This window comes from Eriocheir sinensis, chromosome 25 (assembly GCF_024679095.1).
Source record: "Eriocheir sinensis breed Jianghai 21 chromosome 25, ASM2467909v1, whole genome shotgun sequence".
NCBI lineage: Eukaryota > Metazoa > Arthropoda > Malacostraca > Decapoda > Varunidae > Eriocheir > Eriocheir sinensis.
In genome coordinates, this window is record NC_066533.1 from 5411526 (window position 1) to 5546392 (window position 134867).

At 42.7% G+C, this 134867-nt stretch overlaps 4 protein-coding genes across 4 annotated transcripts in view; 1 reads left to right on the forward strand and 3 right to left on the reverse strand.

The window, feature by feature from the left end:
- The first annotated feature begins 10624 nt into the window (after nucleotides 1-10624).
- LOC127003236 (uncharacterized) lies at nucleotides 10625-61791 on the forward strand. The gene is made up of 4 exons (XM_050869631.1): nucleotides 10625-10685; nucleotides 55337-55678; nucleotides 57950-58130; nucleotides 60990-61791. The coding sequence occupies exons 2-4, from the start codon at nucleotides 55417-55419 to the stop codon at nucleotides 61150-61152; spliced, it is 606 nt and encodes a 201-aa protein (XP_050725588.1). The 5' UTR covers nucleotides 10625-10685; nucleotides 55337-55416; the 3' UTR covers nucleotides 61153-61791.
- A 15359-nt stretch (nucleotides 61792-77150) lies between these two features.
- LOC127003243 (uncharacterized) lies at nucleotides 77151-85710 on the reverse strand. Its single transcript, XM_050869645.1, has 2 exons — nucleotides 84950-85710; nucleotides 77151-77831 (listed from the first exon to the last, which is right to left on the reverse strand). Exons 1-2 carry the CDS (start codon nucleotides 85352-85354, stop codon nucleotides 77439-77441), a joined length of 798 nt encoding a protein of 265 aa, XP_050725602.1. The 5' UTR covers nucleotides 85355-85710; the 3' UTR covers nucleotides 77151-77438.
- Nucleotides 85711-88368: 2658 nt separating this feature from the next.
- Nucleotides 88369-98771, reverse strand: LOC127003244 (uncharacterized). Its single transcript, XM_050869646.1, has 2 exons — nucleotides 97072-98771; nucleotides 88369-88427 (listed from the first exon to the last, which is right to left on the reverse strand). The coding sequence occupies exon 1, from the start codon at nucleotides 98514-98516 to the stop codon at nucleotides 98076-98078; it is 441 nt and encodes a 146-aa protein (XP_050725603.1). The 5' UTR covers nucleotides 98517-98771; the 3' UTR covers nucleotides 88369-88427; nucleotides 97072-98075.
- Nucleotides 98772-113094: 14323 nt separating this feature from the next.
- LOC127003240 (protein 60A-like) overlaps nucleotides 113095-134867 on the reverse strand; it is a 22710-nt gene continuing 937 nt past the window's right edge. Inside the window, exons 2-5 of the mRNA XM_050869638.1 lie at nucleotides 127994-128162; nucleotides 119980-120119; nucleotides 118587-118760; nucleotides 113095-115484 (exon numbers count right to left, since the gene is read on the reverse strand). Coding sequence (XP_050725595.1) covers nucleotides 115126-115484; nucleotides 118587-118760; nucleotides 119980-120119; nucleotides 127994-128162 — 842 coding nt within the window. The 3' untranslated portion in view covers nucleotides 113095-115125. The remainder of the gene's footprint in view (nucleotides 115485-118586; nucleotides 118761-119979; nucleotides 120120-127993; nucleotides 128163-134867) is intronic.

The following is a 134867-nucleotide window of genomic DNA, read 5'->3' on the forward strand; positions in this document are numbered from 1 at the left end:
TTCCCTTTACTATTTCTATATTATTGGTTCTCTCTTCCTCCCTTTACTATTTCTATATTATTGGTCCTCTCTTCTTCCCTTTACTATTTCTATATTATTGGTTCTCTCTTCCTCCCTTTACTATTTCTATATTATTGGTTCTCTCTTCCTCCCTTTACTATTTCTATATTATTGGTTCTCTCTTCCTCCCTTTACTATTTCTATATTATTGGTTCTCTCTTCCTTTACTATTTCTATATTATTGGTTCTCTCTTCCTCCCTTTACTATTTCTATATTATTGGTCCTCTCTTCCTCCCTTTACTATTTCTATATTATTGGTTCTCTCTTCCTCCCTTTACTATTTCTATATTATTGGTCCTCTCTTCCTCCCTTTACTATTTCTATATTATTGGTTCTCTCTTCCTTTACTATTTCTATATTATTGGTTCTCTATTCCTCCCTTTACTATTTCTATATTATTGGTTCTCTATTCCTCCCTTTACTATTTCTATATTATTGGTCCTCTCTTCTTCCCTTTACTATTTCTATATTATTGGTTCTCTCTTCCTCCCTTTACTATTTCTATATTATTGGTTCTCTATTCCTCCCTTTACTATTTCTATATTATTGGTCCTCTCTTCCTCCCTTTACTATTTCTATATTACACTGGCCAAAAAAAAAAAAAAAAAAAAAAGCATAAAAGGCGAGACCATTTCGGAGGAATATTGGGGTCGCTGAATTCGAAAATGATATTAGTTTCGTCCAGTTGGCTCTAGTTTTTGAGATATTGCTGCAATGCGTTTTTCGTATCTGCGAATCCGTACACAATGATACTATAGAATTGGATTACCGTGTTATTGGTTCATGAATATTTCAACAAAACCAAAACACATTTATTATGCTATTTAGGCTATTAATTGATAATCAATCTGTCGAATAAATGTACCACTTTCATTTAAGTTTTCCGATTGTATATGAATACTTAAAATGTGATATTTACTTCCAGCATGCTACTATTTTAACACTGAACAAAGAAGAGCCACAACATTTTCCAGTAGTATCCTCATTTAATACAAGAGATTAATGAAACATTACAAAATTAAAATATGATTTCCAACGAAATTTCACACCCAAAGTAAACAAGGAAAATACATAATTTAAGCTAGTCAACATACTGTCTCGCTAGACCAATCTCGCAAGCTGTCCAGGTCACTGTACTTTGCTTCATCTGAAGGAAGTTTCTCTTATATGACTTCCTTTTTGTGAGTTTCCCGAGTACAATCACGCATAAGGTTCCAGCAGTAATCGGACATCATGTGGGCGTTCCATCGGCCTTGGTACCGCTCCTCCATAGTCTTGATGTCTTGGTGGAAACGTTCTCCCTGTTCTTCGCTTACATCACCAAGGTTTTCTCTCCCTAATTGGCTAAACAGGTAATGGATTTTGATACTCATTCTTGTTCCCAGAGCTTGGAAGTTTTTTAGCATCACTTCGACAAGTTCCTGGTAGTTACTTGCTTTCTTTTTGCCAAGGAAGCCTTGCACAACTGCGACAAAAGAAGACCACGCGGCAGCCTCAGTCTCAGTCGTGTGGGAGACAAAATGTTCATCCTTAATCAGCTTTCTAATTTGTGGCCCATCAAAACTTCCTGCCTTCAGTTTCTCATTACTCAGGCCAGGAAATTCTGAGCAGATGTAACAGAAGCATGTACCATCTTGATCTAACGCTTTCACAAATTGTTTCATTAGGCCCAACTTGATATGTAGTGGAGGCAGGATGATTCGATCACGGTTAACCAGCGGTTCATTTATGACATTTTTCTCCACCAGATCAAGCTCTTCACGAATGGATAAATCCTTCTTTTCCCAGTGCTGATTGTTGGCTCTGCTGTCCCATAGACAAATGGAACATGGGTACTTGGTATAACCACTTTGCTGTCCTAACAAAAAATTAATCATTTTTAAATCCACACATATGATCCATTTATGTTCATCATAACACAGTTTTTGTAGAACCATCTTTACACTCGTGTAGTGCTCTTTCACTATTACTGAATGGCCAATTGGGACACAAGCGAACATGCCACCATTGTGCAGCAATACACTTTAAATTTCGTTAAGAGCTGTCAATGAATAAACGCCACTCATCTGCACTGTACTTGGGCAGTCCCATTGCTGAAAGAAGGTCTTGGATGTTGTTGCAAAACACAAAGTCATCTTCTTCACTGAAATAACGAATAAGTTCCTCGTCTCTGTTACGGTAAAATGTTATCTTAACGTCAGAGTCAAGAACACGGTGTTCACTGAGACGGGAGGCCAAAATCTCAGCTGCCTCTTTTGACAAAGCTAGATCTCTAACAAAGTCATTCAGCTGTCCTTGTGTGTAAAGCTTCACTTTTGCAGTCTGAAAATCTCCCAAATACGAATGAATACAACTACTGATTTTTTTTTTTATGTCCAATATCTTTAAAAGTAGAGCCAATTCAACAAAAGTAAATGCATTTTCGGATTCAGCGACCCTGATTTACCCTTAAAACGTTCTAACATCCCGTGCCTTTTGGAAAAATGTTTTTTGTTGTTGGCCAGTGTTATTGGTCCTCTCTTCCTCCCTTTACTATTTCTATATTATTGGTCCTCTTTTCATCCCTATCTATCTCCCCATCTTCCAGCCTTTCCTGCAGACTAATGACCCTAACTATTTGTCTACCAACTTATCTCTATCAAACTTCCCTTCATCATTTCTGTATGGCTGATTCTCTCATTCTCCCTGCCCATCTACACAACTCCCAGCCTTTCCTGAAGACTTAATGACCTATTTGTCTCTATCATCTTATCTTTATCAATTTCCCTTCTCATTTCTGCATAAAAAGTTCTTTCCTTCCTCCCTACCTATCTCCCCATCCCCCAGCCCCCCTGCAAACTAATGGCCTAGCTATCTGTCTCTCTCACTAGCACGCCCCTTATCACTGCCCACCCCCATTACCATCTCCATATAATCTCCCGCCGGCAGCTTCCCTTCCTGTCAGCCCTCCTCCCATTGGTCGCCTCGCAGCCAATGGGCGTCCAAGAATCAGGTGACGTCACTTCTACGTCAATAACTACAAAACATCTGCGACCACCAATCTGCGTAGCGAGGCGGGGGCCCCCCCCCCGCCTCGCTCCGCAGATTGGTGGTCGCAGATGTTTTGTAGTTATTGACGTAGAAGTGACATCGGAAAGGAGGGGATGAAGGGGAGAAGGAAGAAGGGAATGTGGGATGCGAGAGAAAGGGGAGAGAAAAAGGAGAGGAAGGTAAAAGTGAGGAAAAGTGGAGGGGAAGGGGAGAGGAAAAAGGGGGGAAGGAGGGAAAGAAAGGGGAGAAGGTAATTTGGGATGCGAGGGAAAGGGGAGAGGAGAGGAAGGAGAAAGGGAGAATAGCAAGGGAGGAAAGGGATATAGGAAAAAAACGGATGAAGGGAGAAGGAAAAAGGGTATGTGGGGTAAAGGGAGAGAAGGAGAGGATGGAGGGGAAGTGGAGAAGAGATGGGAAAGCAGGGGAGAAAGACGAAGGGAATAAAGGAGTGGGAGCAGAGAGAGAGAGAGAGAGAGAGAGAGAGAGAGAGAGCATAACATCAGACCCCCCCCCCCCCCCGTGTACCTTCCCAATTGACCACTTCCTCCTCTTGCAATATATACCCTTGATAATAAAAATAAGAGGGAGGGAGAGAATGGGAGGAGAAACATCGAGGAGGGAGGGAACGGAGAAAAAAAAAAGTAAAGTAGGATGCTGGAATGGAAGGAGAGGGAGAGGAGAAAGGAGAGAAAGGAAGGAGAGATGGAGAGAGAAAGAGTAACAATTGGGAGGAAGGCGAAGGAGAGGGAGAGGAGGAAAGGAGAAAGGAAGGAGAGAAAGGAAGAGATGGAGAGAGAAAGAGTAACAATTGGGGGGAAGGGGAAGGAGAGAAGAATGAAGTGAACGTCTGATGCCGAACGGAAGGGAGGGAGATGAGAAAGAAAGGAAGAGGGACAGAAAGGAGACATCGAAAAGGAGGGAAAGAAGGAAGAATGGATGATAGGAAGGAAGGAAGGAAGGAAGGAGTACTGTGAGGGGAAGAGAAGGAAGGATAAAAGGGGAATGAGGGAAGAAGGGAAGGAGAAGGAAGGAGGGGAAGGAAGCCAGTAAGGAGAGGGAGCGAGGAGAGTGGGAAAAGGGGGAATACGAGGAAGGGAGGGAAGGAATTAAGGAAGGAAGGAAGGAAGGAAGGAAGGAAGGAAGGAATGAAGGAAAGGTTTTGGTGTGGAGGTATAAACAAATTCCAGGACTGAGTGAGTGCGTTAGAGAGAGAGAGAGAGAGAGGTCAGTCTCTCTCTCTCTCTCTCTCTCTCTCTCTCTCTCTCTCTCTCTCTCTCTCTCTCTCTCTCTCTCTCTCTCTCTCTCTCTCTCTCTCTCTCTCTCTCTCTCTCTCTCTCTCTCTCTCACACACACACACACACACACACACACACACACACACACACACACACACACACACATGACAAAAAATAAACTCAGCAATCACTGTCAACGCCCCCCCTCTTTCCTCCTCCTCCTCCTCCTCCTCCTCCTCCACCTGCCACTTTTCTCTCCAATATCTCTGTTTCCCCTCCTCCTCGTCCTCCTCATCCTCCCATTTTCTCTCCAATACCTCTCTTTCCCCTCCTTCCCCCCTTCACTCTTTCCTCTCCACCTCCAGTTATTCTCTTCCTTTTTCCGCTACCTCCTCCTCCCTTCTCCTTTCTGTTTACCTTCTCCCTCTTTGCTCTTCCTCTCCACCGCAGTTTATTCTTCCTTTTCTTTCTCTCGTTTTCACTTCTTTCGTTTTCTCCTTTTCCTCTGTTAATTCTTCTCTCTTATTTTCGTATATCTACATTTTTCCTTCATTCTATTCCTTCTTTTTTCTCCACCTCTCTCCCCTACTATTATTTACTCCTTTCTCCTTTACCTTATCTTTATGGCCTCCCTCCTTCCCTTCCTTTTACTCCCTTCCTCTTTCTCCCTTTATTTCACTTCTCCCTTTTCAAATCGTTTTCTCTTCACCTCTCTAACTATTGCTTCGTCCTTTTTCTCCTCGTATTATTTACCAACTCCACCTATCCACCAATCCACCTTTTCCTTCTTTACTCCCTTTCTCTCTCTCCTACATCTGTCCGCCTACTCGTCATCTTCTTCCATTTTCAATTTCTTTATATAGTATTTACTCCTCCACTTAGCAGCATTTCTACTGTTCTCCACTTCCCTTTATCCTCCATTTAAGGACATTAGGAATCTTCAGGAGGGTGGAAGGACTACAGTGGAGGACAAAGCATCAGGCCGCAGCGATTGTTTACAGTAGTGTCACCTAAAAAAAGTGGGAGTTCCTGTAAACTTAACCCCCCCTTTCATCACACATTCTCTCTATCCAAAAACTTATCGAACCTTTCCTTGGTGTCTATCGTATTGGCACCCACCACATGACTGCCAAGGCTGTTCCACTCGCTTCCCACTATTAGTAATCTAATAATCTGTATGGCTTTGTTGAATCTGAATTAATTTGGCTTAAACTCATCACTACGTGTCCTTCCTGGCTCTTTTCACTCCCAAAACCTTATTGATGCCACCCTTCATCCATATGTATGTTCAATCAGGTCTCCTCGCGCCCTTCGCCTTTCTAAAAATAAAATGCAAATTCAGACGTTTAGGCCTATCCTTATATTACATGTTTCTCAGCCCATGAAACATTTTTGTCGTGTTTCCCTGCACAGACTCTAACGGGTTAATGCCCAGACCAGAGACAAAATCAGCACCGCATAATCGAGATGCTAAGTACAGCTTGGGGTGAGCTTCAGTGCTTCTAGTACTGACGCTCCTGGAAAAAAAAGTAACCTCTCTGCGAGTTTTAGCCTCAATGCACTGAACCCTTGGACGGAGATTAGAGCTCACCAAGACCCTTAAATCCCTCTCACACCTAAACCTGCTAAGGGGGGGCGTCAATTAAAAAAAAAAATTATGTATGGATTTATTTCGTCCTATTCAAAATACTAGACTTCCTTACATTGTTTACCATCTGATGCCACTCCCCCGCCCAACCATACAATGTCACGTCTAGACCTGCTGCGGGGAGAGTCATTTAAAGAATAATTATGTGAAGGGTTACTCCTGCCTACACTCAAAACACTAGGACTGGTATTACGAGACACTTTGCCATATCACATCAACTATTTCTAAAGGTCAAAGAGGGGATCAATCGGGTTCTAATGAGTGTTTCTTAAGGTTCATGGTACAGAAGGGTCAGACTACCACCAGGGTCATAAAACTACTCCTGGAAATGCCCACAACTCCTACGAAAGCCTTGTCAAATATGTGTTCTTGGGCGGCGAAATGTCTCATAATACGACCCTGTACTTCCCGACATCAAACTCCATCTGCCGCTTCCCCGCCCGATCATACAATCTGTCGAGTTCTTTTTCCAATACACTAACGTCTTGAGCTGTTTTAGTTAGTCTGTCGACCTCCGTATCATCCGCAAACTTACTAACATCACTACTTAATTCCGAGTTCAAATCATCAATAAAAACGGTAAACGAGAGTGGCCCCAGTACTGAAACTTGCGGGGCCCCACTCGTCACGAAGCCTCAGCCAGTTTATTTTTTTTTTCCCGTTGATTTGTAATTGTTTCCTCAACCTACGCCACGTCCTGATCCAGTTCAGCACTTTAACAATCTGCATCAATATATTTTTTCTCTTTTCCTAGGTTTAAATATTCATCTTCCTCCTCTCGTTGACGTATTTCTTCATCATCCTTGTCTTCTTTTCCTCCTCCTCCTCCTCCATTCCCCTTCTCCTTCTCCCTCCCTTTCTCCCTCCTTTTCCCCTCCTCCCTCTCCTTCCCCCTTCTCACTCTCCTCCTCCTCCTCCTCCATTCCCCTTCTCCCTCTCTTTCCCATTCTCCCTCTCCTTCCCCCTTCTCCCTCTCCTTCCCCTTCTCCCTCCTCTTCCCCTTCCACTTCCCCTCCGCCTCCCCCTCCTCCTCCTCCTCCTCCCCTACCCCCCTTACTTCTTACATAAGACCTACATAAAATATTTCCTTTTTCACCCATATAACCAAACATTATCTTTCTTCTACTTCCTACACCAATGACCGTTTTTCCTCCTACACACACACACACACACACACACACACACACACACACACACACACACACAGCTATGGGGGGAGCGGTATTGTGTTCCTCGACAGATTATTATTATCACTATTATTACACACGTGACTACAGGTGATGATTATACCTGGATACTAATTATATACCTGTGTGTGTGTGTGTGTGTGTGTGTGTGTGTGTGTGTGTGTGTGTGTGTGTCAGTCTCTCTCTCTCTCTCTCTCTCTCTCTCTCTCTCTCTCTCTCTCTCTCTCTCTCTCTCTCTCTCTCTCTCTCTCTCTCTCTCTCTCTCTCTCTCAGCACAGATTTACATATGAGGTTAAGTACAAGTCATGATATAAGTCATTATACCTAATCTCTCTCTCTCTCTCTCTCTCTCTCTCTCTCTCTCTCTCTCTCTCTCTCTCTCTCTCTCTCTCTCTCTCCCTTCCTTCTTTCCTTCTTTCCTTCTTGCTCTCCATTACCTTCAGTTCCCATTCTCCCTCCCATTCCCTCCCTTTACTTCAACACACTCCTCCCTTTACTTTCCTCCCATTTCTTCTCCCTCTTCCTTTCTTCCCTTTTCCTCGTCTCATTTTATCAGGCGTTTCCTTTCTTTCTTAACGTCTTCTATCCCTTTCCTCCCATGTTCTCATTCCCAATTTTGCCTCTTTTGTTTCCCATACTTTTCCTTTGCCCATTTCTTTTTCCTTCCTTACCTACATCCCCTGTTCGGATTTCCCATTTCTTTCTCTACTTTTCATCTGCTTCCATTTCCTATTTCTCTCTACTTCCATCCGTTCTTTCCTCTCTCTATTACTCATTCCTCCCTCCTTACTCCACTTTCCTTCCTCCTCTTCCCATTCCCCAGTTCACCATTCCTTCCCACTCTTCTCTCCCAATGCCCCATTTCTTCATTAACTTCCTTTCGTCCCGTCTCTCCCCATTCCCCAATACTCACTCCTTACATCTCCCTCTCTCCCATCTCTCCCTCCTTCGACCCATTTCCTCCCATCTCTTCCCACTTCCCATTTCTTCCTCCTTCCCTCCGTTCTCTCCCCCCCTTTTCCATTTGTCCCTCCCTCCCTTCTGACCCCATTACTTATTCCACTCTCGTTTCTCCTTTTTCCTTTCCATTTTTCCCATTCCCCGTTTTTCCCCATTTCCCCCTCCTTCCCTCCCCTTTCCTCCCATCCTTCCCCATTACTTATTTCTTCGAATCGGCGAACCTCAGACGGAAGGTGGAAATAATTATCCCCGAAAAATTAATGCACCGTGAGGAGAGGCTTTTAGCGGGGCAGGGGGGGAGGGGAGAAAGGGGGAGAGAGAGAGAGAGAGAGAGAGAGAGAGAGAGAGAGAAACACACACACATATCAACAGACGGATATATATACAGACAGACAGACAAGGGTAAAGACAATCAGACGAAAAGTTGGACAAAAAAAATAAAGAAAAACACACAAAAATAAAACACAAAGAGACAAAAAGTAAACATTCAGACAGATATAAAAACAACAACAAAACAACAAGCACAGAGGAGGAGGCAGAGAGACAGACAAACAAACACACACACGTACCTACAGACAGACAGACAAACACAAGGAAAAACTGACGCGGTAACAACACAAACAAAGAAGAAAGGACAAGCAAAAAGAAAGATACACACACACACACACACACACACATACAGAGAGAGAGAGAGAGAGAGAGAGAGAGAGAGAGAGAGAGAGACGCAAACACAACACCATACCAGAAAATAAAAAAAAACACGGGAAAAGAATGAGAAAAAAGAGGATGAAGGATGTAAAGAGAGTAACTGAAGATAAAGAAAGAGAAAGAGAAGCGTGAATATGGCAGGAGGGAAAATACCATGATGGAAATATGAAGACGAAGGAGACAAGAAACCGAGGCCAAAAACAGAAGATAGGAAGAAAAATGCAAGATGGAAAACGAAATTGTGAGGAAAGAAAAACAGGTGTAGGAGGAGGAAGAGGAGGAGAGGGAAAAGCAAAAGAAGAATTGCAAAAAAAGGAAAGAATGCATGGAAGGAATCAGGGAGAGAAGAGGAAAGGAGTAAAGTAATTTGGAGGGAAAGGAGGAAAGGAGGGAATTACAGGGAGAGACGAAGGATGGGAGAAGAAAAGAAATCGGGAAGAAACAAATAAGGAGGGAGTTTTTGAAAAGATGAAAATGGGCCAATAAGAGAATGAGAAGAATTGAGAGGAGGAGGGGAAGGAGAAGGAGGAAGAGAGGGAAGATGGAAGGCGAAATGAAAAATAGGATGAGATAAGAGAGAGTAAGAAAGGAAGGAAAGAAGGAAGGAAAAAGGGAAGAAATGAAGGAAGTGAGAAGGAAGAAAAGATGCAGAAGAGGGAGATAGAAGGAAAGAAAGATAATACAGCATGAAAGAAAGGAAGGGAAGGAAGGAAGGAAGGAAGGAAGGAGACAAAAATGCATGAAGGAAGTGTACAAAAAACTGAGGAGAGGAAGAATAAGGTGAGGAAAGAAGAATGGAAGAAATAATACAGTAGGGAAGGATGAAGGAAGGAAGAGGGAGGGAAGGAAGAAAGGAGAGAAGAAAAGAACAAAAGTAGAAATTAAGGAGAGGGAAAGGGATAAGATGAAAAGATAGAGGGAGAAATGGAGGAAGAAGAGAAAGAGGGGAGAGTAAGGGAGAAGAAGTAAGGAAGGAATGGAGGGATAAGAGAGGAAGGGAGATGGAGGCAGTAAGGGGAAGGAGGGAGGAAATAATGGAGGAAAAAAAGGAAGAGGGTGAGGAGGGCCGAAAAAATGGAGGGAAAAAGGAGAGAATGAGAGGAAAAATGGAGGAGGAGTGGAGGAAAGCCTGGGAAAGGGAGGGGGAGTGAGGGGAAAGAAGGGAGGAAAGGAGGAAAGGGGAGGGAAGGGCGGAGGGAAAACAGAGTCATGGTCAAGGCTTTATGGACCCCGTGAGAGAATTTTGTCTTGATTACAATATTTACCTGACGCATCCTTCTCTCTCTCTCTCTCTCTCTCTCTCTCTCTCTCTCTCTCTCTCTCTCTCTGGAGCCTCATATTTCGCATCCTACTTTAACGAAATGCACACACACACACACACACACACACACACACACACACACACACACACTCAAACACATACGTACACACACACGCAGGCACATCACAACTATATACCGCATTTGCATCTGAATGTATGTGTGTGTGTGTGTGTGTGTGTGTGTGAGAGAGAGAGAGAGAGAGAGAGAGAGAACACACAGGACAAATTGATCACAGACAGTATTGAAGAAACGAGAGAGAGAGAGAGAGAACGCGGGGGAAAACACACACAGGACAAATTTATCACAGACAGTCTTGAAGAAACGAGAGAGAGAGAGAGAGAGAGAGAGAGAGAACGCGGGGGAAAAACACACACACGACAAATTGATCACAGACAGTATTGAAGAAACGAGAGAGAGAGAGAGCACAGGTATATAAGGAAAACGTCATGTCAGAATACACAGTCAGTGCTCAACCCGCTTCGTCTCCATCCTCACCACCACCACCACCACCACCTTCACCACCACCGGCACGAGGTAAGTGAGGGAAGAAAAAGTCTAGACACAGCGTGAATTAACAATGGAGTGTTTGTTATCGTAAATATTTAAAAATGTGTGCCAGGGAAGGGGAGAGGGTTGAGACGATGATCATTTTAAAGAAAAAAAAAAAAAGGAAGGAAGGAAGGAAGGAAAAGTGTGTGTGAGTGTGTGTGTGTGTGTGTGTGTGTGTGTGTGTGTGTGATAGTAGTAGTAGTAGTAGTAGTAGTAGTAGTAGTAGTAGTTTAAAAATGGAACAAAAGGATATATAACAAGCAAACAAGTTGTGTGTGTGTGAGAGAGAGAGTAACTAATTTGCCGGCTAGGTGACACGGAAAGCCATGATGTATGTACTCCCGTCGACACACACCTGCCAACTTTCTACCTGCCATAGAGCACCTTCACCCACCTGGCGGACTGATTGATTTACTGACAACTCTTACTATTTATTCCCACCTTTTTTCTTACTTATCACTACATGTTTACTTGTTCCTCCACCTCTTTACTATTCCTACTTTTTAGCTAACTTTTCTTATTTACTTATTACTCTACATCTTTATTATTCCCACTTTTTTATCTATCATTACTTACTCCACCTTCAATCACTATCCTATTTGGCAAACTGTTAACATAAGGTGGACATTACAACCAACATCCCGTAAGACCATGGAATCTATCGCCTTTACTCACATACCGTTTATATGACGCTGGAAACAATATCAAACATATCTATCGAAAGAATAAACATCGCAAAATTATTCTCACGTGCATACAGCTACAGAGATAAATGATGGCATGAGGTTGTGGTCTTGTGTGTGTGTGTGTGTGTGTGTGTGTGTGTGTGTGTGTGTGTGTGTGTGTGTGTGTGTGTGTGTGTGTGTGTGTGTGTGTGTGTGTGTAATAATAATAATAATAATAATAATAATAATAATAATCGGTTTATTTAGTTACGGCAGCCGACAGGATGAAAATTTACATATTAAAGATACATTTTAACTTCGCTAATGGGGATTTGGGGTCTGATATGTGTGGGAAGGTTGGGGCGATGGAGCTTGGGGTGGGGGAGGTAGTGGGGAGGGGGGAGTGCAGTGCGGTGGTGCCGAGAGAGGTGTGTGTGTGTGTCTGTGTGTGTGTGTGTGGGTGTGTGTGTGTGTGTGTGAGTGTGAGAGAGAGAGAGTGTTCTCTACTTATCCGTTTGATACATATGAAAAATGTGTCACATACAATAAAGAGAGATAACACGGTCTGGCCAACTGAGAGGCAGACAGACGCGTTAATGAAGCAATGAAGGAAAATTAAAGGATGAGACAGATGGACAGACAGACTCAATACAGTTCAGAGAAGAATACAAGGCAGCAATTAGACAGAGGCAGAATAAATAAAGTCAGAAAGAGAAGGAAGAAAAGGCGGTAACGAGAGACAAACATAATTGATAAAGTTAGAGGGAAGAGAATAAGATGCAATGAGATGGACACGGCTAGAATATGAAAATCAGAAGGAAAAGAAGAGGCAGAAATTACAGATAGACAGACAAAGAAACAATATGAAAATTCAGAAGGAAAAGAAAAGGCAGAAAATAGACAAGACACACAGACAGACACACAGATACAACGTTTAAGAGGTGTAAGAAAAGAACGCAACGACACACACACACACACACACACACACACACACACACACACACACACGAAAAAAAGCCAAAACGTAAAAAAACAACAATAAAAAGTCATGAGAAACAGAATCAACGAAACAAAAGACTCAGAAACATTAATAAACCCAAAAGAAAAACGAAAATGAGCACTATAAAACCCTCACGTACTAAGCTGCCCGCCACGCCACAGACTGCACCATCATCGTCCACACACGGCCTAACGGTGCACACAATTCTACGAGGTGGAAATGAGCGACGCACAGACACACGCACGGACAAAGGGAGGGACTGACGGACGAGTGGAAAGGAGACGCCCATAGATGTTGACCTACACGAGTGACAAGCGTACAAAAGACAGACAGATAGATAAACACGTAGAGGATTGATTAAGGTCGTGAGTCAGAGGGAAAAGGGAGAAAGTTAAAGATCTTTGGAAATACATCACAAAGAGGACAGGTAGACGGATAGATTAAGGTCGTGAGTCAGAGGGGAAAGGAAGAAAGTTAAAGATCTTTGGAAATACATCAAAACAGGACAGGTGGAAGGACAGACAGGTAAGAATGATGAACAGACAGACACACGCACAGACAGTTTAGTATAGTGACAGACGAAAGAAGGAAAGAAAAATGACTTAAAATTCTCATAACACAAAACGATTCAAGCATTCAAACGAACATACACATTACAAGTCGAAGGGAGATGAAAACCCCTGAAATACTACACGGCACATACGACAGACAGACACAGAAAGGGGCAAACACACACACACACACACACACACACACACACACACACACACACACAAATAGCCACAAAAAAAAACAGACAAGAACAAACAAAGAAATTACACCGAAAGAAGAAAGAATCCACCACCTCCTCCTCCACCACCACCACCACCACCACCAACAACAACAACAACAACGACACAGATCCTACTCCTCTAAAACTCCGCGCCGCCGCATAAAGTTGTGATGAGCCGCGCCGCGAGAGATTTATTCATGAGGAAAGTAAATATCCGTGAATTGGTTGGAGCTTCATTTTTGTGCATTTATCCCGGCCAGCATCGATTTGAACGCGATTTTGGGGGGGGGGGGTTGGTTACTCTTTTCATCAACATTACCATCAGTTATCATCTTCATAGTTATCATTCCCTCAAACCTATTTACTTTTCTTCTTCACTGTTTATATTAGACTATCTTTTTTTTTTTTTAATCTACGTGTAATTTACTATCACAATCGTCATCATCATCATCATCATCATCATCATCATCCATTTTTCTCCTTCTTTTAAGCGATATATATTACTACATTATTTTTTCTTTGTTTGTATGTGCTTGTCCTTTCTATCACCCTATCCAGGTTAATACTTCTGATGACTTCATTTCTTCATCTTTTTTCATAACCAATTTTCTGTATATATTTTTTTTTCTCTCCTCGTCATTTCTATCTTCATATTAATAGTTTTCCTTACACATTTCCCTTCCTCATTCAGTTCTTCTTAGCTTCAGATATCTCCTCCTCCTCCTCCTCCCTTTTCCCTCCTATACCCCTTTTCCCCCCCCTACGTTCCCCATCTTTATATCGATATTTCGTTTTAATTAAACACTGAATACTTCACAAAATTCATTTAATATTTTCTTAATGATCTACTTATTTTTTTTCCTCTCAGAGTGAATTTTCTGTCATAATATTAATACTCCTAGCTAATTATACATTTTATACTCTGCCTAATTCACTTATATTTCCCATGTAATATATTTCTGACGTTAATAATTTTACTTAATTCGTCAATACTGTAATTATTTCTTTCTTTCCTTTTAATCTATTTCAATCCTACCGTTTCCTATTATTATTTTTCTTCACTGATCATTTTATCATCTTACCTACACAGTACATACACCCTCAGTACTTTATCACATTTACGATATATTTTCTTAATCTAATTCTGTCTCACTATTTCATTTTTCTCCTCTTTGCTTGTTAGTTTTCCTTCGCGTATCATTTCAACCTTCTCCATATATATACAAATAATTCTCTACCAAACTAACGTTTTTTTTGTGTGTAAATCTAATTAATTAAATCTCACAATTTTTTTTTCTTGGCGTGAAATTTCCATCACAATATGAATACTTTCATTTGCACATTTCATAGTTTTACATGATTTTCCTTCCTTTTTTGTTTAATTCCATGGACATTTTTCTTATTGCATATTTTACAAGTTTCCTTTAGCCCCCCTTTCTTTTTTGGGTCGGGTGAGGGGGAAGGCATTACATCGTTTATCTTCACCCAATTATTATGTGAACAGGTGATAAGGGAACGGTGGATGCGAGGAGGGGGAGGCACAGCAGAGGTCGAGGAGCTTGTAATGGAAACATGGAAACATTGAAATACAGGCAACAGAAAGCCTATTGGCTCATTACGAGGTTGCCTGCTCTAGAGCTATGATCTGTCTGACAGTCTTTGTGCCTGCAGAGCAGTTCAAAGCAATTCAGTGCTTATGTTCTGTTTACTCCTGTTGTCACGAAGTAAAGGTCGATGCGATTTATGAAGGAGTTGATGGTTTCTTCACTTACACGTACTACTTCAGCAGGAAGGTTGTTCCAATGGCGTATGACTCGGTTGGAGAAGAAACTCCTACCAATGTCTGTATTGCATCGCTTTTCATAAAAGAGTAGACCATAATTTAAAGTTCATGAGCTGGTTTGTAATTCAAACAATTTGAAGAGGTCGACGTTACTGAAGTTCTTTAAGTGCTGAAATAAATTAATCCTGCCCCCTCGTAAGCGTCTCTTTTCCAGCTAAAAGAGGTTGAGTCGCCAGAGTCGTTCTTCATACGGCAGTGCCCTCAAGGATGGAATCATCTTCGTAGCGCGTCGCTGAATTCTCTCTAATAATCCAGCGTCTTTTCTGTAATTAGGGGACCAGAATTGTTCCGCATACTCGGTGAGGTCTTACCGTTGAGTTATGTAAGGATAACATTACTTCCGGCGTCTAACACTCAAAGCTCCTCGCTATAAACCCGAGCATAGTGTTGCCTTTGTTATATGCTTTTATACAATGCTTTGCATGTTTTAAGTCACTGCTGATTGTGACTTCAAGATTCGATTCCTCCTGCACGACCTGCAGAGGCTTCCCCCGCATGTTGTATGTATGCTTACTATTTCTAGAACCAACGCGCATGACTTTGTCAACGTTGAATGACATTTGCCACTTTTCGGATCACTGGATGATCTGGTCAAGGTTCTTTTCGATGACTTCGCAGTCGGCCGTCGTGAGGGCCCTTCCACCCACTTAGTGTCGCCAGCAAACTCTGATAAGGAGGATTTCAGTCCCGTTTCGATGTCATCGAAGTATAAGATAAAGAGAATGGGTCCCAGTAATGACCATGGGGTATCCCACTAGTGACTGGTAGCCACACAGAAGCTTACCCGTTAAGCAATACACGCTGTTTTCTGTTCGTGAGCCAATCTATTGTCCATGGAGTCAGGTTGCTTCCTATACCCGATGACTTTCGTTTAATAAGGAGTCGCTCGTGTGGTACTTTGTCGAAAGCTTTCTGGAAGTCCAGGTATATGACATCGCTTGGACTGTGATTATTCCCGTTTTCATATATACTTTGGTAGAAATCCTTAAGATTCGTTAAGCAAGAACTTTTATTTCGGAAACCGTGCTGGGTACTAGAATTTATATTGTCTTCCAGAAAATTGACAAGTTTATCTCTAATAATCTTTTCGAGGATTTTGCATGCTACTGATGCTCAACTTAAAGGCCTGTAGTTTAGGGCAACTTTCTTATCTCTTTTTTTGTAAATCGGTGTTACGTTCGTCATTTTCCAGTCTTCGGGGATTTTGTTCAGTTGTAGCGACCGGTTAAATATGCTTGTGAGGGGCTGCAGTATTTGCTGTTTTAGTTCTTTCAACAACCGTGGGGACATGCTGTCAGGTCCCGTCGACTTATTCGTGTCGAACTTGTCCAAGTACTTTTTCACATCTTGGTCGGATATAGTGCCAATTTCCAGGGCGATCGATCCCCCTAGATTCGGAATGGGGCCCTCAGGTATAGGTTTTATGTTCTCGATCGTGAATAAAGATGTAAAATTTATGTTGAGGATTTTGGCCATGTGTTTACTATCTTGGGTTAATGATTCGGCTTCGTCTGTCAGGTGGAAAATGTTGGTTTTGATCTTTTTTTGTTGATGTACGTGAAAAACGTTTTTGGATTGGTCTTGACTTCGCGCTATTTGTTTTTCGTAGTTGAGTTTACTGGTCCGAATGAGGGTCGACAAGCTCTGAAGCTATTTTGGGACTGTACACGGGAGGAGGAGGAGGAAGAGGAGGCGGAGGAGATTGCAGGAAGAGGAAGGGAAGAGTTATTATCCCCACCACCACAACCACCACCACAACCGTTACATTAAGACAGTGCAAAGCACCATCATTACCACAACGACCACCATCCTCAGCATCACCACAATCACCACCATCACCACCACCACCATCACCACTCCTCTCGTCCTCTTCCATCCATCCTTCGTTTATGACCTCACTATCCTCCTCCTCCTTCTCCTTCCTTCCTCCCCATCCCTGTCCCTCCTGCCTCCTCTTCCCCTCTTTAATCTTCTCAATTTTTTCCTCATTTTCATATTTTCGTCTTTATCTTCGTCCTTTCATTTCATCAGCATCATCAGCTTCTTTCGTTCCTTTTTTTTACATACATTCTCCCATTTTTCTTACCTCCTTTTGCTGGCCTCCTCTTCCTCGTCTTTTCATGTGTTTTCCTATACTTTCTTCCTTTTCTTTATGCTCCCTCCTCCTACTCCTCCTCCTCCCATTCTTTTTTTCTATTTCCACCTTCTCATCATCCTTTTCTTTTTATCATCGTCCTGGCTCCCGTGTTTCTCTTCTCATCCTCATTCCTGACCGCCGCTCCTCCTCCTCCTCCGCCTCACGCCAGCACAACAACACAGAACCCTCACATCATCCCTCACACAACAGGCAACACACGCAGAGTCATGTCCCACGCCCAACGCATTCTCCACGCTCCATTCACCACCACCACACGACTCTCCACCAGCCTTAAACACCTTCGAGACTCCTTAACACTGTATCACTGTTATATATTCGCCACTGCCACGTCTGTTTATACGCGACGAAGCCTCATGGAATCACAGCATCCAAAATTTTTACTGCATTATTTCACATCTTGTTCGTCTCCTCTTTTCCCTTCCCATGCTACTTCCTAATCCACAATCTCGCCAAATCTTTTCTCCCTTCCCAAAATTTTCTCTGTTTCTCTGTCGTTCCCTCCCAAGTCCCAAACCTCCCCCTATTCTTTCCTACTTTCCCATTATTCCTTACTACGTCACTGCCTTCCCAATCCCCAACCTCCCCATCCTTTCCTCCCTTCCTTAACCCTCCTCAAGCTCCCTTTCGATGTCACTCCCTCCCCCCAATCTCCAAATTCTCATTCTTTCCTACTTCCCCCAACATTCCTTCTTTTCCTTTCCTATGCCACAGCCTTCCCAATCCCTAACCTCCCCATTCTTTCCTACTTCCCCCAACATTCTTTCTTTTCCTTTCCTATGCCACAGCCTTCCCAATCCCTAACCTCCCCATTCTTTCCTACTTCCCCCAGCATTTCTTCTTTTCCTTTCCTATGCCACAGCCTTCCCAATCCCTAACCTCCCCATTCTTTCCTACTTCCCCCAACATTCTTTCTTTTCCTTTCCTATGCCACAGCCTTCCCAATCCCTAACCTCCCCATTCTTTCCTACTTCCCCCAACATTCTTTCTTTTCCTTTCCTATGCCACAGCCTTCCCAATCCCTAACCTCCCCATTCTTTCATACTCTCTCCAGCATTCTTTCTTTTCCTTTCCTATGCCACAGCCTTCCCAATCCCTAACCTCCCCATTCTTTCCTACTTCCCCCAACATTCTTTCTTTTCCTTTCCTTTCCTATGCCACAGCCTTCCCAATCCCTAACCTCCCCATTCTTTCCTACTTCCCCCAACATTCTTTCTTTTCCTTTCCTATGCCACAGCCTTCCCAATCCCTAACCTCCCCATTCTTTCCTACTTCCCCCAATATTATTTCTTTTCCTTTCCTATGCCACAGCCTTCCCAATCCCCAACTTCCCATTCTTTCCTACTTTCCCCAACATTCTTTCTTTTCCTTTCCTATGCCACAGCCTTCCCAATCCCCAACTTCCCATTCTTTCCTACTTTCCCCAACATTCTTTCTTTTCCTTTCCTATGCCACAGCCTTCCCAATCCCCAACTTCCCATTCTTTCCTACTTTCCCCAACATTCCTTCTTCTCCCATCCCGTGTCACTACCTCCCCATTCTTTCCTCCCTTCTCTTACACTCCTCCCGTTTTTCCCTTCCCATTTTAAATTACATTCGTTTCCCCTCTACCCTTCTCGAAATCACTGTTATCACCCCCTTCTCTCTCTTCTCCCTCACCTCACATCCTATCCATGCTTCCCCATTGCCCCCTATCAGCCTATTCTCCTCCATCCCTCAACAACTCTCATCCTCCCCATCCCATTACTTCATTTTCCTCCATTCCCGTCACCTCCTATCCTCCCATCCCCAATTAATCTTATCAAATATTGCTCCTCCTTTAACTACCCTCATCACCTCATCCTCCCCTTCTTCCCCTTTCCCTTTCCTCCCCTTTCCCACAGCCACCCTCGTTACCTCATCTCCCCTCCTCCCCTTCCCCCAATACTCAACCCCCTTCTTCCCTACCTTCCCTTCACTTCCGGACCATTTCTCTCTTCACCACATGACATTTCCTCCTCCTCCTCCTCCTCCTCCTCTTCCCCCTCTTCAAAACGTCCTAGTAAACCAATTCCCTTGACGGACCTCTTCAGTATGCGCGTGTGTGTGTGTGTGTGTGTGTGTGTGTGTGTGTGTGTGTGAGTGTGTGTGTGTGTGTGTGTACCTCGCCTCGGTAGGAACCAACCACCATAAACAACTGTGCCGTGTCCTGTTTGCTCCTCCTCCTCCTCCTACTCCTTTCTCCCAAAACGTCCCCGTGTAAACAAGTAGGCAATGCTAGACTAGAAGACAAACAAACAAGCGAGCAGGTAAACAAGGAAAGCGGTATAAATGAGGGAAGTGTAGGAGTAAAAAACAGAAGTAACGTGAGTAAAAAGTAGCAGTAATAGTAGTAGTAGTAGTAGTAGTAGTAGAAGAAAAAGAAGAAGAAGCGTTTACGCCAACGTGATAAATAAAAATACAGATCACACAAAGTCACAAGCATATAAGCAATTGATAAAAATGGATGGATTCATGGATCGAGGGAGAATAAGATAAAAAAAAAGAAACAAGAAGAAAAAGAAAAAGCAACGCTAAACACATGATAGAAACATAATTGAGTAAACTAAAAATATAAATAAAGAAAATGAAATCTCAAATATGTAGACGAGCAATGATAAGATTTGTTGGAAGGATTAATAAATAAATAAATAAATAAGTAAATAAAAATAAAATTATCTCCAATTAAATAACAAAAAAAATGCAACAAAAAAATGAACCACGAGGAAGAAAAAAACAAGAAGAAGAGGAAGAAGAAGAGGAAGAAAAAGAAGAAGAGGATGCAGAAGAGGGAGAAGGAGAAAAACACCACCATCAACAAAACGCGCAGCAACATGAGCATAAAATCAAGCAAAACCACACACACACACACACACACACACACACACACACACACACACACACACACACACCTTCCCGTTAGTGGTATTAGAGCCACCTGTCATGCGGTACGCGGCTCAGAGGGGGGACAAGGGGGGGGGGGGAAGAGCTTCACTGAGCCGACTACCGCCATTATGAGGACACCAGGAGGAGGAGGAGGAGGAGGAGGAGGGATGAATTTCTATTACATTTCTGTCCTTCTTAGTTTGTCTATCTGTTTTTTTTTCTCCTCCTCCTCCTCCTCCTCCTCCTCCTCTTCTTCCTCATTTTTTTCTTATTTATAAACATCATTATTATTATTATTATTATTATTATTATTATTATTTCAAAACATCCCGATCCAATCTCTCTCTCTCTCTCTCTCTCTCTCTCTCTCTCTCTCTCTCTCTCTCTCTCTCTCTCTCTCTCCGTTACATTCATTGCCTCTCGCCAAATTTACATCTCCTCCTCCTCCTCCTTTTCTTCCTCCTCCTCCTCCTCCTCCTCCTGTTCGTGAGTAAAGAAACATCATTAGGGGAAATAGAAGAAGCAATACCAAGAGGAAGGAAAACTAAGAAAGAAAAAAACAGCAAGAAATGGTACTGAACACACACAATAAAGACAGACCTGAGAGAGAGAGAGAGAGAGAGAGAGAGATGGATTAAAAAGAGTAGAAGGCAGAAAATAAAATCCACTTAATAATGCTGTCCATGTGAATTTAGGGTAAATCTCTCTCTCTCTCTCTCTCTCTCTCTCTCTCGGCAGAATCAGGGCAAAATCAATGCGACCAACGATGAGACTTGCGACTTACCCCAACACCTCCACTTCACCTCCATTTCACCTCCACAACACCTCCACTTCACCTCCACAACACCTCCACTTCACCTCCACAACACCTCCACTTCACCTCCATTTCACCTCCACAACACCTCCACTTCACCTCCATTTCACCTCCACTTCACCTCCACAACACCTCCACTTCACCTTCACAACACCTCCACTTCACCTTCACAACACCTCCACTTCACCTTCACAACACCTCCACTTCACCTTCATTTCACCTCCACTTCACCTTCACAACACCTCCACTTCACCTTCACAACACCTCCACTTCACCTTCACAACACCTCCACTTCACCTCCACAACACCTCCACTTCACCTTCACAACACCTCCACTTCACCTCCATTTCACCTCCACAACACCTCCACTTCACCTCCATTTCACCTCCACAACACCTCCACTTCACCTCCACTTCACCTCCATTTCACCTCCACTTCACCTCCACTTCACCTCCATTTCACCTCCACAACACCTCCACTTCACCTCCATTTCACCTCCATTTCACCTCCACAACACCTCCACTTCACCTCCACTTCACCTCCACTTCACCTCCACAACACCTCCACTTCACCTCCACAACACCTCCACTTCACCTTCACAACACCTCCACTTCACCTCCATTTCACCTCCACTTCACCTTCACAACACCTCCACTTCACCTCCACAACACCTCCACTTCACCTCCATTTCACCTCCACAACACCTCCACTTCACCTCCATTTCACCTCCACTTCACCTCCATTTCACCTCCACAACACCTCCACTTCACCTCCATTTCACCTCCACAACACCTCCACTTCACCTCCACTTCACTTCCACAACACCTCCACTTCACCTCCATTTCACCTTCACAACACCTCCACTTCACCTCCATTTCACCTTCACAACACCTCCACTTCACCTCCATTTCACCTTCACAACACCTCCACTTCACCTCCATTTCACCTTCACAACACCTCCACTTCACTTCCACAACACCTCCACTTCGCCTTCATTTCACCTTCACAACACCTCCACTTCACCTCCACTTTACCTCCACTTTACCTCCACAACACCTCCACTACCACATCACAATCACTTCTACCACTACCACCACCATCCAAACTTCACTTACACTTCACTTCCTCCAACAACAACACTTAAACTTCACCACTACAACTTCATCTCCACTTAACCACCACTTAACCTCCACTTCCTCAGCATAACCATCACCACTTCACTTCAACATCACCACCACTCACCTCCATTTCACTTCCACTTTCACCATCACCACTCCTTTACCACCATTTCACATCATCACCCTCACCACCACTTTTCCACTGCCACTGCCACCACTTCATCACCACTTCACTACCACCCCTTTACCTCAACTTCACTATAACACTTCACTGTAACTTTACTACCAACTTGCCACCCCCACCACCACCACCACCATCACCACTTAACTCCAACACTTCCATTTCAACCACTACTCCACCACTTCACTCAACCTTCACTTTAATACCACCACTCCTCAATGCATCACCAATACCACCACCACCACCACCACCACCACAGCACTACCTCTTACACTAACCACACTACAACCCCATCCAACACCTTCCCACTCTAAACCTCCACCTTCCCCTAGCCTTCCACTCGTTCACCCCCGCCACACTAAACGAGAACACCTTTTTATTGCTGCTTTTCCTGGTCTCCTAACTAGAGCATGGGCATCTGGACGTTATGATCGATGCAGAGGAGGACGACAAAAAATTATTCACAGGTCGAGACACTTGCCATATCAGGATAGGCCTAAACGTCTGAATTTGATTTATCGTCCAAGGCGGAGGGCGCGAGGAAACTTGATTGAAGTTTTAAATAGATGAAGGGATTAAATAGGATGATGTTAATAGGGTTCTGGTGGTAAGACAGCCGGGTAGGACAGGTAGTAATGGGTTTAAGTTCGATAAATTCACATTCAACACACATTTAGGCAAGAATTGGTTTACTAATAGAGTGTGGATGAAAGGAAGTCTTGGTAGTTATGTGGGAGTGGCAATACGATATAATTCCTCGAAAGAATGTTAGATTAATGTATAGATGAGGAGACAAGTTGGATTACGTTTACATGAGCTGCCTTGTGTAAGCTTTATGACCTCTGGCAGACTCGTGGTATTTAGAGGTCGGGATTCTCAGACGCTTCCGCCTTACATCAACTATTTCCAAAGGCCGAAAAAGAGAGTAATGGGGAGCTATTGAGTTTTTTTTTTTTTAACGTTCAAGGTACAGAAGAATGCTTGAACTACCACCAGGGTCATAAAACTACGCCTCGAAATGTAACCCCTACGAAAGCCTTGTCAAAAGTGTGTCTTGTACGCCGCATTGTTTACTGTCATGATCCTGTCTTCTATCTATTGGCTTCTTTTCTTAGTCTTCTTCCTTTCCTTCACAACCTTTTTCTTTTTTATTCTTTCTATTCCTACCTTTCTCTCCTTCTCTCTCCTCCTACCCTATACAACCCTCTCCCTTCGATACATCACTCAGCACCCCCTCCATTCCCCTCCCCACCCCCACCACTTTCCATACTCACCCCCCCCCCCTCACCCATCTCTAGGCACCACCTCCATCAACACCTCAATCCTCTCCATCACATATACTTGATCGTTCCTCTCTCTCTCTCTCTCTCTCTCTCTCTCTCTCTCTCTCTCTCTCTCTCTCTCTCTCTCTCTCTCTCTCTCTCTCTCTCTCTCTCTCTCTCTCTCTCTCTCTCTCTCTCTCTCTCTCTCTCTCTCTCTTCTCTCTGTCTCTCTATCTCTCTCTCTCTCTCTCTCTCTCTCTCTCTCTCTCTCTCTCTCTCTCTCTCTCTCTCTCTCTCTCTCTCTCTCTCTTCTCTCTTCTCTCTTCTCTCTTCTCTTCTCTTCTCTCTCTCCTCCTCCTCCTCCTCCTCCTCCTTCCTTTCCTTCCTTCCCTTCTTTTCCTCTAACTCTCTCCTCTCCTTCCCTCCATCTTTTCATTCCTTCGTCTTCCCTCTTATCTCCACAAACAAGCTTCCTCCTCCTCCTCCTCCTCCTCCTAACAACCTTCACATTTCAGCTTCCTTCCCTTCATTATCCTCCTCTTCCTCCTTCTTCATCCCCTCTCATCTCTCTCCTCGTCCATCATAACCTCTAATTTTTATCCTCCTCCTCCTCCTCTTCCTCTAATTCCTTCCCACTCCTCTTTTTTTCCCTTCCTCCCGATTCCTGTAACTTCCTTCTTTATCATCCTCCTTCGTCTCCTCTCTTCCTTCTGTTCGTTCTCTCTCCTCCTTCCTCTGTTCCTTCTTCTCTCCTTTTTCTTCCTTAAATTCCTCCTTTGCAGTTCATCTTACCTCCTTCATCTATTATTTTTCTTTCTGTCCTCCTCCTCCTCCTCCTCCTCCTCCTTCTTCTCCTGAGTAAGTCCATATTAACAGCATAAGTTTCCCTGTATTTCTAATCCTTTTCTCCTCCTCCTCCTCCCCATGTAACTTTCCTCGAGCTCTCTCTCTCTCTCTCTCTCTCTCTCTCTCTCTCTCTCTCTCTCTCTCTCTCTCTCTCTCTCTCTCTCTCTCTCTCTCTCTCTCTCTCTCTCTCTCTCTCTCTCTCTCTCTCTCTCTCCCCTTTTTCATGTCTCGCTCTTCCTCTTCTCCTCTTCTTTGCTTCCTCCTCTTCCTAGTTATCAAAATGTTTTTCGTTTTCCTGTGATTCTTCCTTGACCTTCATCTTTTTCTTCTTCCTCCTCTTCTTCCACTTTGTTTTCTTCCTTCTCTTTCTCTTTATTTTTCCACTCCTTTTTCTTTATTTTTCTTCCTCCTTTTGCCTTTCCTTCTTTTTTTTGTTTTGTTTATTCCGCCTCTTCCTTTCGCTCTTATTTCTCCTCTTCCTCCTCATTTTTCTCTTCCACCTCTTCCTTTTCTTTTTTTTTTTTTTCTTCCTCCCTTTTCCGCATTTTTCTTCCTCCTCCTCTTCCTCCTTTTCTCCTTCTATCTTTTCTGCTAACTTCCTCCTGCCTTCTTTGCTTTCTTCCTCCTCTTTCTTTTACTTTTCTTTCTTTTCCTTCCTCCTTTTTCCTTTCCTTCTTTGCCTGCTAGTTCCTCCTCCTCCTTTTGTTCTTCTTCCTCCTTTTTTTCCTTACTTCTCTTCCTCCTCCTCCTCCTTTTCCTATCACCTCTTCCATTTCTTCTTCTTTTATTTTCTTCCTCCCTATTTAAGATTTTTATTCCTGCTTTTTCCTTCTTCTAACTTCTCCTTTTTTTGCTAACTCCTCTTCCTCCTTCTTCCACTTCCTTTTCTCTTTTTTTTCCCTCCAACTTTTCCGTTTCCTTTCTTTTTCGTTCTTTTAATCCCTCTTCTTCCTCCTTTTTTTGCTTACTCTTCTTCCTTTTTCTTCCCCCTTTTCCTTTGCTTCTTTAATTTTCTTCCTCCCTTTTCCGTCATATTTTTCCTCTTTTCTTCTCCTACCTTCTTCTTTTCTGGTGACGCCTCTCCCTCTTAGTCCTCTTATTATTTTTCTCCTTCGTCCTCCTCTTCTTTAAAGGTCAAGGCGTAAGAGGATCGTCCCAAGAGTATATAAGAGTATGTGGAACTATTTTCTCGGCCAAAATATTAATAAGGGAAAAAAAAAAGATAAAAGGAAAGAAAAAGTGGATAAAACGACGTAGGCTCAAAATAACAAACTCGTGAATGCGTAAAGAAAGCAAGAAGAAAAGAAAGGAAGGAAGAGAAAGAAGAAAAGATAAATAAACTTGTGAATGAGGAAGAAAGAAAAAAAAGGAATATCGCGAATGAGCAAAGAAAAACAAAATCTTGATTGTGCAAAGACAGAAAAAAGGAAACAAACAAAATCTTGAATGAGAAAAAAAAAATGAATGAAAGAGAAGCAAGAAATATAGACAAACTTGTGAATGAGCAAAGAAAGAAAGAAAGAAAGAAAGAAAGAAAGATAGAAAGATAGATGAAAGAGAAAAATTGTGAACGTGTTGTCATATTCCGTCACACAATAAATGAATAAATGAAAATACTAACACACACACACACACACACACACACGTCACGAGCAAACACCCGCCTCTTATAAGTGTATTACCGGATGACTTCATTAATAATAACTCAACACAAACATACAAACTAACAAACGATGCGCAGCTCAAACACTACATTACCTGGAAATCGAGTTAATATACACACACATTATCCTCCCTTCCCTTCCCTTACTATATCCCTTATCATCCATTCTCCCTATCTCTTCCTTCCCCTTTCCCTCCCTCTTTACCTTCTCATTATCTCTCCTTTACCTTCATTTACCTCCCTATTTCCTTTCAATCATCTCCCTATCTTTTTTTCTATTTTCCCTCCCTTTTCATATCTTCTTTTTCCTCTCTTTATCTCCCATTCCCTCCACTTTCCCTATCTTCATTCATCTCCCTATCTCTTCCTTCCCCTTTCCCTCCCTCTTTACCTTCTCTTTCTCTCTGATTTACCTTCATTTCCCTCCTTATTTCCTTTCACTCATCTCCCTATCTTCTTTTTTTCTATTTTCCCTCCCTTTTCATATCTTCTTTATCCTCTCTTTATCTCCCATTCCCTCTACTTTCCCTATCTTCATTCATCTCCCTATCTCTTCCTTCCCCTTTCCCTTCCACTTTACCTTCCCATTCTCTCTCCTTTACCTTTATTTACCTCCCAATTTCCTTTCACTCATCTCCCTATCTTCTTTTTTCTTTCTTCCTCCCTTCTCATATCTTCTTTTTCCTCCCTTTATCTCCCATTCCCTTTACTTTCCCTTCATTTATCCCCAATCTCCTTTTCCTTCCTTCCCCTCAATATATTTCTTTCTCTGCTTTTTATCTTCCGTTCTCTCTACTTCTTTACCTCTGTTTGTCTTTTTTTCTCTTCCTTTCCTCCCTTTTCATATCTTCCTTTTCCTCCATTTATCTTCATTCTCTTTATTTTTATGTCTTCATTTCTCTCGCTGTCTCCTTTTCTCTTCCGTCTTTCGCTTCCGCTCCCTTCCATTCTCTCTACCTTCATTATCTCCCAATCTCCTTTTCTCTCCCTTTATCTCCCTCTTCATCTTCCATTCCCTCCTTACTTCCTCCTTCCATCCCGTTTTCTTAGTAACCTTTCTCTCCATTCCTTTCCCTCCTCACATCTTTATTTCTCTCCCCTGTTCTATTCTCTCTTTTCTCCATTTTCACCTTTTTCTCTCCTTCCCTTGCCTCGTATCTCCTTTCTCTTCCCTATCTCCCTATCCTTTCTTCCTCTTCATTCATCTCGTTTAATTCTTCCTCTTTCTTCCAATCTTCCTCTCTCTCCCTCTTCCTCCATCCCGCCTTTCTTCCTTTCCTTCCTATCTCCCTTCCTCTCTCCCTTTCTCTCACCACTCATCTCTCTCTCCTAACTCTTTCTCTCCCATCTTCTCTTTCCTCCTGATTCACTTTCCCTCTCTCTTGCCCTTTCCTCCCTTCCTAATACCTCCCTTTCCCCTCCTCTTTCCTTTTCTCTCCCTCCTTTCCTTTTTCCTACGGTCTCATTTCTCTCTCCTTTCCTCCCTTTTCCCTTCCTTTCCCTTCCTCCTGTCCCTCTTTTCCTCTCCTCTCTCCTCTCCCTTTCCATTTTTCCTCCCTCCATGCTAACGGAAATAACAGAGCGAGTTATGACACTGATGAACAAGGAAAAAAGAAAAAAGGAAAAAGAATAAAAAGAAAATGGAAAAATAACCAAGTCTCTCTCTCTCTCTCTCTCTCTCTCTCTCTCTCTCTCTCTCTCTCTCTCTCTCTCTCTCTCTCTCTCTCTCTCTCTCTTATTCTACCGACCTTCCTATCTTTAATTTTTCCTTTTTCTCTCCAGTTCCTCCTTCTCTCACTCTCCCCATCAATTTACGTCATTCTCTCTGTCAACCTCCTCCTCCTCCTCCTCCACTCGAGCGCCTGAGAAAGAGAAGCAAATCACAACCGCTTCCCAAAAAGAGCGAAGCGGCGTGAAAGGAAGGAAATACGGAAAGGAGGAAAAGGGAGTAAAGGAGGGAAGAGGGGAAGGAGGGGAGAGGTGAAGGAGGACGGCCAGGCGGAAAAGAAAGATGGGAGGGGAGGGAGGGGAAGAGAGGAAGGGAGGGAAGGAGGGAGGATGGGGAGACGGGAGGGAGAGAGGGAGGTGGAGAGGCAACTGGTGATTGGTGAGAGAGAATGAGTGTGTGTGTGTGTGTGTGTGTGTGTGTGTGAGAGAGAGAGAGAGAGAGAGAGAGAGAGAGAGAGAGAGAGAGTGAGAGAGAGAGAGAGAGAGAGAGAGAATGGGAGGAGAGCAGACACGTAAACTCAGAGACACTTGATGAAACACACACACACACACACACACACACACACACACACACACACACACACACAGGTGAGCTCAATAACAGAATTAGTTCCTCCCCCACCAGGTAACAAGGGCAGATGGATTCTCTCTCTCTCTCTCTCTCTCTCTCTCTCTCTCTCTCTCTCTCTCTCTCTCTCTCTCTCTCTCTCTCTCTCTCTCTCTCTCTCTCTCTCTCTCTCTCTCATTAACTCGTATTTCCTGCATTCCTCCCTTTCTTTTCCTCTCTCCCTTCCTTTCTTAGCTACTGTTTCTCTCCACTTTATCTCCCTTCTTTACCTTCCTCCTCCTTCCTTCTTTCCCTTCTGTTTCCTCCATTCATTCCTCCTTTCTATCTTCCCTTTCTTTTTTTCTTTCTTCCTTTCATACCTCCCGTTTCTCTCATCCTTCCCTCCATTTCTCTCTTCCTTCCTTCCTCTCCATTCTCCCTTCCCTTTCTCTTCCTCTCTCCCATTCTGTCTCACCTACTGTTTCTCTTATTCTTTCCTCCCTTTTTCCACCTATTCGTATCTTTCCCTTCCTATTTCTTTCCCCATCTATACCTTTTTCATCCTTTTCCTTCTTATTTTCCATTTATGCGCCCCTCTCTCTCTCTCTCTCTCTCTCTCTCTCTCTCTCTCTCTCTCTCTCTCTCTCTCTCTCTCTCTCTCTTCATTCCTCTATTCTTCTCTTCCTTCCTAGCTACTTATCTTCTTAACCTTTTCTCCCTCTCCCTCCCTCCTTCCCTCCCTCCCTCCCTCCTTTCCTCCCCTGTCAGCTGTTTCAAGGGAGTGACGTCATTGCGGAGGGAGGGAAAGAGGGAGAGAGGGAGGGAAACACAGAAGTTAAAGGTGAGAGAATCAAGGAGGAGGAGGAGGAGGAGGAGGAGGAGGAGGAGGACAATGGAAGAATGAGAAAAAGTGAAAGAAAGACGATGTGTTAAATGTAAACGAGAGAGAGAGAGAGAGAGAGAGAGAGAGAGAGAGAGAGAGAGAGAGAGAGAGAGAGAGAGAGAGAGAGAGAGAGAGAGAGAGAGAGAGAGAGAGAGAGAGAGAGAGAGAGAGAGGAGGAGGACGACAAGGAGGAGGAAGAAGAAAAGAAAAAGAAAAAAAAGTAACTGAAAAACGCAAAGATGGAAGAGGAGGAGGAGGAAGAGAAAAGGTAGAAGGAAAAAGACCAGATAAGACTTGAGATGCAGAATATGAACAAAGGGGAAGAGGAGAAGAAGAGGAAGTTAGAAAAATGAGATAAGACTTGAGAAACAAAATAAGGAGGAGGAGGAGGAGGGAAAAATAAGGAGGTAAAGATTTGAGTAACAGAATATGAAGGAAGGAAGGCAGATTAGAATGTACAAGGGGAAGGGATTTCATCACAAGGTATAATCAAGGCAAAAGAAAATAGAGCAAGGAGTTAAAACACATGGCTGGGAATAATATTACACCCATAATTTTTCCCTCCAGTCTTAAGAAGCGCACGAAGCTAAGTGAAGAGAAAATGCTGGTAATAACATGGAGAGACAGAGGCGAGCATCGCGGATTATGGAACAAAGGTTGAAGACGGTCTGATGACGAGGAATAAGAAATGGACTTGGCCAGCTCATATGCGTCGAATTGATAACAGATGGACAACCTACGTAACAAGAATGGCAACCCAGGAATTCTAGAAGTCAGGGCAGCCAGAGAACAAAGTGGGGAAGAAATTAGACAGAAATCAGACAGAAAACCAGGTGGAGATATAACATTAGAACCTTTGTCGGAACAGGATGGAGTCCACTAACATCAGACTGAGAACCAAATGGAGAGATGAAATTAGAACCTTTGTCGGGGTAGCATGGAAGACACTAACATCAGACAGAGAACCAAATGGAGAAATGAAATTAGAACCTTTGTCGGGGTAGCATGGAGGACACTAACATCAGACAGAGAACCAAATGGAGAGATGAAATTAGAACCTTTGTCGGGGTAGCATGCAAGACACTAACATCAGACAGAGAACCAAATGGAGAAATGAAATTAGAACCTTTGTCGGGGTAGCATGGAGGACACTAACATCAGACAGAGAACCAAATGGAGAGATGAAATTAGAACCTTTGTCGGGGTAGCATGCAAGACACTAACATCAGACAGAGAACCAAATGGAGAAATGAAATTAGAACCTTTGTCGGGGTAGCATGGAGGACACTAACATCAGACAGAGAACCAGGTGGAGAGATGATATTATAACCTTTGTCGGAGCAGGATGGAGTACACTAATATCAGACCGATACCCAGGTGGAGAGATGAAATTAGAACCATTGTCAGAGCAGGATAGAGTACACAAACATAAGACCGATACCCAGGTGGAGAGATGAAATTAGAACCATTGTCGGGGAAGGATGGAGTACACTAACATCAGACCGATACCCAGGTGGAGAGATGAAATTAGAACCATTGTCGGGGAAGGATGGAGCACACAAACATCAGACCGATACCCAGGTGGAGAGATGAAATTAGAACCATTGTCGGGGAAGGATGGAGCACACAAACATCAGACCGATACCCAGGTGGAGATGAAATTAGAACCATTGTCGGGGAAGGATGGAGTACACTAACATCAGACCGATACCCAGGTGGAGATGAAATTAGAACCATTGTCGGGGAAGGATGGAGTACACTAACATCAGACCGATACCCAGGTGGAGAGATGAAATTAGAACCAATGTCGGGGTAGGATGGAGCACACAAACATCAGACCGATACCCAGGTGGAGATGAAATTAGAACCATTGTCGGGGAAGGATGGAGTACACTAACATCAGACCGATACCCAGGTGGAGAGATGAAATTAGAACCATTGTCGGGGTAGGATGGAGTACACTAACATCAGACCGATACCCAGGTGGAGAGATGAAATTAGAACCATTGTCGGGGTAGGATGGAGTACACTAACATCAGACCGATACCCAGGTGGAGAGATGAAATTAGAACCATTGTCGGGGTAGGATGGAGTACACTAACATCAGACAGAGAACCAGGTGGAGCGATGATATTAGAACCTTTGTCGGGGTAGGATGGAGTACACTAACATCAGACAGAGAACCAGGTGGAGCGATAAAATTAGAAACTTTACAGAAACAGGATCGAATACTCTAATATCAGACAAGAGAATCAGGTGGAGATGAAATTAGAGCCTTTGCCGGAGCAGAATGGAGTACACTAACCTCAGACAGTAAACCGGGTGAAGATGAAATTAGAACCTTAGTCAGGATAGAATGAGTGAAATACTAACTCCAGACAGCGAATCAGGTAGAGAGAGGATTAGACCCTTTATCACGGTGGGATGGAGTACACTAACATCAGACAGAGAACCAGGTAGCGAGATGAAATTAAACCTTTGCCGGAGTAGGAGAGAGAAGGCCTTTGTCATGTGGTGGACTAGTAATGGCAGCTGATGGTGATGGTAGTGGGAGATGAAAGAAGGGGATTAAGGTGTAAATGGGATGGAAAAGAGCAGAGAAAAGAAACAAGAAAAAAAGGAGGAAGGCAAACAGGAAAGTTGGAGCAAAGTATTATGGAAAAAGAAAAAAGGAATTAAAGATGATGATGATGATGATGATGAAAAGAAAGCGAGGAATGAAAACAGAGGAAAAGGAAAATATAAACAAAATAGATACAAGAGGAGAGGAATGACGATAAACGATAATGGAAATAAAGGTGATGATGATAAGCAGGACACAACGAGGAGAACAAAGGAAACATGGAAGGAATAATGAAGGGAAAATATAAAGATGATGATGATGATGATGACAACAACGACGTACGTGCGGAATCATTAAAAACTACGAAATAAAGAATGCAGATGAGGAATGAAAAATGAAAGAGGAAAATCTAATATAAAATGTAAATTCGCTTACTTCACCGCCCTAAAGTTAGAGAACGAGAGAGAGAGAGAGAGAGAGAGAGAGAGGACAGACAGAGACAAAGCACCCAACACCAGGAACTCAACCCAAGCTTAAAATCACCTCTCCATATTCTCTCTCTCTCTCTCTCTCTCTCTCTCTCTCTCTCTCTGAAGGGTAAACTAGGGCGCCCACCTCTCTCCCTTCACGCTCTTGTCATTCTCTAACTGACCGCTCTGCTATCAGTTCTGCCTGTGGATATGTGGACTGACTGATTGGCTGAGTGGATGGCAGATTGGATGGTTGAGTGGATGGCTGAGTGGATGCTGGTGTCTCCGGGGTCGTGAGTCTCCCATTATCCCCGCCAAGTTCATGACTGTGTGGCGGAGGGAGTGGACCTGCGTGTGTGTGTGTGTGTGTGTGTGTGTGTGTGTGTGTGTGTGTGTGTGTGGAGTCTCTCTCTCTCTCTCTCTCTCTCTCTCTCTCTCTCTCTCTCTCTCTCTCTCTCTCTCTCTCTCTCTCTCTCTCTCTCTCTCTCTCTTAATCCATGCTTTTTTATTAATATCATGAACTATTAAATTACAAATAAATAAACACACACACACACACACACACACACACACACACACACACACACACACACACAAAAATATAATAATACTCGGAACACTGGCTAAACAAATCACTAGAACTATATATATATATATATATATATATATATATATATATATATATATATATATATATATATATATATATATATATATATATATTAATGATAATAATAGTAGGAGTAGTAGTAGTAGTAGTAGTAGTAGTAGTAGGAAGAAGAAGAAGAAGAAGAAGAAGAAGAAGAAGAAAAGAAACATGCGGCGTTTTTACCTTGTCTGTCACGCTAAGAGAAAGAAGAGAAGAAACAGGTAGAAGACAGGTATAAAGGAGCGGCAGATAACCCCTTTCCGCGCAGCTAAATAGGCAAAGTGCAGCATGACTTACCACTCTAGGGCAGTAAAACAATTAAAGAAGAACCCGTGCTGAGGCTAATGCAATTTTAATGAGTCAATTAGCCTAAACAAGTCAATTAAACAAGAACTACAAGAAACCAATTAATCATCGACCCAATTAAACAAGAATATAAGGTTTAGGTGAATGCCAGAAAACAACTGAGCAACTCACCCAAGGAATTGAGTAAATAGCATATTAATGAAACAGGAACTCGTGCAAGAAACCAATTAAAGTGACCCAAAAAACAATAAAAAACCTCAATTAAATACCAAATCGATTATATAAGATATCATGTCAATTCAATTAAACATCAAACTCTTCCAAAAATCCCAATCAAACAAAAAATATCATGTTATGGTGAATACTAGAAAACATTTTAATAACTCACCCAATGAATCAAGTAAATAGCAAATCCATCAATCAAACACGGATCAAGAAATCAATAAACACCGACCAATTGAAACAAGTACCAACGCAAGAAATCAACTTAATACCAAATCAAATCAATAAACAAGATATCAATTATACAGCGAATCAGTGAAACAAGAACCCCTGCAATAAACCAATTACACAGCAAATCATTTAAACCAAGGCGAATGCAAGAAATCGATTAAACATGAGCTCATCCAAACAAACAAACAAAGAACAATCAACTAAATAAGAATGCGAGAAATTAAACTACAACATCAGCTAACCAAAACCTTTCAAATACCAATAAAACCGCAAATCAAATAAACGAAAATGCGAGAAATCAATTGAACAACAAATCAACAAAACAAGAAGTGCCAAAAATCAAACATCAAACCAAATCAAACCAAAATCATTGCCAGGAATCAGACGATGAAACAATTAAACAAAACCTGCTAGGAATCACTAAATACCAACAAATCAACAAAACAAGAACTTCCAGAAATCAATTAACCAAAAAATCATCTAAACAAAAACTGTCAGAAATCAATTAACCAACAAATCAACAAAACAAGAACTACCAGAAATCAGATAACCGACAAATCAACAAAACAAGAACTACCAGAAATCAATTAACCAACAAATCAATTAAACAAGAACTGCCAGAAATCAGTTCCAAACAAATCAACAAAACAAGAACTGCCAGAAATCAATTACAAACAAATCAACAAAAGAACAACAACCAGAAATCAATTAACCAACAAATCAATTAAACAAAAACTACCAGAAATCAATTAACCAACAAATCAACCAGTAATCAATTAATCAGCAAGCCAAGCAAACCAAAATTAATGCCGGAGTCCAATTAGCCAACAAACCACTGAAACAATTACTCGTGCCACGGTGCATACAAGACCCAAGAGCCTCACCGCCACACCTGATCACCAACACGAGTCAGAGGCGGCCCAATTATCACACCTGCCGCCGCTCCCAGCCAGCCAGGTGAACCATGAAAGCTTAATTAATCACGGCAGGCTTACGAGGCACATTAGAGAAAGTTGAGAAAGCAGATAAACACAGATAAATACAAAGAAATATAGAAGTTACAAATGGAGAGAGAACAAGTGATTGGAGAACGCAGATAGTTGAGAAAGCGTAAACAAACACATAAATAAAAACAAAGAAATAAGTAAGCTGGAGATGAAGAACAGAGAACAAGCGATAAGAAGACATAGCAGAGGAAATAAACTCATAGATAAAAAAGAAATAAATAAGTTGCAGACGGAGAGGAGAGTACAAAGGAAAGCAAGAGACAAAACAGAGGCAATTAAACACTATTCTTCCATTCTCATTTTGCTTTTCTTCTTCTTTTTCCTCGTCTCCCGAAAGTCAGGTGATGATGCCTTTTACGAGTCTCTTCAATAACTATTTCTGTCCATTATGTCTTCGTATGTTGCTTTTTTTTTTCCTTCGCTGAACTCTTCTCTCCCCATCGTACTGTCTTTTTTTTTTTTTTGTCTGTCTTCTCTAATTATTTAAGTTTATTTCATCTCCCTCTGTTGCACTCATTCTTTGTTCCTTCGCCTCCAGTCCATTTCTCTACCGTGCTGTCTGTCTCCCTCTCTCTGTTTCTCCGTCTGTCTTTTCCACTCATTAAAGGCAACTCCATCTTCATTTTCGCTCTTTGCATCTCCGCCTCAAGTCCATCTCTCCACCGTCCTGTCTCTCCGTCTCTCTGTTTATGTGTTCCGTCTTCCTGTACACTGCTTCTTGCTCCGTCGATTTCATTCTCTGCAACTCAGCCTGAAGTCCACCTCTCCACCGTAATCAGTCTCCTCTCTGTTTCTCTGTCTCTGTTTTCTCCAAGTATTTCTGTCCCGTGATCTTCTGTTTCTTTCATTCCTTGCTCCTCATCCTGAAGTCAATTTCTAAGCCGTCCTCTGTCTCCTCATCTTTGTATCTATGTCTCTGCCTTTTAAATCATTCCTGTCTATTGATCTTGCTGTTTCCTTCTTTGTAACTTCATATCTAGTATTTCTCTTTTTCTCTCCGTTTCTTTGTCTCTGTCTTCTCTAATTATTCAAGTGTATTGCATCTTCCTCTATTTCTCTCATTCTTTGCAGCAACCCCACCTCAAGTCCATTTCTCTACCGTTTGCTAAGTTTGTCTGTGTCTTCTCCAACCTCTTACCAGGCAAGTAGTTCAGGATGAGATAGATAAGCTTAAGAAGAACAAGTCGCCAGGTCCTGACGGGATATTTCCGAGGGTATTAAAGGAGCTAGGTGATATAATCAGTGACCCACTAACCGACATCTTTAAGATGTCGGTAAATACTGGCTATGTGCCGAGCCTATGAAAAGTAGCTAATGTGACGCCGATTTTTAAAAAGGGGGACAGGTCAGTTGCTTCAAACTATCGCCCAATTAGCTTAACATCGGTTATAGGGAAGATGCTGGAGTCCATAATAGCCAGGAACATTCGGGAGCATTTAGAGAAACATAGCTTAATTCACGACTCGCAGCATGGGTTCACAAAAGGTAGGTCATGCCTCACCAATCTCTTGTCCTTCTACAATAAAGTATTTGAGGCGGTTGACAGAGATGAAAATTATGATGTAATCTATCTTGATTTTAGTAAAGCGTTTGACAAAGTTCCTCACCAACGACTGTTGCTTAAATTACAGGCTCACGGAGTAGAGGGTAAAGTTTTGAACTGGGTCAAGGCGTGGCTTAGCAATAGGAAGCAAAGAGTGCAAATCAATGGTAAAAGATCTGACTGGGGATGTGTTACGAGTGGGGTCCACTTTTGTTTATTATTTATATCAATGACTTAGACACAGGAATTAGTAGTGATGTTAGTAAATTTGCAGATGATACCAAGATCGGTAGAGTAATTGAGTCGGATCAGGACGCTAGTATTCTCCAAGGTGAACTCAACAGATTATATGACTGGGCGGATAAATGGCAGATGGAGTTCAATGTAGGGAAGTGCAGTATTCTGAGTGTAGGTAGGAACAACCCCTCACATAACTATTGCTTAAATGACACTCTCATAAGTAGGTCTGGGTGTGAGAGGTTAGGGGGTCTTAGAGTGACTCTGATCTCCGTCCAAGGGCACAATGCATTCAAGCTAGAAATCGAGCTAATAGGGTACTGGGATTTATTTCAAGGAGCGTAAGCAACAGAAGCCCCGTAGTCTTCCTCAAATTATATTTAGCATTAGTTAGACCTCATCTTGACTATGCGGTTCAGTTCTGGTCACCGTACTATAGAATGGATATCAAAATGTTAGAATCGGTGCAGAGGAGGATGACTAAGATGATTCAGGGGTTGAGAAACTTGCCATACGAGGAAAGACTCAAACAGTTAAACTTGCATTCTCTAGAAAGGCGAAGGGTGCGTGGAGACATGATCGAGGTTTATAAATGGATGAAGGGCTTTAATAAGGGAGACATTCATAAGGTTTTGTTGGTAAGAGAACCGGGTAGGACACGAAGTAACGGGTTTAAACTGGATAAATTCAGATTCAACAGGGACATAGGCAAAAATTGGTTTACTAACAGGGTGGTGGATGAGTGGAATAGGCTTAGCAGTCATGTGGTGTGGTGCCACAGGCATTGTCACATTCAAAATAGACTAGATAAATTCATGGACAGCGATATTAGGTGGGGTTAGATACACGGGAGCTTAGGGTCAAAGGAGCTGCCTCGTACAGGCCTGCCGGCCTCTTGCAGACTCCTGCGTTCTTATGTTCTTATGTTCTTATGTTCATTCCTGTTCTAACGTCCTTCTTTATTGCACTCATTCTTTGGAACTCTACCCGAGATCAATTTCTCCACCTTTCTCTGTTTCTCCGTCTGTGTTTTCTTCAATCATTCCTATCCGTTACGTCTTCGTCTGTTGCTTTCATATTTCGCTCCTCTGACTCAAGTCCTCTATAGTTCTTTCTGCCTCCTCTCTCTGTTTTCTACATCTCTTAATTATTCCTGTGCACTGCGTCTTAGTCTCTTGCCCTCATTCTCTGCAACTCCGCCCGAGGTTCATTTCTCTACCGTGCTGTATCCTCTATGTTCCTCTGCTCGTCTTCTCAAATTATTCAAGTCTGTTGCGTCTTCCTCTGCTTCTATCTTTTTGGCACTCGGCCTCAATTACATTTCTCCACATTTACCTCTGTTTCTGTCTCTGCCTTCTTCAATTATTCGTTTCTTGCGTCTTACTGTGTTTTCTCATTCTTTGCAACGCCACCTGAACTTATCTCCACCGTCTCTGTCTACTCTGTGTTTCTATTTTTCTTCTCTAATTATTCAAGTCTATTGCATCTTCGTCTCTTTCATTCTTTACAACTCCGTATGAGGTAATTTCTCCATCGTACTTTCTGTTCCCTGTCTGTCTTCCTCTTCGTGTGTTGTTTTAATTTTTTTCTCCTCCTCCACCTCAAGTCCATTTCTCTACCGTTCTCTTTGTTTCTCTGTCTCTGTCTTCTCTAAGCATTCCTTTCCATGCTTTCCATTGCATTTTTCTGTTTGTCTCATTCTTTGCTCCTCCGTCTGAAGTCCTTATTCAACCCAGTTAGTTAGAAAGATATACAAAAAAGAGAAAGAAAATAATACCGTGAAAAAGAAAATTAATCAAACAAAACAGAAACACGGGATGCACTAAAAAGAAGCTGAAAGAAAAAGTAAAACATAAAAAAGAGTAAGCATAAAAGTGTTTCAAGTGTTTCTCCCGTTTCCGACACACAAGTCACAGCGGCCCACAGGACTTACAAACTACTGTGCTTGGTATCAAATAATTACTTCCCACGCGTATCACAGAGGCCATCGAACATACCACCCATAGATAAAACTAAAGAATTATATATGACAGAAAAGCGATGAAATATACATTACGGACTCTGCACAATTCTCTAATAAGTATGAACAGGTGAGAACAAACACATCACCAGCATCAAGTCATTGCTATTATATTGCACGACCAAGGCCTTTCACATACTTTCCGGCTTATCTCTGTCTGCTGTTAGTGTACCCCATTCTGCCCTGGCAAATGATTAACTTCAGCTTTCCTTCCGGTTCTCCGTCTGCCCTGGCTTCTACAATCCCTGCGTTGTCACTCCCTTGCCGAACATAAGGACAGAAGGAGACTACATTCGACCTGACTCCTTACATATGGCAGCTCCTTTCCTTGCCCATCCGGTGTAACTTCCACGCATGATATAACCTGTCCGAGTCCGATTCTTATGTTTAATCGTCATTGGAATATCTTCAACCTTTGTCAGTTCCCGACTCCATAATACCCGCTTCCTGTCTCTCCGTAATCTCAGTCTCCCCATTAGATCCTGAGGCTAGGGTACACACACACACACACACACACACACACACACACACACACACACACACACAATACGTTATCAGGTCGTGGTGAATCACAAAGACAACAATCCAGAGATGGTTCACGCGGCGAGCCTCCACGAGCTTGATGATGAATGAGATAAATATTGATACGGCGGCGGGACAATGCGGCCGTGAATCAAACCCTGCAAACACACACACACACACACACACACACACACACACACACCATACGTTAACCTCCAAAACATGACGTCCGGTAGAAAAAAAGTAAACAAGGGAAAAACAGAAATACCACAAGAAATAAATAAAAGAAATAAAAGAAAACAGACATACGAAATGCACTAACAATTAAGACGTTGAAAGTTAAAAAAAAAAAAAAAGTAATAATACACTAAAACATACAAACACGATCCAAACACCTGAATTTATATACCGGAAAGAAACACACACACACACACACACACACACACACACACTCGAGCATGCTAGAGATCACAAGAGACACAAGATAAAGAGACCATGAGAGGGAGACACACATACAGCCTCACGCACACACACACACACACACACACACACACACACACACACACACATTACATCACCTTTACACAGCCTGGCTCGTCCTTTACACGCCACGGTATATGTAACTCTGTGTGTGTGTGTGTGTGTGTGTGTGTGTGTGTGTGTGTGCAGACGCCTCCAGCACCTTTAACTTGTCTTTGGTGTATTTAGCGTTCCCTGGAGGTGTGGGAAAACGTGGGGCAGAGCAGTGAAGTGCCTTAGCAATGTACAGAGCCGACGTTTCCACCTTTAGCTTGTCCAGGGAAGGTAAAGGTGTATAAAGGCAGTAAGGAGAGGCGGTGCACGGCAGGAAATACGTGACATAACTTTGCTACACGTCACACCTCCTCGGCCACATTAACAAATTTTCCTCACACCTGTTATATGCCGGGCTTCCAGAAACAACAACAAAAAATGGAGAAGCATCTGAAACACTCATATCTTATAACGTCACTACGCCTTACCTTCCCAGCCAATTCAAGACACCTGAATTGATTTTACCTGCACCTGGCTTCGAGGTTTAAAACGTGAAGAAAAAATTAAAGAGTGTTGATGTCACACCATCCCATCCACCCTGAAAGACACCTGGACATATTTCTCTCACACCTGGTTTCAAAAGGTCTAAAAAGCGCCATTCCAGTGCAATTAAGAAGTGTCACATGAAGGAAAAAGAAAGAACATTCATATCACACCTTCCCAGTCACCTTGAAAGGCGCCCGGATAGATTTCTCTCACACCTGGCATAAAAGTGTAAAAGACATCCTTCCAGTACCAGTAAAACGAAAAAAGTAGAAAAGAAACTACAAGAAAAAACGAAAGAAGAAAAAGAAAAAAAAAACATTCATATCGCACCTTCCCCAATCACCCTGAAAGCCACCTGGACAGATTTCCGTCACACCTGTTTTCAAGGTGTAAAAAGCATCCTTCCTGTGCCAGTATGAAATGTCACAAAGAACAAAAAAGAACATTCATATCACACCCTCCCAGCCACCCTGAATAACACCTGCACAGATTTTCCTCACACCTGGCCTCAAGAGGTTTAAAAAGTGTCCTTCCAGTGACCAGTCCCAGTAAGAAGACAGAAAGAAAAGGAAAATTAACTATCAGAAGAATGAAAAGGAAAAAGAGGTTTAAAAAGCGTCCTTCCAGTGACCAGTCCCAGTAAGAAGACAGAAAGAAAAGGAAAATTAACTATCAGAAGAATGAAAAGGAAAAAGAGGTTTAAAAAGCATCCTTCCAGTGCCAGTAAGAAGAGAGAAAAAGAAGGAAATAAAAAAGAACATTTATATCCCACCTTCCCAGCCACCTTGAAACACACCTGGACAGATTCCCCGCACACCTGGTTTCAAAAGGTCTAAAAAGCGTCATTCCAGTGCTATTATAAAGTGTCACATGAAGGAAAAAAAACGTTCATATCACATAACTTTGATACCTTTCACTTTTTGAAAAGACACCTCGATTAATTTAACCTACGCCTGGCTGCAAGAGGTTTAAAAAGCATTCTTCTCGTGCCTGTAAGGAGAAAGAAATAATAAAAGAAAAAAACTAGTAGGAGAAAAAAAAATAGAAAAATGAAAACTCACGTCACACCTTCCCGGTCACCCTGAGACACCCGAGCAGATTTCTCTCACACCTGGTTTCAGAAGGTTTAAAAAGTCATTCCAGTGCTATCAGGAAGTGTCACATGAAGGAAAAAACATTCATTTAACTCTGAAACACGTCACACCTGCCCAGCCACCCTGAAAGACACCTGGACACATGGCCCTCACACCTGGTTTCAAGAGGCTTTAAAACGCCCTTTCCGCGGCAGTAAAACGTGAAAACAAAAAGGTGTATGTTTCGCCTCCTATAAATTCCCCACACCAGGACCACACTAAAAATACCTTACGATAAAATTTCACCCGAACGTGACCTCTGAAGCTTTAAGAAGTGCTACAAAAAAAAACAAAAAAAAATCAATGGGGGAAACGGCCATAAAACACACTGGAAAGAGATCTCTACAAAACTGAATCTCTTATCCAGCCACTCCCAGACTTCACGATAGATTTCACGCACAAATAACCTCTAAAGCTACATGAAGGCCTACAGAAACGCACTAACACTGAAGCACCTCTAACCCTTTGATTGCGGATTTCCTACAAGAAGACATCACCAAGCTACAGGAACGGAAAAAAAAGTGGCTGCTACAATTCAATGAAGAGAAATGTAGTCCTGCACCTTTGGAGAGGAAATCCAATACGACATGGGAAACACTCCACTATCCACCACAGAGGCAGAGAAAGACCTGGGACTATATGTTACCAGGATACCAGGGAAGGAGAAATTCGTGCCAATCCCAGCGGACGGGCTAAAAACACTAACAATATATCTCTACAACACTGTACCTCTTACCCAGCTACTCCTAAAGACTCCACGGTAAATTCCACGCACGAACGACCTCTGAGTCTAAATGAAGACTTCCTGAAAAGAATGAACTAATAAAACACCTCTGAAAGCACTAACTAAAGGTCGCTACAACACTACAACACTGCATCTACCCAGCCACTCTCAAAGACTTTACGTTTGACGCACAAATGATCATTGAAAGTTTACAAAAACATATATACAGGAACGCAATAACCAAGAAAACATCTCAGGAAATGGTAACTAAAGACCTCGATATAACTGCCCAGACTCCCAGACTTCGGTAATTTTCACGCACAAACGACCTCTGAAACTTTAAAAAGACCTACAAGAACGCGCTGACACTGAAGCACCTCTAAAAACGCTCACTAAAGGTCTCAACATCACTGAAACTCCTACCCAACCACACTTCAAGAGACTTCACAACATATTTCACGACCTCTGAAGCTAAATTTAGACCTACAGAAATGCAGTAAGACTAAAACACCTCTGAAAATGCAGACTCAACTCCAACCCAGACGCTCCCCGAGAATCCAGGATAGATTATACCTACAAATGACCTTTCAATTTTACAGACCTACAGAAAAGTATAAACGAAGGAAGTACCACTGAAATCGCTAACTAAAGACCATACAACCCAGCCCCTGCCATAGACTCAACGATCGACTTTACCTACAAATGACCTCTGGAGTTTGAAGAAGACAGAGAAGAATTTATAAAGTACCACTAAAGTCGCAAACCAGAGCCCTCCAACCCAACTCAGTCCAAAGGCTCAACGATACACTTCACCTACAAATAATCTCTGGAGTATGAAAAAGACGAACAGAAAAGCATTACCCAAGGAAGATATAAAACACACCTGTAAATCATCTCCTTACAGCAGCATCCCAGCCAGACCTACACACCTAACAAGATACATCCCCCTTAAGTAACCCCTGAAGCTTTACCAAGAACTACAAAGATACACTACCAAGGGATGCGAGACTTAAGACGGGCAAAGAATATTATACAACTCAGTAACACCATCCCACACACTCAGACAGGAAAAGGACAAGAAACGAGTGGGCGCAGACGAGAAAAAGTATAATAAAATGATGAAGGAGGAGGAGGGAGAGGAAGAGAGGAAAGAAAAACCCTAGACAAAGGTTCCCACACATACATACAGGAAAATAACAAAAACAGGAGGGCGTAGGCAAGATGAAGAAAAGCAAAATGAAGAGGAGGAGAAGGAGGAGGAGAAGGAGGAGGAGGAAAAATATAAACCAACCCAAGACAAAGGTTCCCACAACCACACATACAGGAAAGATCAAGAAAGAGATGGAGGGCGTAGACGAAAAACGCTAAAGGAAGATGAAGGAAGAGCAGGAGGAGGAGGAAGAGGAGGAGGAGGAGGAAGATAAACCCCAGACAAAGGTATCCCCATAACGCCCCTCCTCCCGTCACAGTCGCTGCATCTGTTCAACAAATCTCCATCTGCCCACAAAAGTACGTCAGCCTCCCACGTGCGGCAGGTAAGGTGCTAAAAGGTAGGCGGGAGTGGGAAGGCTGCCAGGACTCCCCTCCGGGCCTAACATTACTCTTGGGAGGGGACAAAGAGGAAACAAAAGTGTATGGATGGATAAAAGGCAGCGTTATGGATGTAGTGAGCAAGGGAACGGGTGATGTCTACCTACCTACCTACCCACCGACCTACCTAAGCCCTACCTATATACCTACCTGCCCACCATTACCTCCCTAGCTATCTATATCAATACCAGCCTTTCTACCTGTACATTTCACTGAGACTAGCCTGGGGGAAAAAATACATAAAGAAAATTTCTGAGACCTTGCTCCAAATATATAAAATGAGGGAAGCGACGCTGTTCTATAAATATAAAAAAGGGAAAATGGCAAAAATAGAAATTACATTTGGCTTCAGAGTTCCTGGAGAGGGGATTAAAGAATGGACTGGCCGAAGAATGCTGGTACGAGGGAATGGACTGGTTGAGGAAGGTTGGTGGGAGGGAATGGACTGGTTGAGGAAGGTTGGTGGGAGGGAATGGACTGGTTGAGGAAGGTTGGTGGGAGGGAATGGACTGGTTGAGGAAGGTTGGTGGGAGGAAATGGACTGGTTGAGGAAGGTTGGTGGGAGGGAATGGACTGGTTGAGGAAGGTTGGTGGGAGGGAATGGACTGGTTGAGGAAGGTTGGTGGGAGGGAATGGACTGGTTGAGGAAGGTTGGTGGGAGGGAATGGACTGGTTGAGGAAGGTTGGTGATAGAGAATGGACTGGTTGAGGAAGGTTGGCGGGAGGGAATGGACTGGTTGAGAAAGGCTGGTGGCAGGGAATGGACTGGTTGAGGAAGGTCGGTGATGGAGAATGGACTGGTTGAGGAAGGTTGGTGGGAGGGAATGGACTGGTTGAGGAAGGTTGGTGAGGGAGAATGGACTGGTTGAGAAAGGCTGGTGGGAGGGAATGGACTGGTTGAGGAAGGTTGGTGATGGAGAATGGACTGGTTGAGGAAGGTTGGTGGGAGGGAATGGACTGGTTGAGGAAGGTTGGTGATGGGGAATGGACTGGTTGAGGAAGGTTGGTGGGAGGGAATGGACTGGTTGAGGAAGGTTGGTGGGAGGGAATGGACTGGTTGAGGAAGGTTGGTGATGGGGAATGGACTGGTTGAGGAAGGTTGGTAATGGGGAATGGACTGGTTGAGGAAGGTTGGTAATGGGGAATGGACTGGTTGAGGAAGGTTGGTAATGGGGAATGGACTGGTTGAGGAAGGTTGGTAATGGGGAATGGACTGGTTGAGGAAGGTTGGTAATGGGGAATGGACTGGTTGAGGAAGGTTGGTGATGGGGAATGGACTGGTTGAGGAAGGTTGGTGGGAGGGAATGGACTGGTTGAGGAAGGTTGGTGGGAGGGAATGGACTGGTTGAGGAAGGTTGGTGATGGGGAATGGACTGGTTGAGGGAGGTTGGTGATGGGGAATGGACTGGTTGAGGGAGGTTGGTGATGGGGAATGGACTGGTTGAGGAAGGTTGGTGATGGGGAATGGACTGGTTGAGGAAGGTTGGTAATGGGGAATGGACTGGTTGAGGAAGGTTGGTAATGGGGAATGGACTGGTTGAGGAAGGTTGGTGGGGAATGGACTGGTTGAGGAAGGTTGGTAATGGGGAATGGACTGGTTGAGGAAGGTTGGTAATGGGGAATGGACTGGTTGAGGAAGGTTGGTAATGGGGAATGGACTGGTTGAGGAAGGTTGGTGATGGGGAATGGACTGGTTGAGGAAGGTTGGTAATGGGGAATGGACTGGTTGAGGAAGGTTGGTGGGAGGGAATGGACTGGTTGAGGAAGGTTGGTGGGAGGGAATGGACTGGTTGAGGAAGGTTGGTGATAGAGAATGGACTGGTTGAGGAAGGTTGGTGGGAGGGAATGGACTGGTTGAGGAAGGTTGGTAATGGGGAATGGACTGGTTGAGGAAGGTTGGTGGGAGGGAATGGACTGGTTGAGGAAGGTTGGTAATGGGGAATGGACTGGTTGAGGAAGGTTGGTGGGAGGGAATGGACTGGTTGAGGAAGGTTGGTGATGGGGATGGACTGGTTGAGGAAGGTTGGCGGGAGGGAATGGACTGGTTGAGGAAGGTTGGTGAGCCTCTTACCTATCTACATACCAAGCCTACCTATCTACCTCGTCCCTTACCTATCTATCTGCCTATCTATTTGTTTCGATCCCCCAGTCAATTAAGGGTAGATTATACAGGGCTCCGGCGTTCGTGTTGTCTCGTCCAGCCTTTGTTCCTTCGCTTCCCAAAGGACAGCCAGGGAAGGCGAGACCCGATGTGCTGTTTACATTAAGTTTTATTGTGTGTGTGTGTGTGTGTGTGTGTGTGTGTGTGTGTGTGTGTGTGTGTGTGTGTGTGTGTGTGTGTGTGTGTGTGTGTGTTTCAATTACATAAACGTACTTACAACATGCATTCACCTCTGTTTGATGATCTATTTACATCTTAATCTATTTGTTATTTGTCTGTTTAATCTTACTTATTTATTTATCTTAATCTATTTGTTATTTATCTATTTACTTATATGTCTGTCTATTGTTCTAATTCGTCAATATTAAAAAAAATTGCCTTCAGGTGGACTGTTATACCTGGACAATACCGGCAATTAACTTCTACCTTTCCTTCCCTCGGGTCCATTTTTTAACAACTATGACCACGGTCTTTTTTTTTTTAGTCTGTTGTCCTCTCCGCTACGTGTCCAGACCATTCCCGTTTCCTGATTCCAATTGTCTTTATGATGTCGTCCACTTTTCTCTTGTTCTCTTATTCAATTGCGGTTTGCTTTCATCCATTATTGTGACACGATCTTTCTCTCTCTCTCTCTCTCTCTCTCTCTCTCTCTCTCTCTCTCTCTCTCTCTCTCTCTCTCTCTCTCTCTCTCTCGCTCTCTCTAGCTCTCTCTCTCGCTCTCTCTCTAGAGAATAATTTATTAACCTTGACCTTTAACATCAGCAAAAGAACGCTGTAATTATGTATATTTGTCGATGCGTTCATTTATATATTTATTTCCTGCGGCAAAAACAACCAAAAAAAAAAAAAAAAAATCTTTTAGTCAGTATCACCTCGTCCATTTGCACGATTAATCTTTACTATCACAACATCCTAGTTATGTTTATTTGTCTATTGATTCTTATATCTATTTACCTATTTGTTCATCTCCTGCACTTTAAGAAACACGATCGCCATTCCAAGCCCATTTCACCTCACCAATACTCACCAGTTAACGTTTGCCATCACCAATACCTCATCATAATTATGCTTATTTACTTATTTATTAATTTCCAGCGTTTTCTGAAACATTATCTCTACAAGGTTAGGTTCACCACACCAACACCAACCCATTAACCTTCGAGGATTCTAATAGAATACCATAATAGTCTTCATTTGTTTACTATTTATTATTTTGTTTGTTAACCTTGGAGAAAATTAATTTCCCTTCCAGCGTTTCACCTTCATCACACCGACACGCACTAACCAAGCTCTGAGATCGCCAACACAACACTGTAATGTTGTTCACTTATTATTTAACATATCTACTTGTTTGTTAATTCATTCTACCTTCAGAAAAAAACAAATCTCTTTCAGAACCAGTTTCATGAAACCGACACCTAAGAGCTGCAATACCGTAATGGTGTTCACGTCTTTATTTACTTAGTTATTTGTCTGTTACGTTCTGAAAAACCCCGTCCCCTCCAAAGCCAGCTTCCCCCCAGCAACGCGCACCAATTAACCTTCGAGACCTTCAATACAAACCCGCAGTAGTGTTCATTTATCTATTTATTTATTTATCTATCTTTTTGATACTTCCTACCTTCAGAACTCCCCCCCCCCCCCCCAAGAGCCAGTCTCCTCCCCGTCAATACCCGCCAATTAACCTCAAGCATCATCGATACAACACCGTAAGTTTATTCATTTATTAACTCTTACTCGTTTCTTGCTCTCCACCACCTACATAGCCCCTCCTTCTCCCATGCCAGCTTTACCCACCAATACCCGCCAATTAACTTCCAGCATCCTCAATACAACACCGTAAGTCTTCATATATTTCTTTACTCTTCCTTTTGTTTATTACTTTCCACTACCTTCAGAGCCCCCGTACCCCCTTGCCATCTTCCCCCCTCAATACCCGCCAACTACCCTCCAGCATCATCAATACAGCCCCGTAATTACACCTGGGGGCCCAAAACCAACCCGTAAGCCTCGCGCCTTTCCACTAATTTCCAATGGTCCGCTTTTTATCCTCCTTCCTTCCCCTTCCTAGCGCCGCCACGCCAGCCAGCCGGCCGGCCAATCCAGTGCCTCCATTCCCATGACGTCACTCAGCGGCACGATGATTGGTGGAGCCGTTTCTTGCGTCACCAATATTGCGGAGAAGGGAAAGGAGGAGGGGGGAAACGGGGAGAGATGAGGGAGGGAAAAAGGAAAAAGAGAGAGAGAGAGAGAGAGAGAGAGAGAGAGAGAGAGAGAGAGAGAGAGAGAGAGAGAGAGAGAGAGAGAGAGAGAGAGAGAGAGAGAGAGAGAGAGAGAGAGGAAGGGGGGAATGGAGGGGAAAAATGAAATAAGGATGGAGAGGAGTGGGAGAGAGAAATAGATGGCAAAAGGGAAGGGAAGGGAATGGGAAGAGAAGATAGGGGAAAGAAGAAGAGAGAAAAGGGGGATGTGAAGTAGAGTCGGAGAAGAGGAGTGTAGGGAATGGAGAGGGGAAAAGGAAAGGAGGGAAAGAGGAAGAAAAGAGGAGGAAGTAGAGAAAAGAGACGGAAAGGGGAGATAAGGAGAAAAAAGAAAATGGAAGGAAAGTACAGAGGGAGAAAAAGGAGACGGAAAGGGTAGAGAAGGAAAGAGTGGAGAAAGGATAGGAAAAGGGAGAAAGGGTGGAGAAGAGGGAAAGGAGAAAGAGGAAGGAAAAGAGAGGCGACTAACGATGAGAATAAAACATGGAGTGAGAGGAAAGAAGGAAGGGGATTAAAAGGGGAAGAGGAAGAGGAAGGGGAGAAGAAAGAAAAAAAAGGGAAAGAAGAGAATAAACTGGAAGGAATTAGGTGAGGAGTAAGGAAGAGTGGGAATAGAGAAAAAACAGATAAAGGGGGCGGATGAAGGGAAGGGAGAGGAGAGGGAAGAAAAGAGACAAGAGAGGGGAAAGGAGAAGGAAATCAAGGAAGGGGAGAGAAAGGGGTTGGAGGAGAGGGGAGGGAGGGGAGGGAGGAATGGTTAGTGAAGAAAGGAAGAGGGGAGGGGCAAGAAGTGGATGGAGATGGGAAAGGGAAGGCAGGGGTTGGGAGACTGGAGAGGGGGGAAGGGAAGGGAGGGGAAGGGGAGGGACAAGAGAGGGAGGAAGGGAAAGGAGGAAATGGGGAAGGACAAGAGGAAGGAAGGGAAGAAAGGGAAAGGAGAGGGACAAGAGAGGAAGGAAGGGAAGGGAGGGAAAGGAGAGGGACAAGAGAGGAAGGAAGGGATGGGAGGGAAAGGGGAGGGAAAAGAGAGGGAATACATAGGAAGAACAGACACCAGAAGACCTGTCGGTCTATGGCGAGGGTGTCTGTTTACTACCGGTACTACTAGTAAAATACGTGTGGTAGGACAGGATAGAATAGATGAAGGTAAGGAAGAAAGGAAAATGGAAATTTTACAGTAAGAGAAAGGGAAGAAGTTGACATAGATTTACACATATGTTCAGCCCACACAGAGCCGCATCAAACGGCCATCACGACGCTGAATTCCCGCCTGATCAAATATTAAGGCTGAGGAAGTGGCGCCCGAGTTTATTTCTATAAAAAAAAAAATAATAAATAAATAAATAAAAATAAAAATCGCGCTACACTGAGCCACGGACGAGGCGTTTTTAATTAAGGGATCATGTTTAGACGTAACAGATAGGGGGGAGGATAAGGAGGGAGGGAGGGAAGGTAGAGAAGGGAAGATAAGCGACGGAAGATAAGAAAAGGAGGGGAAATGTAGGGAATTATAGCATGTGGATTTAAGGAAGGGGGGGAAGAAAATGATGGAGAGAAGGGGAGGGTAAGCAAGGAAGGAGGGAGGAAAGCGGGAAAAGGAAAGTTAGGTGAAGGAAGATAGGAAGGGAGAGAATTGAGAAGAGGAAATGAGAAAGGGGAGAGGGGTGGAGGGAAGGGATGAGGAAGGAGAAGAGGGAGAGGGAGCGGAGAGAAGGAAAAACATGGGGAGTAAAGAGAAAGAAAGTAAGAGAGGAGGGAAAGAGGGAAATAGGGAAAAGGGACAGAAGAGAAGGAAAAAGAAAAAGGAAAGGAGACGGAACAAGGAAAGGTACACGAAGGAGTGCAAAGAGAGAAATGGAAGAGGGAAGGAAGGGAAAAGGAGAGGGGAAAAAAAGGAGACGGATGATGAAAGAGGGGAGTGATAGAAGAGAAGGGGGAGGAGGGGGAGACGAAGAGAAGTTGAGGAGAAGAGGATTAGGAGAGGAGAGAAAGGAAAAATGATGGGGAAGGGAGGGATGGGACAAGAGAGGTGGATGGAAAATGAGGGGAGAGAGGAGATGGAAAGAAAGATAAGAGGTTGGGAAAAAGTTGGGAGGGAAAGGGAGGAAGGAAACGGAGAGAAAAGGGGAGAATAAAGGAAGAGGAGAGGGGAAGGAAAAGGGAAGAAGAGAGGAAGAGGGAAAGTGTTGTTGGGGGGGAGAGGAAGGGAATGGAAGAGGAAGAAGAGGAGGAAAAGAGAGAAAGGGAGAATTAGGGAAAAAGAGAGAATAAGGGAAGGGAAGAGAGAAGGGATGAGAGGAAAGGGGGGAGGAGGAAGAGAAAGAGGAAGGGGTAGAGAAAAGGAGAGGAGGGAGAGAAAAAGGAAGGGGTAGAGAAAAGGAAGGAAAGAGGAAGTAGCAAATGGAAAGGAAAGGGAGGCTAAAAGGAAGGTACGAAGGAGAAGGAGGAAGGAAATGGAGGGCGGAGAAAAGAGGAAGAGGAAGGATTAGGAAAGGAAGAGGAGAGGAAGGAATGGGAAAAGAGGAAGAGGAAGGGGACGGAAAGAAATAAGAGGAGGGAAGAGGAAGGAAAGGAGACAGGAAGGGACGAGGCAGGATTAGGGAAGGAGATGGAGGGAGGGAAGGGAAGGAGAGGAGGGGGAAGGGGTGAAGGGGATCAAAACAGCCAAAGCCCATTACAGTGTTTTCATTTTCCTTCCTCCTTATTTTCCCTCCGCGTGGTCTTTTCGGACCCAAGATTTTTTTCCTTATTGATTGGGAAACTTGGCAGAAATGTTGCCTCAATGCTGACTGGCCGATTGACTGCCGGGCGACGAGGTGTGGTGGTGGTGGTGGTGGTAATGGTGGTATGGTTTAGGGGTCGGAGGAGATGGTGGTTGGTGCTGTTGTTTTGGTGGTGGAGAGTGAGGGGAAGGAGTGATGATGATGATGATGATGATGATGATGATGATGGTGGTGGTGGTGGTGGTGGGACGGAGTTTAGTGTGTGTGGGTGGGTGGGGGGGTGGGGGGGGTAGTGGTGGTTGTGGTGCTCTGACAATAATTCTGAAACTACTATAAATCCTGTTGTTATTATTTATACTTCTACTTCTATTGCTACTATCCTACTATTGTTGTTACTACCATTACCATCACAACCACTATCATCACTACTACTGCTACTACTACCACCACCACCACCATTACCACCACCCCCAAGAGCCTTCCACCGCAAATTAATTTTCTGTGAATACTAAGCTGTCTAGGGAAATGAGATATCTGATAGTTCTTGTCATGAATCTCTCTCTCTCTCTCTCTCTCTCTCTCTCTCTCTCTCTCTCTCTCTTCAAACCTACACTTCTCAGGATATACCTTCAAAGCAACTCTCTCTCTCTCTCTCTCTCTCTCTCTCTCTCTCTCTTTCACACTTCTCAGGATATACCTTCAAAGCAACTCTCTCTCTCTCTCTCTCCACCGAAAACAAGTGATGCATACGCTAATGGTGTTTTCTTCCGCGGTGTAATTGGTGTTGATGGTGGTGGTTATGGCGGTGATGATGATGGTGACAGTGATGATGGCGGTGATGATGGTGACGGTGATGGTGATGATGGTAGTGATAGTTGTGGTGGTTAAGGCGGTGTTGGTGGTAATGGCAGTGGTGATGGTGGTAATGGTAATGGTGGTGGTGATGGTGGTAATGGTAATGGTGGTGGTGATGATAGCAGTAGTGGTAATGATGGTGGTGGTGATGGTGGTAATGGTAATGGTGGTGGTGATGATAGCAGTAGTGGTAATGGTGGTAGTGGTGATGGTGGTAATGGTAATGGTGGTGGTGACAGCGGTAATGATTTTGGCGATGTTGTTGTTGGTGATAATGGTGACGATAGCGGTAGTGATTTTGGCGTTGTCGAGGTTAGTCTAGTAGTGATGGTGGTGATAATGGTGGTGATTATGGCACTGTCGGTGTTGCTGTTGTTGTTGTTGTTGTTGTTGGTGGTGGTGGTAATGGTGGCGGTGGTGGTGGTGATGGCGGTGCTGGCGCCTTCAAGACATCACAATTGAACCAGTTTCACAAAGTTTACCTCATGCATGCACCAACTTTGGGACTCTCTCTCTCTCTCTCTCTCACGTCGATGATATATGTTCACTTTCTTTTCCCCGTAGAGCGTCAAGGTGATAATTCAAGTTCACGCCGATGATCATTGCTAAGTCCATTAACAACCCCGTGCTGGCTGGCTGGGCTGAGGGTTTGCAGCAGGGCGTATTTAGGAGCTAGAAACGTTAATGGCTTAGTCCAGCCCAATAATCTTCGGCTTTTCGCCAGTGACGAATGGCGAGTGGCCGTGAAAACGTAACAGGAACGTAAACCGGACGGGATCAAACCGAATGTTTCCCGTATGAGAAAATAAATTTCGTGTCAGCCCCGGACAAATAAGGGTAGGTAAAGTTGGCTGCATACACTACAGCTGCGCGTGGCTGCGGTGCTCATCTCTGTCGCACTGGCCCTTTGAACCCATGATGAGAAGAACCCATTACCCCGGGACACAGGCAAATATGAAGTCCTGGGGTTACCTCATTTTTCTCTCCCCAGGTTTTCCCAGGTACCCCGAAAGAGAATGAACAGGTGGGTGGGCTGCATACCCACTGCCCGGGCCAGGATTCGAACCAGGACCCTCGGATTCGTAGCTATTTTATAGTTACCCTAACCACTGCACCCAGCTTAACTACGCTAATAGTTAGCACACACTACCCCAAGTTTGAGGTAACGCTAAGAACCCTGTTAGAGATTCGTCATGAGTCACTCCGGCTCTAGGTTATGAATTTTCCGCGTCACGTGTTGACTGAATCTCCCATACATCCTCCTCCTCCTCCTCCACCCCTAACCCAGTAACACGGCTCGGTGCTTTGAGGGGGAGCGTCGCCTCGTTATCTCCCTCGACTCCCTCTTTCCAGCCTCCCACGATAACGACTCTGACCCCAACGGACTATAAATTTCCCTCGTCACCCCCTCGCACACCACACACCCAACTTTCACCACAAGGTCCACCTCCCACACCAGACACTCCACCCTATGTTCCTTCTCCATCCACTACATCCACTCACGTTCATTTAACAAGCACTCCTCATGACAAACATCAATCCAGCCGTCCTTCATCACAGCCTACGTCACACATTCATCCAGCAATACCCACAACTCCTGCACAACCTTCCCACACACAATCACTGTCCGCATCAACGTTGCCAGATGGTCGTGCTCGGCCTCTTATTTTCACCTATTTACACCCCAAAAAATTGTCTCCTGGGCCCTAATACCTAGATTTATTTATATTTATCGTTACATTCGTTAATTTCTGATGTCTTATAGTGATAGTTGTCTCAGAAACCGGTAAAAAGAGTGTTATGAGTACGACAATCTGGCAACGTTGGTCCGTATATCCCCTTCATCCTCCCCCAATCTCAGTGGATCCCTCCCTACCCTCAGAGTTTCATGACTACAACACAGTACACAACCTACGTCACCCATTCATGCAACATTACCCACAACTCCCGCATAACCCTCCCACTCACAATCACTGTCCGAATATCCCCTTCACGCCCCCCCCCATCTCAGTGTTTCCCTCCCTTCCCTCCGAGCTTGGTGATTACCACACTGAACACATCAACTATAAAACGATAGTGCTATGTGTGAAACTGTGACTAAAATTGTGTTCACAGCTTCATAACATTGTCCAGGAAAATGTATTGCATATTAAGATAATGAAATACAGTGAAGGCAAACGATAGAGAAAAATAAATAATAGGGAGTAAATAATAAGGTTAAAACATACTCTACGGGTGCAGCATGACTACTTTCACGTACTAACCATCTCCCACCCCACTCTCAAACACCCCCCTTTCCCACCACCACCACCAACAACAACGCCTAAGGGAGGTAATCGCGCAATGGAGATAGGTGCGTGCTTACTATCATTGCTCTCGTTACGCGCTGCTTTAACGCCATCTATGAATAAGAACTAAAATCAGCCGACGCCAATATGTATCTATACTTTTTAGCTGACGCTGTACCAGTTAAATCTCTCTCTCTCTCTCTCTCTCTCTCTCTCTCTCTCTCTCTCTCTCTCTCTCTCTCTCTCTCTGTGTCTTCAGGTCACGGGAAAAGAAAGTGAGAGAGTTAATTAAATGAGAAAGACACCGAAAAAAGGAAGGAAAGTGAATTAATTTCCAGAAAAAAATAACGAAATGGAAGAAAAATTGATAAAAAGTTAATTAAAATGAATGAAAAAAGTTAATTATGAGAAAAAAAAGGGAAGGAGAAATTTTAACCGAGAGAAAGACTTGCGATAGGAAATCTTAATCAAGAGAATGTGAACAGTGAATAGCAAGAGAATTTAAAAGAGAAAGTTAAATACAAGAAAAAAAAGATAAATGTGAAGGAAGAAGATAAGGAGGAAAAATACGGGGGAGGCCGGTGACAATATCGACCTTGGCCATCCATCTCTCTCTCTCTCTCTCTCTCTCTCTCTCTCTCTCTCTCTCTCTCTCTCTCTCTCTTAAAGACTCTGTGTCAACCAACTTGCCACACTCCCTAACTTCCTCCTCCTCCTCCTCCTCCACTGCCTTCTACTAGCTATGAACGGTGACATGTCTTTAACCCTGACGAAGGAGGAGGAGGAGGAGGAGGAGGAGGAGGTCAATGAAGAAGAGGAAGGAAGGGACGCGGAACAGGAAAAGGAAGAACAAATACGAAACTTCTGGAGGAGGAGGAGGAGGAGGAGGAGGTGGTGAAAGGGGAAGAGAGAGAGAGAGAATGGAGAGGAAAATCAACTAGAGGAATCAAAGGAGGAGGAGGAGGAGGAGGAGGAGGAGAACAGTATCACAATCACATCAGAATTTAAATCGAAATCGAAGAGAGAGAGAGAGAGAGAGAGAGAGAGAGAGAGAGAGAGAGACCATACATTTTCTCATTAACCTCTCTCTCTCTCTCTCTCTCTCTCTCTCTCTCATCACTGCACACCCTCTACGTCAACCTCATCATCACCATCTTCCTTTTTCTTTACCTTTACCTTCTTCACCTCCTCCTTCCCTTCTTCCATGCCCTATCTTCCCTATCATCCAAAATTCCTCTGCCATAGACGTTTTTTATAGCCTCTCCATCATCATCTAAATCTCGTCTTGTCTATCTTCTCTCTTCGTATGCCTCCTTCACCTCCTTCTTCCCTTCTTTTTTTCTCTCACCTTCGTTTTCTCACCTTCGATCTCTCTATCACCATCTTTACTTTTCTCTCTCTCTCTCTCTCTCTCTCTCTCTCTCTCTCTCTCTCTCTCTCTCTCTCTTCCTTATCACCTAACACCCCTCAGGCTTCGACCCTTCCTATCTACTCCACCATTACCCAAAACACATCTCTATCTTCACTGTCATTCCCTTCCGCATTTTTCACCTTTATTCATTCTCTCTCTCTCTCTCTCTCTCTCTCTCTCTCTAATACCCTATCGTCACTTCCTCAGTTTCCCACTCACGTAAGTTATCAAGCCTATCAACACACGCACACACACTATCACACCCTCCTCTCTTCGACAGACCAACAAGAGACCCACAACCCAACACGTCCGAACAAGAGAGCAGAGCAACCACCACACACCGCCACCAGAGTCAACAAAATGAGGGACTGGGACGCGATAGGCCTAAGCGACGAGTACGATGAGGGGGGCTTCATGATGGGGGACGGGGCTTTAGCGGCAGCGGCGGCGGAGAGAGCCCGATTCTTTGTTTACGCCTACAACACCTCGACCCTTGTGACGACGGCTGGCCTGGCACTCGGTATCTTCTTCCTGGTGACGGCCATCGCCCTCTACGCCTACTACTACTCCACCGCCGACGAATTCAAGAACAAAGATCGAGGCGGCTGGCAGCGTGACGAAGGTAAGGGAGAAGGAGGAGGAAGAGGAGGAGGATTGGTGGGGAGGAAGAAAAACGAGGGGAGGAGAAAGAGGGAGATAAGGAAAGGATGAGATAGTGAGAGTAAGGTGGAAAGGTTAAAAGGAATGGAAAAAGAGATGAAAAGAAAGTGAGGAGGATGAGAGATAAGGAAGGGATGAGAGAATGAAGGGATGCATGCTGATGATGGAGATGTGGAGGGAGATAAGTAGTAGTAGTAGTAGTAGTAGTAGTAGTAGTAGTAGTAGTAGTAGTAGTAGTAGTAGTAGTAGTAAGATGAGGATGAGGAGGAGAAGGTATGGAGGAAAAAAAGGTGAAGAGGGAGAGGTTCATAATGAAAGGGATGAAGGATGAGAGAAAGGAATGGATGCTGAAATAGATAAGAAAAGAGGAAAGAAGAAAAGTGAACGAAAGAGGAATGAGAGGAAAATGAAAAAGAGGTGAAAAGATGATGGTAAATTAAGGAGAGATAATTATGAGCAAGGAATTGAGCATGGAGAAGTAGAAAAGGAAGGAAAGGGGAATGAGGAATGGAAGGATAAGGGAGGAATATTTGATAAGGAGGGATGGAGAGAAAGGAGGAAGCGAGAGGGAGATAAGGAAAGGATGGGAGACTGGGAGAGGAAAGAATGGAAGCTGGAGATAGATAAATAGTGAAGGATGAACGAGAGAGAGAGAGAGAGAGAGAGAGAGAGAGAGAGAGAGAGAGAGAGAGAGAGAGAGAGAGAGATGCGTGAGATGAGGCAGGGTGGATGCTGGAAATGAGGAAGGGAGATGAGGGAGGCAAAATGGATGGAACGATGGTAGATGGGACGTGACAGAGAGAGGGGGAAGATAGGAGGGATGGAGGAAGAGAGGGAGAAAGGGAGAGAGGAGAGGGAGGACCAGTTTAAAGGAAAGATTAAGGAAACTCGCAGGAATGATAGAAGAGAGAGAGAGAGAGAGAGAGAGAGAGAGAGAGAGAGAGAGAGAGAGAGAGAGAGAGAGATGGAGGAAAGGGAGTGAAAGGATGGAGGGAAAGGCGATAGGAAAGGCTGTATGGTGTGAGTAGGTTAGAGGTCGTGTGTGTATGTGTGTGTGTGTGTGTGTGTGTGTGAGAGAGAGAGAGAGAGAGAGAGAGAGAGAGAGAGAGAGAGAGAGAGAGAGAGAGAGAGAGAGAGAAATCACAACAGGCATCAGCACTAACTTTAATGGGAGGAATTAACGAATGTTCAGGTGCGTCATTGGTGGTGGTGGTGATTGAAGTGGTGGTAGTGTTGTTGTTGTTGTCGTTGTTGTTGTTGTTGTTGTGGTGGTGGTGGTAGTAGAGGTGGTGGTAGTGGTGTCCGTGTTGGTAGTGGTAGCATGCAGTGGTAGTGGTAGTAGTAGTAGTAGTAGTAGTAATATAGTAGCAGTAATAGTAGTAGTAGTAGTAGTAGTAGTAGTAGTAGTAGTAGTAGTAGTAGTAGTAACAGTAGTAGTAGTAGTAGTAGTAGTAGTGAAGTAACTATTACCAACCAGCATTAGTAGTAAGAAAATAACAATAATAAGATTCATGTTATATAAAAAAAAATAAAATAAAAAAAACCACACACACACACACACACACACACACACACTTCCTCTTTCCCTAATCCATGTCTCCCTCTTCTTTTATCTCTCCCTTGTTTTCTTCATTTCTCTATTCTCTCTCATCCCTTTTCATCCCTCTCCCATCCATCTTTCCAGCCTCTCCCTTCCCTCCCTTCCTCTCCATTTTCAAGCTTCCTCCCCCCATTTTCTTTATTCCTGCTATTCCTCGTTTCCTTTTTTCGCTTCTCTCAATCCTCTGCACTTTCCATTTTTCTACTTTCTTTCCTTCCTTAAACTTATCTCTCCCTCTCCCTGTTTCTCCCTTCCTCCCTGTGTTTATCTCCCTCTCCTTACCACCCTTCATCCATTCTCCTTGCCTCCATAATCTCCCGCTCTTCTCCCTTCCCCATCACGTCATTCCCTCTAATAACTTTCCTTCATCCACTTTCTTACCTCCATCTATCTCTCGGTTTGCCCCTCTTTCATAAACCACCTCAACACCTTGCTTCCTCTCTCTCTCTCTCTCTCTCTCTCTCTCTCTCTCTCTCTCTCTCTCTCTCTCTCTCTCACCCACACCCACACTGACCACACGTATTCCCTTCCTTTTCTGTACTAATATTCTCTCTCTCTCTCTCTCTCTCTCTCTCTCTCTCTCTCTCTCTCTAAGTGACACACGAGAGCCATTTTTCTCTCCCACGCCTCCAGACAACGCTATCCCGGACACGTCTCGGCTGGCGGCTGGCGTGTTGGGGCTACTCGAGCAGGCGTGGGCAGGCTACGGCGTGGAGGAGCAGGCGTGTAGGAGGCGTGTGTCCTGCGAAGCTTCCCTGTGGGCTTCCCAAGGGGTTAATATGCCCTCCGCTGTACTGCTGTCTGGCCTTATTGGGTGAGTGTGTCTGGATGTGGATGTGTGGGTGGAAGGGACGGGAGTAAAGTGAAGTGAAGGGACGAAGGGGAAAGAAAGAGAGAGACATGTATAAGTGAAGGGGATGGAGGGAGTCTAGGAGAAACGATAGGAGGAAAGAAGTGAGGTGGAGGGATGAAAAGGAAAGAGAGAGAAATGTGTAAGTGGAGAGGATGGAGGGAGTCTAGGAGAAAAGAAGGGAGGAAAGAAGGGAGGTGGAGGGATGGAGAAAAAGCAGGGAGAGGGTGTGTGTGTGTGTGGAAGGGAGAGGAGGGTGAGAATGTTCAAGTGGAAGAGATGATGATGGAGGGAAGATAGAAGGGACAGGATGTACAGTATGAGTGGAAGGGAAAGGGGAGGAGGAAGAGGATGTGTGAGGGAAAGGGAAGGGAGGAAGATGGAGGGAAGGAGGAAAGAGGAGAGGGAAGGAGGCGAGGGAGAAATGGGTGGTAGGGAAAGGAAGGAAGGAGGGAGGAAAGGAGGGTGAGGAATGATGAATAGAAAAGAAAGAGATAATGAAGGAGAAAGTAAAGAAAGAAGAAGGGAGAGAATGGGTGACTGGTAGGGAAAGGAGGGGAGGAAGAAGAAAGAGGGGAGGATTATTGGATGGAAAAGAAAGGAAAGGAAGGAAGGGAGGATAGAAGGAAAAGAAGGGAAGGACGATGGGATGGTATTGAAGGTGATTTCTCTATAATTTTAAGTCTTTTGTAACTTGATGGTGTTTGTAATTATAACGATTAATCTCTCTCTCTCTCTCTCTCTCTCTCTCTCTCTCTCTCTCTCTCTCTCTCTCTCTCTCTCTCTCTCTCTCATACAGAGAGAGAGAGAGAGAGAGAGAGAGAGAGAGAGAGAGAGAGAGAGAGAGAGAGAGAGAGAGAGAGAGAAGGGGGGGAGATAAAACAAATGATATCCTTAAGAGCAGCGAAGACAAGAGAGTAAAAATCAGAGAACAAAGAGGAAAGAGCGAACATCGCTCGTTAGTTTGTGTCAAGAGAGAAGAAAACAATTTAAACCAAGTAACAAAATCAAGATAACAAAAATCATGACAAAACCAAACAGATAAAAAGCAAATAACGAAATGGATAACAAAACCAGATAAAAAAACAATTACAAAAAAAGTGAACAAAACATAACAAAAAAGAGGACCAAAACCAGGAAACAAAGATAAAAAAAAAAAGGTTACGTTACAAAAAAAAACATAACACGGTAACAAAAAGACAAAAAAAGGTAACAAAAGATAACCACAAAACAGATAACAAATAGAAAGGAAGGAACATCCCTCGTTAGCTGCTGTCAAGAGAAAAGAAAGAAAAAAGTGAAAATAAAAAGTAAAACCAAGACAGAAAAAGAAAAGGAGAAAAGTTCAAGACACCTCGATGGAATTCTTCTCTTAACTCAACTGACGCGAGATGAAAGCGAAGTGTGTGTGTGTGTGTGTGTGTGTGTGTGTGTGTGTGTGTGTGTGTGTGTGAGAGAGAGAGAGAGAGAGAGAGAGAGAGAGAGAGAGAGAGAGAGAGAGAGAGAGAGAGAGAGAGAGAGAGAGAGAGAGAGAGAGAGAGAGAGAGAGAGAGAGAGAGAGAGAGAGAGAGAGAGAGAGAGAGAGAGAGAGAGAGAGAGGATGTTCAGTTAATTTATCATGAATTCCAATTATCATATTAATGTGACACGTGATAATGATTAGGATAATGATGATGAGAATGATGACAATAATAATACCACTACCAACAACAACAACAACAATAATAATAATAATAATAATAATAATAATAATAATAATAATAATAATAATAATAACAATAATTCACAGCGTGTATAAAGACGAAGCTTTCGAAGAAAAAAATAATAATAATCTCTAACTTATTTATACATTCTATGTACCCATAGACATCGAAAAAGTCCTTTCTAGTCATTTTCAATGTAAAACCAAATGTGTCACACACCAAAGCCCAGAACGCCTTGACTAACTGAATCATATCAAGCTGTTTGTCTACTACAGGACTAGGGACTAACTTAACAGATTGTATGGTCGGGCGGGGAATTGGCAAATGGAATTCCATGTCGGGAATAGTAGATATGAAAAACCCATCACATAAATATTACCTAAATGACACTCCCCTAAGCAGGTCTAGATGTGGCAGGGATTTAGGCTCTGATCGCAATCCAAGGCCTCAATGCATTCAGGCTAAGAATCAAGCAAGAAAATTATATAGGTAAGGTTGCGAGCATACACTATAGCTGCACGTGGCCTCGGTGCTCATCTTGTTAAATTGGCCCTCGAGCTTGTTGTGGGTAATAATAACACATCCCTCTGAGACACAGGACTCGTGTGACCTCCGGGCCGTCACAGTTTACCTTCCTCAGATTTCTCCAGGTATCCATTTATCAACCAGCCCAAAAGGGAGATTAAACAGCAGCGCTTCATTTCAAGGAAAGTAAGCAACAGGAGCACTGGCCATACTTAGGTAATATTAATCAGACTTCATCTCGATTAAGTGGTGCAGATCTGGTCTCATATTAGATTTTGTAAAAGAGGATGACAAAAAATATTTGGACGTCCACTAACTGACCCAGCCAGACCCAAAATTCACAAGCTGTGCTGCTCAGTCCTCAGAGCTACTAATAACAGCGCAGTACGATATGTTGGGTTCCCAGCGCATGCACGCTAAGCACGTCGTCACGATTAATGACATCCACAGAGTTGCTACTTCTGTGACACTGGGTTCGAACCACTTCGCCCTGCCTCATTTATTTAAATACTAACCCACTCAGCCACCGAGCTAATCAATAATAAATAACTCACAGTTCAACATGAAATTATACAAGTTTCCTTTTTGTCAACAGACAAGTGACGTACGAGGACGTGGTTGAAGCTGGTGGCAACGCGGTCACGGACATGTACGAGCTCCGTCAGGCAGCGGAACGAGGCGGGAGGAACAAGGACTGCCAGGCTTACGAGCACGACTGTCCCCACGTGACCATTGCAAGCCTCCCGAAGATAGTGTAGCCGGAACAATGATGGACTGACTGACAAGTGTAAGACAAAACCCCCTTAACAAAACCCCATGACACAAATCCCCCCTTAGGACAAAACCCCTTGGGACTAGTTTTTCGTCCTGACAAAACGCGAATGACGGGAAAAAATAATCCCTTATGCTAACATCACCTCTTTCATTCTTATTATATGACTTGCCCTCCCCAGTAATCCCAGACCTAACGAGTCATATTTCTTTTGGAGGATTACTCAGACAAGACAAGATTGCGCCACTATAAACACTCGCCTGCGTCAGAACGGGCTGGGCCGACCATCAGGCCCTACCGCGAAGAAAACTTGGGCCGACCATCAGGCCCCACCGGGAAGAAGCCTACCGGTGCAATAGGCCGCAACATCTCAAAAAAAAAAAAAAAAAAAAAAAAAAAAGACAAAACAATGGAGAGAACCAATACAAGGAAATACTATCTTATTTTTCATGATTACTTCAGTATTAAATAAATTGCATTATATTATTTTTCTTTTAATTATAACGTTATTACATGTTATTAAAGACTGAAAAAAGAAAAAAATATATAACTAAAGGGGATTTGTCCTATTTTGCACTTTCCGAGAGAATTTTGTCTTTTTTAGGGTTTTTTGTCTGCACCCTGACTGACTGACTGACGGACTTTCTCTCTCTCTCTCTCTCTCTCTCTCTCTCTCCTGTTATCATCACCACAAGTATTCACAGTCCCCATCAATACTGAGCTTTCTGTACGTCTACCATAGGTACAACAACTCTGCAGTGCTCAACCCACGGCCAGTATATGTATCGAACAAGCGTAGTCTGTCTGTCGTCTGATAATGCTTAACTGTTAAAATTGCTATTATTGTTGTAAAGTTATATGCTTGTGTTGTTTGTTTGTTTATATATTTTGTGTTTGTTATCGCTAAAACATAATAATTTTAAGATAATAATAATAATAATAATAAAAATAATAATAATAAAAACAATAATAAAAATAATAATGTCTGTTCTTAACCTGGATCCCACACAAATGCTCGGCAGAACAGCAACAATAACAACAATAATACTAATAACGTTGCATGTAATTAGCCTATTCCCCTCCCCGGCAGGGCGCCGCGGGTGGCGGAGGCAAATTATCAAGGCTGTGCAACGGCCCCTTCTTGCAGCAGGGAACAATGATAATGATAATGATAATAATAATAATAATAATAATAATAATAATAATAATAATAATAATAATAATGATAATGATAATGATAATAATAATAATAATAATAATAATAATAATAATAATAATAATAATAATAATAATAATAATAATAATAATAATAATAATAATAATAATAATAATAATAATAATAATAATAATAATAATAATAATAACAAAAACTGTAGTAATAACAATAGCAGTAGAACTTATTAACTTACTAATACCAATCCTATTACCATTTTACTACTACTACTACTACTGCTACTACTAAAATAATAATAATAATAATAATAATAATAATAATAATAATAATAATAATAATAACAACTACACCTTCCCGTGTGGCTCAGTTAGCGGGTTGTTCGTGGTGCGGTGACTCCAGTCTTCCCGTGCTCGCGTCCGTTGAGGGTTGATGACGGGCCCGGTGCGAGGAAGGGGCTGTGACCTACATAGGAAAGCTTGCCCCCCCCTCCCCCCATTCACCGCCCACCTGCCTTCACCGCCACCCACTGAACTAATTAACCTCAACAAAATATAATTTGATATACCTAACGAGGGTTTGTCTCCTCTCGGCCAGCTGCGTGTGTGTGCTAAGGAGATTACGTACATTAGCACACGTCAAATACTCACTCACCACCCTACCTCGGCTCTTCTCAGAGGAGCGGCACCGCGAGGGAACGACATGAAAAGGGCCGACAAAGACCCCATCAAAGGAGTGACACCCATAAGAAACAGAAGACTTCAAGTTGGGGATAATTAATAATATAAAGCTAAATCATTTCAAAGAGTGACAAGTATATTTTTTCGTTAACAATTAAAAAAAAAAAATCCTTAATAATTGTTCTCCATCCCTGAAAATCTTCCATACACAGACAGCGCCAGCCGCGGTCACTCACAAAACTTTCAAATGGGATCAGTACTGTCAGTGTTTACTCGACTGGTTTTCATTCAATACCCAATTAATTGCAACCTCGTTTTGCCAGGAAGTCTAAAAAAATTACAACTATTTATGCGAGTATGTAAATATCTTAACTATCGCTGACATTTATTAGATGTGATCATTAATTTTGTAATCAACTTTGATCGACATCTCATCAGAAATTAATTTTGCCACCTGCTGCTTTGCTATACAAGACTGTATTACGGCCTAGTGTCGCAGCTGTATCATGTAGTGATGGAAATAGTCTCTTGATAGAAAACTCGTGCCTGTTTATGGCGTGATGAAAAGACCGATTGATTTATGAATGCCTTAATAAGTGGTCTTTGAACCTCTTGAGTTGAAATTAAATGTTCAGCATGCCTCACATATGATAACAAGGACGGCACTTGCTGCAGCACCACAACGTTAATGGAAATAGGTAGCAAGAGAGGTGTAGGGAAGCGTTAGGTGGTATAAGACGTGTAAAGAAAAGTCGTAACGTCAGAGCAATATAATACCTGCAGCATCCTCCGCCACTCCTACCAGCTATTTCCACTGACGTCATGGCGCTGTGGCAAATGTACGTACGCTTTGTAATCATTGCGAGGGATGCTGAACTTTTCGTCTCGGGTTGACAGAGTACAAGGCCACAACCTCAGCCTGACTCGAGGGATGCCGGGCTGACTCTACAGGTACCTAAGTACGTGGGCGCTGACGTCACGAGAGGAGAAAGATAAGTATAATATATAATAACAACAAGATTTATAAGCAATAGCGCCAGCAGCAACACTAATGGTAATACAAACATCAATAAAGACTACTACTACTACTACCAATAATAATAATAATAATAATAATAATAATAATAATAATAATAATAATAATAATAATAATAATAATTATTATTATTATTATTATAATAAACGATAATCATCTTGGCTTGCACGGGGTCAGCACCCTCCCCCCCCACCACCACCAAAACCACCACCACCACCACCTACTACAACATCAACAACAACATGGTGTTTTTATTACAGTGGCACCCTTTCGTCGGATGCCTTACGACTTTAGAAGGGACGCCTCTAATACCAATTCCACCATTATTACATCAACGCAGCGGTTTTTTTTTTTTTTTTTTTTTGTGTGTACTCTTTTTGTTGCCCTTGAGCCGCATCCTTTACTGTAAAAAAATAAATAAATAAATAAAATAAAATAAAAGATTCAACGGGTCAGTTATAGCAAGCTGGTATAAAAAAAAATAGTTTGGTGTTGATATGGAAGGTAAGAAATTGGAGGAAAGTACTCAGCAAATCTATTTGTCTCTAGTGTCGGATGACGAGTACAAAACCTGGCCATCGGTAAGATTATCGCCTACCTTTTTTTTTAACGTCGTATTACTCCTTATCAACAATAATGATGTTAATTTGTTTTGTTTTGTTTTTATCCGTTTTTCAGGGCGTGGTTAGGTGGTTTTGATGATTTTTATATATCACTTTTTACGACGGAGTCTTTAGAAGTAGAGTTAACTCCTAATTTTTTTACGTCGTATTAGTCTCTATCAACAATAATGTTGCTGATCAGTATTTTTCTACCCGTTTCTCAAGGCGTGGTTAGGTGATTTTCTGGATTTTTTTCATATCACTTTTTACGACCGAGTTTGTAGCATATCGACGTAACTGTGAGAATCAAACACCTCTAGCAAACTCCGTCCCAAAAATGGAACCGAGAAGCCAAACTAGCCACAAGACTGTAAAGAAATACTAATACGACGTTTAAAACGTTTGGCGTATAGCTTGGTTTGGGGCTTCCCATGACGCTGTACTGGACTGTGGCACTGGTCCAGACTCCTACTGGTGCCACGTGGCTCACCCTTGTACCACTGGACAGGTGAGTGTGATTACTGGGGGCAGGTAAGAATGGTGAGGGTGGCCGTGATGATGGTAATGGTGGTGGTGGTGGAGGTGGTGTTTTTTTTTATTTTTTATCCCCTAGTATCACTAGGGGAAACGGGCCCTTGTCCGTTAGGAGTGCAAAAATGCTCCCTCCCTGCGCGGGGGAACACGGGCTAAGCCGATTGGCGGCCCGTAGCAGGATGCCGACAGACCGACTCTATCGGCGATCGAAATCTAGCCGACCGAGTCGGTCTGTCGACGAGGACTGGCCTGTCTCTCAGAGGTGGTGGTGATAAAGAGGAAAATATAATGTGCGAAAAGGGTAAGGTCTCTAATAAGTAACATGAAATAAGTAAAACATTAGAAATCCGACGAGGACGACGACGACGATGATGATGACCATGAGGAGGATGATAAAAAATAAGCATGTTGTATGATAAGACTAAGAAAGAGCATATGGAAGAGTTAAACGAAGAGGAGACGAAGGAGAAGGAGGAGGAGGAGCCACAATAAGCAGGAGCAAGAAAAGGGTAAAATTACAGAGAAGGAAAACCAGCCGAATACTGCTCTTGATTTTAATTATTTCTTAACCGTATCTTAATCCTATCTAGACTTTCGTGTGTGTGTGTGTGTGTGTGTGTGTGTGTGTGTGTGTGTGCATCTATAATGTTTCGAGGGACAATGGGGCTCGGGTCAGTGCTATTAATGTTGAATGTAATAAATGCAGAGAGTTCTTGAGTTACTCCTTGAAAGTCCTGCGTGCTTCCTCGAGGGCTAACTTCTGTGTTTGAGTTACGGCGATCTTAGCCCCTCCCCATCCCCCACTGATCTTGAGAGAGAGAGAGAGAGAGAGAGAGAGAGAGAGAGAGAGAGAGAGAGAGAGAGAGAGAGAGAGAGAGAGTAAAAATTAGTTCCCTCAGCATAGAATAATAATAATCTAGTCCACCTCCACCTCTCGTTTTTTTTTTTTTCATACATGGCCACACACACACACATAAACACACACACACACACACACACACAGTAATAATTATTCATAACCGACATTTCCCCAAGGACAAAATTCACGTGGGTAATATTACCATGTACGCACACCCGCACCCGCACCCACACCCACACACACACGCAGAGGGGGCACCATATTAAACTATTAAACAAATGAATTATTATTGGTACTGTTGGAGGCCGCGGGTGTGAGACAATGTGACCTGCACGTAAACCTAAACAAACCAAGCTGCTACAATACATACACACTTAATTATTAACCAGGAATCACCAGACAAAACGGTGCTACGGCTTTATAGCGAAACTTGTGCAATACAACGCAACTAACCTCTATATTTTACCTGCTGGCATTTCACACGGCTCTTCATCTATCAATCAGTCGCCAGCACGTTAACCATGACAGGCCGGAGTCTGTTCCTGATTTACTTTTATAGTAGTTGTTACAGAATCAGACAATGTCCTGGCAGTATTCTTACACTTGGTTATGACGCTTTCTCCAAACTGGAACTTAAGTCTTCTACTTATTTATTATTACCCTTAGCAATAGCAGCAGCAGCAGCAGTAATAGTAGAAGTAGAAGCAGTAGTAGCAACAGTAGCAGCAGCTGCATTAATAGTAGTAGTAGTAGCAGTAGTACCAGTAGCAGTAGTAGTAGTAGCAGTAGTAGTAGTAGTAGTGGTAGTAGTAGTAGTAGTAGTAGCAGTAGCAGTAGTAGTAGTAGTAGTAGTAGTAATAGCAGCAGCAGCAGCAGCAGCAGTAGTAGTAGTAGTAGCTTGTGGACCGGCATATTTAATCCAGAATGTTAATTAATCGTAGGAAAACTGTTCGTTTTTTTGTATATTTGTACAACGTGTTTCGTACCTGAGGCAGACATTTGATTATCACGGCATGTCGTCGCTGATACTTTTTTTTTTTTTTTCTTGACACACAGGAAGATTTTTATCGTTGGTGATGGCCTCTGTTCGCTCACTCATCTGTGTATAACATGTTTCCTACCTGAGGCAGGCACTTGATTACCATGGAGTGTCTTCGTAATTGTTGAAGTTTTTCTTTCGTCTTGATGAACAGGGAGGCTTTTAAGTTTTGTGGTGGCCTCTGGTATTTACTGATTTGTTTTTTTTTGTTTGTTTTTTTACGTCGCTGCCTATTGTGCCGGTAGGCATCTTCCCGGTGGGGCCTGATGGTCGGCCCAAGGCTTCTTCCCGGTGGGGCCTGATGGTCGGCCCAGCCCGTTCTGGCGCAGGCGAGTGTTTATAGAGGCACCATCTTGCATTGGCTCATGCTGCCCCCCGGAACTCGTTCTTGATTCGCTTGGACGGCTTCCTCTAGAGTCCGGGTTGATGGGTGATCTTCAGGACAGCATGTGGGTAGTTTTAAGCCACTCGGCGGTGACTGAAAAATCCGAGGCGGTAGCGTGGGGATTCGAACCCGCGTCGTCCATCACGCGGTGAATGTGGGCCCAGTACGCTACCAGTTCAGCCACCGCCTACCCAATTTAATGGTACACTAATACATTTGCTTGATTTATGCATACAAAGAAGGAATCACATACTTTTCTTTACTGTTCATTAATTTTATTTTATACTTTAGATTATATATAGCGATGAAACTCTTACTTTCTTTAAATATTTTGTTGTTCTCTTTTATTCGATAATGCGGGATGACCCTAAATATGTATAATTTCTAGATACTTATCTTTCATTATTTAAGGAGGGAGCTATATGAATCTCGGCTTGTGTTGCCCTTACTTTCATAGGCGAGTCTACAGAAAATGTAATGCCAATACTAGACGAGATAACAGAGTAAGCACAACCCCCTACGAGATGAAGCTACAGTAGACTCAGTGGCCTCTGGAAGGACATAATGAGGGCGGGTGTCGCGCTCCCCTTGCATCGTTGCCCTGCTGATGGATGATGGCTGTGCAGTGACGGTGACAGGCCCGCTGTGTTATTTCACCTCGTTCGTTTCGTCACACCAGCCGACAATAGTCAATGAACCCGCACGTAACGCTCAGCCGTGCGCAATTGTTACTGTTATCACTATCATTATTGACTGAAATAGTAATATAAGTAGTATTCTGATTTTTTTTACGGTATGAGGAGAAAGCCCTAGAAACTTGATATATGTATAAAAGGGGAAAATTACGTAAAATATTGCCCTTACAAAGAAAACGGACGACGATATAAATTTAAAATAGTAGTAGCAGTAGTAGTAGTAGCAGTAGTAGTAGTAGTAGTAGTAGTAGTAGTAGTAGTAGTAGTAGTAGTAGTAGTAGTAGTTGCTGTTGTTGTTGTTGTTGTTCTTGATGTATAGTATCATCATCAGCAGTAGTAGAGTGAAAGACCAAACTCATGACAACACACACAACGTTCAGCCTAACCAAGGAAACCCAGAAAGCCTGAAGCACGCATACGCATTACGCATAACAAAATTTAATATAGCGTGCAGCCTAAGCGCCGTGTGGCCGTGGGTTGATGGCCATGCGAAGGGAAGCGTAGACTAAAACATACAGCTATTAAATCATGTGTTCGTTGTGGTAAATGTTCCTCATTACACCGCAGGACCATGGATACGTAAAGGGTAAACTAAACAGGCTATATTCAAGTTTACGATACACCAAATATAATATCAGGTGAAGCCTAAAACACTACATAGAAGATTACATAGAACTTATGTATAAGGAAAACCAAACTGGGCTACTATATCATGTGCGCTGTAGATAACTGTCCCTTGTCACGATGGAGTATTATAACCGTTAAATGTGGGACTGCAATGCATCCATAATAAATATACATAAGACCAAACATAATTGAGCTTGAATTTAAACTTTAGGCCAAATAATCAGTTTTGTTCAGAGTAAAGATTTGTCCCAAGCTTACTACCACAGTAATATCAAGATGTTTAATGGGGACCTACAACGAATTCATATAAGGTATACTGAAGACCAAACACAAGAGATTATACCTTATAGCCTATTAAGATTGGCCTTCGTGTTTTGTCAAGAAAAAGATTTGTCCACCCTATTAAAAACCCCAGTAATATATAAAGAAAACGTTACAAGAGGCACTGCAACCCATTAGGTATACTGAACATCAAACATGGAAAATGTCTGTAACTTTTAAATACACAATCACGTGTTTAGAACAGAGTAAATATTTGACACCCGTTACGACCCGAAGAAGAATTATTATATGCGGTAAATGAAATGCGTTATAACCTTCACTCTATTGACGTTGTGTTTTGCAAAGAATAATGTCACACCCACTACTAATATTACAAACGTTCCCTGGAAGGCCAGAACGCACTCATAATAATATAGTATCGTACTGCACAGATTTAATATACTTTGATTTACCGAGAATTACACAAAATATTTTTTTTACAACAAAAGAGACGGCTCAAGAGCAACAAAAAGTGTAGAAAAAAAGCCCGCTGCTCACCGCTTCCATAATAGACAAAAGTAAAGAGTGGCCAAAAGAGAGGTCAATTTCTGGTGGAGAGGTGTCTTGATACATTCTTCTTGAAGGAGGTCAAGTCATAGGCAGAGGGAAATGCAGACGAAGGAAGGCTGTTTCAGAGTTTACCAGTGTAAGGGATGAAAGAGTGAAGATGCTGGTTAACTCTTGCATAAGGGGTATATATACAATTATTTCTAACGTGTTCTCATGATCCTGGTAATAGCGATAATAATAATGAAAATGCTGTTAATGTAATCATTTATGGATACCTACGATGTCACTTTCATTGCAGGTACAGATAATTAAAATATCAAATTCTATCCTGGACACAATCATATAGTACTAAAAAGGTGTGGGAATGCTATGAATGCCACACAGCACACGCCAGATTGTTTAAACTCTTCTCTTACTAAATCAGCTTCCTCGAGGTTGGGCGTTCTGTATCGTCTCCGCCAGTTCTCCCCCACACAGTTGCTATCCATATACAGGGGCCTTGTCCGCCCTCATATGGAGTATGTATCTCACGTGTGGGGGGGCTCCACTCACACAGCTCTTCTGGACAGAGTGGAGTCTAAGGCCCGTACCAAGAGTCACGAAGGTCTAGCGACGAAGATCGAAGGGAAGGACGGTGCGTACCTATAGTCACTAGCATTTTTGGAACGAAGGTCTGCGGGAGAGACGAAGGGAAGGCAAGGTCTACCCCGTGTCTTCCCTCAGACCTTCGAGGAAAAATATGTTTATTTTCCAAATTTGGCGTGGCAAATAGTTGCAGTTCAGTTAAAACAACCTGAGAAAATATTTTCCCTAATTGGAAAGTCGTATATTATACATGTAGTTGCAGCGAATATGTTTGTCTTGTTTACAACAACAGCACGCGCCTTCAAAGCACAGAGAAACCAGCCAGCAGGCGGGAACCTTCGTGGCTCACATTCTCCAACGATCTATGTTTTTTTCAAATTCTTTCTCATTTCAGTTAAGACATCTGGCTCTGCAAGTACAAACAAAGGGTATCTTAATAATTTACTGCATGTAAATAGCGATTAATTGAAAAAAACCATGAAATAATAAATAATAACTGGTTAATGCGATGCTAGGCTATTTCGAATATTAGGCTACCCATGTTATTTATACATGCAACATCAATATTCCTTATGTATAGACACTTGCAGAGTCGTATGTCACTTTATATCCCTTAATGAGACGAAATATGAGTATCTGAAAGGCTATAGATCGTTCGAATATGATCAAACAATACTGTTTGATATACAAGTTGTTTCTTCGTGTCCTTGTATGGTATATTATCGATGCAACATTTGTTTGCGGTTCATACACGATGGTTTGAGGATTTTTTGTATACACAAACATTCAAATGATCTTCACGCAATCGCAAACTCACAATGCGCGGGTGCCACATCTACGTTCACGAGTGGACAGACGGAATGAAACGGACAATATTATGGCTGTAATAGCACCATGGAGGTATTATACCTCCATGAATAGCACTGTGTTTGTATGTGTATGCGTGCATTAGATCTGGTAGGTGAAAAGAAGGTTGCAGTGTGTGTATGTGCATTTGCCTTCCCGAGCGACTTGTGGTAAGGATTGAAGGCACGGTCTGAGGCCCTGCCTACATTGTCGAAGGGACGGTACGCGGCTCGACCTTCACGACTCTTGGTACGGGCCTAAGGCTCTTCGTCTCATCAGCTCTCCTCCTCTTACTGATAGTCACTTACCTCTCAAATTCCACCGCCATGTTGCCTCCCTTTCTATCTTCTATCGATATTTTCACGCTGACTGCTCTTCTGAACTTGCTAACTGCATGCCTCCTCCCCTCATGCGGCCCCGCCGCACACGACTTTCTACTAAAGCCCATCCCTTTACTGTCCAAATCCCTTACGCACGAGTAAACCAGTATCTTTACTCTTTCATCCCTCACGCTGGTAATCTCTGGAACGATCTTTCTTCAACTGTATTTCCTCCTGCCTACGACCTGAACTCATTCAAGAGGAAGGTATCAGGACACCTCTTCTCACGTAATTGACTGCTCTTTCGGCCACCTCTTCGGATTCTTTACAGGAGCAGCGAGTGGCGGGCTTTTTTTATTGTCTCATTTTTTGTGTGCCCTTGTGCTGTCTCCTTTACTGTAAAAAAAAAAAAAAAAAAAAAAAAAAAAAAAAAGTTGAATTAGTATCTTATTTATGTAGCTAGTTTGGCTTTTTACTTTCATTTAATTGGAACTGAGTTAGATAAAAGTGTAGGATTTTCAGTGTTGAGTCGACAATACAAACTTAGCCGTAAAAAGTCATAAATGAAAAATGGGTTAAGATAAAAAATCAGCCACATTATTGTTACTAAATACATTTATTACATAAAAAAAAAAAAAACGACAACCAAAACCACCTACAACATGCCATGACTTAAGCCTTTATTAAGCACTGCGGTATAGAGGAGACACAATATTCCGCCGCCATGCAACAAACTACAACGAAACATACAAGCGACGCAACACGCAACACTCTCGGGGACGCTTTAGCAGCCCACACACGCAGAGGACTGGCATCACGACTTTGTGAGGATTGGCGTCAAGAGGCCAGTCCTCACAAAATCTTCACCATGTGTGGGCTCTTGATTCCAATCGTCAGATGGAATTATTCGGCCTCATGGAATTAAGGCTGGGTTCACACGAGACACTTTTAGTGGTCAGTGGCCTCCACAAAAAGTGGCCACCACAAAAAATGGTCGCCACGAAAAATGGTGAGTAGGTGCACCATACACACGAGCCACTCGGTGGCGGCCACTAATGAGGTTAATACGTGGCGTTATGGATCTTGTAGAGGCAGCAGCTGTCTGTGCTCTCTTGGCAAAAAGCGCTGAAGAAAGTACTGCCATGGTTTCACCCCATATATACTTAGTAACAGACTACTGCGTGTAGCATTCCACACATTATTTAGAGCTAAAAGAACACAATTTATTTTTTTACTTCAGGAGGTCATAGGATAGGTTTAATCATCTTATGACTGTAATTGTTCCACGTATAACACGGCAGGACATCAACATGACGAATTGTGTCCCAGTAGAAGAGACTTGCGGTAATTTTAATATAAGACTGAACATGAAGAATATTAAGTCACATTAGATGTAATTTATTGACATAATTCATCAGTCTTTGTGGTAACATAACATTTTCCCCTTTCTACTTCCGAGTAAATAAAACTACCACATTCAGTAATTAATCCATACCAGAATCAATTAATATGCAAAACTGTGAAACGAAATGAAACATTAGTTCTGAAAGCATATAAGAGCTTATCCATTATATCCTGAACACAAGGTATGCGTGAAGGTCATACTTATACATCATAATGAGTTAAAATTCAGGTGTTCAAGTGTCAAGACAAAGGGAAAGCGGCGGGTGGCAGGGTGGTGGCCACCAATAGTGGCTCGTGTGCACACTGCCATTTAAAACAACGGTATCTATCCCTGGCCAATGTGGCGTGGTCGGAAAATGGCTCCGCCCGCCACAACTCGCCACTGTTTTGTGGTGACCACAAAAAAATGTGCATGCACCCATAGAGATGTGTGTGTTCTATTTTGACCATTATTTTGTGGCGACCACTGACCACTATAAAGTGGCTCGTGTGAATCCAGCCTAAGCTGCCCACACACGCAGAGGACTGGCATCACAATTTTGTGAGGATTGGCGTCAAGTGGCCAGTCCTCTCAAAATCCTCACCGTGTGTGGGCTCTTGATTCCAATCGTCAGATGGAATTATTCGGCCTCATGGAATTACGTCTGGTTATAAATCCACGTGAGGCCGGGAAAGGATTGGCGTCATTGACGCCAATCGTCTGCGTGTAGGGGACGGCTCGCGCCAGTCGCTTGAGGCTTCATCATCATCAATGAAGGATGGCATCATTTGTGTTTCTATCTTGATTGAGACCTGAGATATAACATGCTCCTGGACTACCACGAGAAAGGCTAAAGGGGTTGAAAAAACAACGTGTGTGTGTGTGTGTGTGTGTGTGTGTGTGTGTGTGAGAGAGAGAGAGAGAGAGAGAGAGAGAGAGAGAGAGAGAGAGAGAGAGAGAGAGAGAGAGAGAGAGAGAGAGAGAGAGAGAGAGAGAGAGAGATTTACATAGATTTACATAGAAAATCAGACCACACAGACCCCATGGTCCAGACTAGGTGGTCTGTCCTTAAACCTAAGTGATTTTACATTAATCAGAAGGCTCCTAAACGTTGCATTTCTACTCTAGTTGATATTAAGTTGAAGGAAGTGACAGTCGAGCTTTTTTTTGAGGGAGTCAATCGTGTTACACTGGACCACTGATGGTGGAAGCTTATTCCATTCTCGCACTACAACGTTGGTGAAGAAAAATTTGGTGCAGTCTGAATTTACTTGTCTACATTTGAGTTTTACAACATTGTTCCTCGTGCGCAAAGTGTCATCGATCATAAACAATGTTGATCTGTCTACATTCGTGAAACCATTAAGTATTTTAAAACATTCGATCAGTTTTCCTCGGAGGCGACGTTTCTCAAGAGAGAACATGTTAAGGGTAGAAAGCCTTTCTTCGTAGGATTTGTTGCGCAAGGAAGGGATCATTTTCGTTGCCCGACGCTGAACACCTTCTAATTTAGCAATATCCTTTGCATGGTGGGGAGACCAAAACTGTACCGCATATTCCAAGTGGGGTCTGACTAAACTATTGTAGAGCGGGAGTATTATATCTTTATTCTTGAATAAAAAGTTTCTTTTAATGAAGCCCAACATTCTGTTCACTTTATTTGCTGCATCGATGCATTGCTGTGAGAATTTGAGGTTTGACGCGATTTTGATCCCCAAGTCCATGACGCATTGAACGCTTTTGAGTTTAACGCCGTGCATTTCGTAATCGAACTTCTTATTCCTCGTTCCAACTTGAAGGACCTGGCACTTGCTTACGTTAAAGGGCATCTCCCATCTATCCGACCAAGCTGAAATTTTGTGCAAATCCTCTCAGCACTAGGCTATAAATAGTTTCTTATGTAGCGACATAGCCCGCCATTATATTCCTTTATTGATGTTTATATATTGTACAGCACTGGTCATTTTAACACTGGATGCTGGACGATATAAATCCCAACAGTAAATATAACAATAGGCTATCTGATAAAATAAACTGAATATTGATCGCGTACTCCTGAATAAAATAGTTAAGGCGCATTTGTAAAGTAGGGAACAACGTACATTTACCTCTCTTACACCACACAGTCGTGGGCAGAGTAGTGATGTTATAATAAAGTACGCGGGATAGAAAACCCCTGCCTTGGTTATGCTCTCAGGAGAGGCACCCACTGCCATGAGAGAGAGAGAGAGAGAGAGAGAGAGAGAGAGAGAGAGAGAATTACATAGAAAATCAGACCACACAGACCCCATGGTCCAGACTAAGTGGTCTGTCCTTAAACCTAAGTGATTTTACATTAATCAGAAGGCTCCTAAACGTTGCTTTTCTACTCTAGTTAATATTAAGTTCAAGGAAGTGACGGTCGAGCTTGTTTTTAAAGGAGTCAATCGTGTTACACTGGACCACTGATGGTGGGAGCTTATTCCATTCTCGCAATACAACGTTGGTGAAGAAAAATTTGGTGCAGTCTGAATTTACTTGTCTACATTTGAGTTTTGTGCCATTGTTCCTCGTTCGCAAAGTGTCATCGATCATAAACAATTTTGTTCTGTCTACATTCGTGAAACCATTAAGTATTTTAAAACATTCGATCAGTTTTCCTCGGAGGCGACGTTTCTCAAGAGAGAACATGTTAAGGGTGGAAAACCTTTCTTCGTAGGATTTGTTGCGCAAGGAAGGGATCATTTTTGTTGCCGGACGCTGAACACCTTTAAATTTAGCGATGTCCTATGCATGGTGGGGAGACCAAAACTGTACCGCATATTCCAAGTGGCGTCTGACTAAACTATCGTAGAGCGGAAGTATTACATCTTTATTCTTGAATAAAAAGTTTCTTTTAATGAAGCCCAACATTCTGTTCACTTTATTTGCTGCATCGATGCATTGATGTGAGAATTTGAGGTTTGACGCGATTTTAATCCCCAGGTCCTTAACGCATTGAACGCTTGTGAGTTTAACGCCGCGTATTTCGTAATCGAACTTCTTATTTCTTGTTCCAACTTGAAGGACCTGGCACTTGTCTACGTTAAATGGCATCTCCCATTTATCCGACCAAGCTGAAATTTTGTGCAAATCCTCTTGGAGGCTTTGCCTGTCTTCGTCAGTGAGAACCGAGTTACAAATCTTTGTGTCGTCTGCATATTTACTAATGCGATTATTGAGTCCAACATCCACGTCGTTGATGTAAATAATGAAGAGCACTGGGCCAAGAACCGAGCCCTGAGGGACGCCACTAGTGACCGGCGCCCACTCTGAGTTAAATCCGTCAATCACAACACTCTGTTGTCTGTTCCTCAACCAATTCGCGATCCATTGGTTTACTTGACCGTCAATGCCTATTTGCTTTAATTTATAAAGTAATTTATGATGTGGGACTTTGTCAAATGCTTTCTGGAAATCAAGATAGACTACGTCCACTGATTTGGTTACGTCATAAATTGAGAAGAGGTCGTTATAAAAGGTCAGTAGGTTTGACAGGCAGGATCTTTTGTTAAGGAAGCCATGTTGTGAATCTCCAATTAATGAGTGGCTTTCGAGGTAACTCACAATTTTGTCTCTAATTATGCTCTCGAGTAGCTTACCTACAATTGAAGTTAGATTAATGGGTCGGTAGTTACCTGGTATTTTTTTGTCTCCTTTCTTAAAAATCGGTGTCACGTTAACCTTTTTCCAATCCGAAGGGACGATGCCTTGTCGCAAGGACATATTGAATACGGTAGTGAGGGAGGAGAGTATTTCACTCTTTGTTTCTTTAAGCAGTATAGGATATACTTTGAGCAAACTTCAAGGCAACAGTCGCCTGGTGTACACAGAGGCGTGTCGACATCTGCTAATCATCAGTTGCACATCATGGTTTTAAGTAAAAGACAGAGGAGTGCTCTACTGATAGGGCTAAGTGACGAATCTGAAGAAGAACGTTGTCATAAAAATCGTCGACTATGGACAAAACCGTAGCTAACAAAAAGAGGCAAGCTTTCTCATATGGTGTTGCTGGATGAACTGAGATAATAATCCTGATGATTTTAAAAACTACTTAAGGATGACTGATGATTCATTCAGATATTTGTTAACCCTGGTTTCCTCGGTGATAATGAAGAAAGATGTAGTAATGAGGAAATCCATATCAGCAGAGGAGAGGCTAGCTGCAACCCTGAGGTTTCTTGCAACAGGAAGATCTGAAGTTTTCAACAGGTATCTCTACACAAGCTCTTGGACTAATAATCCCAGACATGCCAAGCAATTTACAATGCTCTGAAAATAAACTTTATGAAGGCAGGTAAATTAGGGTAACGTCTTTGTATCATGTTTTTATTGGAAAACCAATGAAAGAATACATATCATACTTGTGAGCGTACTGTAATCATCTTCTTAGTAAAAAAAAAAAAAAAAATAAATAAATAAATAAAAATCGCCATCCTTGTCTTTGTAATTTATATTTGAAATCCAGCGAAAAAAACAGAAATAATGCTTGTCAGTCATATAATTATGTTAGTAAAAAAACAAAAAATTGCTGTTTATAAAAATTCCTTTGTAAGGGCAGACACATCAGTGGTATTAATTATACCATTAGAAATAATTATGTAATCCACTCGTTAAAACACGATCTCAATACATGACGATCACATGAAAATGACACATCTTACACGTCAGGTATGATAGAAAGTATTGAGCTGGAACTTTCCCCGATACTGTTATTACATTCATTCCCACTGGACACTCCAGATCTTGTAGAAATGGTATTCATTGCACCATTATATAATATTTCCATGATTTGTTTCTCAGCAAAGAGACATTGTGTTTCACTCATCTTTCTCAACTTTGCTGCTACAAATTTACCAAAACTATCATATTCGTCTTCCTCTTGATCTAAACACTTTTCTGTATTTTCCAAGAGCCTTTGTTTACGAACATCGACATCACTCTTTCTTTTACGAGAAACTGAAGTAGTAGGTTTCGTCGAGGCAGTGCCAGCATTCATGGGTGTCTCCAGTGAGTCCTGAACTCCTTCCACCTGTCTTTGACCGCCATCCACCTGCAATAAATAATATATATATATATATATATATATATATATATATATATATATATATATATATATTTTTTTTTTTTTTTTTTACAACAAAGGAGGCAGCTCAAGGGCACAAAAAAAGAAAACAATAATAAAAAAAAGCCCGCTACTCGCTGCTCCTAAAAAGAAACAAAAGAGGTGGCCGAAAGCAAGGTCAAATACGAAAGGAGAGATGTCCTGATACCCTCCTCTTGAAAGAGTTCAAGTCGTAGGCAGGAGGAAATACAGATGAAGGAAGATTGTTCCAGAGTTTACCAGCGTGAGGGATGAAAGAGTGAAGATGCTGGTTAACTCTTGCATAAGGGATTTGGACAGTATAGGGATGAGTATGAGTAGAAAGTCGAGTGCAGCGGGGCCGCGGGAGGGGGGAAGGCATGCAGTTAGCAAGTTCAGAAGAGCAGTCAGCGTGGAAATATCGATAGAAGATAGAAAGAGAGGCAACATTGCGGCGGAATTTAAGAGGTAGAAGACTATCAGTATGAGGAGGAGAGCTGATGAGACGAAGAGCCTTAGCCTCCACTCTGTCCAGAAGAGCTGTGTGAGTGGAGCCCCCCCACACATGAGATGCATACTCCATACGAGGGCGGACAAGGCCCCTGTATATGGACAGCAACTGTGCAGGGGAGAACAACTGGCGGAGACGGTACAGAACGCCCAGCCTCGAGGAAGCTGATTTAGTAAGAGACGAGATATGAAGTTTCCAGTTGAGATTTTGAGCAAAGGATAGACCGAGGATGTTTAGTGTTGAGGAAGGTGATAGCTGGGTGTTGTCAAAGAATAGGGGATAGTTGTTGGGAAGATTGTGTCGAGTGGATAGGTGGAGAAACTGCGTTTTTGAGGCGTTGAAGGACACCAGGTTCTTCTTGCCCCAATCGGAAATAATAGTAAGGTCTGAGGCTAGGCGTTCTGCAGCCTCCAGCCTTGAGTCGTTAAGTTCCTGTAGGGTGGGTCTTCTATTAAAAGAAGTTGAGTAATGCAGAGTGGAATCATCAGCGTAGGAATGGATAGGACAGTTCGTTTTGGAAAGAAGATCATCAATGAACAACAGAAAAAGAATGGGAGATAGGACAGAACCCTGTGGGACACCACTGTTAATAGATTTAGGGGAAGAACAGTGACCGTCTACCACGGCAGAAATAGAACGGTCAGAAAGGACACTGGAGATAAAGGTACAGAGAGAAGGATAGAAACCGTAGGAGGGTAGTTTGGAAAGCAAAGATTTGTGCCAGACCCTATCAAAAGCTTTTGATATGTCCCGCGCAATAGCAAAGGTTTCACCGAAACGGCTAAGAGAGGATGACCAAGAGTCACTTAAGAAGGCTAGATCACCAGTAGAACGCCCCTTGCGGAACCCATACTGGCGATCAGATAGAAGGTCAGAAGTGGAAAGGTGCTTTTGAATCTTCCGGTTAAGGATTGATTCAAAAGCTTTAGATAGACAAGAAAGTAAAGCTATAGGACGGTAGTTTGAGGGATTGGAGCGGTCACGCTTCTTAGGCACAGGCTGTATGAAGGCATACTTCCAGCAAGAAGGAAAGGTAGATGTTGACAGGCAGAGGCGAAAGAGTTTGACCAGGCAAGGTGAGAGCACGGAGGCACAGTTTTTAAGGACAATAGGAGGCACTCCATCAGGTCCATAAGCCTTCTGAGGATTGAGGCCAGAGAGGGCATAGAAAACATCATTTTGAAGAATCTTTATAACAGGCATAAAGGAGTCAGAGGGGGGACGAGTAGGAGGAATATGCCCAGAATCGTCCAGAGTGGAGTTTTTAGAAAAAGTTTGAGAGAAGAGTTCAACCTTAGAGATAGATGAGACGGCAGTGTTGCCGTCAGGACTGAGGAGTAGAGGGAAAGATGAAGAAATGAAGGTGGAGGAGATGTTTTTGGCTAGATGCCAGAAGTCATGGGAAGAGTTAGAGAAAGCAAGGATTTGGCATTTTCTATTAATGAAAGAAGTTTTGGTAAGTCGGAGAATAGATTTGGCACGATTTCGGGCAGAAATGTAAAGTTCATAATTAGCATTAGTTTGAAGGCTCTGGTACCTTTTGTGAGCTGCCTCTCTATCATTGACAGCACGAGAACAAGCGTGATTAAACCAAGGCTTTTTAGCGTGAGGAGTAGAGAAAGAACGAGGAATGTATGCCTCCATTCCAGAGACAATCACCTCTGTGATGCGCTGAGCACACACAGAGGGGTCTCTATCCTGGAAGCAATAATCATTCCACGGGAAATCGGAAAAGTACATCCTCAGGTCGTCCCACCGAGCTGAAGCAAAATGCCAGAAGCATCGCCTCTTCGGTGGGTCCAGAGGGTGTACAGGAGCGATAGGACAGGATGCAGAAATAAGATCGTGATCGGAGGAGCCCAACGGAGAGAACAGTTTGACAGAATAAGCAGAAGGGTTTGAGGTAAGGAAGAGGTCGAGAATGTTGGGCCGGTCTCCAAGACAGTCGGGAATACATGTAGGGTGCTGGACCAATTGCTCTAGGTCGTTGAGGATAGCAAAGTTATAGGCTTGTTCACCAGGATGGTCAGTGAAAGAGGATGAAAGCCAAAGCTGGTGGTGAACATTGAAATCTCCTAGGATGGAGATTTCAGCGAAGGGAGAGTGGGTCAAGATGTGCTCCACTTTAGAATTCAAATAGCCATAGAATTTTACATAGTCGGTAGAGTTAGGTGAGAGATAAACAGCACAGATGTATTTAGTAATAGAATGACAATGATATCTTAGCCAGATGGTAGAAAATTCAGAAGAGTCAAGGTTGTGGGCACGAGAGCAAGTGATGTCGTTGCGCACGTATGCGCAACATCCACCTTTGGATTGAAATTTAGGATAGAGATAGTAGGAGGGAACAGAGATTGCTGTCAGTAGCCTCAGAAACCTGTGTTTCGGTAAGGAAGAGAAGGTGAGGTTTAGAGGAGGAGAGATGATGTTCCACAGAATGAAAATTAGAGCGAAGACCGCGAATATTGCAGCAATTGAGAAGAAAGAGGTTCGAGGATATATATATATATATATATATATATATATATATATATATATATATATATATATATATATATATATATATATACACACACACACACACACACACACACACACACACACACACACACACACACACACACACACACACACATTATAGGTGCACATCAGGGTTGGAAAATCATGATTTTTTTCTAAAAAAAAAAAAAAAATAGTTTGATTTAAATCGGATGATTTTTATCTAAATCGATTTTTTTATTTGAATGAAATTTTTTTTTGCATTAAACCTTGTTTGTTTCCCCTGATTACAGTATTTCCCGCCATAAAAGACGCACCTTACTTACAATTATGACTGTGATACTGTATGTTGCTTTGTACCCTTCTGTGTGTTCAAAGTGTTCCACTGTTGGCTGAAGAGTTACAGTGCTCTTACCCCGAGCAGCTGTGACTTTGTAATGGTAAAACAAAAGGGTTTGTTGACTCACTGCGCAGTGTGCAGGCCCTAACTTTGGTCGAGCTACTGAGGAAACTAATCACACGGGAATACTACGTTTGGTTGGCAATCTTGGTCTTGATCTTCACTTTCAGGGACCGTGAACCTACTTTCAAGTAGAAATAGATGTTGGTTGATTAATTTCTGCCAATCATATTATGTTTTAATAGTTATTTTTATAATGAGAAACAAAAATGCGTTAACAATAAACACTTTAATCATCCACGGATATCCGTTCTTTCCAACATGTATCACAGAAAACGTCAGCTGACCGAGCCGCTGCACAGCAGAAATACCTCCAGACTAATCCGCCCCACAATCGCCGAAGTCACGTCAGGCAGCAAACCAATATTGTTCCACCAATCTTGTTCCCGAGTAATAGCCGCTTTAACCATCACCGCCAATGTGCCCAGCACACTGGTGACTGGTGGTGTTGTGTTTTGTGTTTCGTGTTCACGCCGCGCCTCGGCTCTCACGTGTGGCACGTTTTCTTCTTATGACCTGTATGGTCATGTCCTCCTCCTCTCTTCTCCTTATTCACACTTTCCTTTTCCATTGCATCACACTGTTCAGTATTTAAATCAATCCGTATTTGTACCTTTGCCGTATACCACACAGGGGTCACTTTTTGGAATTTTTTGAGTGAAAAGTGAGAGTTAAACGCCGCAAAGTACGGTGTATTTTATTCTGGGGACATCTGGGAACTATTGTGTCAAACGGAGGTGTTTTGGGTGTTGGTTTCGTACTAGTAACAATGACCCTTAGGCGTGCCAGAACCTAACCATCGGCGTATAAGACGCAGGCTGACATTTTTTTTTTTTCTTTCTTTTTTGAGTGCGTCTTATATGGCGGGAAATACGGTATTTGTTTCAGTGTTGTGAGTCCATATTCTTGTATTAAACTTGACCAATGTTAAGTGAAACCATAGTTAAATATACATAACCCACGATGAGTTTTTCACATAAAAATCATAAGTAGCCATAAAAATCATACGCTGGCAACTTGTCTATTTATATGTTGTCAAATTTGGATCATTAATAAGAAATTAGACTTAATCATGTTACTTTGCATTAAAAAAAAAGAATTAAGCTAATTAAACTACATAATTACATTAATTATTATCAACAAAAAGACCTTAATTTCTTTTTTATGCTTTTGAATATTTTTCTTGTAAGAGATGGCAATGATTCACTGGTGCCTGACCTGCTACAGGACCACTACAGGATCAGTACAGGACAAGCAGATTTGATACTTTTCCTGTACAACTGCTTCACATGTTCTTCCTTTTATATATATATATATATATATATATATATATATATATATATATATATATATATATATATATATATATATATATATATTAGAGATGTATCGGATGTCAATTTAGACATATATGAATGTATATGTTGCGGATGCAAATGTGAATGAAATATGATATCCTCGCGGATGCGGATGCGGATGGGATGTTTTACGTCAAACGTTCTCACCAAGAGGACCCCCCAAGAAAAGCCAATACGGACGCAGGAAGGAGTTCAGATATACTAGTGTGTGAGTAAGTGTGGAACTTTTTTTACAATAAAAGTTTATAAATCTATAACCAACTGATTGAACTGATACTATAAACACACATTTATTACTTAATATTTAAAGTTCAAGATGGGCAAGTTTCGTTTCAAAAAAAGTAGCTTATCTACCTTTTCTGGCAAAAAGATTTTGCTTGGCGTCATATATCTAGGAACGCTACTTGGTGGACAGAGAGATACTGGCAAGCACCTTTGCCAAATCAGGGGGGACTGTTCCTCTTCTAGAATAGTCGTCTGACGAAGCTCCCTCACACACTGGGCAAGTGATGATTTTACTTCAACAGGTTAGAAAACTACTGATGGGTATGTGCTGAAGAGTGTTTAAGGACTTTAACAAAAGTGCAATCACTTCAGCTGTGATGTGGACTAAGTTTTTTTTGATATCTTCATAAGGTAAGGTTGTTTACACACATTTATACATACATAACTCAGTACTTTATTTCTAGTGTTCTTCTTAGCATGTGTAGTGCTATATTCCATCTTGTGGGGGTATCATGCATAACAGAGAGTTTTTAGTGCCTGTCCTCTGTCCTGATCTTTTTCATTCATCTTGCATAGTTAGAGAAACAGAGCTTTTTCATATTTGCTCCAGCATCACAGAACACAGTACACATTTGCGAGATATGTCCCACTTCAGCATATCATCAAACATTTTGGAGCATTTACTCTGTATCTCCTGTATGTCGTTCTTCAGTGGTTCAGCACCTAGCACAAAGTCTGTTCTTTCTGGTAAACACACCTGCTGAGGTATCTGACCACACATCAGTTAAGAAAAAGTTTGTCTTGCTTCACTTTTCATCATTCTATGGGAGGCGGTGGCTGAATCGACAAATATTTCTTTTATTTTCTTGAAAACACCATACATATTTACCAAACTGAGGACCTAGCTGCCAGTGTACTGTGTGACTTACTTAGAATGCCAGTTTGCAACTTATGGATCACTTATCATTATTATAAATGTGCTTAGCAAATGAAAAAAAAAAAAACTTTATTCTTATATTAATGCTTCAATTTAATTCTAAAAATACAAAACAATAGCTAATATTACCCTCTCTCTGAAAAAATTTTTCATCGGCAACTCACTGTATCAGGGGAAGAAACAACAGGAGGAAAACATATTTTTTAATATTATTATTTGTATAATTATACTCATCTGTCGTTACTAAGTATCTAACATTCCACATTCACAGTTTGCAGTTTTAAATTCTAGACACATTACGTTGTGTAAGTTTGAAAGAGAGATTCCGTTTTACTAGATAATTAATTCATTAGACACACATATCAATAAATTTACTCCACATTTCTAAGCTCTGTCTGAACTCTAAAGTCTAAGCACACAGGCAGTACTCTACTACTCTGCTAGTCTAATAACGTGTCTATATATTACTCTATAATCTACAGGTTGTGCAATACAAAAACACATCACATCCACATCCTCTCTAGTAGAGTGCGATGATGATATATTTTCACACAAAATGCGGATGCGGAGGCGGAGGCAGATGTTCATATCCGATACATCTCTAATATATATATATATATATATATATATATATATATATATATATATATATATATATATATATATATATATATATATAGATATATATATAGATAGATAGATAGATAGATAGATAGATAAATAAATAGATATAGATAGATATATATATATATATATATATATATATATATATATATATATATATATATATATATATATATATATATATATATATATATATATACGGTGTATTATATAAAACAAGTGAAATGCCGCACTTCCTTTATGGAGTCTTTTTTATACATATAAGTATAAATGTGGTATCAGTTATGATTCTAACCAGTTAATTTAATATGAAAGGAGAAAATGAGATGATCATTGTGATTCTTGATGATGTATTTTCTTTAAATACTATGAAGCCAAAATATATATGCTCTGATTATCATGAGTCTCAGCAGTGTTATTTGTAGTTACTTAATTAGCCAAATTATAGCATGAGTCAAATAAATGTTTACTTACCACTTCCGTGTCTGTTTCTTGGGTGTCACTCCTTTCTTGATCCACGGGTATATTTGAAGTTGATTCCCTCGGTGTTTCTTGACCAGCAGTAAACAACAGCAGATCATAATACCATAACTTGGGCACATACACCTCATCAGCCCCTGATCTTTTGGAATCCCTGACTTTTTTAAGTTCTTTTCTAAATGAGCCGCGAAATGTACAAATTTTGGCTTTAACATATTCAATGTTGGCATTTTCATTCACTGTTTTGCACAACTCAACTAGCTGTTCATAAGCAGCTTGCCTTTTGTGTTTTTTTGAATACTCAGCACTACGCACTTTCCACAAGCATGGGAAGCTCCTGTACATTTCTATAAAGTCTCGAATAAAATCAGGGGACATATATTTCACGTTTAAAGACATTGTCACAACACAATGGCTTTCTGCAAACGTCCAAGTCTAGCTATGTACCCTTCCAGATCTTCACAACTGAACGAAAGTAGTGGACTGGCGGTGTGAGTCCATTTAATGCAGACGACTGGCGCGAGATCCCTCCACACACCCAGACGACTGGCGCCTTGATGTCTGTCTTCATGCCAATCCTTGACGATAATCGTCAGCGTGTGTGGGGTTTCATCTATGATACCAAGCTGGTCCAGGCTAGTCCACAAATGATTGTCCTCACAGAATCGTGAGGCCAGTCCTCTGCGTGTGTGGGCAGCTTAGCAGGATAGAAAACCCCTGCCTTGATTATGCTCCCAGGAGAGGCACCCACCGCCGAGAGAATGGGCGAGTGTGTGTGTGTGTGTGTTCGTGCGTCTGTTTGAGACAGCAGCGCATGCGTACAACGATGTCGCGTTTCCTCCTGATGTAGCACTTCCTGCTACACCTCCACACACGCAAACGACTGGCGCCTTGATGTCTGTCCTCATGCCAATCCTTAACGACAATCGTCAGCGTGTGTGGGGTTTCGTCTATGATGCCAAGCCTGAAGGCTAGTCCACAAATGATTATCCTCGTAGAATCGTGATGCCAGTCCTCTGCGTGTGTGGACAGCTTAAGGCTAGTCCACAAATGATTATTCTTACAAAATCATAATGACAGTCCTCTGCATGTGTGGGCTAACATAAACAAACAAGCTGCAAACAAGTTTTCCGAAGTCACACCAACGCGTGGCTTCGCTCTACACTGGCAGAAAATGGATTAGGATGTGGAAGGCAGACCATGGAAGAGGGGGTCAGACAGTGATCGAGCCGCATGTTTATCCCTCGCGCGGCAACGGCTGTCAAGAAAGGAAAAAAAAAATAGGGGGGGTAAAAAAAAATGCGATCCTGACTAGTTTTAAAGACATTTCTGCTGTCGTATCCCTACACACAAAAAAAAAAGGATGATAATAATGATGGACAACAAGAAGAGAAAGAACAATAATAGTGATACTAATACACCTTTAGCTTTGCCCTCATTTAAGACTAACAAATGCATATGCCTAAGGTCATCGAATCACTCCGTAATCAAGCCAGCAAATTAAGACAATAAACTAACGAGTTAATAAACATATATAACTCCCTGGCGGTAATCATGTAAAAATGCATGGAATGGCCGACAAATCACCAAGCAGACAGAGCAATAAGGTTGAGGAATATATGAGGTAGGGTTCTGACAACTGGGTATTTGTTATTTTGTTTACTTACGTTTCGCCTGTGGCGCCGGTGTGGTGTCATGAGACATCCTAGGCTTGTGAGGCATCCCATCAAGGCCATCTAGAGGTCTCCAGATGGCCTTGATCCCATCCTGACTACATACATAAATTTGAAACGGTACCGTGTCTTTTGTCGACTGCTTGTCGGGATCTGTCCCACCTAAGTTTATTTGTATTATTATAGAAGCAAATGATGACGTATGTATGTACATAACTAGGATATCAACAATCACTCTTCTTCTTCTCGTGACCTGTTCCGCTTTGCATCGCTTTTTAGGTCGTCCTTGGTACTTTTTTACACTTAGATGCTTCACTTAGTTACTCTGTGATAGTGAAGATTGGGTTGCACGATGCGAAGTTCAGAATGGGATGTCTTACGATACGGGATGACAGATGACACCACACCGGTAGACTATCTTGCATGGTGGGACCTGGTGGTCTGCCCCAGCCAGTTAGGGCGCAGGCAAGTGTTTAAAATGGCGCCATCTTGCGTTAAAAAAAAAAGCTAACGAGAGAGAGAGAGAGAGAGATTCATTATCAACCACAACGTTACTTTTTAAGAGTGTGTGTTCTGATATTTAGTAACATGACTATTTTTCGTCTAAATATGTGAGACAAGTCGGAGCTGCCACCATGCACGTCATCACTCATTCACATGCCCGTACCGACACACCATAAACACAACGAAAGCCTAGCTATGCAAGTCAGGCCACCACACAACCACTCAACCAAATAACTGTAATTAATATTGAGTAGGTGAAGCGATGTTGAGCACGAGGATTGGCGAAACGTGTAGCCTACGTAGCCTATATAAACAAAAGTAATAGAAGTAATCATAATACTACAAGAACAACAAATACAAAAATAATAATGATAACAATAATAATAATAAGGTATAAACTATTACTCACCTCTTTCAGTCGCCTCTAAAAACATAACACTACGCAGAAACCTCTTTACCAATACAGAATCAATCAGCTGAAAACAAAAAGTATATAAAACAAATAATGGAGACGGTGGCTGAGTCGTTAGCGTGCGAGCGTGGTGAGCCTTGGGTGTGCCCGAGGACAAGGCGTGGACCAAGGTCTAAAGAAAGGGGCCTTTCTTTAGACCTTGGCGTGGACTAGGTTGAGTCCCCAGCGAAATACGATGATTTTTCAAGTCATCGCCGACTGGCGGATGATTACCCACATGCTGTCCGGATATTCAATCAACCTTAACTTCAGCGACTTTTGGCAAGAGGAGCACCGGGACAGCATGGGCAAAGTAACTCATACATCACAACAGCCACTACAATTAAATTAGCCTGCACCACTAACGGGATGGGACCGTCCATGAGGCTCCTCAAGAAAGCCTACCGGCGCTAGACAGTACATAAAATGGCCTCCGGAGTGGAGGGATAGGAGGGGCAGTTCACCCCCTTTTGGAAATCTGTTAATATTACCTTTAACACTCGTTTGGAAGTTACAGCAGAATAAATATTTTCAAAACCTCAGGAGGACACCCGGTGCTGCAGTTACTGGTAACTGTGCATGCTATTGCCTTGTCGCTAACCAATGAAAATATGAAATTTGACGTATATATGTATAGGACCTAAATTATATTGGCCCTATCCTCCGCCACTGACACAGGGAGCAACAAAGGGAGCAAAATGAAACGTGTGTTGCAAGCCCCCACAACACGACATCGGTAACTTCCAGTGCTACTTACTATATGCATAAATAGGTTTTGTACTTACCCACCCACGAAGAGCTTCCAGGCTCGCATGACGAGTGTGGTCTTCCTTTCTCTCTTGCCCTGTAATGGGAAGCAGTACAGCTGCATCAAATAATATATTAGTAGGAAATGTAGCCCCAAATTTACTATACCCACAACACCCCCACACCCTCCCCATCCTGGTGTATGCTTGAACAGCGTAACCTGCTGCACAATGGGAAGCGTTCCACCTGGATTTCATGATACATTATACTATGAAATGTAGCACTTTTTTTTTTTTTTTTTTTTTTACTATTCCCCAGAGAGAGAGAGAGAGAATTTACATAGATTTACATAGAAAATCAGACCACACAGACCCCATGGTCCAGACTAGGTGGTCTGTCCTTCAACCTACTAAGTAAGTGATTTTACATTAATCAGAAGGCTCCAAAACGTTGCAATTCTACTCTAGTTGATATTAAGTTGAAGGAGAGAGAGAGAGAGAGAGAGAGAGAGAGAGAGAGAGAGAGAGAGAGAGAGAGAGAGAGAGAGAGAGAGAGAGAGAGATTGATATAGATAGATATAGATATCTTTAGTGTGTAAAACTTTCTTTGGTTATTTGCTAAGTTTAATAATGGTTGTACTTACCTTCCTAAAAATTCCACATTTCACTTAAATCCCTAAACTCTTTTTTACATGATGAACACATTCCCTCCTTATTAGATTACTTTATCTAATCCTTATTCATTTAGCTGTTAATTTGTTTTTTTAGCACTATAGAAAAAGCATACTAAGATTCTGCATATGCACTGCAATTAAGTCATAATTATTTCAACTTACAACCAACAGCAGTCTAATAACTCTGTCCAACATATATTTAAAAGTTAATTAATCATCCTTAGGTGTGAACAACTTTTATGACTTTTTAAGGAACATAAGAAAATAAGGAGTCTGCAAGAGGCCAGTAGGCCAATGCAAAGCAGCTCCTGTGAACATAACCCCACCTAACATCACTATTATCCATGACTTTATCTAATCATTTTTTTTTTTTTTAATGTGACAATATACTTCCCTTCTCTGAAGGTACTACTGCAAAGAGAGCAGCAAAGTTTTTAGGACAATTTGTTTTATGGATATTGCTAAAAATGGTATTACTAATTTTTGCAGAGCATACGCCAGGGGGCATGTTGCTTCACTCACCCACCACCCCTATCCTCTACAGTCTCTCCATGCAGTTACCCTTCCCATTTGAAGCCAATCTTGGCAAGCACAATCAACTTGCCCCAGCCAAGAGTTATGTGATCTCCACCCAGATTTGCCTCAAACAAAAACAACTCTATATGCAGGATAGACATGCTGGAACCATGCCATGTGTCCATATAGTCAAATTTGGAATTCATGGACTACACTAGTAACAGGCCTCGACTGTTTCATCACACAGTCGTTGGTTCAACACATTCATTCCAGCGATACCCCATGATCCTGCAAAGGCATTTGGTACATATGGCATCAACACGCCTCTACAAGTCACTATTCAGTGTTCATGCCTCACAGCCACACAGTAAGACAGGGAGCACAAACAACTTAAAGATTTGAATCTTGATCCACTTGCATAGACAACGACAACACCACGTACTTGAGTGTGTCGAGCGAGTCCATAACACCATGGGCCAGGATCATCCATCGAGTGACACCATTGTTGAAACTTTTGGTGACCTCAGTGTCCTTACAACATGCATGAACAGACTGAAATGTCATCCAGTAAGCCTTTAAAACAACTGAACCTTGGTTTTGGCCCAGAAGACCTTCAGTCCCAGAGGCTTTGCCTCTCATGCAGCACTTCAAGAGCCATCACCAGGATCTCCAGTGTTCTGCCAAAGTACAGCATCATTAGCAAAAACAAGATCAGTGATCTTAAAGTTGCCAACAAATGCTCTGCAAAGACTTTGATCAAAAACTTTACCCGATTCCCAGTCCATGAAGGTGTTGAAGTGATGGAACAAGGACACACCCCTGCTTCGCTCCTGAATTAACAATGAAGAAGCTGGAAACACCTCCTGCACACTTCAAAGCACTCTCAGTCCCAGACTAAAGGCCAGTCATCAGGCGAGTAATCTTTGCAGGAACACCCATGGACCTGCAGATGGTTCCAGAGTGCCTCACAATGCATTGAATCAAATTTCCCATTGCATTTTCTCGCAGATACTTTTTTTTTTTTTACAACAAAGGGGACAGCTCAAGGGCACAAAAAAATAATAAGAAAATAATAAAATAAAAAAAAACGCTACTTGCTGCTCCTAAAAAGAATACAAAGAGGTGGCCGAAAGAGAGGTCAATTTCGGAAGGAGAGGTGTCCAGATACCCTCCTCTTGAAAGAGTTCAAGTCGTAGGCAGGAGGAAATACAGATGAAGGAAGATTGTTCCAGAGTTTACCAGCATGAGGGATGAAAGAGTGAAGATGCTGGTTAACTCTTGCATAAGGGGTTTGGACAGTATAGGGATGAGCATGAGTAGAAAGTTGCGTGCTGCAGGGCCGCGGGAGAGGGGGGAGGCATGCAGTTATCAAGTTCAGAAGAGCAGTCAGCGCGAAAATATCAATAGAAGATAGAAAGAGAGGCAACATGGCAGCGGAAATTAAGAGGTAGAAGACTATCAGTAAGAGGAGGAGAGCTGATGAGACGAAGAGCCTTTCCACTCTGTCCAGGAGAGCTGTGTGAGTGGAGCCCCCCCACACGAGATGCATACTCCATATGAGGGCGGACAAGGCCCCTGTAAATGGATAACAACTGTGCGGGGGAGAAGAACTGGTGGAGACGATACAGAACGCCCAACCTTAAGGAAGCAGATTTAGTGAGAGAGGAGATGTGAAGTTTCCAGTTAAGATTTTGAGTTAAGGATAGACCGAGGATGTTTAGTGTTTAAGATGGTGACAGCTGAGTGTTGTCGAAGAATAGGGGATAGGTGTTTGAAAGATTGTGTCGAGTTGATAGGTGGAAAAATTGGTTTTTTGAGGCAATGAAGGACACAAGGTTCCTTTTACCCCAATCGGAAATGATAGTAAGGTCTGAGGTTATGCGTTCTGCAGCCTTCAGCCTGGAGTCATGTAATTCCGTTGAGAGGGTCTTCTGTTGAAAGAAGTTGAATAATGCAGAGTGGAGTCATCAGCGTATGAGTGGATAGGACAGGTTGTTATGGAAAGATCATTGATGAATAACAGGAAGAGAGTGGGTGATAGGACAGAGCCCTGTGGAACACCACTGTTAATAGGTTTAGGGGAAGAACAGTGACCATCTACCACAGCAGAGATAGAACAGCCAGAAAGGAAACTGGAGATAAAGGAACAGAGAGAAGGACAGAATCCGAAAGAGGGCAGTTTAGAAAGCAAAGACTTGTGCCAGACTCTATCGAAGGCTTTCGATATGTCTAGTGCAACTGAGAAAGTTTCACCGAAACGGCTAGGAGAGGATGACCAAGAATCAGTTAAGAGAGCAAGAAGATCGCCAGTAGAACGCCCCATGCGGAACCCATACTGGCGATCAGATAGAAGGTTAGAAGTGGGAAGGTGCTTTTGAATCTTCCGGTTAAGGATTGATTCAAAAGCTTTAGATAGACAGGAAAGCAAAGCTATAGGGCGGTAGTTTGAGGGATTGGAAGTCACCCTTCTTAGGCACAAGCTGTACGAAGGCGTACTTCCAGCAGGAAGGAAAGGTAGATGTTGATAGGCAGAGGCGGAAGAGTTTGACCAGGCAGGGTGTCAGCACAGAAGCACAGTTTTTAAGAACAATAGGAGGCACTCCATCAGGGCCATAAGCCTTCTGAGAGTTGAGGCCAGAGAGGGCAAGGAAAACATCATTCCTAAGAATCTTAATAACAGGCATAGAGGAGTCAGAGGGGGGATACGTAGGAGAAATATGTCCAGAATCGTCCAGAGTGGAGTTGTTGCAGAAAGTTTCAGCGAAGAGTTCAGCCTTAGATATAGATGAGACGGCAGTGCTGCCGTCTGGGATACGAAGAGGCGGAAAAGAAAAAGTGAAATTGGAGGAGATATTTTTGGCTAAGTGCCAGAAGTCTCTGGAAGAATTAGAGAAAGCAAGGTGTTGACATTTGCTATGGATAAAGGAGTTTTTGGTAAGTCGAAGAATAGATTTGGCATGATTCCGGGCAGAAATGTAAAGATCATGGTTAGAGGGAGTTCGAAGGCTCTGGTACCTCTTGTGAGCTGCCTCTCTATCTTTGACAGCACGAGAGCAAGTGTGATTAAACCAAGGCTTTTTAGCATGGGGAGTAGGGAAAGTATGTGGAATGTACACCCCCATTCCAGAAACAATCACCTCTGTGATGCGCTGGGCACACACAGAGGGGTCTCTATCCTGGAAGCAGCAATCATTCCACGGGAAATTGGAAAAGTACATCCTCAGGTCGTCCCACCGAGCTGAAGGGGCCAGAGGGCGTACAGGAGCGATAGGACAGGATACAGGAATAAGGTTGTGATCGGAGGAGCCCAACGGAGAAAACAGTTTGACAGAGTATGCAGAAGGGTTAGAGGTAAGGAAGAGGTCTAGTATGTTGGGCCGGTCTCCAAGACAGTCGGGAATATGTGTAGGGTTCTGAACCAACTGCTCTAGGTCATTGAGGAGAGCAAAGTTGTAGGCCTGCTCACCAGGCTGGTCAGTGAAAGAGGATGAAAGGCAAAGCTGGTGGTGAACATTGAAATCTCCCAAGATGGAGATTTCAGCAAAGGGAGAGTGGGTTAAGATGTGCTCCACTTTAGAGTTCCAGTAGTCAAAGAATTTTACATAGTTAGTAGAGTTAGGTGAGAGATAAACAGCACAGATATATTTAGTAATAGAATGACAATGAAGTCTTAGCCAGATGGTGGAAAATTCAGAAGAGTCAAGGTCGTGGGCACGAGAGCAAGTGATGTCGCTGCGCACATAGACGCAACATCCAGCTTTGGATTGAAATTTAGGATAGAGATAGTAGGAGGGAACAGAGTAGAGATTGCTGTCAGTAGCCTCAGAAACCTGTGTTTCAGTGAGGAAGAGAAGGTGAGGTTTAGAGGAGGAGAGATGGTGTTCCACAGAATGAAAATCAGAATGAAGACTGCGAATGTTGCAGAAATTGATAAGAAAAAGGTTCGAGGAGTTATCAAGACATCTCTCAGGTCGGCAGCCAGAAGGGGAGTCCTCCCTGGGAGAATTTGTGGTTCCCCCCCAGGCAGGGACTCCGAGGCACTGTTGTTGAACGCCATTTTGAATTTTGAATTTTGGGAAAAGGTACATGTGTGTTGTGTGAATGTAGTGTGGTGTGGATAGAGAGAGGATCTGTCTTTTGAGAGCATGCTGAACTACTCTCTGGTGTAGATGAGACAATAGGGAAACGGTTAGTGACATAATGGGAAGGGTCTTTGGAGGGCTTCAGCACCCTCCTCACTTCCCATATATACCTCACTGGGAGTGGTTTGCGCTCGTTCGGTAGGTGTCTTCCTACCTACGTGGATACCTGTACATGTTCAAATTTCTAAATTTTTAACATACACAAGCAAAAATTAAAGAGGGGGAGGATATCCCCGAGTTTATGAGCTGCTGTGATAGGAATAACATAATTTATGAAGTAAACATTACAGTTTACTTTCACAATTATATTTCATCAGTTCTATTGATGAAGGCTCTATAAATTAATAAAATCCTGGTTTACACAATAATACGGCAACTAGGAAATAATGTCTTCCTATTGCTGATGAAATTACCCAAAGGCATAAATATATAGGTTACAAGTTCACAGTCGATGGAGCAACTATGCAAATGGAACCAGTGAACTGATATAGTATAGTGTATATTTAGCTAGCATGACGCACATCCATGGTGTAGTGGATACCATGCCTAGCTACGTATCCGAGGGACTGGTGTGAATCCCGGCCCTGGCAGTTAGTTCACAGCCCATCCATCTGTTCATTTTCCCTTTCAGGCTGATTGATAAATGTGTACCTGGGGAAGGTAAACTGTGGTAACCTGAATGTTGCACTTAATTGCCATGTATCTCAGGTGAATGGGTTCTGATGCACCACAGGCTCAAAGGCCAATGAAGAGATGAGCACTGAGGCCACGTGAAGCTATAGCGTATGCCTCCAACTTTACCTTTTGCTACTGTTAAGAGACCACTACAAACCTACAGAGAAAGAAAAAAGATAAATTCAGGTTAACAGTTCCCTGCCAACAAGTGACAGGATTATTGTGATAAAAGGGAGGGGAAAAAAGAGAGAGGGAGGGCATGACATATTTCAACAAACGTATGGAATAAACAGGAGCATGAAATAGTGGCAAAGAACTTTCTTTTTTTCGTCTTCTTGATTCGATTATCATCAATACTTTTGTGCTCTATATGGAAACTAATAATGAAGAGCTTTCATTGTTGGATTTTCATAGGGAACTGGCATTGGGGTTTCAGAACTTCAAGAGCCATCCCCAGTACATACCTCCAGTGATTCTGCCAGAAGCACAGCATTATTAGCAAAAACAAGGGCAATAGCCTTAATAATGCCAACAGATACTTGACGAAGACTGATCAACAACTCTGAATAATGCCCAGGCCAGGTAAGTGTTGAAAAGTGATGAAGCAAGGATGCACCCCGTGCTACATGCCTCACTCATGAATCAACAGGGAAGAAGCCAGAAACACTGCCCCCCACACATCAAATAAAATAATCAATCAAAGGTTAATAATTCTTGCAATGTGTTAATTCCCATATTTGCCCCATTAAAGGATCTACTGATCCTCCCTCAAGTTTCAACTTCAACATAATGAAGCTGTTGCATGTGTTTTTTGGGACTCTAAGAACAACATACTGACTCATTCATAATTAAGGTAAACCTTAATATACAGTACTACATATATATGTATGTCTCCATGGAGAGACATAAATAAGGAAACTAGGCCTCAGGGGAAAAGAGATGGATACTAGACCTCACTGAGAAAAAGAAAAACAAAACAGGACATAAGAGATGCCTGGAGGGAAAAGAATTAAAAGGAGTTGCAGTGCATGAAGGTATCGCTGTATAAATACACCATGGCTGAATCCAAAGAGGCAACGTATGCAGATTGTTGAGTACACAGAAAAAAACATTAAACTGGAGGATGCAGGACTCGGGTCAGAAAATGAATTTGTAAGATGTTACTATTTAAGGCAAGGATGAAAAGCATAATATGAGAAGACAATTTTACCACCTGGGGACAGGTATGGGTACCATAATGGCAACACAGTAAGATAGAGTGGATAACATCTACCTACTATACATTTCAGCGGCGGACAAACGCTGTTTTTCGCAAATATCTCCTAAACGAATCATTGATCAGATATTTATTTCAACAACACGCTGCCTTTAACACCTGCCCCACTTATATTACATGTTGCATAAATGTGTTATGTTAGGGAGCTTACTGATATTATCTAAAATTAGTCATCATATCATATCTAAGGTACAGAATCGAATCGGATGAGTGGGCTGTCCAGCCTCCTCCAAACTCCCCCAACAAACCCAAAGAGACCATTCACTCTCTATCCCAATATCGTCCTCCCTCCCTCCCCCCCCTCCTCACCCCATCACCCCCCCCCCAGGCCCTGAGCTAAGGAGGCTACAGACTAAGACTACACTATCATATATATTATATATATATATATATATATATATATATATATATATATATATATATATATATATATATATATATATATATATATATTTGCTTCCACTTATAAGTAGTGAATACAAATAATCGTATTTACAATAATACACGATGTATATATATATATAATATGTATATTATGTGGCTACGTATTGATAATACTAAATATAGATAATAGATGAAAAAAATATATTGGTTTAATATTTTATATAAATATAAACAGAGAGAAAAAAAAATAACATTATATTAGCTGGACAGTTACATTTTTATGATGAATATGTACTACACAGTGCGTAATACAACAAATAATAACTTTCCAGGAAGGTCCAGACCACAGGTATACATCGTGTTCACTTGGTTACACTTGGTGAAAATAAGGACCTGCAACATGGACCTTCTACTATACACTATATGTATGTAAACATGCTGTTGTACAGCAATTATCAATGAAATGGTCTGGCCACCATATGCTGTACATACATAGCCTACAATAATAATAATACTAATCCATACACTAATATATAATACACAAGAGGGATATATAGGCGGGGGACAAGAAGGGGAGGGAGAGAGGAGTATGAGGAGGGAAGGAGGAGAGGGAGGAGAGGAGGAAGGGGAGAAGAGCGAGGGGGGGGTGCATGGCTAGAATGGGGGGGGAGGAGGGTGGGGGGGGCGTCTTTCCTTCTGTGTATCGTTGTTATTTGTTTTTTTTGTTGTAGCCTTTCACATAAATATATAGTAATGCTAATATATAAAAATAATTGTTAAGAATAAGGTAGGGGTCCGGTAATGGTAGGTATTAAAAATCTGATCATTCCAATAGTAGGATAGTTTGATAAAAGAAATGATAATAATCATATTAGTATAAATAATAATAACACTTCTCAGTAAAAGAGCTGTGACTCATGAGATACTACAAAGGGTAAGAGATTAAAACAGACATTTGGGAACTGGCAGCTGAAAAAAAAAAAATTCCTGCTGCAGCTGATGATGATGCTACTAATACCACCACTACTACTATATACTACTACGTACTACTACTACTAGTGAATAATATATTTACCTTCTTTTGATGAATGGTGGAAATGGTAGTTGTTCAGTTGTTGTCAGAGTGAGCATGCCATTATCCCAACCACCGAGCATTACAGAACCAACACCACAAACACAAGCACTAACAATCACTCGACCCTTACAATAACCCCCACCATCACCACCTCCTCCCCACACCACACTAACCATTACACAACTAAACTAAGAATTATTAGGCCCAAGTTTGATAACCTCTTAGAACAAAAATGAAAGTAAATTCAAATAAAAGAACTTAAATTATATGAAATTTCAAATTCCATCATTATAACAGATAAGTGAGATTCATAAATCTTGGATAATTGATTTGAAATAGAATAAATAATTACGATAACTTACTTTGGGGTTTATAATAAAATAATCCTAGGCTGTTGGGTGATTAACTTACAAACCCACACTTCAACAGCCCCTGGGCACTATGACCCTTCAAGGTGAATTCAAGCCAATCATAAAAGAATAAAAATAATATAATAATAGAAAAATCCTAGGTTGTTGGGCAACTAACATTCCAGCCCACATCAGAGATACCACTTGGCACTATAGCCCTTCAAGAGGCAATCATAATAGAATAAGAATAATAGAGAATAATCCTAAGTTGATGGGTAACTAACATTCAACGCCCCCTTAGAGATACAAGGCACTATGGCCCTTCAAGGTGACATCACGAGCCCATCAAGATAATAATGGAATAACAGAATAATCCAGCTTGTTTGGTGACTGACATTCCAACCCACCCTAGAGATACCACTTGGCAGTAGCCCTTCTGAGTGACATCACAGGCCCATCCTAAGAGAATAATAAAGAATAATCCTAACCTGTTGGGTGACTGACATTCCAACCCACCCTAAAGATACAAGGCACTACAACCCTTCAAGGTGAGATCACGAGGAGTAAGAGTATAAGAATAAGAGAATAATCCAAGGTTCGTGGGTGACAACATTCAAACCATGCACCCTAGAGATACCACTTGGCACCAGCCCTTCAAGGTGTGATCACGAGGCCCGCCAACACCAGCAAGGACTGCCCCAACACCATGGAACACCCCCGCACCAAGACGCTGCCAGCCACTGTGACGACCTCTCCTACAGGCACCAATTCTACCTCGCCCGCGCCACCGTCCCTCATCACCGCCACGCCCTCCCTGGCATACACGCCGTTCTCCAGCCTCATCACACCCACCACCACCACCAGGCCCTGCTTATCGTACGGCAGCAGCATGAAGCCCGTGAGGTGCAGGTGGATGCGGGTGTCGTTCCACGGGGAGATGTAGTGGAAGGCGTGGTTTTCAGCGCGCAGCAGGAGAGACTCGGCGTGGTTCACCTCCACCGGCAAGATTAACTCCACCCCCTCACACAGCGACATTCTGAAGGAGTGGTTCCCTACTGGCACAACTTCGAACGAGAGGCTGCTCCTGAGGGACATGATGGCTTGCTACACTGTTTGTCTTAAGGGAAAACCGCGAAAATAATGTCCACTCGAGAGTCTGCACCCACGTGGTCACTCAGACGGCGAGACTTTGGTTGTCTTGATCCGTGTTGCATAGTTTACTTGTTTCTAAATTCTAACGTGATATTTGGTAGTTTATCAAATACCATATACAGGAACAACGTCTCTCTATGGTCTAGTGTGTATCATTTTCATGTCAAGTTAGGTATTCCGTAGTGAACTATTAACTTTTTTTTATATAATGATCAACTAATCCAAGGAACGTGTCGCTAAGTCTACGTAGTGTGTGTTATTTATAGGTATCATTGGGTTTTCCTTCAACTGTATAAAACCAAAAAAATCAAGGCAGTATTCCATAATAGCTAAGGAGTGTATTATCAATGTATAATACCAAGGGACACCACCACCAACCCTCCCTGCGCACCCTCGCGTTCGAATCAGCTGAGCGGGTGAAGGTACCTGATGCAATATTTACATGTATATTATCCTGTACAAGAAACAGTACCTCGGTAAATATAGTGTGTATAGTATCTCTAGGAATCATTACAAGTCTTTCTACTGCAGAATTGCACCCGATATATAAATTTAACAATATTTTTTTTTATGCAGAAATAATTGGCTTGCCAAGAATAATATTTTGGTTTGTTTTCACTTCTTCATACATTTATTACCATTTTTTCCTCGAACACTGCTAAATATGTGATGAAGCCAGTGAAAAAAACAAATGGCAGATGTTACATACGCGTATATTTACAATAGGTTTAGATGTTAATTTATGATGATTAGTTCCTAACATTATAATTCTTATTCCTATTTTGTATCCCTGTATTACCTGCAACAATAAACTATCAATCAATCAATCATTACCTACGATCCTTAAAGGTCTAGTACTAGGCTACCTATTGTAACGTTTTAGGGGGGTTGGGTTGCAGGCCCCTCGATCTTAATTATTTTCACAATTCCTGTATCTAGCACTACCAAGGAGACTACTGAGCACTATACCCACCTAGAATTACTAGATGGGGTTGGGCTGGCACGCATCTCGACCTCTCCTTCGAGCTTTTTTGTGTGTGTATGGGAGAGAATGGGCAACAAAAAATAAGCAAAATTTCATGTAATATAAATCGCTTACTATCAGTGCTTGGCTAGGACTTTGAGCTACACCTTGCTAGGCCATGATGATGCCAGAGATTTGTGTTGGCTGCAGAATATACATACTGAAGGGATATACTTAACACCTCGAGCAGTCAAATATTCAAATTAAAGACACTTGTTTGGGGACAGTTGTATTCCGTATATTGTGTTATGCTGAAGGATATAATCTGTTATTTACTTAATCATCTTAAATTACCTGAATATTTCTAAATGAAGAAGTTTATGAGTTTCCAATAATTTTCTTTGCTGTTCTAATTTTCAACTTGCAATGGCTCATCTGAGTTGCAATGCCTACACTCTAAAGGCTAAGGTTTTGTTTATTAGTCTGGAAGAAAAATATTTATTATATATAATGTAATTTGCATGTTCTCAGCCTGATGTAGACATTTCAGTATTATATTTTGGTTGCCATTTCTTTTGTGGCCCATAATAATCAGGTAGCTACTAGAATCATTTTACATCATACAGTCTAGGCAAAAAATATTCAGATTTACAGCCTATATAATTCTAATGTACTTGCAGTCATGGCAACCCATCTATTAATTAATCTGCCTTTCAATCAGTCTTCTATAAAAGAATTTTGTCTTACATGTCTTGGGATAAGGACAACATTCCTTCAGATAGTATCATAAAGTAGCTTTCCTTAACGATCTCAAGCAGTTGGTTTAGCACTTTACATGTATACCCGACCACCTTGAAGATACATCCAACATCCTTCTAACCTCTAATCCTTCAGCTTATTTCTGTCAAACTGCTCTCTCCGTTGAGTTCCTAAAATCACCTTATTTCCACAATTTGTCCTGTCGTTCCTGTACAGCCTCTGGACCCACGGAAGAGGCGGTGCTTCAGGCATTATGCTTCAGCTTGGTGGAATGACCTGAGGAGGTATTTTTCCAATTTCCCATGGAATGGTTATTGCTTCCAGGTCTGGGATCCCTCTGTATGTTCCCAGTGTATTATTGTCCCTGGCCCATTCCCCACATTCTACTCATCCTAAGGCCCTGGTTCAATTACACTTTTTTCTTGTGGTGTCAAAGGTAGGGAGGCAGTTCACAAGAGGTACCTGGCCCTTCAAACCCTTTCTAATAATGATCTTAAGATTTCTACCTGGAATCATACCAAATCTATTCTTTAACACACCAAAGTCTCTCTTATTAAAAGAAAATATGCGTGTTATGCACCTGTACAGGTGCCCTGCACATTAAGATCCAGATCCAGATCCAGAAAATGCCAGAACCTTACTTTCTTTTACAGAGACTTCTGGCACCTAGCCAAGAATATCTAACAATTTTACTTCTTCATCTTTCCCACCTCCTAAACCCTGGTGGCAAAACTGCTGTCACATCTGTCTCTAAGGATGAACTTTTTGCTCAAACTTTCTCTAAAAATTTCACTCTGGACAATTCAGGGCATATTCCTCCCACTCTTCCCCCTTCTGACTCCACTGTGCCTGTTATTAAATTTCTTAAGAGCGAAGTTTTCTATGCCCTCTCTGGCCTCAATTCTCAGATGCCTTATGGACCCGATGGAATGCCTGCTATTGTCCTTAATAACTGTGTTTCCGTGCCTTCACCCTGCCTGGTAAAACTTTTTTGTCACTGCCATTCGACATTCTTCCTGCTGGAAGTACACCTACAAACAGTCTGTGCCTAAGAAGAGTGACCTCCCTAATCCTCCAAACTTCCATCCTATAGCTTTGCAACAATCGTAGAAAGGAGTTCTTCACCATCTATCAACTTCTGACATTCTCTCTGACCACCAGTACGGATTTTACAAGGGGCGTTCTACTGTCTTGCCTTCCTAACTCATTCCTGGTCATCTTCTCTTAGCTGTTTTGGTAAGCTTTTGCTGTTGCTTTAGACATGTCAAAAGCTTTTGACAGAGTCTGGCATAAATCTTTGCTTTCTAAACTACCTTCCTAAAAATTCTATCCCTGTCAGTACTTTTATCTCCAGTTTCCTTTCAGGTCAATCTGTCTCTGCTATGGTCGAGTCACTTTTCTTCCCCTAAGCCTATCAATAGTGGTGTCCTACAGGCCTTTATTCTATCTCCCACTTTTTTTGTTGTTCATTAATGATCTTTCCAAAACAAACTCTTCTATCCACTATACTCTGCATTATTCTTGTTCTTTTAACACAAGACTCTCCCAATAGGAATCACAAGACTCAAAGCTGGACACTACAGAATGCATTAATTAACCTCTGAGTTCACTATCATTCCTGAATGAGGCAAAAGATACTTAATGTCCTTCTGTGCCTCAAAACTAAATTTCGTAACCTGTCAACTAGACACAATCTTCCAAACACCTATCCCCTATTCTTCAATAACACTCAGCTGTCTCCTTCTTCTACACTAAACATTATCAAAATCTTAATTTGACACTTCAAATGATCTCATCTCTTTGCTAGAGCAGCTTTCTCAAAGAGGCATTCTGTATTGTTCCACATTTTTCCCCCCCTACTAGTTCATATACAAGGCATTGTCTGCCTTTGCATGTAGCAAATGCATCTCATGTATGTGGGGGTTCCACACGCAGTTCCTTTGGGCAGAGTACAGTCAACGGCTTTTCGTTTCAATAATTTCCCTCCTCTTACTGACAGCCTTTTATTTCTTAAATTCTGGTGCAGTGTCGCCTCTCTTTATATCTTGTCGATATGTTCATGCTGCCTGCCCTTCTGAACTTGCTAACTGCATGCTTCCACTCCTCCTGCAACTCCAATGAACAAAACTTACTTCTTCTCTCCACTCATCCCTATACTATCCAACTCCCTTATGCAAGAGTTTACCAGCATCTTCATTCTTTCATCCCTTTTGCTGATAAATTCTAGAGCAGCCTTCCTTCATCTGTATTTCCTCCTGCCTACGACTTGAACTCTTTCAAGAGGGGCGTATCACCACCTCTCCAAATGACTCTGGCCTTGCTATTTCAGAATCTTTCTCTGAACACTGTTTGCAGGACCAGTGCCACTGTGGACTTTTTCGTTTCCTGATTATTTTTTTTTTTTCACCTTAGAGATGCCTCCTTTTCTGTAAAAAAAAAAAAAAAAAATAAATAGATAAAGTCCTCAGATTCTCACTTAGGCATGCTGTCCACTACATCATGAAGGAGTATTTCAAGTTGAGTTGCAAAGGTAAAGGTAAAGTTCAAGGCATATGCCATAGCTGTGTGTGTTATATTGGTTCTCATCTCATTGGCCCTTTAAAGCTTGGAGCGGGTAAGAACTCTCTACCCCAGGAAAAGGCAAGTGTGACATCTAGGTTTTGTGCAATCTAGAGGGGGCTGCACTGAAATTACAGGGTCTTCTCTTTGGAGCGAGTGACCTAATGCCAAACAGTAGGACCAATAACTCCAGTGCTGCCCTATAAGCTTTTAGAGTCCCTAATTCAGCAGGAGTTAGTAGGGCAGAAAAATGGTGGCCGAAATAATAGCAGTACTGAAGTTGATGGGTAGTGTTAATGCACTACCTCTGGGTATGCTTGAAGGGTATACTGATACTGATGGACTGGTGATAGTATCAGTAGGCAAGCTTATAGGGTGGTACAGATTCAGTATCCCCAAGTATACTGATGGGATGATGTTAATTCAATATCACTACGTGTACTGATGATAGAGTAAAGTTAGGGCCATATGCTAAGCTGTGTGTGGCCTCAGTACTCGTCCCTGTTTTACTGGCCCTAGAGCGAGAGCCTGTGGTGGTCAAGAACCCATTAACACAGGACAAAATGAAAGTTCTTAAAGTGTCAGTATGCCTGCATCCATCCATCCCTCTACCTACTAATGTCCAGCCATCCATACATCTACCCAGGTCCTGCTCACTCTTGTGGCTTTCGTGGATTTCTCTCATCTTAATGTATTAATATGTATTTGGACTATATAAATGTCAGTGTATGCTTGGATCTATGCCCATGGCACTGCTCTGCAGAATTTTTTTCACTGGCTTTGAAAAGGTTGGGAACCACTGTCTTAGGACAGCTTTCATCCTAATAATAATGCTCTATTACTCTTCTCTACACCTGTGTCTATTTACATGTACATCTGTCCAGGTTGTGGCTCTCAGGGGCCTCGTTCAAAAGTCAGTGCCTCCATGCCTGTCCTACCCATCACACTAGTTAATGACATGTCCATCTATCCACACATCTGTGCAGGTCCTGCTTACCCTAGTGGCCCTGAGGCAGCTGTAGAGCAGTGGTGGTGGTTGGTGGAATGATCCGTGTGGATTATCTTGGAAATAGTACCCCCACCATCAAGGGTTTGAAGTCCTCTTAGCCTCTGGGAGCCTGAGGACCTGATATCACAGAACTACTGCTTGTAGCTACTCTGCTGAAGAATAAAAGGGATAAGAAGAGTTTGAAAAGAGGGGAAATGCAGGGAGATGAGTGGATGAAAAATGACAAAGGTTGAGTGTAAGTAAAAGGGGTGAGTTGAAGGAAGAGAGAAGTTTAGGATGAAAAAGATGAGTGAAATGCAAGAAGAGAGGAAGTGTATTTAGATGAGCAGGTGAGGAATGGCAGAAGATGAACATGATTAACATAACTGGGGTAAAGTAGAAGCATACTAGAAATAAATGAGTTAGAAATTGTGGAAGATGAGAGTAACAGGAGTGGAGGAAAAAGGGTAAAGCAGGAATGTGAATAGCAGAGGAATGGATGGAGGATGAATGACATGAAGCAGGAGGTTGAGGAGTAAGAAGAGTGGCATGAAGGAGGAAGGTAAATGGAAGAAAATGAATGGTGGAGGATTGGATGGAGAGACGAGTAACACAGAGAAGACAAGGTTGCACATTATAGCGGTGGGGAGGTGCTACATTTTTACATTGTTCAATACAGCACTGTGAGCGTATCATTACAGGCTGGAGGTGTAAATTTGTATCTATGATCTAAGAATTTTGAGCACTGCAGACTATAATTTTACACTAAAATTAACTAAGATAAATTTAAACTGGGTTTCCTTAAGGTGTGTCTGAAGAATAAAAAATATATTCCAACTTATGGAGACAAATTTCCATCAATCCTCTAATAATCTTAACCATTGCAGGCCAGAATTTAACACTAGAACTAACTAAGCAAACTTTAAACTGGGCTTTTCTTGAGGTGTATCTGAAGTATACAAAATACATCTCAACTTGAAAAATGTCATTACTTCCTAAAGTATTACAAAGGCAGCATTTATAGTAAAAATGTGCGGTCTTGATCAAATATCTGTTGGGGTGCAAGCAGGCAACTGAGAAGCTTACAGCTCTTTAAACAAAGGAAGTGACTGCCACCCATCATCACTTAACCACTAACAAACTTCTCATACCACCACCACCACCACCACTTCATAACATTGCACATCACCACCTCATCACTAACAGACAACCCACACCACCACCACAACCACCATGTTATATTACACATCACCACCTTACCACTAACAGACTAACCACACCACCACCACTGCTACTACTACCACTTCATTACATCACACATCACCCCCTCACCACTAACAGACTAACCACACCACCACCACCACCACAACAACAATCTCATTACATTACACATCACCAGCTCACCACTACTCGTAACAGACTACCCACACCACCACCACAACCCCTTAATTGCATTCCACATCACCTCATCCCTACTCCCCATGCCATTACCACTTCATTACATTACACATCATCACCTCATCACTACTCCCCTCACATCACCACCTCATCACTCAACTTGACCCCTACACTAACACCACCACCGCCACTTCATTACAGGAGACTCAAATAAATAAACAAATAAACCCACCTACTAATACCTGTTAATTCAAATATTAATGAATTTATTTAATCTTCAATTATTTTGCACTGTATGGCACCAGTAATCCTTCTTCATGCATTTTTTCCTCACTTTAAGGTAGCAACTGAGAGTCAAGAAACACTGATGATAAGGTCTCTCTCTTTTCTTTACATGCAGTACATTTTTTAAGTTAATGGCTTTACAAAGTTAAGTAATTGAATCTAAGCACTAAGCAGTAGATTAATATAAAAACAAGTCAAAGCAAGCATCCATTGGGCATAAATGATGTGGAGCGATGCTTTAAATACCCCTCAATAGTTGAGGATTTATATTTCTACAGCTTGACTGATGCAGCAGAACAATTTCTCCTTCCATTTCAGCTTATTTACTGGGGGATTTTTAAAGCTGTTTCAGCATAAAGGGCAGAACTATACTAACTGGTCCCTCCGTCATCAAACAGTAGGCCCATTAAGTGCAGTTATGCCCTCTACAGGGAAACATTTCTTAAAGTCCCCCATTAAGCTGGGCAGTTTGCTTCTCTTTGTGCTCTGTCAATCAGCTGCCCATTATCTTATTTCTTTATCTTTTATTTTATTTTTAAATATTTTCAGCAGGTAGCACTACTACTAACATAAGCACCTGAATTAATTTTACCAACATCCATGCAAAGTGAGTAGTATACTCAGTGCTCAAGTTCTTCTGTGAATGCATGATAAAACTTTCAACCCTTTGCCTTCATGAAGATTATCTTGCAACAACACAAAATCTTGGTCAAAAGAACACACAAACAATAAAACATTTTCACTTAGATTGGAGTGTGTATTCATTGTATGTATGCTGTTATTACAAAGAAAAAGAAAGCGTTGACTGCACCGTACAAAGCTGCTCGGTAAATAAGGCGATACTGTGTAGTTATTTACCAAGCTGTTCTGTAAATAAGGTGATGTTAATGTAGCCTTTTACTAAGTTGTTCAGTTAAAAGCCAATGCTGGGCTGGGTAGTAATTTACCAAGATGTTCCATAAATAAGGTAGTCATTTAGTTATTTAATGGGCTGTCCAGTAAATAAAGTGATGATGTCAAGTGCTTATTTTCTAAGCTGTTCAGTAAATAAGGCAGTCATGTAGTTATTCACTCAGCTGCTTGGAGAACAGCTTTGCTTTTTTTTTCAAATAGGTACAAGAAACAATGTCTCATAAAATCTATTGTGCATTATTTTCATGTCTTTAATTTTTTTTTATGAATGATAATAAAAGTAAAGAAAATAATAATAAAAAATAATATTAATAAATAATAATAATGATAATGATAATAAAAAAATATAATATTGATAATAATAAAAAATACAATAATAATAATAATAATAATAATAATAATAATAATAATAATAATAATAATAATAATAATAATGATGATGATAATAAAACTTTTTGGTAAAATAAAAAGCTTTAAGACTTATGAGGCATGTTACGAAGGTTAAATGATTAGAGGAGAAAAACATTTAGGAATTTGCAAGTAAAAAAGAAAAAAGAATGAGACAACTAGTGCTGCTATTACTACTACTAAAAATAATAATAAAATAATGATGATGATGATGAAAATAATAACTAAGAATCAAGCAGCACCAAAAGTATTATTCTCAAGAATCATGTTTTTAGTACAAAAAATAAGGCAACTCAAATAACTCTCCAAAAGGCAAAGCGATAATTAATTTCCATGATTATGACTAACCTATAAGGTTCATAGATGCTAAATAACTGAATGTGAAAGATCATAATTCATGATACATCCACATTTGGGGCATTATAATTGAATAATTCTAGTTTGTTAGGTGACTAATATCAAAACATTGTAGTAACTTGAGGTTACTTAATTAATTAGTGTTGCTCTCAACATTAAGCTCTCCTGACCATGTATATATTATGACTACTAAACCCTGAGATGTTTTAAAAATAAATTCATGGATGTTAGTTGTAGGTATATAAACATCCATGTGCAATAAAATGTGCTGCTGGCGATTGACAAATAACTATCAGCAAGAGACAGTGTAAATTAAAGGTTGATGTGATGGTAACAAGAAATGACATCAGGCCAGTGGGAAGCTCTTAACTTAAAATTATAAAAGTGTTCAACAACCAAACCCTCAGCAACGTGTGGGCGTGCAGCACCATGGCCGTGCCCAACAAGACTACAGGTTAGCAGGACACACACATAACAGAACCTAACCATCACAGCACAAATTATGTAGCCATGCACCTCAAGGCTACCAGCACAACCCTCTATCACAACTTTTCAGAACACCTTGACGCAGCCCTCCACCACCAGCAGCGAGTCCCCAAGCACCGCAGCACTACCCCGCACCAGCACGCGGCCACGCACGGTGCTCACCTCGCCCTCAGGCACCACCTCCTCCTCCTCCACCTCGCCCGTGCCCCCGTGCCTCACCAGCGCCACGCCCCCCCCGGCGTGCACACACCCCTCCAGCCTCGCCTCCCCCATCACCATCGCGCACCGCCCGTCACGCGTGATCAAGATGAAACCGTCGAGGAGCATGCTGACGGGCGTGTCGTGGTCTGGAGACATGAAGTTAAAGATATGCTCCACGGCGGTCAACAGGTAGACGGCGTCCACCACCTCCACGGGCATTACGAGATCCTCCCCGTCCTGCCGCCTCGTCACCATCATGTAGTCCCCAGCCGACAGAGCACACAGCGTGGGTGCAGGGGCGAGAAGGAGAGCCATGGTGACTACCGACTCCCTTCACTGTGTATCCGAAAGCCGAGTGATGGCAAAGGCAGGCGTCCGCACCACGTGGTTGCGAGGCTGGCAGGAGGAGGGCTCAGGAGGCTTGTTTGGTCCGTGGCGAATTTGTTTATGGCGGTTTTATGAACAGTTTATCTATCGAATACAAAAAAAAATGTCCCCCTGAAATAGAGTGTGTATTATTTTTGTGTCTCTTTTAAGTTTTCCTTTCTGTATGGAACAAAATAAATAAATAAATAAATAACCCAGCAGACAGCACGAGCGCATTCGGAATCAACCGAGGAAGATGCAATGGTCAGAAATATTTCGAAGATTCACATATGACACCAATCCCTGGCTCTAGAGGCAACTAAAGAAGAAGAAAAAGAAATAGGGATATAGAAAATAGAACACACTCAAGACTACAAATGCAGAGCTTCAGACCCCACTGATTTCTAATAATGTTATAATTATTAGAGACAGGGCCGTAATTTCAGGGGGGCTAGGGGGCTATAGCCCCACCAATGTTTTCTAAACCTATCGGCCAAAAAAGGCCACTAAAAGTGATTGATTGATTGATTGATTGTTTATTGTTGTAAGTAAACAACAAAGGAGGAGGAGCATGCCGTCCCAACCCCCAGACAGCAGGTACTACAGAGTGTGATTATACAACTTAGGATATTATTGAAAAAAAAATTCCCCCAGCTGCGCATGCTCGCTTCCCTCGCCACCCCCCTCCCCCCCTCAAAAAAAAACATGAACCAATGATGCCCCCCCCCCAAAAAAAAAAAAAAAAAAAATCTGCCAAAATTACGGGCCTGAGAGATCAGTGTTCAGACCCACTCAAAACACAAAAGCATGGCAGGATCAGAAAGTAATGTGCTGTGAAATAAGGACTTCAGAACTTACTGCCAGAGAATGACTAAAAAATCTTTGGAAAGACGAAGACGAGGTTATTCAACTGAGGTTTTTGAATGAGTTAAAAGGACTGCTGGGAAGGGAGTTATAGACGAAATACGAATATTAGTAAAATCAGATGAAAGAACACACAACAACGGATATAAATTCTATAAATTCAGGTTGAGGAGGGAAATGAGGAAAAATTGTTTTACAAACAGGATGGTGGAAGAGTGGAACAAACGTGGCAGATATATAGTTGAGGCAAACACCATTGAAAACTCTTAGAGGTTCGCTATATTTATGACAGGGAAGGGACTTTGGTGAATGACCCGCTCTCAGGAGCTGCCATGTGTGGGTCGGCTCAAGGCAAGTATCTATACTTGCCTTGGGTTGGCTGGCCTCCTGCAGGCTGCTTGTATCCTCGTGTATCTTCCTGTAAAGAGTGGTTATGGCCAAATCTCTGGGTACCTCGGAGCTGGCGGAGGTTTTCTTTACACTGACTCCTTAGACACTCAACCAATTAACTCGATCCCGTAGCTAAGGGCGGGAGGGGAGGTGGGGGGGGGAGTTCGGGGGGGGCAGTTTAGTCAACGGTTTGGTAACGGGTTCAACACTGCAGTGATATGCATGTATTCAAGCTAGAAATCGAGTAAATAGGGTACTGGGATTCATTTCAAAGAGTTTGAGCAACAGAAGCGTCGACGTCACCCTCAAGATATATTTAGCATTAGTTATACCTCTTCCTGCTTATGAGGTTCAATTGTGGTCACTTTATTATAGAATGGATATCAGTATGTTAGAATCGGTACAGAGAGAAGCATACCTAGCTACATTCACGACTCGCAGCATGGGCTCACGAAAGATAGGTCATGCCTCACCAATCTCTTGTCCTTCTACACTAAAGTAATTAAGGCGGTAGACAGAAATGCAAGCTATGATGTAATATATCTTGATTTTAGTAAAGCGCTCGACAAAGTTCCTCACCACCGACTGTTGCTTCAATTCAAGGCTCACGGAGTAGACGGGAAAGTTTTGAACAGGATCAGGGCATGGCTTAGCAATATAAGGCTAAGAGTACAAATCAATGGTAAAAGATCAGACTGGGGCTGTGTTACGAGTGGAGAAAAGAATAAAGAAGAAATAGCAAAAAAGAAGGTGGAAAAGAGAAAAGAAGAAAAGAAGAAAAGGAGAGATAAGAATAGAAAAGAAAGAAGACCTGGAAGAATACGTGGAAGAGGAAAAGGATGAAATAAAAAAGCAGCAGAAAAGAAAAGAGAAAAGAAAAAGAGAATAGCGTAAATAGGTGTACTGTTAGGTGACTCTAAAGGGCTCAACAGCGCAGTGATATGTGCCTTAGGGAATCCCTTCATATAGGGTTTGTACGTAGAGGCAAACTACCATTCAGCTCTAGACTCCTGACCATGCAATGTCAACTCCAAGCTCCCCTGGGCCCAAAACCACATTTGCGAAAGCGAGGTGACGTGTTAAATCGAGCCACCATATAGAGGTTTTGCAGTGACGTCACGAAATTGCGTCGTCTGCACCTTGTGCGTCGTCTGCAAACCCGTTGGTGGTCACCTCCCCAGCAGAGTGAGCAGACGGACCACGTGTGCCCCATCCCCAAGTCACTACCCGCGGGCAAATGGCAGGACCTTCAGCATCATTTGTGTTATGTGATTACGCGAGATCGCTTGAGAATGCTGCGAAGCTAAGATACATCGAAAAAATCAGTGCTTTTGGAGGAGGAGACTGGCAAACTGGCTGTCTAGCTGGCTGGCTGTCTGGTTGACTGGTGGTTTGACTGGTTGCCTGGTGGGTTGATTGGCTGGCTGATTGGTAAACTGACTCTCTGTTTAACTGACCGACTGGATGGCTGACTGGTTGACTGGATGACTGACTGGGTGGTTGACTGACTGGCTGATTGGTTGGCTGGCTAGCTGGTTGACTGGCTGATTGGTTGGTTGGCTGACTGCCTGGCTGGTCGGTTGACTGGCTGTCCCTCTGCCTGACCGATCTCCTGTTGCTGACCAGTGATGCCCAGGTAGGCAGCACAGGCAGGCAAACAGGTGAGGGCAAGTAACGACAGGTGAGAGGAGGTCACGGCAAGTCACCTTGCACTACGCACTCTTTGAGGGTCACTTCCCTGCGTACACTTATATACTCCACCCAGCACTGAGCTCTGTCCCTCTGTGCACTTTGCCTCCACTGAATTTCCTTTCCTATTTTTTTCCCCTGCTTGAACGCCGCCACGCGTGTTTACCTCCGCCAGCTCATGTATATCCTGTTCCAGAGTAAATCCCCGCCATACAATAAGCTAGGGGACCCGGGGTAATACCTAAATGAGTATTACCTCATGTAATAATCTGATCAGTCTTGCCTGTAATATTTACCTCTGACAAAATGAGCACTGCAGAGTCTGGATAAAGCAGACGGCCGCCAGTTTTCCCTCCTCACAGCTGCTATCCACTTCCCCCGCCCTTCTGGATTCGCTGGAAATCTATAAAATGACACAGCATCTCTCCCGTGTCGGTTAGAACATCCAACCGCACAGCATACGTATCCCATGACGAACACACAGAGCACTTGTGCAGCCGCCACTAAGGTTTGTTTTGATAAGTGACCACCGCCACTAACCACCAAGATGGCCATTTAGGCCTACGCTACCCCCGCATCCCCACTAATGACGTCAGCTGCAAAATCTCTATAGGTAGCCACTGGCTGGAACAATGGCAAACAAAACCCACTACGAGCTCGCGGGCGTGAAGCCCGAGGCCACCTCGAAGGAGACAAAGAAAGCCTACCACCATCTCGCCCTCACCACACACCATGACAAAAACCCGAATGACCCGAACGCCACGACAAGTTCCAGCAGCTGCGGCGGGCGATGGAGACGCTCTCCGACCCCGACTCACGGGCCCGATACGACGCACAGGAGAGGAGCACAGCCAGTTCGACCATGGCTCCGAGGAGGAAGGCCTACTCCTACTCGACCTCTTCTTCTTCGGTTTCCTCTTCCTCCTTCTCGTACGCCTCCTCCTCCTACCACTGCTCCTCCTCCTCCTTCTCTTCAGGCTCTTTTTCAACACCGAAATCAAAGTCGAAATCGTTTCACAAAAATAAACAAAAAAGAAACAAGGTGACTAAAGTAGGCACGACGGCCTACATGTGGCACCTCCTATTTCCCTTCAGATATAAGACGATCGCAATAGAGAACACCTCGCCCAAGGAGGAGAAGGCCCAGAAGAGGAAGCGGTACCGACAATACAAGAAGAAGGCGTCGTTTCACTCAAGAGCGTCGCCTGGGATCTATCACTGCCCTTTTTCCCTTTCTTACTAACTCATTCATGTGTTTCGTAACTCCTTCTCTTCCCAAAGTCAGACCCGGTACTATTAATGTATCGGAGTATTCAATATATGTCCCTTCTATTATGTTCTTCTATTACTGCTATTGATATCATCTTACAGACGTATTTTTAAAGGCCAAAAAGATCAGTCGGGTTCTCATGAGTATTATTTTACATTCATGGTGCAGAAGCCTTATGAAACTACCACTAGACTTACAAAGCTACTCATGGAAATGCTCACAACATCTATGAAAGTTTTATCAAATGTGGGTGTGTAGGGCCCACTTGTTTAGGAATATAGGTTCAGGTCCTGCTTACCATAGGGCCTAGTGGCTCTGAGGCAGCTGTAGAGCACTGGTGGTGGTGTGTGGAATGGACCCGTGTGGATAACCTTGAAAATAGTCCACCATCAAGGGGCTGAAGTCCTTTTAGCCTCTGGGAGCCTGAGGACCTGACACCACGGAACTACTGCTTGTACTCTGCTGGAGGATAAAGGGATAAGAAGAGTATGAAAAGAGGGGAAATGCATTGAGATGACTCGACCTCAGACACCGCCACCACCACTACTACTTCTTCACTCCAAACTCAGATGAATAAATTCAATAAATAAACTCACCCACCATACCCTGTTAATAAAGATATTAATAATTATTAAATTCTTTATTTGGACTGTATGGCACTATAATAGTAATATCATTTGGATGCACTTTTTCCTCATGCAGGCTGACGGTCAAGGAATGCTGAGGATTTGTCTTTTTTCCTTCTTTTTCTTTAAACGCAGTACAGGTGTTTATAGTTCCTGGCATAAAAGTTAAGTAATAGCATATAAGCAGCACATTGATATAACAAACAGGTAAAAGCAGGCAACCACTGGGTATGAATAATGTAAAGTGACACTTACAATACCTCTCTGCAGCCTTAGACTTCTGTTCCTCTACTTTTTATGAGCAGCAGAACAGTTTCTGCTTCCGTCTCAGCCTATTCATCGGGGGACTTTTAAAGCTGCTTCTTTTGTAGCAGGCAGCGTTATGCTTACCGGTACCTGTGTCCACAGAAGGCAGGCCTGATAAGTGCAGTTATGGCCTCTACACAGCAACGACCCTCAAAGTCTCCATTAGGCTGGCGGTTTGCTGCTCTTTATGCTTGCTCAATCAGTTGACCATTACCTTAAGTTTTCTTTTGTTTCATCTTCAGTAGGTGACACAGTTTATCAGAAGCACCTGAATTTATGTATCCAACGTCTATACAAGGCGAGTGGTATACTCAGTGCTCGAGAAGTTCACCTCTGAATGCATGATAAAACACTATCTTTCGCCTTCATCAAGATTATCTTCTCGACAACACAAAACCGTGCTCAAAAGAACACACGAACAATCAAACGTCTTCCCTTAGACTGGAGTATATACATTACAGGTATGCTCTGTTATTACAAGGAAAAAGAAAACGGCTGTTTGTTATTCCCTTGCCTCACTCTGATGAGAGCACATTACAAAGGAAGAGGAAGAGAGATTATGCGTGGAGAATTTACAGAAGAGAGAGAGAGAGAGAGAGAGAGAGAGAGAGAGAGAGAGAGAGAGAGAGAGAGAGAGAGAGAGACTATAACTATACCTAACGGGGAGCATATGTCCGAGGGCGAGTCGCTTCACTCATGTGTGCACTAGCCGCCTCTACTCCGGTGGTCCAACCGAGCAAACCCCCATGTAGCTGTCCTATGCACCTCGTCCTTCCCGGCAGGATTGATCGACTTGCCCCAGCCATGAGTTACGTGGGCCTCCCCTTGGTCTCCTCCACTCAGGGGTGTCTCGTACAGAAACAACCCTGTGAGCAGGACGACGTCCGGGAGGCGTCCCACGTGCCCATATAGCCGGAGTTGGCGTTCACGGTACTAATCTGGTAACAGGCCTCGATTCAGTTTCACGGAGTAATCGTCGGTTCGACACAAAGTCATTCCAGCGATACCCCATGATCCTGCGAAGGCACTTGGTACCAAAGGCATCGACACCCCTCTTCCAAGTCACTATTCAGTGTCCATTTCTCACAGCCATACAGTAAGACAGGGAGCACGAGTAACAACGATTCAAATCTCGTTCGCCTGCATAAATATCGACAACGCTATATACTCATGATGAGCGAGTCCATACCGCCGTGGGCCAAGCAAATCCGTCGAGTGACTTCCTGGTAAGACCCACCATTATTATGCATTACGCCACTAAGGTATGTGAAACTTTTGGTGAGCTCGACATCCTCACCACATGCGTGAACAGACTGAACTGTGGCAGGGCTACAAAATACAGAAATACGGTAGGCTACAAAATGCAGAAATACAGGAGCCTACAAAATACAAAAAATACAGGTGGAAACAAAATACGGAAATACAGTACCTACTAAATACAAAAATACAGTAGCCCATAAAATACAGAAATACAGTAGGGCGCAAAATACAAATACAGCAGACCACAAATTGCAGAAATACAGTAGGCTACAAAATACAGAAAAACAGAAGGCCAAAAGATACAGAAATAAAATAGGCTACAAAATACAGTAAACTACACTTACCTACAAAAACTGCGATAACTAAAATATATATGTTAAGTAATACGATATACGACAACCTCGGATACCGCTGGAAACGACCCTCAGAACGCTAGTAAAGTGCAACGAAACTAATAACCTTTCTTAGAGACATCCACACGACTTCACTATCATCTTCGGGTACTTCTTGAGCACGATATTTTGTTCGTGGGAGTAATAAAGGACGGGGATGGTGGCCAGATCGATGGGGGCACAGCAGGCGTTCGGGGGCCGCTCACTATCATCCGGGACGCCATCCATGAGCTTCACCAAGGTCTGGACGAGGGCGTGATTGGAGGCGTTCATCTTGGCGTGCAGGGGGAAGACGCAGTGGCCCTCACAGTAGTTGGCGTCGTATCCCTCCGGAGCGATGACCCAGTTCTCCCAGCCGAGGTCTTGGAAGGACACGTACAGGTGCTTCAGCCGGCACCACGTGTCGGAGCCGATGGTGCGGTCTGTGATCTCTGGACGGACGGAGAAACAGAGAAACAAATCTTATCAAATGGATCAAAGCAAAAAAGGATCTAAGCAAAAAATGATCTCTGTGATATCCGGAGGAAAGTAGAAACAAGAACAAACTTAATTAAACGGATCTAAGCAAGAAAAGTGCGGTCTGTGATCTCTGGACGGACGGAGAAACGGAGGAACAAATCTTATCAAATGGATCAAAGCAAAAAATTATCTCTGTGATATTTGGAGGAAAGTAGAATCAAGAACAAACTTAATTAAACGGATCTAAGCAAGAAAAGTGCGGTCTGTGAGCTCTGGAAGGACACACAGAAAAAGAAACAAGCCTTAATATACTGGCTGAAGCAAGCGGTGCCGGTGACCTCTGGATTAACGTGGAAAAAGAGAAGCAAATCTTATTAAATGGATCTGAACAAGCATAGTGGAGTCTGTCTGTCTGTCTGTCTGTCTGTCTGTGTCTGTGTCTTTTCCGTGTATGATCTTCCCCTTATCTTTCCACATGTTCAGTTTTCTGCTTCCTGTTAGGCATAAGATATCTTGATTTACCTTGATGTGCCATATTATTATTTCCTATTTTTTTTTCTATCGTTCTTGTTCGCATTGTCGCAGTGGATCACTGTAGGGTAAGATGACTATAGTAAAGAAAACCTCCGCCAGCTCCGAAGTGTCTAAAGCCGTGGCCATAACCTCTCTTTACAGGTGGATACACGAGGATACAAGCAGACTACAGGAGGCCAGCGCCCACACATGGCAGCTCCTGAGAGCGGATCATTCACCAAAGTCCCTTCCCTGTCATAAATATAGCGAACCTCCAACAAACGTTTTCAATGGTGTTTGCCTCAAGTACACATCTGCCAAGTTTGTTCCACTCATCCACCATCCAACTCGTGAAATAGATCTTCCCTATTTCCCCCTCAACCTGAGTTTACCGACTATTTATCCGTTGTTGTGTGTTCTTTCATCTATTTTTAATTAATAAACGTAATTAGTGTAAATTTCCCTTTCGAGTCCTCTTAACCTATTCAAAAACCTCAATTGAATCACCTTGCAGTCTTCGTTTTTCTAAAGAATGTAAGTTATTTGTTTTTAGTCGTTCCCTGGCGGTAAGTTCAAAAGTCCTCGGATCATTTGAATCATTCTTTCCTATGCTGACTCAAGGGAAGCAATATGCGTTCCGTAACAGGTGCACCGAAATAGAACAGTAAGTCAGGTTAGGCTTAAGCACTGCCATATATAACTTCTACGCTAAAACCCAAGATGCTATTTGCGCGGTTTCTAGCAGTAACAGTGATTCATCTTTATCTATTAAAATAATTATAATAATAATAATAATAATAATAATAATAATAATAATAATAATAATAATAATGATAATTATTGTTATTATTATTATTATAATTATTATTATTATTATTATTATTATTATTATTATTATTATTATTATTATTATTATTATTATTATTATTATTATTATTATTATTTATTATTATTATTATTATTATTATTATTATTATTATTATTATTATTATTATTATTATTATTATTATTATTATTATTATTATTAATCTTGTTCCTTTTCTTTTCACTCAGTTTCAGAGTTTTTTTTCTTCACAAATAGGCGTTCGTTGCTCGACCTCTAAAATGGATTTTGGCTACAATATCCGGGATGCTACAGGCTAACAGTTGATGGTGTCCGCCATTTCTGTTATAGGTAAATTTGGCGATGGCCTTATAGCTGAAAAAATCCAAGGACAAGCTCTAACTGTGCGCCAAGTTTCACGCTTCTATCATAAAGTGCACGATTTGATCGAATTTTTCCCACATATCTGCTCGCGGATGAGGGAAGGAAGGGGGAAGGAGGGAGTGAGGGAGCGAGGGAGGGAACTGGGGAAGACAGGGGGAAGGAGTGAGGGAAGGGTATGGGGAAGGAGTGAGCGAGGGAACGAAGGGGGGAACTAGGGAGGAGGGAAGGCCAGGGGGAAAGATGGAGGTAGGGAGTGAGGAAGGGAACTAGGGAGGAGGAAGGGACAAGGGGAAGAAGTGAGTGAGAGAACGAAGGAGGGAACTGGGAAGGAGGGAAGGGTAGGGGGAAAGAGTGAGTGAGGGAACGAAGGGAGGAACTGGGAGTCGTTGGGAGCGAAGGAGGGAGCTGCGGAGGATTACTTTGTGGAGGTCGGGTCATCACAAAGGTGGAATTGAATCTTGGGTCTCTATCACCCTTCCCATCTCGGCGTAAATCAAGACTGGGTCCCTCGGTCTACCTGTCCGTCTCTACCTACCTTTCTGACCACCTGCACGCTCTTTCACCTGTCTGTATCTTTCCCTATTTCTCTGTCCATCCACCTGTGTGTCTTAGTTTATTTTTTTCTGTCTATCCATCGCACTGTACTTTTTATGTCTACTTTTTTTCTGTATCTGTATTCTCTTCTGTCTGTCTCCCTGTCTCTCCTCCAATCTCTGTGCATCTGTCTGTGTCTCGGCTTATTTTTTTCCTTTTTTGTCCATCGCACTGCACTGTTGTTTGTCTGTCTACCTCTTTCTCTGTCTGTGTTCTCCTTTGTCTGTCTGTCTGCCTGTCTCTTTTCCTATCTCTGTGCATGTCTGCGTGCCTCAGCTTTTTTTTACTGTCCATCGCTTTGCACCTACGTCTGTTTGTCTACCTTTTTTTCCTACATTTTCCTTCAGTTGTCTATCTAGTTGTCCCTTTCTATTTATTTGTCCGTCTGTCCGTGCATTTCTTGGTTTTGGTTGTAAAAGAGCCAGGTAGGACACGTATCAACGGTTTTAAGTTAGACAAATTCAGATTCAATACAGACAGGCAAGAATTAATTCACCAACAGAGTGGTGGATGAGTGGAACAGACTTGGCAGTCATGTTGTGTGTGCCAATACCATGTAGAGGTTGGATAAATACATGGATAGTGAGGTAAGATGCATGGGGTTAGACATACAGGAGCTGCTTTGTATAGGCCTCTTGCAGACTCCTTGCGTTCTTATGTTCTAATCTCTCTCTCTCTCTCTCTCTCTCTCTCTCTCTCTCTCTCTCTCTCTCTCTCTCTCTCTCTCTCTCTCTCTCTCTGTCTACCCCTTCTGACTCACCTCTGTAGCTTCGTGGGCGGCTGCGTGGGGGAGGGCCGACGGAGCGCGCTGTGCGGCTCCTCTTCCTCTTCGATACCGAGTCCGGAAGAGCGAAGTACCCCACCATGAAGGGCCTCACATCCTCATGGTCCCGCGAGCCCGACAGACCGACCTCATGGAACCGCCTCTCGTGCTCTGAAGAGGAAGAGTACGAATAAGAGGGATAAGTGGTTGAAGGAGGAATGAAGAAAGAAATGTGGAACGGAGGACCGGAAGAAGAAGAAGAAGAAGAAGAAGAAGAGAACGATAAGGAATAGGAGGTGGATGAAAAGAGGAAAAGGAGTGGAGGACAGAAAAGAGAAAGGGGACGAGTAAGAAGAACAGGCAGTGGAAGGAGGAATGAAGGAAGTGAGGAACGGAAAGAATGTAAGGAATATAAAAGAAGGCTGGAAAGAGAAAGAGATGTGGAAGATAGGAAAGAGGAGGAGGACGAGTAAGAAGAACAGGTAGTGGAAGGAGGAATGAAGGAAGTGGGGAACGGAAAGAATGTAAGGAATATAAAAGAGGGCTGGAAAGAGAAAGAGATATGGAAGACAGGAAAAAGGAGGAGGACGAGTAAGAAGAGTATATAGGTAGAGGAAAGATAATGAAGAAAGAAATGCGGAGCGGAAAGGGTGTAAGACATAGAAGAAGGTTGAAGAGAGGAAGATGAGTGGAAGACATATGAAAAGGAAGAGGAAGAGCAAGATAGAAAGTGGAAGGAGAGGAGGAAATGGGAGAGTTGGTGGAAGACACTGACACACGCACTCACACACTCTTCGCTCTCCTACACACTCTCTCATTCACTGACCCACTAACGCACTTGCTCACCTATACCGACATGTACTCACCTCACTCCTTCACCCCCTCCCTCACTCACAGCCCTCTCACCTACCCTCACACACATCCATACATACACACTTCCATTCTAACGCACTCACTCACACGATCCTCCCCCCCCAACACGCATACTTAGCCTGCAACTATCTTCACCCACTAACGCACACACTCACACTCCTTCCTCATCCCTCACAGTCTCAAACCCTCAGTCACACAATATGTTTTACTTCCCATGTATTCCCCCCTCACATACACTTATCTCCCCACACAACACTCCTCTCCTCTCCTCCCTTTCCCTCCCTCCACCCCCCACCCCAACACATACTTACAGGACTCCAGATTACCAGATTGTCGTACTCAGCCTCTTATGTTTTCCGATTTCCGACCCAAAAACTGTCTCTTCCACTCCAATAACTACATTTATTTATAGTTACCGTTGAAAGGTTTAATTACTAGTGTCTTTTTGCTATAGTTAAGTGTCTAAAAACGGTAAATACAATGGTGGATACGATAATCTGGCAACGCTGATACTTACTCTTATCGATGGAGGTGACGGCGAGGCGGAACCCGAAGTTGGTCTGCGGCAGGATGAGCCAGGAGAGGACGGAGGTGGTGACGTTGATGCTGGTCCAGCCCGCCTCGTCCAGGACCATGCGGGCCACCTCAGACTCGCTCCTGCACGCGGGGGTCACCACAACACAACGGGGAAAGGTAAGTAAGTAGAAAACAAGAACAAGAAAGAATCAAGAGAAGAACAAGAAACAAATATGATCAAGAGGTGAACAAATGAGGAACGCAAAAACAAACCGAGAATATTAGAAAACAAAAATAAACAACAAAGGGAAGAACAGGAACACACAGGTACTAAAAACAAGAACTAAAGTAGGAAAGCAAGAAAAAGAAGCGAAGAAAAGAGAAACGCAAGAATAATTGGAGAATACGAAACCACAAAAATAAACAGCTGGTAAATATGTGAACGCGGGAAGAACAACAACACAGGTAAAGAAAAGAAAGCTAGCGCAGGAAAACAGGAGAAAAGAAGTGAACAAAAGAGCATCGCAAAAACAAATCGACAATGCAAGAACACAAAATGAACAGGAGAGTAAAAATGTGAACACGGGAAGAACAACAACACAGGTAAAGAAAAGAAAGCTAGCGCAGGAAAACAGAAGACAAGAGGTGAACAAAAGAGCATCGCAAAAACAAATCGACAATGCAAGAACACAAAATGAACAAGAGAGTAAAAATGTGACCACGGGAAGAACAACACCACAAGTAAAAGAGACCAAGACAAGAAGACACAACACAAGCAACACAAGTAAAAGAGACCAAGACAAGAAGACACAACACAAGCAACACAAGTAAGAGAGACCAAGACAAGAAGACACAACACAAGCAACACAATTAAAGAGACCAAGACAAGAAGACACAACACACGCAACACAATTAAAGAGACCAAGACAAGAAGACACAACACAAGCAACACAATTAAAGAGACCAAGACAAGAAGACACAACACAAGCAACACAATTAAAGAGACCAAGACAAGAAGACACAACACAAGCAACACAAGTAAAAGAGACCAAGACAAGAAGCAACAACACAAGCAACACAAGTAAAAGAGACCAAGACAAGAAGACACAACACAAGCACCACAAGTAAAAGAGACCAAGACAAGAAGCAACAACACAAGCAACACAAGTAAGAGAGACCAAGACAAGAAGCAGCAACACAAGCACCACAAGTAAAAGAGACCAAGACAAGAAGAAACAACACAAGCAACACAAGTAAAAGAGACCAAGACAAGAAGACACAACACAAGCAACACAAGTAAAAGAGACCAAGACAAGAAGCAACAACACAAGCAACACAAGTAAGAGAGACCAAGACAAGAAGACACAACACAAGCAACACAAGTAAAAGAGACCAAGACAAGAAGACACAACACAAGCAACACAAGTAAAAGAGACCAGGACAAGAAGAAACAACACAAGCAACACAAGTAAAAGAGACCAAGACAAGAAGACACAACACAAGCAACACAAGTAAAAGAGACCAAGACAAGAAGCAGCAACACGTCAGAACACATGAATAAAAGGTGAACAAAGGCGAAGAACAGGAACAAAACGTGAATACAGGAACACAAAAATAAATACGGGTAAAAATGGAACGTGTGAAGAACAGCAATACAAGTGAAGGAGACCAGGAAAAGAAGCAACAAAACGTACGAATACAGGAATAAAAGATGAACAAACGAGCAAAACGGGGACGAAGCGTAAGTATAAAAACACAGAAGTAAACAACAAAGTAACAGAATATGAACACTGGAAGAATAGCAACACAGGTACAAGACACCAACGCACATTTTGGTGAGAGAGGCAGCAATCTCTTGTAACCCTAACAGCGCTTTTAGGAACCTAACTCGGGGAAACTCTTTAATAATATTTTAAAGATAAACACAAGATCTACTTATGAACACACACACACACACACACACACACACACACACACACACGGCCCGGTAGCTCAGTGGTTAGAGCGTCTGCCTCACAGCCAGAAGGACCGGGGTTCGATTCCTCGACCGGATGAAGATAAGTTGGGTTTATCTTCTTTCACGTGTAGCCCCTGTTCACCTAGCAGTGAGTAGGTATACGACGTAAGGCGAGGAGTTGTGACCTCGTTGTCGCGGTATGTTGTGTGTGAGTGGTGTCAGTCCTACCCAAAGATCGGTCACTGAGCTCTGAGTTCCTTCCGTAGGGGAACGGCTGGCTGTCTCGAGAGAGACCCGCAGCAGACCAAGAGGTGAATTACACACACACACACACACACAACAAGTGTTAATAGCACAAAAACTGCTAGATCGGCGTCGCATAACCCTCCAACACACCCCCAACAATTCATATTATGCAACTAGGGGTCTAAAATGGAAAATGCTGAAAAGTAAAGATGGCGCCACTATAAACACTTGCCTGCGCCACAACGGGCTGGGGCCGACCATCAGGCCCTACTATGATGGCCTACCAGCGCCACAGGCCAAGACGTAAAGAAAAAAAAAAGCTGACTTTGTTCATAATGCCATGTTGTAGGGTTCATCAGGGCTAACAAATGTTATTATACAATGTCATGTTTACAATGCATGGGTAAGCCAGGAAAACAACTTGAAGAGAACAACAAAAAGATGGACAATCTGTTGTCCATCAAGAACACAAGAACATAATAGAAGAGGCGTTTGAATCTTCATAATGCGACTCCTATTGGCCTTGTATTTTTATATGGGAATAAAAGAGGGCAAGAAATTAATATGTAAAAAAAAATATGGTGCCTCTGTAAAGGAATCAGAGGAAGACGTGAAGGAGATGAGGCTTGATTGTGTAAACCGAGATTAATTAAGATGAAAGGTACGAGAATAAAAGGTATGGTTACACAAGGTGATTAGACTTAATTAAAAAGACATGAATAAAAGAGACAATTAGATTACCTGAGCCGCTAGCCGCTTTTGATGAATTAATCTTGGAGCTTGACGGAAAGAAAAAAAGGCTGAGGAAACTGAAAAACGTGATGGAAGTTGATGAGGAAAAAAAGATGAGAAAGATGAGCTGATTTATATTTGATAGGCTTGCGTGAAGAAAAGGAAAACTCGTTAAGGTAAATTCAATGAGCAGAGAAGAAACATATATTAGGATAGTAAAGATATGGTGAAAAATTAGTTTAGTAATTTAGAGTTGGATGAATGGAGCAAGCTTGGGATTTATATGGTTATTGCTGGTACGAGAGATACCTTCAAGAAAAGTTGTATAAAGTGCTTGACGGGGAAGGAATGTAATGTTAGTTTCACAAGGGCTAGCAGCTAACCTTTGCAGCCTCCTACGTCTCCGTGCTCTTAACTAGATGAAGCAGGTGGAGAAGGAAAAGTGGTTAAGGTAGATTGAACCTGACAGGTGGAGTGAAAAAAAATGTCAGACTACTTAGGCAGACAGACTGGAAGGATGAGGTGAAAGCTGTTAAAATGGAAGAGACAAGAAGAGGTTAACCATAATGGGGTACTTACGAGCTGCTTCTATGTAGAAGCAGCTTTGAGTCCCTCCCTCTCATTTGAATAAAAAAGAAGAAAAAACATAATAACGCTTTAGTAGAAAAAAATATGTATAAAGAGAATGAATAATTAACGGAATCAGTGTCTTTTTAAGGAAACAAAGTAGAAGCTGACGAAGCGATGAAAAATAAAACTGAAAAACTAAAGTCAATAAGTCCGTGAATAAAGAAGAAAATCAATAAAATCAGTGCCTATTTAAGGAAGCAAAGTAGACGCTGATTAAAGTGATGAAAAATGCAAGAAAGTTAGTCAGTACATCATCGACTTGGCTATTTTTTTTTTTTAAATTGTTGTTTCCTTTTTTTTTGTGCCCTTGAGCTGTCTCCTTTGTTGTAAAAAAAATAACAAAGAGAAGAACCAATTGCATTAGTGCGTGTTAAAGAAGCCTGACAAGTTTTCCCACCATAAACGTGAAAAAAACACCTATGGGAATGCGGGTAATTTCCTTTGTGGTCTTTGTAAATAGTTGTTGTGAGGGCGTCTGCGAACAGGGGCCTTGAGACACTACAGAATCGAAGTATAAATAACTGATAACATGACACACAGGAAAATACGGGACTTATACACCACCATTAAGAAAAACAAGCAAAGTACAAGTAAACTGGAAAAAAATAAACAAAATACGGGTCTTAGATATTCATTCAAGGCATTCATTAAGGAGGGAAAATAAAGATGACTGAAGAGATGAAAAGAGAAATACGAGCCTTAGATATCGCCGCTAAAAAATAAAAAAAAAATACAAGTTTGCTAAAAAGATGAAAGAAATACAGACTACCATTAAGGAAAAAACAAATCAATCTAAAACTGAGAAGATGAGGAAAATATATACAAGGTAGAAATGGATAGGCTCAGAAGCAAAATAAATAAATAAATAAGTGAATAAATAAATGATGGGCTATTAAAGAGACAAGAAAGAGGGTAATTAAGGCGATAAATGATGGGTTAGCGGAGCAGTTAATTAATCTCTTCTGCACCACGTGGAGGGGAAGGCACTAATTAACCTGACAAATACTGGGAAAAGGTTGATGCACTCTCCCCCTCCTCCTCCTCCTCCTCCTGCTCGCTTTTAGAAGGTTGAGAGAGCCAATTAAGGTACCCTATATTTATTTTATCTCCATTCTCCGCTCTCTCTCTCTCTCTCTCTCTCTCTCTCTCTCTCTCTCTCTCTCTCTCTCTCTCTCTCTCTCTCTCTCTCTCTCTCTCTCTCTCTCTCTCTCTCTCTCTCTCTCTCTCTCTCTCTCTCTTATCTCAACCCCTTTCCTTTCATCTTCCATTAGCTTTTTTCTTTCCTTCCTTCTTTTTTCCTTCTTTCTTTCTCATAACCTTTTCATTCCTATATCTTTCCTATTTCTCTTCATTTTCCTTTGCATTTTTTACCCATATTTACTTTTACTTTTATCCCCTCTTCCTTCCTTCCTCCCTCCTTCCCTTTTTCCTTTACGTCTTTTTATCCTCTCTTCCACTCTTCTTCCTCTTCGTGGTCTTCCTTCTTCTCCCCTTTTCTCCCCTCATCCACGTCCGCCATTTCTATCCTCATTCCTCTTCCCTCTCTTCACTAACACCACCCTCATTTACATATTCTTTTCTGCTTCCCTTCACCCAGTTCTCCTATACAAACACAGACTATTCGCTGCCTAATTAACACACCGTCTGTATCTCTATCTGTTTTTTCTGTCTGTGCGTCTATATTTTTGTCTGTCTGTCTGTCTACCTGTCTGTTCCTTTTAAAATGTCTTCCTGTCTTTCACACACGCACTTCAATACTTGTCTCATGTTTTCTTCCCTTTTATTATTATGTTCCTTGGTTTACTTCACTCCCCTTCAATTTTAGTCTCACGTTTTCTTCCCTTTTATCATAATGCTCCTTGGTTACTTCACTCCTCTTCAATTTTAGTCTCACGTTTTCTTCCCTTTTATTATTATGTTCCTTGGTTTACTTCACTCCCCTTCCATTATACATCCATTACATATCTTCCTCCCCTCTTCTAAATATCCCTTCTGTATACGCTTTTTACCTTCCCCTCTTACACACACACACACACACACACGCATACACACACTTTGCTATGTACTTTTTCCCCCCTCCCTCACACTCGTAACCTTAACACTCCTCCCTTTCACACGTTATTCTCCCCTACGAGCCAGTCTTCTTCCCCTCACACTTCCTCCTCTTTTCTCTTCATACGTATTTAGTCCTTCTCCCTTCCCTTTCCGCTCGTTCGCACACATCATTTTTCCCTTCCACACAGTTATTCTCTTCTCCTTTCCTTTCCCCTCGTTCGTACAACCCTATTTTCCTTCCACACACTTTTCCCATTCTCTTTATGCACCAAGTTCCTTTTTCATTCCCTTTCCCTTTTTTTTTTTACAAGCCATCTTTTTTTTTTCTCTCCACACATCTTTCCCCATTCTTTCCATACCCTTATTCTCTTCCCCTTCCCTTTCCCCTCGTCCTTACACAGCGTCTTCCTCCTCTCACTCTCCTCTCTACTCTTCACGTAATTCATTCTTCTTTTTTCCCTCGTTCGTACACAGCATTTTTTCTCTCTACGATTTTTCCCCCTTTTCTCATCACACACTTATTCATTTCCCCTTCCCTTTCCCCTCCTTCTTGCATATCTTTCCCCCTCACCTATGCTTCCCTCTTATCTTCACCCACCTAGTCCCTTCTCCTTCCCTTTCCCCTCCTTCTTCCATATCTTTCCCCCTCACCTATGCTTCCCTCTTATCTTCACCCACCTAGTCCCTTCTCCTTCCCTTTCCCCTCCTTCTTCCATATCTTTCCCCCTCACCTATGCTTCCCTCTTATCTTCACCCACCTAGTCCCTTCTCCTTCCCTTTCCCCTCCTTCTTGCATATCTTTCCCCCTCACCTGTGCTTCCCTCTTATCTTCACACACCAAGTCCCTTTTCCTTCCCTTTCCCCTCCTTTTTGTACATTCGTTCCCTCACATACTCCCTTCTTCCCTTCACTTACTTATTCTCTTCCCCTTTCCTTTCTCTTCGTTCGTATACATCTTTATCCTCACATATATACCCCTCTGCTCTTTACACACCCTTCCCATTCCCTTCTTCCATATAATTTTTCCCCTCTTCTTTTCCCCTTCCATTTCCCCTCTTTCATGCACATCTTTTCACTAACATATACTCCGTTCTTCTCTTTTCACACCCTTCTCCTTCCCTTCTTTCATATATTTTTTCCCCTCTTCTTTTCCCCTTCCATCTTTCCACTCACACATACTCCCCTCTTCTCTTTACACAGCCTTCTCCTTCCCTTTCCCCTCTTTCACATACATTTTTCCCTCCCCACACTTCCCCTTCTCACATTTAACCCTATCTTTCAACCCTTCCCCTCGTGTCCACTTGCATCATCTTTCTCCCTCACACACTCCCCTCTGTTTCCCTCCTCAACCCCTCCCATACCCAATCCACCTTCCCACACTGCTTCCCTCTCGTCCGTAGGTAGCATTTTCCCCTCACACGTTCACCTACACACACTCCCATTAATCTACCACACTTTATCCATTTTCCCCTCATCTGCCTGTACTGTTTTCCTCTCACCCACCACTCTTACCTTCACAAACTCTCCTTTTCATACACGTTACTTTACTTTCACGCACGCACTTAATCTACTTTTCCCTCGCCCGTAACAGTGTACACTTACTTTATTTTCTTTTTGTCCCCTCTCTTTCTTACCAACTATCCTCTTCGTTCACATTCTTTCCTCTAACAAACCCGATCGCATATTTATCTTTCTTCATCACCCACTTAATTCACTCTCCCTCATCTCTTTACCCTTTTTTAACTACTTTTTTTTCTTGTCCACTATCCCTTCCACACATCTTCATTTAACTAACAACCCCTATCACATACTCCCCTTCTTCATCACCCACTTAATCCACTCTCCCTCGTCTCTTTACTCTTTTTTAACTACTTTCTTGTCCACTATCCCTTCCACACATCATCATTTCCCTAACAACCCCCATCACATACTTATCTTCTTCCTCACACACTTAACCCACTTTCCCCTCGTCCGTAATAGAGTACACTTAATTTACACACTCTTCACCTACTTTCTCACCCACTATCCCTTTCGTACACAATCCTTCCTCTTCACAAACCCAGTCACATACTTTCCCCTCTCCCTCACACACTAAATCCACTTTCCCCTCAAGCTATACTAAACCATGTACTTTTTTTCCTTCCCTCACACACTATTCATTCCACACACCGTCTTTTCCTCATTTTCCTCTTCAACCCCAGTGCATACTTTCCCCTCTCCCTCACACACTAAATCCACTTTACCCTCAAGCTATCTAAACCATATACTTTTTTTCCTTCCCTCACACAATATCCATTCCACACACCGTCTTTCCCTCATTTCCCTCTTCAACCCCAGTGCATACTTTCCCTTCTTATTCACACACCTCATTCACTTCCCCCTCGTCCGTACGTACCCCTCCTCGTCCGTGACTAAGTACACGTGAAGACGGACGGGCAGGACGTGGTCTGGCTGGCGGTGCACGCGGATCTCAGCCCCAAGGAGGGAGTGGTCAAGTGGGACGTCTCGCACATCGAAGTACAGCATGCGGTTAGCTCCGTGTTGCTGCCGGCCGCTGGGGGGATCTGCGGAGAGGCGGGAGGTGAGGGGAGGGGGGAGAGTGAGGGTGTGAGGGGATGAGACGCGGGAAAAGTTGGATGTGATTTAGGGGAAAGGTTGGTAGGTGAGGAGGTATAGTGTTGTGTGTGGGGTTGTGTGTGTGGGGTTGTGTGTGTGTGGGGGTTGGGTTGTGTGGGGGGGTTGTGTGTGTGGTTTTTGTGTGAGGGGTTGTGTGTGGGGCTTTGTGGGGGGGGTTGTGTGGGGGTTGTGTGTGTGGGGTTGTGTGTGGGGATTGTGTGTGTGGGTTGTGTGTGGGGAGTTGTGTGTGGGGTTGTGTGTGGGGGTTGTGTGGGGGTTGTGTGTGGGGTTGTGTGGGGGGTTGTGTGTGGGGGGGTTGTGTGTGGGGGTTGTGTGTGGGGGGTTGTGTGTGGGGGTTGTGTGTGGGGTGTGTGTGTGGGGGTTGTGTGAGGGGTTGTGTGTGGTGGGTTGTGTGGGGGTTGTGTGTGGGGTTGTGTGTGGGGTTGTGTGGGGAGGTTGTGTGGGGGGTTGTGTGTGTGGGTTGTATGGGGAGGTTGTGTGGGGGAGGTTGTGTGTGGGGGTTGTGTAGGGGGGTTGTGTGGGGGGGTTGTGTGTGGGGGGTTGTGTGTGGGGGGGTTGTGTGTGTGGGGGGTTGTGTGTGAGGTTGTGTGTGTGGTGTTGTGTGTGTGGGGTTGTGTGTGGGGGGGTTGTGTGTGTGGGGGGTTGTGGGGGGGGGGTTGTGTGGGGTGGTTGTGTGTGTGGTGTTTGTGTGAGGGGTTGTGTGTGGGGCGTTGTGTGTGGGGGTTGTGTGTGGGGGTTCTGTGTGGGGTTGTGTGGGGGTGTGTGTGGGTTGTGTGTGAGGGATTGTGTGTGGGGTTGTGTGTGGGGTTGTGTGTGGGGGTTGTGTGTGTGGGGGGTTGTGTGGGGGGTTGTGTGTGGGGGGGGTTGTGTGGGGGGTTGTGTGTGTGGGGGGGTTGTGTGGGGAGCTTGTGTGTGGGGGGGGTTGTGTGCGTGGGGGTTGTGTGTGTGGGGTTGTGTGGGGGGGTTGTGTGTGTGGGGGGTTGTGTGGGGTTGTGTGTGTGGGGGTTGTGTGGGGGGTTGTGTGTGGGGGGGGTTGTGTGGGGGTTGTGTGTGGGGGAGGTTGTGTGGGGGGTTGTGTGTGTGGGGGTTGTGTGGGGGGGTGTGTGTGTGTGGGGGTTGTGTGGGGGTTGTGTGTGGGGGGGGTTGTGTGGGGGGGTTGTGTGGGGATTATGTGTGTGGGAGGTTGTGTGTGGGGGGTTGTGTGGGGGTTATGTGTGGGGGGGGTTGTGTTGGGGGGGTTGTGTGGCGGTTATGTGTGTGGGAGGTTGTGTGTGGGGTGATTGTGTGTGAAGGTGGTTGTGTGTGGGGGGTTGTGTGTATTGTGTGTGTGTGTGTGTGTGTGTGTGTGTGTGTGTGTGTGAAGCATTTGCTGGGACAGGATGGAGTACACTAACGTCAGCCAAAGCGGTGGAAAATGTTAGGAAAGGCGTTTGTCCTGAAGATGGTGATAATATCAGAAAATAGTGTGCACAAAGTCAACTGGCTTATACAAGGCAGCTATGTAAACCTGACCTCACTACCCTCACTATGAATTTATCTAACCTTTTCGCGAATTATCTATCGTACTGGCACTCGCAACATGACCGCTAACCCTGTTCTACTCACCCACCTATCTATGGGTGAGTCAGTTATCGCCTAAGTTTTTGTTGAATCTGAATTTATTAAATGTAAACCGATTACTGCGTGTCCTACCCGGCTCTCTTATACCACCAAAACTTTCATCCATTCATAACGCTCACTCATGTCTCCTCGCACTTTCGCCTTTCTAAAGAATGAAAATCTAAATGTTTAAGTCTATCCTCATATGGCAAGTTTCTCAACCTGTGAATAATTTTTGTCATACTCCTCTGCACAGATTCTAGCAGCTTGTATCCATTCAATAGTTAAATGACCAGAACTGAGCCGCATTTTGGAGATGAGGTCTGAATAATGCCAATTATAGCTTGAGGATGACCAACGCTGCTATTGCTTACGCTCCTTGAAACGAAACCCAGTAAACTATTTGTACGATTCTTGGCCTGAATGCATTGCGTTCTTGGACGGAGATCAGAGCCCACTGGCTCCAAGATCCCTCACATTTCTTGACTAGCTTAAGGGAGTGTCATTTAAAAAAATAATTATGTGAAGGGTTATTCCTGCCAACACTCAGAATACTACACTTCCTGACATTGAACTCCATCTGGTCCTTCTCTTCCTAATCATACAATCTGTCTATTTTATCCATAAGGACACAAGCATTCTGATTTGATTCAATTACTCGGCCGATCTTCGTATCATTCGCAAACCTACTGACATCATTACTGATTCCTGTATCCAAACCATTTATATAAATAATAAACAGCGATGGACGTCATTCGTAACAGGTCTAGTAAGACATTTTACCACTGGTTTGTACTGTTTACCTCCTACTGCTAAGCCACGCCCTGATCCAGCTCAACACTTTCCCAAGTACTCCGTGAGCCTGTAATTTTAACAACAGCAGATGGTGAAAAACTTTGTCGAACACTTTCATAAAATATAAATAGATCATACCATTGATGATGACGAGACGAAATAAGTACCAGACAATAACACATTTTCAATCCCTTCATTATCGTGTCTTTCTATTTATCATTTGATCATTTTCCGAACCACCGCTTCCTCCTCCTCCTCCTCCTCCTCCTCCCTACTGGTTCCTCTTCCTCCTCCTGCGTGCTGCCACTCGTCTCTGTCTACATATAAACAGGGGAAGTAAGTGTTGACAGAGCGGTCCCAGCCCCTCTCTCTCTCTCTCTCTCTCGCTCTCTCTCTCTCAGCAGCGGGGAGGCTGTTTGGGCAGGCCTCGGGTTACCCTCCTGGATGACGTCACGGCGAGAGGGAAACACGCAACAGGACGGGAAGCAAACACGAACAAGCCAGGAGAGAGAGAGAGAGAGAGAGAGAGAGAGAGAGAGAGAGAGAGAGAGAGAGAGACGTTGCCATTCACACAATCATACACACACAGAACATCAATTGGTATGGCTACGTGTTTACCAGTCTCTCTCTCTCTCTCTCTCTCTCTCTCTCTCTCTCTCTTCTTTGTCAGCAATTGTTGGCTTATTTGTTTTTTATCTGATTTTGTTTGTTTCGGTACGTTGCAGTTTTATTTCTCCTGTCCATCTATCTGTTTGTCTACTCGTCAATGTGTCTGTCTGTCATTCTCTCTCTCTCTCTCTCTCTCTCTCTCTCTCTCTCTCTCTCTCTCTCTCTCTCTCTCTCTCTCTGCACATTTGCCTTCAGTGTTTAGCATTATTTTTATCTCCTACGTTCCGCCCTCCGCCCGTCTCACAAGCTTTCCCTTTCTAGGCCGTTCCGTCGACTTCATTTCTCACAGTAAGTCATCCACCCAGGCCCCGGCCCCTACGAACTTTCTATGATCCACTTTGACGAGTTAATGGCTACATCCAACATGGCAATTATTTCCGTTAGTACGGCGCAAATACGGCAATAAAAAGTAATTGGAAGTGAAGTACGTGTAATTTCTCAAGGACGAAAAACAGTTTAATAGTTGACACTGATTTCTGTGTTGGCAGTCTGACATCTTTGAGTGAGGAGGAGCTTGGAATAAAGTCGCTGTTCTTCACGTGTATGTAAGCTGTTGTTTTCTGAGTTGTCAGTCTGACATCTTTGAGTGAGGAGGAACTTGGAATAAAGTCGCTGTTCCTCATGTGCATGTAAGCTGTTGTTTTCTGAGTTGTCAGTCTGACATCTTTGAGTGAGGAGGAGCTTGGAATAAAGTCGCTGTTCCTCATGTGCATGTAAGCTGTTGTCTAGCTCAGTGGTCCTTATCGTTTTTACTACCACGCCCCGTCTAAGATATAGTTCTAACCCTTCCTTCCTCGCCCCTCTTAAATCCTTCCTTTTAATTCCTTCTCAGATAAAAAAAAATGGTAAGCCAAAAGAGACAATAAAAAGCTTGTTAGTGATGACAATACTTTTGCATTTTTCATAAACTCCTCAGTCTTAACCCATGGTCTTGTAGGCGGTGGCTGAGTGGTTAGCATGCTGGGCTCACATTCACCACGCCATGGACAACGTCGGTTCGAATCCCCACGCTACCACCTGGGATTTTTAAGTCACCGCCTGACTACCCACATGCTGTCCAGAAGACCACCCATGAGCCAAGCATAGCTGGCGCCACTATAAAAATTGCCTGCGCCATGACGGGCTAGGGCCGACCATCTGGGCCCTGAAGAAAGCCTACTGGCGCTATAGGCGGGGATGTAAAAAATAAATAAATAAATAAATAAATACAATAAGAGAAAGTCCTCGTTTTTCCCCAGGGCTCACTCCCCCCACACCTGGATATTAGTAACGCCCTTAAGGGAGCGCGACCCCCAAGTTGAGAACCCCTGGCTTAGTTTGTTTAGCCCGCCGTCACACTCCTCTCATCCAGCCTCTGTGCGCCTCCTGTTATCCTGTTTGTTTATCAAGTTGCCGGTCTGTGTGTTGCTTTTGTTACCCTTGTTACTGCTGGTTCGTTGTTATACCGTTGTCACACTTTTCTTGTTATCCAACGTTCATGTTTTTCTCGTCGTCCGGTTTACTTCCTTTGTTACACAGTTTTTGCCTTTCTCTTCTTTCCCTTTTTATCATTGTTTAGTTCCCTGTTATCACCCTTTTCCTGTCATCCAGCTTCAATAGTTCTCTTGTGTTCACTTATGTACCCGTATAGCTTTTTTGCGTCTTGGTTTCTCTCTCCACACCAGACATTCATTTCCCTTGTTAATTATTATCTGATATTGATTGTTTTGTTGCTATCCTTCTGCTGTCGTAAATGTCTTGTTATCCTGTTCCACTTACGCATTCATCCAGCTTTTGTGTTTCTTTGCTTCTCTCTCTACACCAAACATTTCTCTTGTTATCTACTAATTCGTCCTCAGGGTTTTGTTGCTCTTCTGCTGACGTGGTTGTCTTGTTATCCTGTTCCACTTACGTATTCATCCAGCTTTTGTGTTTCTTTACTTCTCTCTCTACACCAGACATTTCTCTTGTTATCCACTGTTTCGGCTTCAGGGTTTTGTTGCTGTTCTGCTGTCGTGATTGTCTTGTTATCCTGTTTACATCTACTCACATAGCTTTTGTTTCTTGGTTTCCTTCGCCACAACAAACAATACTTTCTCAGCATCAGCATCGTCGTCTTCAAGGTTTTGTTAGTATCCTGCCGTCGTGGTTATATTATTATACTTCCTTCATGTTTGTTTTATCCTCGGTGTCGGGTTGTTAATTTTCTTGTTGCAACGCCTTTACCGTCACTATATTTCCAGGACTTATTATCTGCGTGCTGCCAATTCCTTTTCCTTTACCTTTCCCTTCTCCTCCTCCTCCTCCTTTTTTTCTCTCATTCTTTTCTTCTTCTTTCTTCTCTATAACTTTTAATTGCTCCCGAGACTCACTTTCTTTTCGTGACTCTTTCTTTCGTTTTCTGTTTATTGTTATTTGCACTTGTTCTGGTATTCTTGTGAACTATCCCTTTGCGTCTCTTCCAAGGTCATTCATTTTTCATTTCGTTTATTGTTTATTCACATACTGGCACTTATTTCTTATTTATTTTATGCTATCCATCCCTCTAAATGGTTTCATGGGTTCCTTTTCGTCTCTAATTACTTCTTTCGTTTTGCTTATTCCCTTTTTGTGTCCGCTTCGGGTTTAATGGGTCCGCTTTCTTCTTTGCAACCTTTCTTTTGTCTTGTTTACTTGTTTACACTTATTTTGGGCATGTTTGTGACGTCTATGTCCTTAAACGGCTTCCTATGTCCCTTTCTTCTCTTGATCCTTTCTTTCGTTTTCTGTTTATTCACTTATTTGCACTTGGTTTGGGTCTATTTGTGACGTCTATGACCTTAAACGGCTTCCTATGTCCCTTTCTTCTCTTGATCCTTTCTTTCGTTTTCTGTTTATTCACTTATTTGCACTTGGTTTGGGTCTATTTGTGACGTCTATGACCTTAAACGGCTTCCTATGTCCCTTTCTTCTCTTGATCCTTTCTTTCGTTTCCTCACCTATTTGCTTGTGTTTTGAGTTTGCTCGTGACCTCTATCGATTTAAATGACTTCGTAGCTCCACTTTCTTCTCCTAATTCTATGTACCGTCTTGTTCATCTGCTTACCTACACTTGTTAATATTTTCGGCGGCCCTTATCGATTTAAATGGCTTGCTACTCCACTTTCTGATTCTTTCTTGTCCACTTATCTGCACTTCTTGTTGATATATTTTTTTTCCTCGGCGTTGAGTATCCTTTCTCTTCTCTTATTTTCTTCTCTGCCTCTTATTTTTCGCCTCTCATCCAAAAATATCGCATAATTGTGTTTCTTCCCTTCTTTCCCTCCTTCCTGGAAACGTCTCCCTCCTCATCCTCCTTCCTGCAGGTGCTTACTTCCTCCCTCTCCTTCCTGTTACCGTCTCCTTCCCCCCTCCCTCCCGCTCCTCCGCTACACCTGGCTACCTGATGTCTTACTCTCTCCCTTGTTCTGCTCATGTTTCTCATGCTAGAGTTACCCGATATATTCACTCTTATTTCTTTCGTTATTCCAAGCGTTGAGAAAAGTTTGCCTCTCTCTCTCTCTCTCTCTCTCTCTCTCTCTCTCTCTCTCTCTCTCTCTCTCTCTCTCTCT

Coding starts and splice junctions, on each gene's coding strand:
- LOC127003243 (XM_050869645.1), bottom strand. CDS start 85,354: ATGTCTTTAAACGTGAAATATATGTCCCCTGATTTTATTCGAGACTTT. Junction 77,832..84,949: donor AAGAAACAGACACGGAAGTG/GTAAGTAAACAT, acceptor TATTTATTGCAG/GTGGATGGCGGTCAAAGACA.
- LOC127003244 (XM_050869646.1), bottom strand. CDS start 98,516: ATGTCCCTCAGGAGCAGCCTCTCGTTCGAAGTTGTGCCAGTAGGGAAC.
- LOC127003236 (XM_050869631.1), top strand. CDS start 55,417: ATGAGGGACTGGGACGCGATAGGCCTAAGCGACGAGTACGATGAGGGG. Junction 55,679..57,949: donor CGGCTGGCAGCGTGACGAAG/GTAAGGGAGAAG, acceptor CCACGCCTCCAG/ACAACGCTATCCCGGACACG. Junction 58,131..60,989: donor CTGCTGTCTGGCCTTATTGG/GTGAGTGTGTCT, acceptor TTTTGTCAACAG/ACAAGTGACGTACGAGGACG.